The 133,912-nt window shown below is 35.8% G+C and overlaps 7 protein-coding genes across 7 annotated transcripts; 4 read left to right on the forward strand and 3 right to left on the reverse strand.

Moving 5' to 3' along the window:
• The first annotated feature begins 4,766 nt into the window (after positions 1 to 4,766).
• On the forward strand, positions 4,767 to 53,861 carry LOC132560404 (uncharacterized). Its single transcript, XM_060225071.1, has 76 exons — positions 4,767 to 4,842; positions 6,310 to 6,873; positions 7,321 to 7,359; positions 7,493 to 8,047; positions 8,359 to 8,385; positions 8,850 to 8,969; positions 9,672 to 9,791; positions 10,096 to 10,137; positions 10,498 to 10,615; positions 11,147 to 11,289; positions 11,592 to 11,706; positions 12,157 to 12,296; positions 13,003 to 13,131; positions 13,393 to 13,428; positions 13,622 to 13,736; positions 14,041 to 14,288; positions 14,710 to 14,824; positions 15,597 to 15,880; positions 16,365 to 16,482; positions 17,173 to 17,318; positions 17,820 to 17,934; positions 18,178 to 18,371; positions 18,864 to 18,978; positions 19,325 to 19,524; positions 19,722 to 19,836; positions 20,141 to 20,373; positions 21,313 to 21,427; positions 21,883 to 22,181; positions 22,415 to 22,529; positions 22,814 to 23,157; positions 23,851 to 23,977; positions 24,380 to 24,531; positions 25,016 to 25,130; positions 25,657 to 25,901; positions 26,727 to 26,841; positions 27,317 to 27,888; positions 28,700 to 28,814; positions 29,023 to 29,372; positions 30,537 to 30,651; positions 31,256 to 31,449; positions 31,874 to 31,988; positions 32,667 to 32,763; positions 32,860 to 33,037; positions 34,004 to 34,118; positions 34,597 to 34,814; positions 36,022 to 36,136; positions 36,509 to 36,738; positions 37,238 to 37,352; positions 37,651 to 37,799; positions 37,988 to 38,102; positions 38,244 to 38,443; positions 39,023 to 39,137; positions 39,669 to 39,886; positions 40,443 to 40,557; positions 41,037 to 41,329; positions 41,728 to 41,839; positions 42,091 to 42,320; positions 42,670 to 42,784; positions 43,564 to 43,820; positions 44,398 to 44,512; positions 44,827 to 45,008; positions 45,458 to 45,575; positions 45,961 to 46,211; positions 46,613 to 46,733; positions 47,193 to 47,503; positions 48,155 to 48,287; positions 48,622 to 48,857; positions 49,197 to 49,308; positions 49,634 to 49,923; positions 50,671 to 50,826; positions 51,040 to 51,177; positions 51,738 to 51,755; positions 52,004 to 52,112; positions 52,532 to 52,620; positions 53,178 to 53,292; positions 53,698 to 53,861. Exons 1-76 carry the CDS (start codon positions 4,767 to 4,769, stop codon positions 53,813 to 53,815), a joined length of 12,909 nt encoding a protein of 4,302 aa, XP_060081054.1. The 3' UTR covers positions 53,816 to 53,861.
• A 926-nt stretch (positions 53,862 to 54,787) lies between these two features.
• On the reverse strand, positions 54,788 to 60,065 carry LOC132560410 (acyl-coenzyme A thioesterase 8-like). The gene is made up of 5 exons (XM_060225077.1): positions 59,971 to 60,065; positions 59,085 to 59,230; positions 58,194 to 58,419; positions 57,532 to 57,686; positions 54,788 to 57,003 (listed from the first exon to the last, which is right to left on the reverse strand). The coding sequence occupies exons 1-5, from the start codon at positions 60,057 to 60,059 to the stop codon at positions 56,699 to 56,701; spliced, it is 921 nt and encodes a 306-aa protein (XP_060081060.1). The 5' UTR covers positions 60,060 to 60,065; the 3' UTR covers positions 54,788 to 56,698.
• A 3,241-nt stretch (positions 60,066 to 63,306) lies between these two features.
• On the reverse strand, positions 63,307 to 75,801 carry LOC132560406 (gamma-soluble NSF attachment protein-like). Its single transcript, XM_060225073.1, has 10 exons — positions 75,734 to 75,801; positions 73,882 to 73,949; positions 73,235 to 73,319; positions 72,520 to 72,537; positions 71,933 to 72,073; positions 71,106 to 71,172; positions 69,082 to 69,152; positions 68,626 to 68,784; positions 68,297 to 68,426; positions 63,307 to 67,805 (listed from the first exon to the last, which is right to left on the reverse strand). The coding sequence occupies exons 1-10, from the start codon at positions 75,799 to 75,801 to the stop codon at positions 67,653 to 67,655; spliced, it is 960 nt and encodes a 319-aa protein (XP_060081056.1). The 3' UTR covers positions 63,307 to 67,652.
• Positions 75,802 to 76,090: 289 nt separating this feature from the next.
• Positions 76,091 to 103,436, forward strand: LOC132560400 (importin-4-like). The gene is made up of 29 exons (XM_060225066.1): positions 76,091 to 76,156; positions 76,905 to 76,991; positions 77,241 to 77,326; positions 77,784 to 77,825; positions 79,398 to 79,530; positions 79,829 to 79,965; positions 80,687 to 80,729; positions 81,689 to 81,754; positions 82,015 to 82,116; positions 82,945 to 83,028; positions 83,453 to 83,590; positions 83,901 to 83,954; positions 84,410 to 84,519; positions 85,305 to 85,413; positions 85,860 to 85,998; positions 86,700 to 86,813; positions 88,697 to 88,813; positions 89,582 to 89,705; positions 90,086 to 90,197; positions 90,960 to 91,075; positions 91,750 to 91,827; positions 92,505 to 92,668; positions 95,892 to 96,085; positions 96,971 to 97,144; positions 97,492 to 97,700; positions 98,343 to 98,475; positions 99,160 to 99,264; positions 99,477 to 99,546; positions 100,547 to 103,436. The coding sequence occupies exons 1-29, from the start codon at positions 76,091 to 76,093 to the stop codon at positions 100,687 to 100,689; spliced, it is 3,249 nt and encodes a 1,082-aa protein (XP_060081049.1). The 3' UTR covers positions 100,690 to 103,436.
• Positions 103,437 to 104,662: 1,226 nt separating this feature from the next.
• On the reverse strand, positions 104,663 to 121,582 carry LOC132560398 (lon protease homolog 2, peroxisomal-like). Its single transcript, XM_060225064.1, has 17 exons — positions 121,476 to 121,582; positions 119,575 to 119,665; positions 118,510 to 118,705; positions 117,802 to 117,923; positions 116,940 to 117,092; positions 116,471 to 116,643; positions 115,857 to 115,955; positions 115,422 to 115,496; positions 114,340 to 114,525; positions 112,670 to 112,817; positions 111,854 to 111,933; positions 110,483 to 110,715; positions 109,483 to 109,736; positions 108,423 to 108,635; positions 107,904 to 108,101; positions 107,197 to 107,307; positions 104,663 to 106,777 (listed from the first exon to the last, which is right to left on the reverse strand). The coding sequence occupies exons 1-17, from the start codon at positions 121,580 to 121,582 to the stop codon at positions 106,667 to 106,669; spliced, it is 2,550 nt and encodes an 849-aa protein (XP_060081047.1). The 3' UTR covers positions 104,663 to 106,666.
• A 3,169-nt stretch (positions 121,583 to 124,751) lies between these two features.
• On the forward strand, positions 124,752 to 125,903 carry LOC132560401 (tripartite motif-containing protein 3-like). Its single transcript, XM_060225068.1, has one exon. The coding sequence runs from the start codon at positions 124,752 to 124,754 to the stop codon at positions 125,901 to 125,903; it is 1,152 nt and encodes a 383-aa protein (XP_060081051.1).
• Positions 125,904 to 127,797: 1,894 nt separating this feature from the next.
• LOC132560405 (tripartite motif-containing protein 3-like) lies at positions 127,798 to 129,945 on the forward strand. The gene is made up of 2 exons (XM_060225072.1): positions 127,798 to 128,169; positions 128,230 to 129,945. Exons 1-2 carry the CDS (start codon positions 127,798 to 127,800, stop codon positions 129,943 to 129,945), a joined length of 2,088 nt encoding a protein of 695 aa, XP_060081055.1.
• The last annotated feature ends 3,967 nt before the right edge of the window (positions 129,946 to 133,912 follow it).

Below are 133,912 nucleotides of genomic sequence, written 5' to 3' on the forward strand. Positions count from 1 at the left end.
ATTTTCTTCAACCCGTGCTAGACTTCCGTGTAACACGGACTATCCCATTTTCTTCAACCCGTGCTAGACTTCTGTGTAACACGGACTATCCCATTTTCTTCAACCCATGCTAAACTTCCGTGTATCACGGACGATACCTTTTTCTTCGACCCGTGCTAGACTTCTGTGTAACACGGACTATCCCATTTTCTTCAACCCGTGTTAGACTTCTGTGTAACACGGACTATCCCATTTTCTTCAACCCGTGCTAGACTTCCGTGTATCACGGACGATACCATTTTCTTCGACCCGTGCTAGACTTCTGTGTAACACGGACTAAACCATTTTCTTCAACCCGTGCTAGACTTCCGTGTATCACGGACAATACCATTTTCTTCGACCCGTCCTAGACTTCCGTGTAACACGGACTAAACCATTTTCTTCAACCCGTGCTAGACTTCCGTGTATCACGGACGATACCATTTTCTTCGACCCGTCCTAGACTTCCGTGTAACACGGACTAAACCATTTTCTTCAACCCGTGCTAGACTTCCGTGTATCACGGACGATACCATTTTCTTCGACCCGTCCTAGACTTCCGTGTAACACGGACTAAACCATTTTCTTCAACCCGTGCTAGACGTCCATGTATCACGGACGATACCATTTTCTTCGACCCGTGCTAGACTTCCGTGTAACACGGACGATACCATTTTCTTCGACCCGTGCTAGACTTTCGTGTAACACGGACTATACTGTTTTCTTAAAACCGTGCTAGAAATAAATATAAGGTGGAAAAAAACCATACTTATTAAACCCTGCATAGGTTAGACATCAGTGTAACACAGAACAGACCATGTTCTTCATCCCGTGCTAGACATAAAAGTAACATGGACAAAACCATTTTCTTAAACCTGGGACTTAAGTATAACATCTACTAAACTTGATCTTTAATCTGGGCTTGGCTCCAATGTAAAGTGGACATTAACCATATCAGTTAAACTTGGACTAGACAATAATTTAAATCTCTAATAAATCACAGTTCAATTTGGAACACACAATAGTATTTACCTGAACAAAATAAAGCAACCCGGCGTATTTTCACGGAGGTTATGAGGTGGATTATAGATTTATATGTCAATTTTATTTTCATTGTATCTAATTCATGCAATGTTATTCTAACTACGAAATTATCTGAATGGAACTTCTCAAAAATCACAGTATTCACGGTATATTTTGTGAAGTGTTTCTGTCTAAATATTCTTACTACATTGAGAAACGATATCAGAATGCCTGATTAAAGCACGGGTTATAATTCTACTCCCCAAAATCAACTACGTAACTGTCTCTACCATAGCCCTAATTAATTTCAAAGATCAATAATTAAAAACAATAAGGATATTGGCATCTTTATTATATCAACCCGATCTCGTTAGTCACAAAGTGAGGGACAGTGTATCATTTAGACTTAATATTTGATATTTTTTGTATGTCACATTTCAAATTAAAATCACAGACGATGAAAACTGGGGAGGAAATGCGTTCAAATGTTGGAATAAGAAGACTAATTAAGATAAAAATATAAAGCTACATGAGTTACGCCCCTTCTTACACCCGTTAAAGTACGTAACTGTTAAGGAACGACAACTCTGGTAGAGATTTACAGTACAGATGTAAACTTTTTCATGAGTTGTTGTTCTTGACAGTCAATAGTTGTCAGATATCTGAATTTTTTTCTTTTCTTTTGTTATTGTCGTAACAATAGTTTCACCAGAAGTCCGATATCAAGAAAGTTTCCTTTAGGTATTTTAAACAGGTACACATAATTATTTCGCAATTAGAATTTTTCCACAAAGATCTTCTGACACCCATTGTATGCTACCAAAAGTACGTGTCAGGTTTGTTGGAAACTGCAGCAGATCTTCGACAGACTTTTATCTAAACATTTTATTCGAAATTACTGTATCTAGATAACGAATTTGTCAGTGGCCAATGTATCCTTTGCTGAACATAGTATTATGAGAGGGTTTGTACGCGATCTGGTCTGTCGATTACACATTAGTAATTGTTAAACGTCCATAGAAACAAGATAATGATACAATGTGTGTTTACATTCAGTGTACTATTACGTGATAGTGTTACGTCAGCAGTCAATCAGCAATGAACATGGGGCACTAACGTTGGCCTTTGCGAAAGCGACATCTGGTGAGAGAGTGGCGCAACTCAATGATCCAGTGTTCTTGTTGTAAACAACTAGCTAGTATGCTGAAACAGATCAAACAAGGGCAAGAAAACATAATATAATAATTTCCTTCATGACGGCGAAATAATGCATTGAGAGACCGGAACTTTTGGAAGAAAAATACTATTAGAATACAAATTTATCGGTCAGTGATCAAGACGAAAACGTCAATACTGGACACATCTACGTAACACTGCTACAAAGAGAACATGTTAAATCTCACGTACATATCCGTTCCTAAATGCATCATGACAAAATGCATTACATTCACTTCATTACTACATTCTACCGTCCAATTTCGTTTTCAGTCGGTACTTTATAATGTTGCGTAAATGTATTGATGTATCTCTACTATTGATTGGTCTTGTTAATCTATTGGTACATTTGAGAGAAGATATCTTTAAGGGATAACAGTGTTGTATCAAAATGACAACATATTTGTTTCTTTCCTTCGAGATCTACTTCTCATTTCGTTGTTATGTATTGTGTAGGTGATTTCAGTTTTTTACCTGATTGATATAAGGTTCATATGTGTGTTCTAATATGTCGGATTCTTTTCGGTCATATTTTGGTGGGCGACACGTGTTGTGACAGGAACGTTATAACTTAGTGATGATCACATGTTGACGTTGACACGTGTGGTGACGGAATCATCACACCTTAGTGATAAAAACATGTTGACGGGCGACACGAGAGGTGATGGAGTGGCGACACGAGTGGTGACGATAACATTATACCTTAGTGATAAAAACATATGAATGGTGACACGTTTAATGACGAAATACATTACGACAGGTGGCACATGTGGTGACGGAAACAGTATACCTTTGTGATGATCACATGTTGACGGGCGACATGTGTGGTGACGGAAACAGTATACCCTAGTGATGGAAACATGTTGACGGGCGACATGTGTGGTGACGGAAACGTCATACCTTAGTGATGAAAACATGGTGACGAGAGACACGTGTGGTGATGGAAACAGTACAGCTTAGTGATGATCACATGTTGACGGGCGACACGTGTGGTGACGGAAACAGTATACCTTAGTGAGGAAAACATGATGACGAGCGACATGTGTGGTGACGGAAACAGTATACCCTAGTGATGAAAACATGTTGATGGGCGACGTGTGGTGACGGAAACGTCATACCTTAGTGATGAAAACATGATGACGAGAGACACGTGTGGTGACGGAATCAATATGCATTAGTGATAAAAACATGTTGACGGGCGACACGAGAGGTGACGACAACATTATACCTCAGTGATAAAACATATGGATGGTGACACGTTTGATGACGAAATACATTACGACAGGTGGCACATGTGGTGACAGATAAAAGGATAACGGGTATTTGTTTTTGTTAGTTTTTTCGATGAAAAAAGTATGACAGAAAACGTGTGGGGTGACGGAAGGCATTAACAAGTAACACGTGCAGTACATGAAGGCATTATGACGGGTGACACGTGTGGTGACGAGCTTCGTTATGAGAGGCGACGCGTTTGATGGCAGAGATTATCATGATTTTTGATGTATGGTATCGGATGAAATTATGACGAGAGACGAGTGTGTTGACGGTAGACATCATTTCGGATGCAAAGTGTGGTGACGGAAGATATGACGGGAGACACGTTTGGCGGTAGAAGTCTAACAGTTGCCATTTATGTCAAAATGTGATCATGACGGACACCACATGTGATGGCAAAGACTTCTGTGACGAGTGCCAAATGTGGTGACAAAACCGTTAACACTGCTAAGACATTTACTACAATCTCTTTATCTGTACGAGCTTTTAGTTAAAACCCGATGAATTTCCAGAAATTTATTTTATTATTCTTCATACGTTTGGCACCTAAAATACGAGGATGTACCTGTGTACTCAATCGTTCGTCGTACTATACATTCCCATATAAAATCATTACAAAACTTGAAAACTCGGAGTGAGGTCGAATGTGTATTTGGTTATAATATGATGTCAGACGGGATAAAGAAATACAAATACAATGCCCAGAAAGGGTCGCAGATTAAAAAAAATGAAGAAAAACAAATAAAAAAATTATCGCTTTCGTATTACATAATGTTTCATACACTAGAATGTTCGGTTCTGTGAGGATTATATAAGCTGACTTTATTGACCTGAAATTTGATACGTAACAATACCTCTACGAAATTCCCATGTATGGGCCCGCCTTACCTAACGGAGCTGTTAGGTCACGGGTTTGTTATCAAAATTGCTACAATATTAAGACTTCATTGAAAACAAATGACGGGGCAAAAACCTAAATATGACAAAAGTTGATGTACTAACATATTTGAAAGTAACGAAATATGAACTTGTTTGACTTGGCCCTAATCTTGTATGGATCCTGATATATATTGACAAGTCCCCGTGGGTGGGTCGTTTCCTCTCTATTTGACCCCAATAGAACTGCTACCTTATCTCTCCTTGTCCGTTGGTCGTCCTGATGTGACGTCACGATAATCTGGACTATAACTATACGGTCCAGACAACTCACGACATTTCGTTTCGTTTCGAGAAGGATGGTCCCTAGAGGCGTTCTTCTGTGGGCGTGCGCCGTCCTTTGGGCGGCAGCGCCGGGGCGGGCACAGCAGCAAGGTTAGTGGTTCGATTCCAAGCAGCATCCTTATTCAGCAGCTGATTCAGCTGGTCGGGATTGAGTGTTAAAAATGTGGTTGTTTGATCAAATACATTACATCACTTGAAATATGACGGTAGATCGGATTGTGAGTTGTGTCTATTTTTGGAATATAGAAAAAAAATAGCAACTGAACTTTTGTATCCATATGCGTTCGGATTTCTACCTGTGACATAAGATGGTATCGGTTAAACGGCACTGAATTGGCGGAAATCTTTTTCCTTTTTAAGTTTATAACTTTACATAAATTTAAATTTGGAGAGTCAAGTCCATTTTGATATTTAGTAATCTATCCAACGATATATAATCAAACGGCTACTTAAAAGTGGCAATAAAATATGACACTATATGTATCTAAAAATTACACCAATGTTCAAACTTAATTAGTATAACATGAAATTAGTAATTATCCACCTTCCTAGTTATTTTCATATACTGATGACGTTATGAAGGTAATTATTGTAAAAAGGTAGCAAAACTAATGATTATTTTAAAACTTCGTTTCAGAGATTAATAAAGCGCAAACAAACGTGATTTATTATCGATGATTTATTCATGGTTTCATTTCATTTATTCATTTTTATTTATTTATTTATATTTATCTATTGATTTACTTTTATTTATTTATTTACAAAGTTACGACTTACTTCATAACATAAGATAACAGTAAACAAGAGAAAGAGATTGAGGTGGGATGAGAAAAATCAGATCAAAAGGTTGTTACATGTGAAATTCATTCTCAATCTTAACTTTGGCTTTAATTTCAACAAAAACAATAGGACTTATTGTATTGTTATACGTGTGCGAGCTATGCAAGTTTGGGTTATCTGTAGGGGCAAACTCTAGTGTGTATTCCCTACAGCTGGTTATCTGGCAAGGATGGGTTCTTATCTCGTAGCGATATAGGCCTCTATTATACAGTATCATCACACATATATATTATATCAAATCTCAAACTATATACCAGTCTACAAACATTTTAATTTATGTAACAAAACTTACATAAAGATCTATTATGGGACTTCGATTATTTAAATAAGATGGAAACTGATTAAACATACTCTATTTTTTCTTTAATATGGACAAATGCAAGATCTTTTCTTTATACAGGTTTCGATACAGATTTGTTTAAGATATTTGGTTGATATATAAACAGGTTAAGTGATGAATTTGTATAAAGTCATCCCTTGATGTCATCCTGAATTTCCGTATTAGTTTTCTCATAACATGTCAAACTCTGTTTTGACGTTTAATCGATTTCACATGTCCGGTATTTCATATTCAAATTTGTTTGCTTTTGTAGAAAATTAAGAAAAACAAGAGGGATAGAGAAGCAATGCATCTCTGAATATCTCTGAGATATTGCTTGTATTATTTCTATTCGGGAGTAACCATTACGATAAGGTTCTCCATGTTTCATATTACAGGTTGTGCTACCCAAGCCGATGTTACATTTATTCTGGATTCTTCTAACACTGTTGGACAAACGAACTTTGAGAAACAAAAAGACTTCGTGAAGCACGTAGTTGGTGGTCTTAAAGTCGACCCTAACAGTGTCCGCATCAGCACCGTTACCTATAACGATGTGGTTCACAACCAGTTCTTCCTCAACCAGCACAACACGCAGAGTGACGTCATCAACGCTATCTCTGCCGTGCCGTACACTAGCGGTAGCGCGCACACGGCTGACGCGCTACAGTATGTGTCGCGGCAGTCGTTCAACACGCTGCACGGAGGACGAACAAATGTGCCCCACATCGCCATATTAGTAACGGACGGACCTTCCATCACCCCGGATATTACAAAGTTCGAAGCTCAGAACGCCAAGGACAAAGGCATCATCATGTACAGCGTTGGCGTCGGCGGTGGTATCGACAGAGACGAGCTGACGTCGGTCGCCAGCGACCCCAAGGCGCGCTACATGATGACGGCGGAAAATTACGACTCGCTCAACAGCATCTCTAATCTCCTAGCTTCTAAAATCTGTAACGGTAGGACTTTCAACGCATTATCAAACATACTTATTATGCTCTCAACATAGTATAACATTTTTAGAAATATTTACACAGATAGATCAAGATTGATCAGATCAATAAAATATTTTCTGTTATTTAAGTGAAATATACGTATTTCAAACCGACATTTTGGTAAAACTCAGTTGAAATTAAAAAAAAAAGAGAAAAGATGTGATTGCATATCAAACTCGAATCCATATAGTCTTGAAGAGTGTAATATCTAGTCAGAGTTGCTGTTCCTAAATGTCAGAGTTTATGTTGAGAGAGGACCGACAGGTCTGGGTAGGGTCGCTTATTCTGATAATGAACATTGCGTAGTAACCAAAATGATATAGCTTTTTAATAAAAATATCCTTTTAAAACTGTTTCTTATGTTAATAACATATGGTTTTTATCTTATACAAACTATTGTTTACTTTCCAGAGCTTCCCCCAAACCCTAACTTGTTGTCGACACCATCTAGTAAGTTCTCCTACATATTGATATTATTTCCGTGAGTTTAAATTTGCCAAAACGCGTTATCCAGGATAACTTGAAGTAACATACTAATTTTTACCTGGCCACTTTTATATCTTTTTTCTCTTATATTCCACAGGCTGTCTCCAAAACCCCGCTGACGTCGTCTTCATGGTTGACTCCTCCAGCAACGTTGGTAACATCAATTTTATGAAGATGCAGAATTTCATCAAGAACACTGTCGCCGATATGAATATTCAACCCAATGGCGTCCACGTAGGTTTGATGCAGTACAGCAGCTACCCCTCATCCCAATTCCCGCTCAACCAGTACACAAATCGTGGCGACGTTCTTAAGGCCGTGGAACATCTCTCGTTGATGGGCGGCGGCTCAAACACCGCCGACGCAATTTCGTACACACGTGACCATATGTTCTCCCAGAGTGAGGGCGGGCGATCAAATGTACCCCGTATCGCCATTTTATTGACCGATGGTGACTCCAACGACATGTCGTCCGCAATTACCGCTGCCAACAAAGCAAGGGATGCTAGCATTGGACTCATCTCCGTCGGAATCGGTGGACGTGTAAACCAACAGGAACTTGCTGGGATATCACCATCCAACGTCATCAATGTGAACAGCTTCGACCAATTGGATTCCATCAAAAGTACTCTGCTCCAAAAAATGTGCGGAGGTAGGTACCGTGTTGTGAGGTGATTAAAACAAATACACAAAAAGTTGGATAAGCCCTTCCATCTTTAAATTACTCTCTGTGCGTCATATAATTACTGCGCATCGTATTTTGTCTATCTTTAAAATCACAAAAAATGTTCCCCTCACAGAGATATACCGTTTAGCGGTATATGGCCAATTTCGTTGATAAGCAAATTTCTTTATAAAATATTTTATCATTATTTTCTGCAAATATTCAATCACTATTTATGTTTATGCCCATGATACGATTTCCACTAACATTAATATGCAACTACATCGTTCATATTTCAGTAAAGAGTACTTTCGACTTCAACGCCGGTAAGTTTTTTGTTGTCATGTTTCGTAACTCTACCTGTGTATATCAGCTGATCTGTCCATTAGACTTGTCTATAGACTTTTTTTTTATTAATACAAATACGCTTCATTAATTTCTCATGCATAAATAAGACACTTGAATGTTATCATCTTTATGTCTTTGCACGATTAAAACGTTTCAACCTTATTGTATATGTCGCATTACAATGTTTGGTGTTTGTCGTATATGACCGATATGATTTTTATCAAATCCAGCAACAGATTTTAAGTAAAATGTACTAACTGTTAAATATATTATGTATGCCTTGTTAATGTTATCATGTAAATATTATCATGTATCGTATTAGAGGAAAAGGCGGTCATAAGTTGAAATAACTTGTGCCTAATCCTCTGCTCAATTTGGGGACAATAAATATGTTTAAATCAAATATGATTTTACTTAAAATTTTGTGATTTTTTTTTAACAGTAACCAGTGGCTCTTGTGTCGATACACTCAGTAACTGTGCCGCATACGGAAGATCTGTCTGTACCAGCTATAAAAATTGGGCAAGCAGCAACTGTCAAGCTTACTGTGGAATATGCAAATGTAAGTACAACACGTGTGTATCATATATGACACCAACGATCAAATGATTCCCGCCGTTAAAAACTTAAACGTTTATATGTAAATGAGTGTTAAAATTTACGCGACAATTGTATCAGATTATTTCGCAGTTTAATTTTTAAAGGAATCATTTAAATAATAACAAAGGAATAACCACAAAAATTATTAAAGAATAAGCGATTTCTTCAACGCAAAAAAAAATCCAGAAAAGAGTAGTTGTGCTACTGTGTTTGAAAGAAAGAATGTTACTGGAAAGAAAGAAAGAAAGAAAGAAAGAAAGAAAGAAAGAATGCGTCGTTCATGAGCGTCGAACCAGTTTGCATTAAGGCAGGACGCGAATTCAAGCGTCTGGAAGATATCGATCGCCCGCGAAATTATGGCTGCGGCTGCTGGTTTGTTTGTAAACAAAGTTAATGTAAGTGAGGAAATTTCATGGTTTCAAGTTACTTATCAGAAATATGAATCAGTATGAGAGAATATCAATATACGAGGTCTTCGAAACTGACAATATTATATTGTAGGGACTCTAAACCGAGTCAATGTCTTTGTTTTAAATATATGGTATCTTTTCGTCTTATTTGTGTAAAATAATTGGAATAGATTAACTTAACAAAAATACTTATTTTTCGCTTTTTAGTTATCTTGAATATTCAGTATCTTGAAGAGCCAACATTCCTTTTTCAGACCAATACCAGCCATCCCTACCCTCCTGCACTGATAAAGTCACTAACTGCGCTGCTGTAGGATGTACCACTCAAGTCCAATGGGCCCGCGACAACTGTAAACTCACATGTGGATACTGTGGTAAGAAGGTGGTCCTACATTTCAAGATAGGCATTTGCAATTAGTATATATATACAATTTTTGAGATTAAATGACTCTTTAATATTAAAAAATGAAATGTTTCCTGGTGACAAAAGGTCAGGATATTGTGCAGTCTATAATAATTGAGTTCATACCATACCAACTCAAATGATTTAAAAGCATCCATGAATAAGCCCACCCCATACATGGAGTCAGATGTAATGTGTTGGTTTTCTGGAATAAATAAAGGATGAATATGATGATTCGTTTTTTTTATAAACTTTTGAATACGTTAATTTTTCAGGTGCTGGATCAAGCAGTAGCAGTGGCAGTGCTGTTGGTTTCTGTAAGTAATTTTCATATCTGCGACAACAGAATGAAACTATTATCTGTATGTAAACAATTTGTGTGTAAGTACACATCAATCTTTTTATATAGATATATATGTATTTTTCACAAGGACACTTACTGGCATTTGTAATAAGAAATATAACAAAAATATAATGACTGAAATTTCCTTGTTTCATACATCAGTTGCCAGTCAAGGATAATGATTACCATTAACCAGTTTGTAACAAATTGTAGAAACATCATTGAAAATTGAGTCAATGATCAATTAATTTGATTACAAAGAGCTACTTTGATGAATTCAACCCGGAAGACTGCTACAGGAATTTCAGGGATTTTTTTGTTGTTTTTTGTCCAGATGGCCGCTGTGCATACAAGGGAAAAACCTACTCTACTGGAGAAAAGTGGACTGATGGCTGTGATTATGAATGTGTCTGTCAGGATGGAAACTCTGGCCAATACAACTGTTACAACAGGTACATAAAATTTACAGTTGCTGACAACACTTTTTCAGCAAAATGTCTGTTACATTCCAAAGTGTTTCAATTATGACATATATATATACATGTATAAGCAATTGCATCATTAGATATAAGGTACAAGAAAATATTTGAATTCTCTATCGGGCAGCACTTTTTGTATGTTTATTTTTAAGTGAGAACAGAACACAGTTTTCCCAAATTTGTATCGGTCTCATTAAAATGAAATGTAACAAGGTCTCAAAATTTGGGACCTACACAGAAAGCAAAAGTCCAGGACTCACATTCACACAAGTTGAGGATGTAGGAATTAGATAACTGGCTATAAATGGAAAAATAGACTGAAATATTATGTGAAAGAGCAGCAGTAAAGGGAGGCTACTCTGGTCTAAAAAGATTTCATTTCAGACTAAAGTTTTTATGGTGTTACATTTGAACTTAAACTAAAGTATTTTAATGTTCTTGGTATACTGAAGTACTGTATTAGATGTCCCAACTAAAGTCTCTTGAACTAATGTTTTATTTCAGGTGTCCAGTATATTATGATCTGCCATCCCTGTGTACTCTGGTAAGAAAACCAGGAGAGTGTTGTCTACAGCCTACCTGTAACTTCGCTTCCAATGTCCAGACTATTGAACAAAACAGTGCTGCTGTGACACCAGAGGGATACAGTATGTATTCTGAAAATCTTTAAATATGAGACTCAACATGTCCTCCATTGTCACTCCTACCCATATGGTATTTCACATATAATGGGCCCTGAATCATAATATGCATTTCATCAGAAGTTTTTTATGACAATTTTTCTTTTTCAGGGATAACTGATTACTGTAAAATATCATTTTCTTTTGATAATTCCGCCCCAGTCTTCAAGTCATTTATGTGTTAGCTCTGTGAACTGGTTTTGGGGTAAATGCAATGTTGTAGGTAACAAATTAGGAAAGTTTGTCTTAAAATGTTTTTTGTTTGGCAGAGGTCTGTGCCTACAAGGGAAAGCAGTACTTTGAGCGCCAGACCTGGAAGGATGGGTGTAGCTACCAGTGTACATGTGTGGATGCTTCCACAGGACACTACAGATGTGAACAATTGTATGTATAAAATTTCTAGTGAAATAAACATGAATGTATGCTTACATGCCATATTTTTATGAGACCAGTAAGAGAGACAACAGCAATGGAGGTTTGTGCTCAAAATGTTAACATTTTCACTCAAGTTTTAAAAGCAAAAATCAATTTTAATGTTATAAATATGATATAGTCTGAATGCATTATTACGAGTAATATTCCAGAAAAAGGATAATTTTGTATCAAAGAAAACAATTTGACAGTTTTCTTCTTATTACTGTCATAAATAGGGTGTAATAAAATGATATTTAACAGGTGACTAGGTTTGATTTTATAAAAAGAGATGAAAAAACAGTTATACTATTGAAGAAATGCCCTGCATATCAGTTGTGGGTATTCCTTTCAGGTAACCATAGCAGTACCTAAAATGTATCTCCCTAATCCCCTCTGATATTTACAATGTCTAATTAACAGGTGCCCTGCATACAATGCCCTACCCAGTTACTGCAACCTGGTACAGACTCCTGGCCAGTGCTGTCAACAACCTGTTTGTGAATTCAGCCAACAACATGGAAGTTTCAGTGGTCAGGGACAGATCAGTGGACAAGGAGCTGGTATGTCTAGGAAAGATATTCTATTTCAGAGTTTAGAAAAAATCATAGCTATATCTAATCTAGTGAATTGTAAATTATTTTTCAAATAAAAATACTATAGATGATAAAGAAATGTATTGTAGTTCGGCCAGAATTACCTGTCCCATTGAACTTTACCTGGAGTAATAAAATAGGGCATTTACATTTGGTAGGTTTATAGGTTATTTACAAGGGGTGTACAGCCTGCGGATAATGTGGTTTACCTGGGCTTCAAATTTGAATAAAAGTTGCCTGTAATTAATATAATTATGACAAGCAAGCATGATAAGTAATTCTTATCTATACCACATGAGATACATAAATATATCATTAAATATCATGTGGTATATTAAAAGGCTTTACTTTTTTACTAAATGATTTTAATGTTTTACTTTTGATCCATTTAAAGTTCTTTAATTCCTTAACTTAATGATCTATTTGGAAATTACAAGAGTTTTTTCACTGGTTTTGAATGGGGGCATTTTTTAAATTTTTGAACTGGGAATATGAAATGACTTCAATTAGGAATGCCCATAATTGCCCCCCAAAAGGCCACAACCGTTCCCCCACCCATCCGCCCTACCCTACAATAAAATAATTCACCATAATTGAAGTTAAATAAAGTTATAACTTATGTACCGTATTTCATATCTCTTTTGTCTATAGAATTTTCTTGTGTTTATGACAGGTCTCACCTACACTCCTCCTAGTGCCTGTAATGATGTCCTGACTAACTGTCAGCAGTATGACAAGAACTCCTGTACAGCCTACCCACAGTGGGCTCAGTCAAACTGTAGACTAACCTGTGGTCTATGTAGTAAGTAATTACTATTATTTATATATTTTGAAATGTTTTGTATGATTTTGAATATGCTTATTGTTTGAAAGTTAACATATTGTGAAAATATCCTTTCAAATCAATATTAGATCTAATTATTAGTTGACTTCTAAATCATGAAGTTAAGTATTAACAATCAAAACTTAGATTGAAATGGAAGCTGTAATGGTCAGTTCTAAATAGAATTAATATCAACCATGACTCTGAGTATAGAATTTTTAAATTTTTGCATTGCTTTAGGTACATCCAACCAACTGGCTACTGCTGCACCTGGAGGTAAGACTTCAAACTTGTTGCAAAAATTGTGAACTAAAATTAATCATTTGAATTTTTGCTTTGATTGTAGTATAAAAGGGAAATAATTGAATATTATTTATTGTGTAAATGATTAAAAGAAGTAGTAAGTTTTTATCTGTTTTTTAAACAAGGTATGAAGATAAATAAAGCTAGTTAATTTGCTTTGTTTCAGATCGATGTGTGTACGAGGGAAAAACCTACACACAGGGCCAGACCTGGAGCCCTAGCTGTTCTCTTAAGTGTACCTGTGAGGCTGCTAAATATGGATACTACAGATGTGTCAACCAGTAAGTTGAAAGCTTTGATTGTCAGACCACCTCTTAATCATTTAGCAACAAATTATTTTTATATGTAAATGAAAATTTTGTTTATGAGAAGAAATTGAATTATATATGATCTTTTATTGAAATATTTTTTTTAAAAATTCCTCCACCAGCAAGACAATTGTGCAATGTATATTGTTTAGAATTTCATTATAGTGTTGTAACTTACATGTTGTATGATATTCATGAGAAGGGTATATAATATAATTATTATGTAATAAATGATAAACTCTGAGGTTACAGGTATACAAATGGTTTTACTTTGCAGGTGTCCAACATACAACAACTTACCAAGTGGCTGTAATGTCCGCAGGCCTGTAGGTTACTGCTGCGAGGTAGTTGAATGTCAGACCGGTTCTGCATTCTCCTCCTCACAAAACATCAACTCCATTGGTAATGGCGGTGGTTTCCATGTCATCAACCCTGCTCAGGGTCTCTACCCTGCCCCCACTGCCTACACTGGAGGACCTATCTCTGTAGGAGCTGGAGGAACTGGATTCCAGCCTAACCCCATAAGTATGTTTGGGTAGTGGTCTTAGTATCTCACCCAGACCTTTTTGTTATCATTTTGTGATTTGGCCTTTTCTTTTTATTTTGGAGTAAACATAGAGCAGTTGGGTAGACAAGCATCGAGGGTCAACTACTATGTTGTAAAATGATAAATTTTTGTCAGGGTTTTAACTTTGTTGTTTTCCTGAGTATGCTTAAATTGAGGAAATCCATGAATTAGCAAACTTTTAAATTTTGACATAAGTTTAAGTGTAAGTGCATTTTGTCAGTAGATTATGTATTTGCAAATTTAAGTTACTACTTTTTGTTTTTGCAAAACCACAAAACTTAATCCCTATGAAATTAAATGATTTAGCTGTATGTTGCCCTATGTCTAATATGAGGAAATTCTTGAAGATATTAAAGAGTTTATTTTTGTATGCTGTAGGTGGCTGTCTGTTCAACGGTCAGGTTTACTATCAGAACCAACCATTTGATGATGGCTGTGCCCGATCCTGTGTATGTCTCAATGCTACCAGTGGACAGTATTCCTGTCGTGACAAGTAAGATGTTTGCTGTTTTCATTTATCATGGTCCAATATGTTGATCGTGGAACCAGAGTTATTTGTAATATAAAATAAAATCAGAACAAATGATCTCATTTTATTTCCTGATTAATTTTGGTGTAACCTTGCTAATTACTAAGTTTTATACTACATAGCAAGGAGTTTGACAACGTCCTAGGTTGGATTGTAGCAGGGGTGTTGAAATAAGTAATGATCTTGTTATATTGACAAAGATTTAATCTGCAGGTCCACCAGGATTTGTCTGGAATGTTACATTTAAAAAATAGATACACTTGTTTATTGGCATTAACGAGTTGGCTAAATGTTTCCATAGCTAAAAGCTTAATTGTTGCTTAATGTAGTCTTTGATATTCAGTATTGACATTAACTGTCTTGCAGAAAAACAGGAAAGAAAATAATCAACAGTTATTAATATTTCAGCAGAAATGACCTAAGGACATTAAGTTGACCCCAAGTCTCCAAAATAAATCACTTTTATCCATGGTTTGGTTTCCTGCCATTAGTTATAAGGGAATGATAAATTAATTCTATGAGTGGAACCCCTAAACAAAACCTGAAGTCTTGGGTTGAGACTTATGTTTTACTGGATTAACTCTTACTTTGCTTTACTATATTTGAAAATAGTAATTCAGTAGATAAAAAGAAACTACGCTATGAGGCTGATGATTGAAGCTAGACACAACTTCGAGGTTACTCGGTGTTTGAAAAATTATTTTTATTTATGTATAATAAATCTGGCCTTTGACAGGTGCCCTGTCTACCAGAACATGCCATCCACCTGTGTGCAGGTGACCGATGCCAATGACCCCTGTTGTACATCTCCTAAGTGTACCCCAGATCCAGTGACAGGTCAGATGCCAAACCTGATTCCAGTATTCCAGCCAGCTATCACTGGCATTGGTCAGGTGCAGCCACCGGTTCCAGGAACCGCAAATGGAGTGAACCAACTACCCTACTCTGGCTATGTAATCCTTAGTCAGACTGGATTTGTGCCACCACCACCCACAGTTCCAGCAGGAATATCAAAACAAGGTGAGTTTCTATACCCATAATGCCAATTAAAAAAAATGAAAGCATTTTGGGGGTTTGATCTTGCCTTGTGTGAGGAATATGAACCTTTTGGTAGATTTCTGGTCATTGAGATGTTTGCGGCATCATTAAGAATTTTTTTTGTCTGAGACCATAGTCTACACAGTATTCATTACATTGTTGATGTCCACTGGAATATCCTAATATTTTATTCTTTTGAAATACTCTTGGAATTGTCTATTCTTCAAATTTTCTATTATTTTTGTTTTGTATTAAATCTTCAATTTTTGAAAATAAGGAAAATAAGAGCAGTTTGAAAAATATCAACATTTAGAATAGATATCTATACAATGAACTCCATTCATAACACATATCTATATTTATATTCAAATTATTTCAAGGTTTTGTCATAATTTCTTTTAAATTCTTTTGTTATGTGTGCTTGTTTGTATCTGATATTTTTTTGCCAATTACCTCCCTCCTTTAGGTTATTGTGTGGCTAAATCTGGGCAGCACTACGCCCCCGGAGAGTCATGGGAAGAGGGATGTGATTACAACTGTATTTGTGACAATGGTCTCACTGGACACTACACCTGTGTAGAGAAGTAAGTTTTTTTCAGAAATATTCCAAATCATGTTTAGAGGTCGAGAAAAAGACTTAGGGGTGCAAAGAAAAAACACATTTTGGCGTAGATGGAAGATGACATGTACTGAAATGATTTTTGAGGGTAGGTTGAAATTGCAAAAGAAAGATAACTTAAAAATGAAATTGATAGAGAAAACTTTAATCCATTCAGTGACCTTTAAGAAGGGGATGCAGGTCAACCCCTCACATCACCAAAACTCTGATTATGTGTCAGTTTGATGTGTAGTAACAGGAAGAGTCGCGGAGATGGAACACTAATCAACCAATAACTGTTTTGTGTCTTGTACATCTTTTTTGCTTCAAGCATTTGGTCAAGCTGTGGAAATTTGGAATATTAAATGAAAGTCTTCATTGAAACTTTTAATGTTTAAAAAAATTTACCCAGTTGAACAAATGATCCTCTTAATATCCGACAAGGGACTCAAACATTTGTCTTCTGGTTAATGTTGAGTTTCCTGTCCACTACACTACCTAACTTTTCAGAAAAACAATTGAAATCTTTCAAATGATTGGATGTTTTTATGAAAAATGCCTTGGCATGGTGAAACATTTATCATGGGTGTAAAGAATAACATTGCCCTGGCTACTTTGTATCTGTAATGAATAGATAACAGTGAAATGAATCTTATAAAATTTGCTACATTTTCAGGTGCTACAAATATGAATATGTACCCAACCCCTACTGTCAGTTTATCAGAGACCCTAAGAACCCTTGCTGTGTCGTTCCACAGTGCTATGCTGTCCCTCATGGAATAGAACTCACTGGCGTGAGGACCACACCCTTGACCAAAGAGAGTGAGTATAACTTCCGAAAATCACTGCTTCTTTGTTTATATTACAAATATTTGGCAGTAAGCCCATGGCTGGTAATAAGCCTAACCTAGTTTACTGCAGTTTCAGCAGAAATGTGAACAAATACTTCATGATTGTCATGTGGTAAAACCACTTCCATCAATAATCAGCATCAAAATTGTTATTACAATATATAAATAAAATTTTCAATTATATCAGGAACACATAACAATTCTTAGTTTTGAGTTTTATTGTGTAATGTGTCAGTTACTATTTTAAACATCTGAAAGTTACGATTATTATGTCATACTTAGAGGTGCATGTTACCACTAATTCAAACATCTTTGAGATAATGATTCTGTCATATTGTGCATTGTACCAGATATTCAAACATCTTGCAGACAATAATGGATGTATACTTTCACAAAGCATTTATTCATTATGGAATTTTTTAGGTGATTGATAGTTTTCGTTTTTGAAGATCATGTTTACTGTTTGTTGTAGATGTGTGTACGTATGAAGGAGAGACTTACCAGCAAGGACAGACCTGGTATGATGGTTGCAGCTACAAGTGTACTTGTGAGGATGCTCTTAATGGTATCTACCGCTGCACCAGTAGGTGAGTTCTTGAAAACATGAGAATTCATGATTATTGTTGTTTTTTAAAAAAGAACTGTAACCCGGTATCAAAACGAGACCAATCATATTGATTTTGTTGATATAGATCATCCTTGAACTCCACAGATATTGTAAAATTACATCAAATTTTAAACATTTCATCAGTTCATAAATTACTCACAAAATAAAAAATGAACCCTGCAAAAACTACTGGATTTATATTATACTGTTTTGTTGTTAATAGGTGTCCTGATTATCTGGATCCTCCCGCTGGCTGTACACTGATTGCTGATCCCCGTGACCCAACCTGCTGTAGAATGCCTAAATGTAACCCTCAGGGTACCACCAATAACATCACAGGCACCGGACAAGTTATTCCGAACCCCATCCCTCCAGCATCTTACTATGGAAAGATCACAGGCGAAGGCAAAGTACCAGGTATAAAGGAAAGCCTTTCGATAATGAATAGTAAAGAACTAAATGACAATGAAACTTTTAAAGACAAATTCGAAAAATATAAAGTGCCTACTTTCAATATCATGACTATTCAGTGGCTTGGACTAATTTTCAGAATTGTTAAATATTTGAGATTCAAAACTAATTTAGATTCAAATCTTGGGTTGAATGCAGAATTATAGTATTATTGAATACATAATTTACGTTTCTTGAATATAGAACAATACATGTTGTAAGTTGAATGCAGAACTTCGGTATTGTTTAATACAGAACCTGGGTATTGTTAAATATACAACCTAGGTTTTGTTGAAAACAAAACTTCGGTATTGTTGAATATAGCATTTCAAGAATATAAGCTAGGAACTGTTGAGTACAGACCATTGATGTCATTGAATTCAGAATTTAGATATTGTTGAATACAGAACATAAAGCACCTGTGAATACAGAGCCTTCCTATATTGTCTCTATCCATAGGCTACTGTATCTACAAGGGAACCCAGTACACTACTGGTCAGATCTGGGAAGATGGATGTGATCTCACATGTGAATGTAAGGATTCAGAGACAGGAGTTTACCAATGTACAGACAGGTGAGATTGTCTTACACATTCTAATGAAAATTGGTAATATGTAACATTGCTTTCTGCGAGTGACAGGAATCAATTCCAGTTTCAAAGCCGATAACGGAATACATGTAATTATTCATTCATTGATTATAATTGGTTGCATGTATTAACTTCATTATAGTTTTAGATTTTAAATTTCTTTCTTGCATTGAAACTATTGTGAATTCTTAAAATTGATATTTAGTTTTCGGTCTGTAAAAAACTAACCTGTATTTGTATTTTCTACTTAATAAATACCACCGATAAAAGCCTTGAAGAATCATGAAACAAACATTGATTACAAAAGAGATTTATTTCTGGCTGTTCATAGGTGTCAGAGATATACTGGTCTGCCATCTTACTGTCGACTGGTCAATGACTTCGCCAACCCTTGCTGCAAGAAACCAGAGTGTAACCCACCTGGTTCTACTGGAGTCATTGATGGACAGCACCCAGTTGTCCCTGGTGTATCTCCCTCACCAACTGCTGCCCCCAACCCTCTTCTGCCATCACCACTACCCCAATCTAGTCGTAAGTATATTTATTATCCCATTTCTGTCATTTACTCTACCTTGAACTAGTCGTAAATATACCCATCTCACCTGCTATTGCCCCATAACTTACTTATCTATACTATTTCGCAAGATCTCAGAATTTGGCTTTTGACATGGTGTACCTACAATGAAGTGACATCGTATCTGAGTGCATAATCATTGTTTTCCTTTTAGAATATTGTGTCTACAAGGGAGCTAACTACATTCAGGGACAGACTTGGGAGGATGGCTGCAACTACAAGTGTCGCTGTGATGACTCCAGTCGTGGAATCTACACCTGTCTAGAGAGGTTTGTGAACTGACAGAAGTAGATAGTCAGTATCATTATTTGCTCTGTAACAGTTATTAAGGACGAGATTCCCTGTAATTCTCTTCTCATCTGAATGTTACAATATCTATAGGAATAAGTTGAGGGAGCTGATACTAGTACATAATCTTTGAATTAAAATGGAAATATAGGCTTATCACAGGACAATGGAACAGCATTTATTCTACAGAACTTCGGTAGTTGAATGCACTTAAATATCCGATGAGGAGGTTATTTCTTAATAAATGTAGTACACTTATTTCTAGTATACATGTAATATTTACAGGTGTGCCAAATTTGACCAAATGAAGGAAGGTTGTACACTGATTTCTGACCCTGAAGATGGCTGTTGTTTGGTACCTGTCTGTCCTCGTCCTACCCCTGGGCCTGGACAAACCAACCCACCAGGCCCCACCCCCGTCCCCACCCTCTTGCCCCACGGCTTCACTGGACAAGTCCACTTACCAACTCCAGAACCAGTCCCAGGACAGCCATTGCCTACACCCAAATACCCTCTTGGTAGGTATTGTGTTCCTTTTAATGGCTGCACCAGTGTTCCTAGTCACACACAGTTGTGTGATTCATTAAGAACTGCACAATTTTCACACACAAAAAATGCCAAGTATGTGACCCGTAGGCACAGGTATCATTCTAAACGTTTTGACAGTTTGCTGAATTTGGTGAAAACATTTTTCAAAATAACATAATAAAGTCTTTTGTGATGTATAAATCAGAAGAAGGGTAAACTTTAATCATGATTGATTTTGATTGGAAATTTGTATAAATAAACATGAACATTTCCATTCAAAGGAAATTCCCTATAAGTTTCCTGACATCACCCTATTAGAAGAATAAGAGAGTACCAAAACCCAGCATGCAATAGTCACCAGGAACATAACTATGCACTTTATCAGAAAGTAGATATCACTTCAGGGTACAGCACTAGCAGAGTAATATTAAGGATTTCAAGTCTAGAAATCAAAATTTTGAGATGTACTCAAGGATGAAAAATGGTCACAAATTGATAGACATGGGAGGTTATTTGATGGGGCACTGTAAAAGTATTTTTATAAGAGGTTTCTATTTTCATGATTTTTGAGGATGGGATTAAACTGCAACAAATGCATACTTGGAAAATAAAACTGATAAAAAACAAAAATTCAGCTTATGACCTGTGAAAAAGTACATTCTTTTGTGACAAACTTTTGGCAAACCATGCAATTTTGAACTATCAAAAAAGACAATTTTAGTAGGATTCCAGTGAAATATTTATTAGATGGAAGGGCTCCAGTTTTATCTACAAGGACAACAAGGAAAAAATGTTTAATTCTGACAGTGTTATATAATAAGATATCTATCAATGAAAGAATTTTTAAAGTGTAAATATTTAATAAAACGGCCCTTATTAATTGTAGTGGTTGTATGGTGTATTTTCATTGACTGTGTTGTATGTTACAGGGTATTGTTATTACAAGGGAGACACATACACCCAGGGCCAGACCTGGGATGATGGCTGTGACTACACTTGTGTGTGTACCAATGCCTCCACTGGAGCCTACAAGTGCAATAACAAGTAAGTCATTTTCTCCCTTTGCAGTGTGATGACAAGTTATCCCTTCCCTTAGCTGAGTCAACAAGGGATAGGGGTAATATTTTCTCTTTTCCTCTGATTTTGAGTTCCAACAAGATTTTACTCAATGTGAAAAAAGGAGTATTGGGGATATTTGTTCTGAGTCTGTTTGGATGAAATCATTTCCTACAAGTTCACATACTGGTTTAGAAAGCTGAAAGTAATTGACAAAATGGAAAAGTGAAGCAAGTTTTTGACTATTGCCTTTTGCCTCTTGTGGCTTTCTGTTTCGCTATCAAAGTGATAAGCAGGAAAAAAAATTCCAGTCATCTAACAATTATTAAGCAATTATACCTTCAGTTGACTAAATCCCAGTTAACATAGATATAGTTTCATGGATATGTGGTTTAGGATAGTGTTCTTGTGTTAAAACATGAAGAATAATTCTATTTAAATAGGTGTCCACGATTTGTTGAGCTGCCTAGAAACTGTCGTCTTGTTAAAGACCCAACCAATCCATGCTGTAAAACAACTGAGTGCTACAACAACCCAACTCCAGCTCCTACTCCAGGGAATTCCCCCATCCCTGGGGTCTCGCCCAACCCCACTGGAGCGACTGGAGGATTCACTGGAAATGGCCCATCTCCTTCACCAACACCAGGACAGCCAAACCCAGTCATCACTCAATTACCAGTACAAACACCTAGACCTCAGGGACCCTACCAGCCAGTTGTAACTCCTGGTCCTCTTCCCAAAAGTATGTATATACCTCTAATATCAGGTTTACTAGTAGGTGATTTTACAATGATATGTGTCAAAGGCTTTATGAGAAAGGCAACTGTGCATTTATATTTCTCTTCTTTTTTCCCCCTTTTTCGGCAAATAGAACAAAACTTTCAGCTCTGTGAGAGATAGACATATTTTTGTTGAATTTTAATGTATGTGGTGTTTTATGTATATGTGTTATATTATAAATATGTAATATTTCAGATGTATGTGTATACAAGGGAAAGAGCTACACCCAGGGACAACAATGGTATGATGGCTGTGACTTTACCTGCATCTGTGAGGATGGTACTGGAGGTGTTTACAGATGTAACAATAGGTAATGAAAATCCTGTTTAATATCTTGATTTATTTTAATCAGATTTAATTGTTTAAAATATCTAAGAAGATTTAAGTTTTAACTACCATTGTTTCCTTTGTGTTTTGAAGACATTTTAGCCTAAAATTTATACATTTATGTTGAAAGAAGAGGTTGGGGGAAAAACAAGTACCAACATCTGGTTTAAAAATTTCTTTAAAGTTGAAGTGGTTCTTCCTGTTATTTTCAATCTTTACATTGAGTTAAGATATGACCTTTACTTACCAACTTCTTGTGTTTCCTAGGTGTCCTCAGTATGCTCAGCCAGCTTCTACTTGTACTATGGTACCAGACCCTAAAGACCCCTTGTGCTGTAAGAAACCCAGCTGTCCAACCAGTCCAAACCAGCCATTCCAGACAGAGCCACCAGCCCAGGTGATTGGAGGTGTTGTCACTCCCAAACCTACAAGCCCCAACTATACTCCAGGCATTTATACAAATCCGCCAGTCATTGGAACCAATCCTCCACAGGTTACAAACTCACCAAGGCCTGGTGAAACTAATCCACCATATAACCCTACAACGAATCCTCTCATTCCGACACCCCAGCCTCCAACTATACCCACCACACCTGCTCCTATCTACAGAGGTATGTCATAAGCGCATCATAGAATGAAAAACACCATATAAGTAAAGTAAGAACCAAGAACTTCAACATTAACCACACATTCTAACAGTAATATCATCAATGACCCAACAACTATAGTAATTACATGCTAATATGAAATGAGCCTACCTCCCATAACATTTCAAACCTATAATCTAAATGTATTACTTTAGTATACTGTTCATAAAACATTACTTTAAAAATAACACCAACTTACCACATATGAAATCACATATAAGAAATACAACCAAAACTGCTTTGTCCGATTCTTTTGGTTGGTAGTATGTTGGTTTCTGTTTCTGAGACAACCTAATACACTTTGTGTTGTCACACCAACAAACGTCAGTGTTTTAGCAACATACTATTGTTTCATCTGTTTGGTACCAGCGTCACCATCTTTCATTCTTACCTTGATTCTGTCCGATAACCCTGTATACTATATTTATCTAACAGTAGCCAGTGACAACCCATATTAGTCTGGAGAAGTTAGGGCTGCAACCTGCTCTTATCACTTATTAGAAATACCCAACTACAAGAACTCTCCTATCGATAGATACCTCTATTGTTATTAGTACCAATGATGATAGAAGAGGAAAAAATGATAGAAGGGAGAAATAATGATAGAAGAGAGATGACATTAACTGCTCTTCATGAACTCTCTGCATGAAATGTTTTATTTTGTAGAGAACATGTGTGTTTACAAGGGTAAACAATACGCTACTGGTCAGAGATGGCAGGATGGTTGCAGCTATGACTGTATCTGTCAAGATGGCAAAACTGGACTCTACAAGTGTGACCAGAAGTAAGTCAATCTTCATATATACTTTAAGAATCCATCTTTTGGTCTTCACAAATTTTGTCAGATTATCAACTGTAAACAGATCAGTGCTTTGATGAATATGCCCAGAATTAAATTAACTGTATTGTAATTGTGAGTACCTTGTAATGCTTTTTAAAACTACTAAAATGTTAATGTGAACACTATATGGGTACATCTTTTCCATAATTAAAATGCTGCCCACCTCTCAGTTGGTAAAAAAATGTTTGTATTCAATATATCACAAGATCCCTCTACAGCAATAGTTCATATTAGACTTTTGTGGTCACCGGTTAAAGTTAAAGGTCAAAGGTCATAATTGACCACTGGCAACTTTGAAGAATTATACATATATCTAAAGTGATTATTTTTTTACCTTGTTATAAGGTGTACACAGTATACCGACCTACAACCAGGTTGTCAGCTGGTACGAGATGTATACAACCCCTGTTGTATGAAGCCATACTGTGCTCCTACAGATCAACCACCTGTCATCACCATCACTCCTCCTCCCGGCCAGGTGGTCACCAACAAGCCAAGTAAGTTCACACTGAAGAATTACTCAATTTTATGAACTGGTTATACATTTACTTTAATAAAAGAAATGATAGTCCAGACTAGCTGTAGTATTTACTGCTAATTCTTGGTCTTCTTCAAGAAAACTTCATGATTTTTGAGAAAACTTTTTGCTTTAATTTTTAACATAATTTTCAAACAAATTTCTGAAAATTGCATGTCTGATTCTTGGAAATAGTTTGATTTTTTTTTCTCTCACTTTTTCATGGAAACTGTGATAATGTTTCCAGCTGATAACTGAAAGTTGGCAAAAATCTTTCCCACAGATTCATCTACAAAATCTTTGTAGTCTTTATGTATGATTTTTCCTACATATTCTTGAGTGTTGGCTAACAATCACCCATCTCCCACCACCACCACCTCCCACCCCTGATACTTTGAAACTATTTACTTGTTTTTCCACGTGAGTCCTGATAAATGAGTTTGTTGTTTCCCCAATACTTTCAGAGAACTGTATGTACAACGGTGTTGAATACAAGCAGGGCCAGACCTGGGCTGATGGCTGTGATCTCAACTGTATTTGTGAGGATGGAACAACTGGATTCTACAGATGTTCAGACAGGTAAATCTGTGATTTTAGATCTCTACAAATGTTAGGATAATGAGTCAATACTTTTAGATTCTACAAGGGTTTCGACAGGTATGTATTACATTGTGGACTTCTACAAGTGTTTGGATATTGAGTTTTAATTTTAGATTCTACAAGTGTTTGAAATTTTGACCTTACGATCTATTTTATTCCTTGGTGAGCTTTGGATGAGACTTTCAATGCCTCTATTAACATCTGCAAGTTAATGAGGGATCATTCAAGAAATATCAACATAGAAAAATAGATCAATCAGTTTGTTTGAATACTGTAAAGGTCTTTTTTCTCAGTTTTATTTTTCCCAATTTTCGAGGATGAAATAAATCTTAAAAAGAAAATGGTCTGTTTAATGACTTCTGTGAAAAAATCCTTTCATTTTGCCCCAGATTTTAAGTAAAAATGTGAAAATTTGAACTAAAAAAAAAAGAAAGAGAAAAAAATACCTTTTTGCAGAAGCAGAGATATCTTTGTAGAACTGTATTATGGATACCATCGGTTACAGATGTCCCCACTATGGTGCCCTACCCGCTGGCTGTGTTATGGAGACAAGTCCCTCAGACCCTTGCTGTCGTCGCCCCAAGTGTAACCCTAATCAGATGGTCAGGCCAACCTTGCCTTTTGTAGCACCAACCCTGCCACCTGGTGTGACTGGCCCAGTGCCCACACCCAAACCAACCCCCATCGACACTGATATCTACACCAATCCACCACCTATCATCAATGGTGTTGGCAAGCCAAAGGATCAATGTAAGTTTCACTCTTGTAAAAAATTAACTTTGAGAGAATACAATCTCATAGATAAAATTTTGATATCGTTAAAACCAGAACAAAATACAATAAAAGATTTATTAAAATATTTTTGAAAAAGTACAAGGAGAATAAGACCAGGTGTTTGGGAGGAGTAAGAGTATGCTGTTATTGCAATTTCAAGAACAACCACGCTTGCAGCTGTTTTACAACTCATCAGTCACTTAGAACTATTGATATTGCTGTTTCTTTGATCTGAAAATAAAGAATATGTGTTGTCTGTTGATGTGTTATTATCACATTCAAGTACGGTAATAAGTCTCTCTTTTTATATCGGTTGATCATTTGGTTGACACAAGAATTCACTGCGATTCAATGAAAATAAAACTCCCACAAAAATCAATTATTCTACAGTAAGAAGTTCCTAACTCTAAGGATGAGTGTGATGTATTGCTGGTTAAGTTGTAAGTTTCTGTTAATCTGTGGTAGATGTTACTAGTTAAGTCTAAGGATGAATGTAGTTTATTGCTAGTTAAGAAGGGAGTTTCTGTTAATCTGTGGTAGATGTTACAAGTCAAGTCTAAGGATGAATGTAGTTTATTGCTAGTTAAGAAGGGAGTTTCTGTTAATCTGTGGTAGATGTTACAAGTCAAGTCTAAGGATGAGTGTTGTTTATTGCTAGTTAAATAGGGAGGTTTTGTTAATCTGTGGTAGATGTTACTAGTTAAGTCTAAGGATAAATGTAGTTTATTGCTAGTTAAGTAGGGAGTTTCTTGGTTTTAACAATACCTATCAAGGCTAACACAAAAAGTCTTTTTTTTTCAGATAAGTGTATGTACAAGGGTATTGTTTACAACCAAGGTGATACATGGCAAGATGGATGTGATCTGGACTGTGAATGTATTGATGAGCACACTGGCCGATACCGATGTGTTCAGAGGTGGGTGTTGGTCAGTGTAACTGACCAGTAAACGCATACTGTGAACATTTGGCGCATTCAGATTTCAGCACATAATCATTTTTTTTTTTTCAAACTTGTGAATCAATCATCTATAATTTAATAATGTTTGTTGGATTTATTGCCCTGTGAATAGCCAAGACCACTTTGAGGTGTGACTTCCTTGTAGTAACTGGCGACATTATCCAGACACTGCAATAAGTGCATTTAGATGTGAAAAATAATCAAATTACAAAAGAATGTATGTGTTTACAGTATATACATTAACAGCATGCCAGAAAAAGGAATTATCAATTTTGGAATCCAGGGGCTAAGTAGATATTCGAAGAGGAATTCATCTACAGGGAAATTTCTTTTTAATGAATATCTGGTGAAAAATATTCAGTAAATAAACCATGCATTAAATGGATTGTTTTTTTGGTGGGTTACATTGAGTTTTTGTGTGTCTGATCTGTAGATGCCGTGCCTACAATGTTGTGTCACTACCTCCAACCTGTAACCTCGTGGTAGACCCTCAGGACCAGTGCTGTAAAGTACTACAATGTGTGGAGCCTGTCACTCCTGCCCCAACACCATTTGTACCCTTCGGCACACCTGGCGTTGGCACTGGACCCATCCAGAGCGGAACACGACCACCCTACACTGGAGCGCCCACACCCAGTCCCACACCTGGTCAAACCTACCCACCCAACTACACTGGAACCTACCCACCAAACTACACTCCCTATGTCCCACAAACCTATTTCCCACCAGGGTACACTGGAACCTACCCACCAAACTACACTCCCTATGTCCCACCAACCTATTTCCCACCAGGGTACACTGGAACCTATCCACCCAACTACACCCCAGGTCAACCCTACTTCCCACCAGGCTACACAGGAACCTACCCACCAAACTACACACCAGGAAAACCCTACTACCCACCAGGTTACACAGGAACCTACCCACCAAACTATACCCCACCACCAAGTTACAGACCCAACTATACTCCAAGGCCTACACCAGCTCCAACACCAAAACCAAAAGGTAATCACTACTTATATCAAACCAACACCTTTTTTGTGATATGTTACTTTAATTATTCTGTCGTAAGTCTAGTAGGCCAAAATTTCAAAGTTGTTAAAAGCCTAGAAGTCCAACACTTAAAAAATCTATTGTAAGTCCAGGAGGCCAATGCTTAAAATCTTGACTGGAAATTGGGAAATGGGTTTACAACATGAACTGAAACTGCAATAGATGTTGATAGGCTTATCACCAGATGTATGTCAAAATTAATCAGTTAAATGTATGACTGTATTGTGGGCATATTAGATATAATTATTGAGGCTGTATTTATATTGCAATAAATTAGTTATTTTCAGGGAAATTTATTTATTAAAATTTTCTGTAAATGTTAGGTTTCAAAAGATATCATTATAGATAAATGAAATGGTAGATGTAAGTAAAAGCAGCTTCAGAGAACAAAAGGGTGTACTTGGTATGTATATGATAAGATTAAATTGATTAATTTACATAAAGTTCACAAGAGAACAATTTATTATTCTTTTTTCCTAATTCAGAATTTTGGACTTGTTTGGGCCTTAACTGCCTTTTCTATTGACTTTATGGTCAATAATTTTCCCTATGCACAAATTGAACTATTTAGTTTCAAAAGTCTAATTCTCATTATTGGCAATTCCCTCCAGAAAATTTCCTTTCTAATTAGTGTATTTTCATCCCAGAATGCGACAAAATAGTGAAATTCCAAAATGATTCAAAAACGCTTTCATTTCAGCTAAATAAGATATTTAGTGATTGCTTTGTTGAAATTGTAAACAGATGAGCTTTGTGTTTTCAGTGTGTGTATACATGGGCAACACGTACACAGAGGGACAGCAATGGTATGGTGACTCTTGTTCTACAAAATGTGTCTGTGAAGATGGTTCCACTGGCTACTACAGATGTGTTCAGAGGTAAGTCAGTAGGGAAGCATAAAAAAAACAAAGTCAAAGTCTCTCTGATTTAAAAAAAATTAAAAAAAGCATAATTGTAATAAATTTTGAAAGATGTAATGTGAAAAAAATCAGTTTTTCAGCCAAAATTTTTAATTGGTCAATGAGCCTCTGATTTATGAAAATGTTGCACAAGTTTTACCAATATTATATCTTTTTTGGAATTTAGGTGTGCAAGTTATCCCAACTTGCCATCAAGCTGTACTTTAGTGCCTGATCCTAAGGATCCACAGTGTTGCCAGGTGCCAAGATGTTATCCTGGCACAGGTGGAAACCCCACAATTAACCCCAGCTCAGGGCCCGTCCTTGTCACAGGCTTCCCAGGAAAGGTTACTGGTTTTGGTCAGACAACACGCCCTCCTGTAACGGTACCACCAACCAGCAACCCATACAATCCTATTAACACACAACCTCCAGTAGGAACAAATAGACCATACTCGCCTATACCAGGAGTTTCCACACCACAGCCGATACCAGGTGTCAGTCCAAGCCCAACCCCTAGTGTAACACCTGCACCAAGTGAGTGGGCCTTTAGTCTGTATACTTATAATTTTGCAGATGAATTTACAACATGAGTGCCTTGTATCTCTGTGATCAATATAGTACCTCCTGAAGGGAGAGCATATAGTCGCATATTTGTCCGTCCGTCCGTTTCTTCATTCATTTGTCCATAATTTTGTCTAGAGCATATCGCAAAAACTTTAAGAGATATCAACATGAAACTTCATAGTTAGATAGATCTTGATAAGGAGAAGTGCAATGTACAAGAATCATAACTCTCATTTGCATCAGTTAAGAGTTATTGAAACTTGATTTATACATTGGTCGTATTAAGAGAATGTACAGTATACCAAGTTCAGGGCCTGCAACTTCTTCATTACAGAATTATTGTCTTTGATTAAATATTGTGTCCAATAAATTAAGTTTTAGGGAGCATTCATCAGTTTTCCTGATACTCTTGTTGATGTCGAGCAATGACAAAGAAATGACATCATTAACTCCTTGGTTACATAATGATCTCATAATGAGGACCATAGATAAGGACCCATAACTTAAGGATAATGTGGGAAAGCATTTTTTCTGCAAATATTTGCCAAAACAAAAACAACCATCAATCTTAGAAAAAACAGAATCTTAAATTCGTTTCAATGTCTTGAAATTCACCACAAACCTTTCTCATTAGCTCACCTGGGGCTCACTTAAATGAAAGATTCTTAAACTCCAGAAATAAAGAAATTCTTTGCATGGATGGTAATGGAAATGCAGCCTTATTTTATAGAAATGTTTTAATTACATTACTTATAAAGGTTTCTGTTTGACAAACCTGGAGTCTACTATTTGGAAAAGCTATCTGATAACATGAAACAATACCACGTTATGTTACATTGCTTTCAATTAACTAGGAACTTCTTGACAATTTCTGAAAGAAAATAGTACATAAACTAAAGTCAAATATTTTATGTTATTGATAACCTGGATTTAATGATAAATGTAAACACAAGGTATATTTTAACATTCTGGATGCATATAACAAACAAATAGAAAAAAAATAGAAGGTTCTCCTTCTTTAAGTGGTTTCTTTAAAGTACACTTGATTTTGTGTGTTATGACTCGATACATAATGTAAAAATGATTTTAGTCAGTAATAGTAATGATATTACATTTGATGTTTCATTATTACAGAGGTATGTATATACAAGGGCAATGCCTACCAGACTGGACAAAGATGGCAGGATGGTTGTCAGTACAACTGTATCTGTGAGGATGGCATGACAGGCAAATACGTCTGTACAGAGAGGTAGGTATTTCTGACAATATAATAGTATAGAAATTTCACATGTACAATATCTAGGTAACAAATTTATTGATCAGTAAACCCAGGATGCCAACATACAAATTTTGATCAAAAGTCAGGTAATGGGATAGTATTTGTGTCTAATTTTACTGAACAGAAGAAACAAATGTGGATATTACCAGATATAGCCTTATATGTATGTTATATATATGGTATACCCAGATATTTTTGCTCCATGTTATTTCCCCCTGGTACCTTTATACATGAATTCACCTCTATTTTGACCTCTGAAGATTATATAAAAGGGTTATGAAAGTGTAACAGATTTCCATTTTGAATTCACCCTCCATGTTCATATATGAAAAAAATGAAAATCTAGATGGGAACAACAGTTTATAGTATATACCACAAATGTTGCATATGCTCTTTGAGGTTCAAATGTAGCATCTAATTGTGAAACTCCGCTATTTTATGGTACTGATACTGTGTATATGTTGAACAGTGTGTGCCACTGTCCTGTATTTCTTGTGTATTTTGTGATACCAGTGCTATACTTGACTGTAAGATTTGGCCATTCTATAATACTGATGGTGCATGTGTATTTCAGGTGCTCCGTATTCCCACAACTTCCCCGTGAGTGTCGACTACAGAGAGATCCTAAGGACTACTGTTGTATGACGCCTGTATGTGATTATGAACCAACCACAACACCCCCACCAACTCTGTTCCCTCCCAACACCAACAACCCACCAGGAACAGGACCAAGTGCCTCACCCAGACCAAATGTCACACCACCACCAGGTACATTGCACAACTATTCAGTTTTCTTTTCATCCCACATTGTGCATGATTGATATGATTAATAGCAATAAATATGTTACAATGTACAGCTTTTCTAGACTTACTTGGTAAACACTCTAATTATCTGTTTTTGGAGGAATTACAGTATTTATGGTCATGTAAGCCCCTGTCCTTAGGGTAAAATTTTAGTATTAAATTTAGGTGGGGCCTTGTGAACTACTTTTCTCTTACAATTTTTAAAATTGATGATTTTGCAAAAATGAAGAAGGGATTTATTTGTTGGTAGAGGCTTATTTACAGATTAATATGGTACTCCAATGTTGAACTAGACATTTTGTTTCCAATTATTCTGTCAGTGCTGTTTGAAAGGTTCTTGTGTTTTGGAGGATATTGTCATTAAAGAGGTCTGCCGTTTCTTTTTCAGCATTCTGTCTGTATAATGGTGTACCTTACCAGCAGGGACAGACCTGGGATGATGGCTGCAAACAGAAATGCAGATGTGACGAAGCTTCCAAAAATATCTATACCTGTTTTGACAGGTAAAAACTATGAATTCAGAATTCAAAAGTAAAACATTAACCATTGTAAAGTCTCTAAATTCCTTAGGAATTTGTTTTGGTAGATGGAATCTTATTGTCTGTTGTAAATGACCTTGTCTGTTGTAAATGACCAATCTTATTGTCTGTTGTAAATGACCTTGTCTGTTGTAAATGACCTTGTCTGTTGTAAATGAGTTTGTCTGTTGTAAATGACCAATCTTATTGTCTGTTGTAAATGACCTTGTCTGTTGTAAATGACCAATCTTATTGTCTGTTGTAAATGACCAATCTTATTGTCTGTTGTAAATGACCAATCTTATTACCAATCTTATTGTCTGTTGTAAATGACCAATCTTATTGTTTGTTGTAAATGACCAATCTTATTGTCTGTTGTAAATGACCAATCTTATTACCAATCTTATTGTCTGTTGTAAATGACCAATCTTATTGTTTGTTGTAAATGACCAATCTTATTGTTTGTTGTAAATGACCAATCTTATTGTCTGTTGTAAATGACCAATCTTATTACTTATCTTATTGTCTGTTGTAAATGACCAATCTTATTGTCTGTTGTAAATGACCAATCTTATTGTCTGTTGTAAATGACCAATCTTATTGTCTGATAATGATGACCAACTCTATTCTCTGATGTTAATGGCCAATCTTCTTGTCTGACAGGTGTAAGAGTTTCCCTGACCTTCCACAAGGATGTACCATGGTTACTGATCCAAATGACCCCTGCTGTCAACTTCCAGAATGCAGCAACATACCAACAGCTTCCCCAACCCCATATGTTCCTGGCGGAAACAGTCCCACTCCAGCTCCATCACTGAACCCTACTCAGTTCCCCCCAACCCTCCCTGGAGGACAGCCTGTCCCCACAGACAGCCCCTTCTACACCCCCTCTGCTTCACCTACCCCTCAAGGAAACACCACCCCAAATCCTTATGCAGTTCCTACTCTTCCAGGAGGAGTGATTAATGGTGGAAAACCAACACCAAGCACAGGAAACAACCCATTCCCTCAGCCCAACCAGAACCCTAAGTCAGGTGAGTTGTCAAATAATATGTCTTTTCAGATAATTACAAGGTGTCAACCTGTTGGCCTAATATTGAACATTAAATTTACACATGAGATGTATCTAAAGATTTATTAAGTATTAAATGATATTCATCAAAACTGTATTACAATTTCATATCTTTGGAATAGTTCCATAATAATTTACACATAAAATGCCTGGAAACTGATAGATGTGGGTCAGCTTATTACTAAAAAAAAGTGCTTATTGCTGAAGAAATTTATTATGTTCATACTTTGATTAATCATTGTAGACCAAGATAACAGTTATCCTGAAAGAACATACTGTAAAATCATGAATTTTCATGGGCCTCAAATTTTACAACAATATACATTTTTGTTGGCACTTGATTTTGTGGATAAATATAAATCACTAAATCCACTTGTACTAAAAGTGCATGTTAATTTTTGGCCGGGTTGCTCATAATGCAAATTCGGGTTATAGTATGGTGAATGTCGGGCGGGTGGGCAGGGAAAAGGGCTACCAGTTTTGTAGAATCAACTCCTCCTAGAGTTTTTGATGTAGAAGCTTGAAACTTTGTAGGATATTTATATATATGTTGCAACTTCTTTCTTCAAATGCCCTTCTTCTGCACCAACTCATACAACACAACCAAACTTTCTCTCTTATAACAAATATTCTACATACTCAACAAATAAAAAATTATAAGTACCATATAACATTGCACTCATCCCACAACCCGGCCAATTGTGGCTTTGCCCCATTTTTGTCATAGTTGTCACATTGTGGACTTATGAATTTGTGGATTAAGAGTCACTACAAATTCAATGAAAATAAGACTGCACAAAAATTAATGGTTTAACAGTATTGTTTAAATTAGAGATTAGAAAGGAGAACCTATAGTTAACATTTCCCAGCATGCAGTTGTGTTTAAAGAGGTAGGGATATGCTCCTGTCAACATATTTTCTGTTTCAGGTAAATGTGAATACAAGGGAAGTCTGTACAACACTGGAGACAAATGGGACGACGGTTGTAGCTACAAGTGTGTATGTATCGATGAAGTCTCTGGACGATACACCTGCACAGAGAAGTGAGTCATGTCGATCCTGTATAGTTTGGGGTTTTGAGTTTGGAAAATTAATAATACATCTTCACAGAGAAGTAATTTATTTCACTGTGAGAAGTGATTTCACATTGATACGAATCTTGTAGTTTTTGGTTGAAGTGAGGAAAATGAAAAATGTGAAATTAAATTCATGTTCTCGTGAATTGTGTTGTTTTGGATTGTGATTCAGGATAGTGCCTCATAATAAACTTTCTTTATTTTACAAAAATTGTGAAGCAAGTTTATCCAGCTTAGGTTAATTAAGTTAATAGTGAAGAAGACATTCACACTCACAGAAGTAAATTTGTGTTGATAGTAGGAACACCTCAAAACTGAAAGAAAAGAGTATACCATACTCCTGCACAAAGAGAAAAATGCACAGTAATATATTTGATTTGTGATCTCTGCATTGATTTGAAATTTGAACAAACTGATGATAAACACTGATTTTGCTCAATCACAGATGCCCACGTTTTGCCCAACTGCCAGTATACTGCTACATGGTACAGGACACTAAGGAACCATGCTGTAAAGTGCCGTATTGTCCCCCACAGAACACTCCCAACCCTAACACTCTGCCCCCAACTCCACCTCCCACTGGGCCTAATGGTAAAACTCTGTACCCATTGCCGAGCAACACACCAGGTGTACCTACACAGCCACCAACACAGGCACCTAGAGGTAAGATGTTTGCTATATTTATTGTCAAAAAGATAAAAATCTAAATGCCGGACATATGTATTTGTATAGGATAAAAACAAAATTTGTTTCGCTCATATTTCTGTTATATTTAAATCAAGCAAAATGATGTATGTCAAGGGTTACTAACTCGTTGTATTGTATGTCTAGGGCTGCTAACTCCCTGTGTTGTATATCAAGGGTTGCTAACACCCTGTGTTGTATGTCTAGGGCTGCTAACTCCCTGTGTTGTATATCAAGGGTTGCTAACACCCTGTGTTGTATGTCTAGGGCTGCTAACTCCCTGTGTTGTATATCAAGGGTTGCTAACTCCCTGTGTTGTATGACTAGGGTTGCTAACTCCCTGTGTTGTATATCAAGGGCTGCTAACTCCCTGTGTTGTATATCAAGGGTTGCTAACTCCCTGTGTTGTATATCAAGGGTTGCTAACTCCCTGTGTTGTATATCAAGGGCTGCTAACTCCCTGTGTTGTATATCAAGGGCTGCTAACTCCCTGTGTTGTATATCAAGGGCTGCTAACTCCCTGTGTTAAATATCAAGGGTTGCTAACACCCTGTGTTGTATTTATAGGGCTGCTAACTCTCTGTGTTGTATTTATTGGGCTGCGAACTACCTGTGTTGTATTTATAGGGATGCTAACTCCCTGTGTTGTATATATTGGGCTACTTACTCTCTGTGTTGTATTTATAGGGCTGCTAACTCTCTGTGTTGTATATATTAGGCTACTTACTCTCTGTGTTGTATTTATAGGGATGCTAACTCTCTGTGTTGTATTTATTGGGCTGCGAACTACCTGTGTTGTATTTATAGGGATGCTAACTCTCTGTGTTGTATTTATTGGGCTGCGAACTACCTGTGTTGTATTTATAGGGATGCTAACTCCCTGTGTTGTATATATTGGGCTGCTAACTCTCTGTGTTGTATATATTGGGCTGCTTACTCTCTGTGTTGTATTTATAGGGATGCTAACTCCCTGTGTTGTATATATTGGGCTGTGAACTATCTGTGTTGTATTTATAGGGATGCTAACTCTCTGTGTTGTATTTATAGGGATGCTAACTCTCTGTGTTGTATTTATAGGGATGCTAACTCCCTGTGTTGTATATATCTTTTCATGTAAACAAAACTTTACTTACTCCCTGTCATATATGTAAAAAGTTGCTAAGTTCCTTTATGGTTTATGTTACAGAGGGTTGTGTAATGAATGGGAAGCTTTACACTCAAGGCCAGACTTTCTATGATGGCTGTCAACAGATCTGTGTGTGTCAAGATGGCAAAACTGGTCATGTTTCATGTAGAGAAAGGTGAGTGACTTTAATATTGATTTGGCATTGTTTAAGATATTCACTATCACATAGTAAGAGTCCAATTCTTTGACATTTGAAATTATTTTGTTTTCTATTTTTTGATTACTTGTTTAACTATAATCAAACTCTCCAAAACTGTTCAGTATCCTAATTACGGTCTGTATAATGGGATCTTGTACTATTAACATCTAATATTGATCATTCCACTTACCAGTAATTTATGTGATGTGTGTAAACACATTAATTATATTGATTGATTAGTCAATGTTGGTCTCCAGGAAAATGTTAACTGCTACCTCTACACGGTCATCTTCTTCTGTAACGTTTACACTGTAAATAAGTACTGAAACACCTTTCTTGTATTAACAGATGCCCTCAGTATGATACCAAGAACCTGAGCCCTCTCTGTATCCTAGTACCAAGCCCCAAGGATCCATTGTGCTGCAAGATTCCCAAGTGCGAGGGACTGAACACGCAGCAACCTCCTGTTATCATTGGCCAGAACACTCCATCACCATCTCCCACCAGCTCTATCCTTCTGACTCCACCTCCAGGCCAGACCTACACCAACAACCCAGTCACACAACAACCTCCACCACGTAAGTATGGACAACTCCCATCAGCCCTATCCTTCTGACCCCACCCTCAGACCAGACCTACACCCACAACCCTGTCACACAACAACCTCCACAACGTAAGTATGGACAACTCACATCAGCCCTATCCTTCTGGCCCCACCCACAGACCAGACCTACACCCACAACCCTGTCACACAACAAACCCCACTACATATGGACAACTCTCACCAACACAATCCTCTTGACCTCGCCCCCATGTCAGACCAGCACCAACGATCCTGTCACACAATTACCTCTTCCATTTAAGTAAGGACAACTCCCATCGCCCCTATTCTCCTTACTCTGTCTCCAGATCAGACCAGCCATAGGGCCATCCCTCCACTAGAAGTTACTCCCCAGATTTATCTTCCTCATAAGTGTTCTTCATATCACACTTACTATATATACATTGTTTTTTCCCCACGTAGAATGTAAACTGTTAAATTTACAACTTATAAGCTATGTACTTTTCTTGTGACAGAGGTTTGTGTGTACAAGGGAAGACAATACAGTCAAGGCCAGAGGTGGCAAGATGGCTGTGACTACACTTGCGAGTGTGTGGATGCCAGTATTGGTCGCTACAAGTGTGTCCAGAGGTCTGTAGCCTGTTTAATCTACTTGGGGAAAATTCTTTCTATTTGTAATGAGATATTTGAATGCATATATTTATATATAAGCATTGTTGTACTGCATTTCAGTTCCATCATATGTAAAGCCCCCTGTCTGATAATAAACCTACCCACAAATACATTGATATTCAGAACAGCGTTATTTCCTTGTCATAATCCTAGGACTTTAAGTCAGGAGTAATGATAGATAAAAATTTGAAATTTTGATTTCAAATAATTAATGTCAACTCCTGAATTACAAAATTATATTTTTAACATTTGATAGGTGTACCAACTTGGTTAATGTGCCATTGAACTGCCAGCTGAAGTACAATCCCCAGGATCCATGCTGTCCAAATCCTGACTGTGGATCAGTTCCCACTCCAGGACCAGGCTCCACCTTCCCACCAGGATATAACCCAACTCCAAGCACCAGCCCTCCAGCAGGTAAGTACACCACGAATACACATTTTCAACTCCTTAAACTTCCTAATTTCAAGTACCAGCCCTTCAGCATATATATAAGTACATTGCACAAAGATTATGTCTGTGTTGTAGCTTTGGTAAAAAAAGTTTTTGCTTGCTATACATTACTCTGAATTCCTGATAATTCCGCCTTTCAGAATACTGTATCTACAATGGTGTACCATACCGTCAGGGCCAGAGCTGGGACGTCGGCTGTGAGAAACGCTGTGTTTGTGAGGATGCTACAACAGGCATAGTTAACTGTGATGAGAGGTTTGTACAGTACGATCTCTAATGTAGAAGTCTAATATTTCTGTTTTTTTAAGTGTGATTAGTGTAAATTTTAAACAATTTAACAATCAGAAACATGAATATGGAAGTCTTTATAAAAGCAATATTTTTGTTCTTGTTCAGGTGTCCCACCTACCCAGCTTTACATGAAGGTTGCCGTCTGCTGACAGATCCAAACGACCAGTGTTGTCAGGCTCCTCTGTGTATCAACCCTAACCCATCCAACCCCTACCAGGTGGTGACAGGTCCCAAGGGAACCTTCACTGGAGGCACCCCAATAAACAACCCTAACCAGCCGGGCATCTCCATCAACGCACAACGTAGTAAGTTAAAGTATTTGGTCAATGTGTATAAAGTGTTGAATACAGCCTCTGTCACTCAGCTGACGGAGCATCCTTCTTTGGTTCAGTTCTATCAAACATGGATTATCACTCTTAAGACCTAGTTAATTCCTGTTGTGGTCTACAGATAGACTGTGTTCTATGTACTCTGTTACATTGGTGCCACACATATTCCCCAAGTTGAAGTGTTATGAGCTGAGTTTAGATTTTTGAAATCTTGAAACACAGGGAAATGATGTAAAAGGAGTTTAATATAGTCTCTGACTCTCATTTGAGGATGCAAAAATAGGCTCAGTTGGTAGAGCTGGCAATAATCATGTGGGGTCCTAGGTTGGATTCCTGTCAGGGCAACCAACAGGAATATCTTGTTCCCCAGTGGAAGCCCTTCTGTATTCCGCTGCATTTTATCATGAAAGGGGAGTGGGCCTTTCACAGATTCAGGAATTTTCTTCTGTGTTTTCTACTGAGGGGAGATTCTCATTAATGATGAAAGGAATTCTTTAGTTAGCATTTACCATTCAAGTCTTAATTGAAACTAATGGTTTTGTTGATCTCTTCCAGATACTTGTGTGTACCACGGAAAGAGCTACAACCAGGGAGACAAATGGGACGATGGTTGTCTCTACCAGTGCGAGTGTCTCGATTCCTCCACAGGCAGATACAAGTGTACTGAGAGGTAGCTGTCATAAAGACTTAAGTTTCACTGCTGTAATAGAGACAGTTGGTGACATTTTATTTGAGAGTTAAAAAAACAGTCCATTTACAGATCAGATACCCCTGCCAAGAACCTATTTAGAATACTTAGCAAAAATGTCAATTGAATACAGATGATGTTTGTAATATTTTTCTTGGGATATGTTTATAATTAATTGTGGGTTCGAGGAAACATTTGACAAATGATAGACTATTAGTACGGAGAATGTTTGGAAATGTGTGACATTGATTGCTGTCAGTATGGAGAATGTATTCATTGTTGCTATTCCACATGTTAAAGAGTAATGATTCTATATCATGTCTTAAAGACACACCTGTTGTTTACACCTGTCCTTTATAATACTACAGAACAATTGATTAGCAGTTTTCATTCTACAATGAAAATTTAATTAATGTTTTGTTATTATTTCCATTATGAATTCAATTTTAATGTAAAAGTCCACAACATTGCATTGGCATGAACCACAGTTTAAACAAATCATTACATTTTCAGATGTCAGAGAAATCCCCAAGTGCCTTCCTATTGTACTCTAGTACAGGATCCTAATGACCAGTGTTGCCAGGTGCCATACTGTCCACTCCAACAGACCCAGCCCCCTTTCAGTGGCAGCAGTCCAATCCCTGGCAGTAACCCCAACCCTACACCCGGAGGTAGCAACCCCTACAACCCACAACCCATCCCAGGACAGCCAGGATCTTACACACCCACCAGTACGTATCATACACTGGAAAAACTTAAAATGGCCAAAGGTTATATAACATGTTAAGATAATTGTTATGTGACATCTGATGAATAATATCCCAATTATTTAAGGAGTAATTTTCATTCCTTTTCACATCCAAAGACACATCTATAACATTATAAATAATTGAAACTTATCCTATAATTAAATCGAAGAGTGCGATATTTTCGACATTTATAATGATTCTTTTATTTGATAACTTCTTACATTACTGTGTTGGCCAATCCAACATGATGTATCAAAATAATGTCAATTTTTTTGGTATGGAGTGGTAACGTGAAAAAATTGACAAATGACATGGTTATGGTTATAGCAGTATAACAAATATTCCTTGATGAAAAAATATATATGTGGATATCAATATTAGAATTTGATTTATATTGTGATTGCATGTTCAACTCAGTGCTATATATTTCACAATTTCATATACCTCACGGTGGCGAAGGTTCTAAAATTATATAATCAGATTTTCATGTTTAGAAATGTTTTAGACTGAATACATCAATCCTTGTGTGTTCTGTCAGATATGTGTGTGTACAACGGCCAGGTGTATCGCCAGGGACAACAATGGTATGATGGCTGTGATCTGATCTGTCGCTGTGAGAACTCCACAATGGGCTTCTATAGGTGTCAACAGAGGTATGCCTCAGCCAGGCATATTAATCAAATAGTATAAAAATTATATAAGAGACATATTGTCTGACCTGTCTATAAAGGCCTCACAAGGGTGCAGAGAAAGTTGGTCTTTACAGGCAGGTGACCACTGTAAAGAGCTTTACTGTTAATTTGAATAACAATGGAAATTGAGACTTTATAAACAGGAGTCAGAATAAAAGGTTATTTTCTTCATTTCTTCCTCCATGAAAATTTGGTGGTGTAGTATTTGCCATACCTTTCATAGCAAAAATAGCAAAAATAAGACTTGGTTGAAAATAGGCTGTTGTATGGTATTTGTTATTTAGAGATGACTGTAGATGCTGGTTTAACTAATATTGACCAAATACATACAAATACATACAAATAAATAAAATTTGCATTCAGACATCTTAAGAAAACAAAGTTCCACGTTTATCTTCGAAAGAAAACATTCTTAATATGTGTTTTACATTTCAATACAGATGTAGCAAGTACAACAACCTGCCCTCGGGCTGTACCCTGACTGCTGACCCCAAGGATCCACAGTGTTGCCAGGTGCCCCAGTGTCCCCTACCTCAGCAGCCACAGGGTGTCAGTCCTACCCCAGGACTGGTGTACCAGCCCTCACCTGTCTACGGTGGAATCACTGGAATTGGTCAGGCAACAACCCCACTGCCGACTCCGCAACCAACCATGATTGGACCTGGTGGAATCCCAGTTCCTGTAACTCTGCCTCCTGGTCAAACACCCAAGCCTACTCCAGCTCCTACACCAGGTGAGACAACCAAGTCATGTAACCCTCCTACTCCTTCAGGTCAAACACCCAGCCCAAAGCCCAAACTGGCCTCTGAAAAATTTTATGGTAAATTTCTAATTCTTTTTATGGTGGATTTAGCCTCGGATAAGAAATAGAATGGTTAGATTTAGCACAAATAAGACACTGGTGATTGTTTGTTTGTAAGTATACCACATTTATTCAGTTATAAGCCCATGCTTGTTAATAAGCCAAACAAAATATTTCAAAAGCATCAATTGTCCTGTGACAAGTGCATATGCTTTGAGTCAGTGATAGTGTATCAGTCCCTGTGTTTTTTTTAGAGGGATAACAGGGGTAAGGAGAAATAGACTCTTGACTTCTGTGTGACAAATTGTATCATATAAACTCCATTACAGGATGTCTGTACAAGGGTAGACTCTACTCCAAGGGACAAATGTGGGATGATGGCTGTGAATATCATTGTGAGTGTCTGGATGATATGACCGGCAGGTACAGATGTACCCAAAGGTAAGATAATGCCTTAAGTCTTATCCAATATGTATGATAGAAAAATTTCAGTGATGATATTTCTGTATGGTGTCCTTGAATCATGAAAGAAGTTATATAGTGTCCATGAATCGTGACAGAAGAATTTAACAAACTCGTTCTTTACTTAGAAATGTTTTTTCTAGAATTTGAAAGAAATGGATATTGTAGTCTTTGTTTGTATCAGGTGCAATAAGTACCCCAATAGTTATTGTACTCATTTTTCGTTTCAGGTGTAACGAATACCCAAATCTGCCCCAATACTGTACCCTAGTAAAGGACCCACGTAATCCTTGCTGCCCGGTACCGTATTGTGACCAGACAAACCCCAACGTACCCATCCAGACAGTACCACCACAGTATCAACCATTTACAAACCCAACTACACCCAACCCCTTCGTCATTCAACCCCAAACCAATCCACCAGTCGGAGGAAGCAGGCCCCCACAGACCGCCACCACTGGTATGTACAGACTAATTGCCCCTTTCTTAAAGCTGTAAACAAAGATTTTGTTTGAATTCTAACAAATGAAAGAAAAGTTGTGACGTCAAACACAAAGAATTTGAATTTTTTCCTTAAAAATTGCCATCCTACTCTTTGATGGACATAATTACATTTATTATTGACCTGACCTCTTTACTTGCAAATAGAATGGAAAACAGCTTATTTTAATCATCAGTATACAGAAAATATTGTTTGTGACTTTTGATTTTAGTTCCAATTTTACCATATATGGATGGATATATAATTGAATTGATATGAAATCAGTGAAGACAAAGTCATAACCAATACTTTTGTTCTGAATGTTAAGGGTACTGTGTGTACAATGGAGTGTACTACAAGCAAGGACAGTCGTGGAATGATGGTTGTAAGCGAACATGTACTTGTGATGACAGTTCACAAGGACTATACAGCTGTAAACAGAGGTAAACATAATCCCATCAGCAGAATTTTTTTGTTGATATGAATCTCGGGTGATATCCAAATGATATGAATAGTTTGAAATATATACTATAGTTCATTACATGATTAATTCAGATATGTTGTGCTGACTGTCAATGTTGTCGTTTTGATTGAAACTTAGAATATTGATAAAGATTGACTTATTATAAAGCAGCTTTTTTTTTTGTGACAAACTTTTTAAAGGATTTTAACATGATAATATTCCGACAAATTTGTCTTTGCAACATATGCATGTTAATATGATGATGAAAATTTGTTCTCTGATACAATGATCTTGGTTCACAATTTGTTGCACTAAAATATGACTCATGTTTTTGATGACATCTATTACTGACAAAAATTTTATTATAACCAAAGAAAACAAATGATGTATTAATTTAACTTTGATTATGATTTGATAATTGAAACACTTTTACTGAAAACATGAATGTACTGTAAAGTCCTTAATTTTTGTGGACATTTATTTTTGTTGATTTCTTGGATACACTAAATCCACAAATTTATATGTCCACAAACTGTTGATATTGGTACAAATAGATTGTTTGAGCTATATGTAGATAAGTCGTGAAATAAAATATCAACAAAAGAAAGATATTTGAGAAAAACAAGGAAATTGAGCCCCACAAAGATATATAATCTTACAGTATGTTCGATAAATCCCTATCCACTGACTTCAAATCAAAACACTGTCATTGACACAAATTTTCAGACAGAATGAATGACTTGATGTTTCTCTTTCCAGATGTCCAACATTTGACTCTTTACCTAACACATGCCACCTGATTGCTGATCCAAATGATGCCTGCTGTGTGGTTCCAGACTGTAACACCTTCCCGACACATGCACCCCGTCCCACATCTCCTGGTGGTGTACCCATACCAGGTTCCACTTCTCCTCTGCCTATTGTGATCCCCACACCTGTCCAGCAATCCTTCACTGGAGGTAGCCCAAGCAATGGAAACCTCAACCCACAATATGGCGGCACCACAGGAAACAACAGTCAGTATACTTTTCATCAAAGCTGCTTATCAATATTTCATCATTTTTGTATAAATTACATATATATATTACAAATGAATTACATGAAGACGAGGCTAAGTATAAACACGAAGGGTCTGCTCAGTCTTTCAGCTTGCTAAATTTGTGTGTATTGCCCAAAATGTAACCAAAAGCTACCAAATTTATACATTTACTGGTAATCTTTTCAAACGCCTGGTAAATCAAGCATAACTATCGAGGCTTTTCGTAGTCCTAACTATTATATCACATTCTTTTCTCTGTTTGCATACTTACATTAGGAAACATTGGCCCAGGATTATTCAACAACACACCCCACCTCTCCTCAAATATAATTGTTTTAATTGTATAAAATTTTATGTTCCTGCTTGTGAGATAAATTTCTATTTTCAAAAAAAGAGAAAAAGTTTTCTTGTATTAACTTTCTTTAACATTTATATCAGCAACTCACAAAAGTTATTTTGATAAAAATGATTGGGAAGTTTTATGTATAGATGTTGTTCTTATATTAGAATGCAGAGGTATAAAGATTTGATGTGTTGATCAATTGTGATTACAGAGGCTTGTGTCTACAAGGGACAGATCTATCACCAGGGCCAGAGCTGGAATGATGGCTGTGATTATAAGTGTACCTGCTATGACGAGGAGAGAGGCCAGTACAGATGTAGCAACAGGTGAATGTGAATCATTGAAGGGAATTCTTGTGTGTAGATTTGATTAAGTGAAAGTTGTTATTGGAGAAGAAATTACAAATGTGAAAGTTGTGATCGTTGGAAAATTCACACAGGTGAATATTGCGATTAGAAAATTTACACTGGTAGATGTTGTGACTGAAGAAAGATTTTACCAATAAACTCTAAACAGCTAAAAGATGTGATAAAAAATCTAGCAAAAGCGGGAAGGATAGTTACATAATAGCGTACACAAAAATATCAACCATTTACAGGAGAGATGTTATTGTAAATTGTTTATGTGTGGTATATTTCAGGTGCCCATCTTACTACAACCTTCCTGCCCAGTGTACCTACATCCCAGATCCACAAGACACATGCTGTAGGAAGGCTTCCTGTGATCTTAACCATACACCTCCACCTACCACACCAACCACACCATTCCACCTGGTAACGGTGCCTGCTGTATACCCAACAGCCACTGGTACTAAGCCCCCAGGTAAAGAAGACTTTTGTAGTGCTGCATGTGATTATTCTGTCTACCTATTAGTACCAAGGGGTTCATCAAACTTTCACTCAAATCATCTCTTTATTACTTTCTATGTTTCATCTTGATGTAGCATGTTTTAACAATAGCAAACATTAACAGATTAAATTTATATTCCTACCATACTATCGAACCATCAAGTTCTTCTCTTATTCAAATTTTGGTGGTCAGCTCTCAAGGTTAGAAGATTGAAGGTTATACATCTGTATTGAACTTGATGGTGATCATTTTAGTTAAAATGCTGAAAGGTCACATTTGACCACTTTTGGTTTAGGATTTGGTCCATAACCAGACTATGGTTCCTTTGCATAAAGTTTTACACTAGTTAGATCTATTTAGCCTGTGTATGTACTAATGTAGTTTGATATACATAAATGACACCTAAGTTGTTTTGTTGACAGATATGTGCAAGTACACTGACAACAGTCTACATGCCCAGGGAGCCAAATGGGATGATGGTTGTAACTACAGATGTACATGTATGAATGCCACCTTCAACATCTACCGATGTGACCAAAGGTAAAATTGTAATAAACTTTTGTGTCATATTGTTTAATCTGCATGATGTACCAGTAACTGTGATAATATGACTAGAGTTTATGATCGCATGACTACCAAATATCGTCATATGACTACCATATATGGTCACATGGAAAACCCTAATGCTCACATGAATACTATTTGGTTACATGACTTCAATGTCAGGTAAAATGACTAGATTATATGGTCACTGGTATGCAGTGCACTCACTACCTTGCTGTTCCTTGGGTGATTAACCCTGCAAACAAAAAAATCATTTGATACACATTTGCAAATGTAATACTTTTTAACCCTGTGAAATTTAACTACTTTCAAAGGTATTCTTCCCTTATAACAGAAATATGAATTCACTTGTACCTTACAGATGTACAGCTTTCTCTGGTCTGCCAGCAGCCTGTACACTTGTACAGGATCCACAAGACCAGTGTTGTCAGAAGCCACAATGTAACACTCAGACAGGTATCTCTCTGACACCTCAGTATGGTGGCATCAACGGCTCTGCTACACCTCCACCTAACACTCTGAACGTTTTGCCTATTGGTACACACGACATCTTCACTGGCTCCAACTGGAACAACCCTGGCATCGGACCAGGTTACAATGGCGGTTCTGAAGGTATGATGTCTTGTGTTTAAATCAAAGTCATAGAAATAGGCCTTGTATTTTAAAGATGATGTGATGTAATTAAATTTTGATTTGAAGCTGTGATAGCAAGTTAACTTTATAGATGAAGTACTACCAGATAACTGTATGTACAGATTTTTCTTTGTCTTTATTCATTACGTGTATTTAGTAATAAGCCCATGCCTTGTAATAAGACCACCTAGTAGGTATATCACTGTTCAGTAGAATTATGGGCAAGTGGTATTATCTTGCAGTAAGCCCACTCCCTGACGTTGAGTCAAGAATTTGTTTATTGACTCCCATGCCTTATTTTAAGATAAACTCCGTATTTTATTTGGTTTGGTAAGTGTCGGTGTAGCCTGGATAGTAAGAATGTGTAATATGTATTACAGGATTTGGTGTATGTGTATACAAGGGAAAGACTTACCAGCAAGGCCAGTCATGGAGCGATGGATGTGACTACAGTTGTACATGCGAGAACTCACAAAAGGGAGAATACAAATGTGTATCAAGGTATGAATGCTCGGACATCACAGAAGTTAGAAAATTTTCACATTTCTAATACATTGGCAAGTAAGCATGTTTTTAGGTAAAACATGTTTATAGACACTGCAAATGACTTTGCTATTTCAGTATAGATTAAGTGTATCAGAATTAACGCTGTGAAATACACGTACATTCAACTTAATGCAGAATGATAAACCCAAACTAAATTTCAATATGTTCCACTGATATTTTGAAGTAAACATATTTAAATGTTAAACTTCTGCCTCTTTTTTTGTTTATTTTTAAATAAACACCATGACGCTCTCTTGACACTTCACAATTCACAAATAATAAAATACAAGTGTTCTTGTGACTTTTATAAGGTGTTTCCAGTTGGCTAAATACAAACTTTCTTGTGATTTGATCAGGTGTTCCCATTTGGCAATTCATCATACTAAATACAAAATTTCTTTTGACTTTGATCAGGTGTCCCCAGTTGCCGTCCACCCTGCCTAGCTACTGTTCTCAGGTTTCAATCCCGGGACAATGCTGTCCCAGACTCACCTGTGATGTGGCTGGACTCCAGAACTTGTACCACGGTGGTTCTGAGGTTCTGCCAACACCTGCTCCAACAGATATCTTTGGTAACTTGCAGACACTACCACCCGGATACAGTAAGCCATCTCAGGTGATTGGTGGCACAGGAACGGGAACACAAGGAACCATTTCTGGAACAAGCCCAGTTTCCCTCCCCAATGCCTTCCCTATCTTGCCGGCTCAGTTCTCACAGGTCACTGGTAAGTGCGTCAAATCTCATCTGCCTGTTCATCATCCCAAAAAGAAATATATAAAAAAAAAAAAAAAATCAGTTTCATTGGAAAGTGATAAATTCAAAACATTCCTTTTAAAATTTCCAGTTTCAAAATTCTTGGATTTGCAGATTAAGAGATAATACTTGCAACTCATATCCGCAAAACCAGTGTTAAAAAAAAAAAACAAAATGAAAGACAAAACAGAAAAAGAAATGGTATAACAGTATTCACATCTCTTCTATTGTTACCTCATTACATTTTATTTGCTGATTAAGCCTTACTGAATTTAAAGAATAAGCTCTATCCACAATATTGTGCAGGTAAAGAAGAAAAATTACTTTAAAAGTTTCTTTAGTAAATTATTTTAGAGTGGGTAGAAGAGGTTTATTCAGTATGGTGAACAACTATGATAATTAAAGTAGGCTTATAATCGGTGCTGATCAAATACATGTATATTTGCAATATGTATGGATATAGTTTTATGATATTTTTGTAAATTCTTTATATAAAAGTGGTGTTCAGTTGCTTGTGCCGACTAACACATCAACTTGCTTACATTCGGTTACATAAAATCAATATACAAATGTAGCTGGATTCAGTCTGATGATAAGTAATTTCTGATTTCCTTTTTTTTAGATCAGTGTATCTACCAGAGTAAGACTGATGGGTCCTACCACGTTTACGATGAAGGCGCAAAGTGGAAGGATGGCTGTGATTTCAGCTGTGTCTGCAAGGATGGCAAGAGTGGATACTATGAGTGTACTCCACTGTAAGTACACCCCATTGGTATTTTGTTTAAGACAAGCATTTTTCATTATTTTTGTATCACTAGGCTTTATCTTTGATAAATGCTATTTTAGATCAAATTTCAAATGTTTGATTTGTTTTTTAACTGGCTTAATAATTGTAGAATCATTCTGATAAAAGAAATCCAACATCTTAGTTGAAAATATGGACTGAGAGTTTTCAATTTTTCCTCTGAATTTAAGAAATAAAATGTTATGAAATGAATCTGCTTAAATTTTAATAAGAAAAAAAATTATATAGCGGAACATCAGTTTGAATGACCACTGTATCTGTAAAGATGATTTTCCCTTTGACAGGTGCCCAGTTTACAACAACCTGCCATCCAGCCACTGTTATCTGACAAAAGAGGATGATCAGTGTTGTGCCACACCTTTGTGCCAGTTGGCCAATGGTCAAACTATTAACCCCCTTACCGAAAAGTCTAACTACACCCTGTATGGTACCATCAACGGTGGCTACACTGGAGTCAGTCCAAACCATAACACCTCCTACAACTATTTCACCACTAGCAATTACACTAGTGCACCGAAAGGTAGGTAATCAGAAGTGTATATGAATTTGTTATTCCATACCAGGTGTCATTGAAGAGCTCATTAAAATGTAATTCTTTCACAGTCAAAATTTGCCAGTTTAATATTCATCATACAATCTTAAGACAAAAATAAGACACAAAAAAGAATCTCTATTATATGGTATATTAGGAAAACTTGTTTTGAGAATAATTTGAATTTTCTATTTTATGGCATATTATCAACTTGTATATGCATTTTGTTGTCTAACATAGAAAAAACAGATGTAAATGGGTATCACTAGAAAACATATGATCAAAACATGTCTGATTTTTAAAGATACTTATTGCCTCATCTAACAGAGTGTCTGTACAAGGGAAGGACTTATCTGCCAGGTCAGCAATGGATTGATGGCTGCAACTTTGTCTGTTCCTGCCAGGATGGAAACCCTGTCCAGTTTGAGTGCCGTCCCAGGTATATTTATGACAGAACTAATACATCTATCTACTCCTTTATTTATTTTGATTTGTATTTATACACCCCCTCCTCTCCAACTTTCATAAGGGGATGTAATCACTTTATCTGTGCAAGTATCTATGCATGACAGCCTCCAAGATAATCTTGTGCATTATACTAGCAAGGTCGAAACTTTATTAGATTTTGATGGTCGTTGGTCAAGATTTAAGTTGACCACTTAATTTCTGAGGAGGAGGGGGGGGAAGATATCTTTGTTTGTTTTTATTTCTATCACCGGTCTGTCATACATTCTTGATTTTTATATCCTTCTATCTTTCTACAGATGTCCAATTTACACATCTCTGCCATCTTTCTGTCACATGGAGAAAGTAGCAGACGAATGTTGTGAACAGGTAGCATGTGACCAATCATCAGGATCATCGTCATCATCATCACAAGGAGGCCAATCGGGAACTCTGCCCCAAGGTTCTGTTACCACCACAACCACCAAGCCAACCTGCAGCTGGTGTAGGAACCAGATTGACAACTGTCCTGCATATGGCCAGGAAGCTTGTAAAGACCCATACAAGGGCTGGGCCACCAGGAACTGTGAATCCTATTGTGGCTTCTGTGGTGAGTGATTGTGAACAATTTAAGTGTATACTCCCTACAAATGGTGCCTCAGAGAAGCTTACAAGCCTTATGATTCTCTCACCCAAAGTTGGTTAAACATTAACACTTACACTAACACTTTTTTCAATAATTATGTTAAAAGTCAAGTTTTCCATTCTAGTTAAAATTTGATGTCATTTAAGATATGTATTTTGCTCTTGCAATCTATATTTGAGTTTAGTGGTTTTTTTCTTATACCAAAGTTATTCCCCTTATCTCATTTTGGATGGGAAGTGGCTAGACATAATTTCATGGTAGGAGGTGTGTTCTTATTAAATAGTATCACCATCCATAAACAGCTGTCATTATATGTCACGACCCATAGGCATGTGCCATAACATAATGTTGTGACCTGTAGACATGTGTCATTAGATAATGTCACCAACTTTAGATACATGGAATGTATTTTTAGCTAGTAATAAAACTAGTGTCTGATAATAAGCCCACTCATATCTGTTGCCGTTCACTAGAATAAATACTATTTTTTTTCTTATAATAAACCTATTGTATATTGCTGTACAGTAGAATTACAAAGAAAAGATATTTCATAGTCCTGTAATAAGCCCTCCTCTGAATCGTGTCAGATTTTCATGTTGGCCCTCTGGACTTATTTCAGGATAGGTACAGTTATTCCTTTGTTTGAAATGTATATTGAATATTGTGATCTCTTGTCCTCTGATGTATTTTTCGCTGCTTCTAACCTATCAGACTGCCAGCATACCAAACCTCCACCCACAACCCCAACCACACAACCATCCTCCTGCCATGATAAGCTGGATAATTGCCAAGCTTTTGGCAAGTCTTCCTGTACTGGAATCTTTGAAAACTGGGCCCGAACCAACTGTCAATACTTCTGTGACTACTGTAAGTTTTTGTTATTATTTAATTATTACAAATATGTTCCTTTGTTGATGTTTTATTGAAGAAGAATCACAACATAATCTTACTCTTCAATGGCAAAATATCATGACTGATAACAGATATTCTGACACCAAGTGTTGACGTTAACCTTATATAAGGTATTTGTCATACCTCAAAGAAGGTCTGTCTTTAACCATTACTTACGGCGTTGTGTAGGTCCTAAGGATGGTGACAACCAGTGTGTGGATGTACAGCCAGCCACCTGCCAGAGTCTCAAGTCCACCATTTGTAGTAACCCATCCTACGTGTCCTACGCAGAGGCTAACTGTAAATCAACTTGTGACCTCTGCAACGGTAAGGTTGTTTTCTTGTTTTAAATTTGAATATCAGTTTGATATCTATATATTTTACCTCTTGGAAAATAATTTTGACCTATGTAATTTTAACCTTTAAAACTATCTTTGGCATCTTTAGTGGTAAGTTTGACATCTTAAAAAGTAAGTTTGACATTTGTAGAGAAACCTTTGACATCTGTTTAAGTACATTTGACCTTGGTTGTTCCAGTATGTTTGACATAAAAATACCTTTGACATCTGTTGGTGTAAGACTGACATCTGTAAAAAATACATTTCACATGTATGTTTGACATCTTTTGGTGTATGTTTGACATGACAGTAAAAATTTGACACTGTTAAAAGTACCTTCGACCTGTCAATATTTTTTGTTTTGTTTGGCTGTGTCATCCTTATCGAGATCAAGTCTCGTTAAATCTGAGGTAGATTTGACTGTTTGGGTTTGGATTTACCCCTGCCAGGGTATATATCTACTGTGATGATACAACGATCATTCCTTATGCTGAAATTTTGAACATGCTTGAATATAATTTGTAACTGTTTTGTTTTTATTTATTGTAGTTGGAACGACAGCACAGCGTAAGTGTCTCATCAAGAAATCCTATTGTCTCTGTTTACCTTGGATTTGATAACATTAACTGTCTATTAATCACAAAATTTATACTGAAGACAATTTCAAAAAATATTTCTAAAACATCTGAATTTTATTTCTTTGATAACGTGAGAATTATATGACCATTTCTTCTTTGATATAGGAGGAACTTGAAGGCATATTTAATACCTATATAAATGTGACTGCTTAAAGATGTACATCTCTTTACCCCCAGCGGCTACTTGTATGTACAAGGGAACAAGCTACCAGTCTGGACAAACTTGGATGGATGGATGTGACAAGAACTGTTCTTGTGACAATGGAGTATTCAAGTGCAAAGATTTGTAAGTAATTTCAGGGACTTGGTGGATAGAGCCTTGGAAAATCAGTGTGTAAATATCACACCTGTCACATCTATCACAAATGTTTCATTTTATGATTTTTCAATAAGCAGACAGAATCTCCAGAAGAAAGAGAGATTAGGATGGGCTTTATCAAGATGTCTTCAATTCAGTATTTTATATGTTACTTGAATATCTTTTAGATCTCTGATTCCAGTGTTAAGGCAAATTTGTGATGACACCTCTCACATCTTGACCTCAAAAATCCAATATGTATGCTAATTTACGACTGTGAAAGGATCTCCTTTCCAGAATACAATGGGAAAAAATGTGATTTTTTTACTTATCTTAAAACATGTTAGTTATTCTTAATCTTGAACTTTCCATCAAAAACTGAAGTATGACACATTGTTGATTCACAGGTGTCCTAAGTATGTTGATCTCCCTGCTAACTGGGTCTTGAAACATGTTGATGGCCAATGCTGCGACATAATTGTCATTAATGACCTACGTAAGTAATATAACTGAACTGTTTCATTGGTAACTCCTTACTTTTAGTACTTTTGTTGAGCATGTTGTAGATGAGCAAAGTGATTGGGTTCTATTCCCTTGCTGCAGTCTGATTGGCTGTTCGATATCATTGATTTGGTTGTTCGGATGGGTTATATTGTACATATATACATATACAGTCACCTTCTAGCTTTAAGGATAATTTAATTGGGAAGACCACTTTAAAAAGGATTGCTTAATGAAGGTAGTCTTATTAGAGAGGACTGATGAATGGGAATGGTCTTTTTAAAAGGATAACAACAGTGCTGGTCCCTTTATAGAGGTATAACTTAGTGGAGTAGTCTCTTTAGAGAAAATTGCTTATTGATAGGGGGAAGGGGAGGGGGGGGGTCTCTTACACAGGTTTTACTGAAAAAGATATTGAAGTTGTTGTGAAGACCTATTCAATGTTACGCTGTAGAGATAAAGACGAGTTAGTGCCACAGGTAATGACATATGTACCTTATTTCACTGCATAGCTATGAATATTAACATATTGTATTTTGATGTGTACTTCAGAAATGTGTAATTACAAGGGACAGTCATACGCAGAGAATGCTGAATGGGAAGATGGCTGTACCAAGAAGTGCAAGTGTACTAATGCAGAGCAAGGACTTTATGAATGTAGAGATAAGTAAGTTTCCATGGAAACTATGACGTAAAATCCATTTGGTGGCTTTTGATTTTGACAGGTGTAATGAACTGCTTTATGTGTGTTAAATTGATATGACAGAAAAAGATACTGACAAAAAATCTTTCATTTTTCCTGAAATAACCCCCAGGGGATCAAATATTCTTACTAAAATTCAGGGATGGCTTATAAAAAGACAGTTAACCAGCACTGCATTAACTTCTACAATGAACCACACTATATACAGGTGTCAGTTTTACTAGACAACAGCTTATTGTGGACTAAATACTCTTTACTTAATTGTAGTGTAGATATTCCACCAATGATCAAAGATTGAAGTTGGTCATTATTTTGGTTTGATATTTCTTTTCCTATTAAATCTTTATATGTCCTGTCTCTCATTTACAGATGTCCACTGTGGCATCTACCTGATATTTGTCACTGGGACCTACCTAAACCTGGAAAGTGTTGTAGACAGCCCTCGTGTCCACCACCTTACCAGGTACAAGGCTACCCTGATGAGTAGACATGAGCACACAGTGCGACCATTATTTATTTCATCTTTATCATGTTACACTGCAATTAATAAAATAATTTTTTTGTACAAAGAATTTTTGGTGTTGTCATTTTTTAACATAAAATGTTTAAGAAGGAAAACTTTTTTCAACCTTTCATATGGTTCTCCTGAAAGCTGTAGGAATGTAATCGTTGTCACCTGTTTAGTTTGGTGATTACATACAATTAATCATCTAAGTTAACACTGATTAATAGGGGCAGTGGTCTGTACAACGGGCAGGATAGGAAGTGATCCTATTGCATCTCAGCATTTTTTAGAAAGTTCTTTAAGTGGAGGCCATTTTACCAGTTGTTGGCATGAACTTAATTTATACATGTGTATAACCAATTCAGTTGTATATATAGGTTCAATTATTTTCTAAACAAAAGTGTCTATTTGTTTCAAGTGTGGCCTAATCAAATTGCCAGTTTTTTTTCTTCTATGATTTACTAATAAATAGTCTGATAAGGTCACATAAGTGGTAGTTATTAAAACTTGAAACATACATTTTTTAACAAATGATACCATGTGAATCTATACGCTGTTAAACTACTTATCATATAATGACATGGTACTATCAGATTTTAGTGCATTACCTTTCATAGCAAATCATGAATAAGTGCATCCAGTATCACTTATAAAAACAACATTCAGAAATTCCAATTAGTGCAATATTATTGATGCAAAAAGCACTAAAATAAGATTACCTCTTAAATGTATATGTTAAAACACAGATGAATCAAAGCCAAGTGGACCAAATGAAATATTCAACTTAATCTGATGGATTAACTCGGCTGTTTCTATGAATGCGGACATAGTGCCATGAAGATTGACCTGTTTTTCATTGGTAGTTTACAGGATATGTGTCTCAAAGCACAGCATCACAATTATGAATAAATAATGCGTAAATAGAAAACATTTGTTTATACACTTACGATATCTTTTATTTAAATAAACAGCTGTCATTGCAGCACACACGTTGATAGACATCCACTCTCATACACTTCACTCTGTGAAACTGATTTCTAAAGTAATACATACAGTGTTCTCACATTTATTTTCTTAACAGTAATAAGGTCTGTAGATAATATTTTAAAAAGAAAACTCAATAAATATGTACTCATAAATATTCTACATTGATGGGATGGACCACAAAATATATACAACACGACCATAGTATTGGCCTCAAAAGTTTTCAAATGATCTCTGTTTAATTTGCTTAGAAAAAAAAGAGGGGAAAAAATCGGGACCAAACAGGACATTTGACTCGTCCAATGGATTTGATTCAAGTGTGTTTTACTGTACATATACTGAAGTGTATTTGAAGAAGAAAAAGTTGTATATCAGTTTTTGACTGAAATGTAGCCCTTTGAAGAAATGTTTAGAATAGAGCTGCAAACATGTCCTCCAATAACTGCCTCTTGAGTTGGATCCAAAATCAAAGATTTCTCTAATTTTCGTAACACCATTCATGGAATCTGACATACTAATTAATTATATATAACAAATTGAAATAAGTGACAACAATAAAATGAATGATGTACTAGCAATAACTAATTTTTCAAGAGAGTGAAGTTTGTTTACCTCATTCTGAAATGTTTTTTGATCTTGGCACAAAACATCGGAAATATGTCTCTAGGTGCTACAGTGATAAAATGGTGTAAATAATGAATGTTACTAAACCATGATTTCATTCACAGGTCCTTTGTACCAGATGAACAAAAGTAACGACAAAATGCATTTATAAATACATTGTTTTTATCAACCAATCTTTTATTCACTTGCCTAGGAAAATAGTTCATAATTTAATGCGACTAGTAAAATGAATGTTTTGCTGAAAACACTGGAGATCTCAGTCTCTCTCTCTGTCCGTTTCAATCTATTTCTCTCACATACGCCACATTTTGTCTCAATTTATTTCCGTCTATCTTTGTCTTTAAAGACTGAAGTGTGTAATAATTCTGTACAGTAGAAAGCTTTCTAAATTTTAGCCATAAGTTTTTATTAAAATGCTGTGACTGATAGTTTTCTAAATTCCAGTCATTCACTCTTGTTTTAATAGGATTGGAGTTGCTGTATTTTTTTTGGCAATTCTACTGAGAAGATTTATAAATACAGGTAGGCTTATTATATAGGCATAAGCTTATAGCTAAAAAGATACATTAAAAAAACTCTCAGGAGAAGTGAACGACAGTGAAAGCTCATGCACCAATATTACATTCTCCAAAACCTCAGAAACATTGATTTTGTAACAATCGTCTCTTGACAAAATTGTAAAACAGAACAATTATGGAGTCTTTAAAAATGTCTGATGCCTCAATATCACAAGGTACAGAATTGTCCTTCTTTGCAGAAGATACATAGTTTATACTGTATTGATAACACACTGTATCAGGGTACAAACATTGCACCAAATCTTCCTAAAAAAAACAAGGCTGATATGCCAACATGGACTCAATCTTAATCATAAACCAGTGAGGACTTATATGTCAATATGAACTCCATCACCTTATGATGTAATAGACGAGATCACAAGCTGCCTTACTACTGGGATTGGTAGAGTGTCTGGCTAGAGACCTAAGGTTCACTAGTTTGAACCCCTTCCTATTATAATAAAACTGTTAATATTTCAACATCAACACTATCTCCCTAACAATGCCAAAATGTTTAAACTTTGCATCAATCTGTGTTTCACAAATCAAAACTGAATCTTCACATGAGTGTATTTGCCTGACATTATCAAAATAGACCTAATCTGTCTAAAATAATGTCAAAGCCTTAATTTGGCACTCTACCATGGTATCATTATCTTTCACTTAAGTCCTGTTTAAACATAATTTATTATTGACAATGTTATAGTTTGGACTCCGTTTGTATGGTCCGCACAACACCCTCCTGGGCAACTGACACTGCTAGGGTACCGTCCTGTTTCCAAAGTCGCCCTAGGGATAGAGCCTTGCCTGCCCCACACTGGGGACTCTCTACCTCATAAAGCATCCACTCATTGGCTTTGAAGGGGTTGTGGAACCACATGCTATGGTCTAGAGAGGTCACATAGCTGGGTCTGTAATTTCTTGGGGCAGGTTGTAAAGCAGCCCCAAGGAGGGCCAGGTCCGAGATAAATCCGGCTACACACTGGTGCAGTTTCACGTCACTTCCTGCATAAAAACAAAATTGCTACATCCTGTTAAACTAATATCACAAGCTTACCTTGGTTCAAAGTCTATATTAACATTTTACTCCAATATTCAGGTGATACCTATTTATGTATTTACTTTTTCATCTTGCCTGCAGCTGATATTTTAAACTACCATTGTCATATAAATGTCATGTAGGATCATGAATTTGAATATATTGTATTTGCCCAATCATATCCTCTATATCAGTAGCCCTGACCTGATACATGTATCTCTGACCCAAACGTTGGATCTTGGACTTCCCAATTTCATCCAATGCTATCTTGCTTGGATACGGAAATCAAATGTTTTACCTGAAACTGCAACACAAAGTGTAGATCTAGAAATCTCCTACTTGCAGCTCTTACCCAGACAGGTTACCCAGGGATGAACAATTCCATCAACTCAGATGAAAGACATAGGGCGTGGAATCCCTTAATTTACACTAAGTAGTTTATACCCAGGTATTCAACCCACGAATCACCAGTTTTATCAGTATCTCAGACTCACCCATTTCACCGATAGCTCGGACCCAGACATAACGCTTTGGCTCCCCCTGTTCCTTATGATGATATACTTCTGGGTTAACCGGACGTTTCTCCACATGAATCTTCTCCTCCAGAAGCTTGAGAATCAAAGATCTTTGATTGTCAGGCATGTCCTCACTAGAATTGATGATAATGGAAGCAAAATATGAATGATGAATGTCCCATTCCATGAAAGGGAAGTTTAATTTAACAAATTAAATTTCATGACATTTTCATAATAGATTTGTAAACTTTCTACGTATATTGGTATACAGGCATTATATAGACATCTTAAAAGGCCACCACTGCAACAGGTCTTTATTTATTTTAATATCTCTGCTTGGACCTATGACCTACTTGTCTTGCACTCAACTGATTGAGCTAAAAAGAAGATCTCTAGCCAAGCAGTATATTTCATTAGCATGAAATATTAACCTCAAGTAAGTTTCTCAAACCAATCTTATAACATTTACTATATATATGTATATATCCAGCAATAAACTATATTTATAGTTATTGTGATTCCGTGAAAATATAAAAAAATGACAGTCTGAGGTCCTGTAATAAGCCTACCCTCTGACTTTGAGTCTCGGGTAATGTATTGGCCTCTGAGCTATTTGCAGGTCAAATATGCTAGTTTCTCACTTAAGCTGAGATCTAAGGAAGTCTGCGGAATCCTTGAGTTCATCAGGTCCAGGGACAGATGGCATGGTAAACTGGTGCTGGAGCTCGTCTACTTCCTCCGTTTTGTAAGAGGCTTGCATTGTAAAGATTGGCACACCTTCCTGTGTGGCCTTAATGTTGCGTGATGAGTATGTATTTCCATCTCGTGTACGGTCCACATGGTATAGAATAGGTTGATTAGGGTTACCTATTCAATAGATAAAAATACCCCCCCGTAGTGACATTTACATCAAGAATTACAACTCATGTCTATATTCATAATATAATATATAATATTCATTACAATGCTGAACTTATTAGCCCATGTCTGGTAACAAGCCTTAACAATTACGGAGATATACACTGGTAATGTCCGTGGATGGACAAACAAATGGACAGACAGAACCCCACCAAACTTCAATGAACGTAGGTTAACAAATATTATGACATTGTCCTGTAATAAGCCCCCAAACTCTGTCCCCAGTGGCCTGCCTCAGAAATTATGTTCTGGTTACTGGGTTTATCACAAGATAAATATGGTAGTTAAGAAGGAGAAAGAAATTGTCTGAATATGATCTATGATTTTAGAAAAGACAAATATACTACAAAGACAGGAATCAAACCTGGGTCTCTGGCATGAATATTCATGGCTCTACTACTTGAGCAAAAGAAACATGCTCCGTCAGCTGAGTGACCGAGACCTTATTCAACACTATGTACAAGCTACTGGCCCACTACTTTTATAACTGCATATCTGTAGCCTGTAATTATTGATCAATTGAGGTTAAAGACAAATTGTATACAGAACGATGTCTTGACATTATTTTTAAGACAACCATACCATCTTCACACTTTCTCAATAAATATTTTTACCTCCTCTGAGGAAGTAACAATGCAGGCTGTGAGCATGGTGATCCTCGCTCACAGTTTTAGATGCTGCAACCAAGGCCTGACCTACAACCTGTCCTCCAAATACAAATCTTCCTGCTGTTGGCTTCCAGAGGTTCACAGGGGAAGCTCTACAAACAAAACACACATATCTACATCAGCTCGTTGAATGACTTGATCTAAAAGCATACTTTGAAACTTAAAATGAAGATCCAAAGTTTGTCATTTGAATCCTACCCTGAGCATTTTATGTCTTTCTGACAGAAGTTGAGATCATATAGATAATCTTGGTTGTGTATGTTGTCTCTTTTGGGCTTCCTGCATGTTGTTCAGGGAGGAAGTCAACATGGAGGCTCTGTCACAATAAATGACTCTGGCTGTTAACAAGAGATAAACTCTGCAAACAAACTAAAGGATTTTTAGGAGATGCAGATCGATGAAAACTAAGGTGATCATCATCATCTTATTGATATATACTTTATTTCATTGTGTGAAACTGATGTTATTCTCCATTTGTAAACATGACATCGGATACTACTTCACTGGCTGGCACTTTCACCTGTTTGGAACATTTGGGCTTATTCACCTGGTTTTGTCAAAGATCTTCCTTTGTTATATTTTCAAATTTTATAATTTTTTAAATATATTTACTGTTTGTTTAAATCTAGATATAAAAATATGATATCTTCTGTTTTAATATTGAAATTTCAGACACTTTTTAAACCATGTAAATAAATGCATTCATAATTACACCCCTAAACCAGAGACGTATACATAGCACGTGTATGTGTTATATAAGTCTCTGCCTAAACTTAATTGCGTGAATCTGTATCGGCTTCCATCAAACAACCACCGATCTATTTTAACTCACCTGAATATGTTGACATCTATTTTTTCCAGAGTCAGAAAGGAGCGTATAAGCTCGTTGGCAAGATTCGCACCAGATTCCACGGACATCATGTTATTACTGTATCTGGAGAAAGAAAAATAACGTCTCCATTATTGCTTTGAACAAATCTGAAGAAACGTGATGACAATCAAAGCTTTTAAAAATTTCAGTCAAAACATCGAACGTCCTGTATCCTGACCCGCATTAGAGACGTTTGTGTTTTATATACGTCTCTGTTTATATATACGTCGCCACCTGTCATGCATGACAACTTCGTAAATGATAAATATGAAACTTACAACTCAAACAAGTACGTGTATGTAATGGCTAACGTTTGCTGGGCATTGATTTTTTACTTACATCATATAAATGTTCCTATCGCATGGGGGCAGACTCATGTATTTATCAGCTGATGGAATTTCCTGCACTTCCGTTCTATTTTTGAACAAATGATTTCATTGGTCGGCTGTCATTTTCCTAGTTATTTCGCGGGAATATTAGTTTTTGTGTACGGCTAATTATAACCACGAATATAAGCAACGATTAATTTTCTCTTGGAATAACTGTTTAACAATAAATATGTATAATCTGTTCACCAGTCAACCTAAAGCAACCTTAGAGCCACAAAGCTACTGCCAGGAATGAGAGATATTACATACAAGGATAGAATGAAAAATTCTACCTTCCATCTTTGAAATATAGACGTGATCGTGGTGATATGATATCTGATAGCAAATTTGATTATCAGAAATCATAACATAAGGACAAGGGGACACACATACAGCTTGGAGAAAGCATGAATGGAACTCGCTACCAGAGAATATTGTACAGGCACCAACACTCAACGCCTTTGAGAACAGGATGGATAAACACTGGAGAGGCAGGGTTCATCATATCAGTATAAATAAATCCTATGTACCAACCAGTATATATTAACAAGACAAAGGATTTAGATCAACCAGTATATATTAACAAGACAAAGGATTTAGATCTGAACATAGAGGCCTAAAGACCTGAGATCAGTAACGACTATGCAAGACTAAATAAGTAAGTAAAGACACCATCGATACTCCAGGGGTTACGATCACTTTCGCTCTCAGCACTGCTGGAACAGGTCATGGTAGAGTAGAAGACTGACCAATCACAAGCTGATATGCTCTTTTCGAATACTACAGAGGAGCGACACCAAACTTCAGAACCATTAATTACAACATACCGTTATGCGCCCTCGAGATTCGTTTAGTGTACATCAAAGGATCAAACTAGTCCTGTGCACAAGGTGTTACATCAAACATTCAATTTTGATGAAGTACATCAGTAGTGTTATATACCATGAGCCGTTTTTCATTGAACTGCGCCAATCAGAAAATTATCCAGATGTCATATACGGGTGACACCCTTATATTCTCGAAGGCCCGATAGTCCGAAAATGGTTACGTATTTTGTTTCTTATTTAACTGTAAATGAAATAATGACGAAATTTAGAGAGAAAAATAGTTAAGTAACAGAAATCTTTCTTACATTTATTACAGGTTTACAGGCCCTATTCTTTTATCTTGTACTATAACAGTTAAGTGAAAGGCAACTTTGTAAGCAACGGGAATTTTAACAGAAATGGCGCGAATAAAATGTAGAATAAAGCATGCATGGTAAACAGTACTGGAAATCCGACTTACATGAGCGGCGAAGATGGCACGAAAAAAAAATGAGAAAATTCGGACTATTGGACCTTCTGACTATCGGGCCTTCGGACTATTGGGCCTTCGGAATATAAGGCGGTCACCCATATACGACATAACGTCATGAAATGAAAAAAAAATCAATCTTGCCCTGGTGACTGTCCAATGTATATCTCGCAACTGCAACCGAGTGGTATCCTGGATACCCGAGGCGTTACGATCGCCACTCCATTCCAGGAACATGCCACACCTTGCAGCATTCCTGCGACACTTTGTTGGTGAATTAGAGGATGTTATAAATTTTGGTTACCAGCAACTAAATTTTTTCTTCATCAATGCATGATAAACAAATCGGATCTTTATTACTTAAGAATTGAACTCTACCGTACATATTATAATGTCTGTACCAGCTCTTAAAATGTCAAGGTGATAACTTTTAACTTTAAATAGTTTATAAACAATGAGAGTTATCCATGATGAATGTCCACATTCTTTTAAATTACAGTGAATAATTACAGAAATATTGAGTATGAAGACTCTACAGATATAAATTGATTTTCTACTTTAAAAAGTGAATTTCTGATTGCGAAAGTGTTGATAATCTCTGAGGATTTTCTCAAAATCAAGATCGAACTTCTCATTATCACTTGGGTATTGCTATGCCCCAATTTTGTGACATATATCTGTAAGAAATACAATATGCTTGGAAGTCTCATTAAGCATATGCGCCATGTCCAATTCTCTTGGGACTTTGTATGATAACATGGACATAGTTGATAATCCCATTCAATTATGAAATGAACACAATCATTTTGTTATCAGAATGACTCCAGGGTTGTCTATTTGGAGGTGCGCATATTACTTTCCACATGTGTTGTTGTGCAGGTGATATAAGCTTTATCTTTGTCTTTTGTTTATCATCGATTTTCAATAACCCAAAATTTAAGTTTGTATGCAATGTAAAACTCATTTGATTTACTGCAGTGTTTTCATATGAGTACAAGCCATAAAGACTAGTGAAAAATTGAAAAAAAAAATTAATAATTTCCCTTTTTCAATAGCATACATATTTATTATTTAAATGTAAACAATATATATTGGTGGTTATACATAATCAATCAAAATAAAGTTAGAAATTTGGCATATCTTTTTTTGGGGGATTGGTTGGTTGGTGGTGGAGGTGAGAGAGGTTCTATGGTTTAGTTCCTGGAAAACAGGGAGGCTGTTCATTATATTATGAAATTAGTTGTGACCATGCGATGGTTAGATCATAATGAATTATGTCATAAGTGTGGTCAGTTGTATAATGACTTTGCCATTCATATAATATTACATTGTAGTTCAACTGAAGAATTAAGAGACGAATGATGGTGCGAAATAATTAATATTAGTGATATTTGTTCAGTGTATATTGGCAGGCCCTAGAGGCAAGTCGATTATTTCATGTTCTGATTGGAGGAAACTTATCTTATGACTTATGTAACTCCGACTTGGAAGAGTTCCGCACAAAGTCAGTCAGGATAATCTTTCAAATGATAACATCATATTACAAATGACATATGTATTTGATGTTCTCTTATTATTGTAATCTTGGTTGTGGAGGAAATAAAGAGTATATATATAGACAAAAAGACGGATGATATTTTTAAGGAATGTTTATTATCTGAAGTCTGTTCACCTTGGACAAAATTGATTAAATATTGGCTACATGGATTTCTTACAAACAAAAATGACAGCCTCATTCTCCAGCATACCCACACATACATCTGATAGCCAGAGATTGGCATAAATAATAATAAAATTGTTGAAAACTAGCTTGCTTAAGAGTGTGAAATATTTACATAGATTCATTTAATTTGTTAATTTAATGTGATAGATCAAACATCTAACAACTCCTTGTATTTTCTAAAACATTATACATTCCTTGATACAATTTGTAAACACGTTTTGCTCAAAAGAAAAGTTCAGCCATGAAACATTTCCCTCAGGTTGGTAAGTATATATGGGAAAAGATTTATGTATATCACAACCAGAATTCATTTATGACATTTCAGTGACAACACTTTGTTACCTCCATCAAACAAAATCTCACACTTTTATCTTTCTAGTGATATGTTAGAATTACATTGTTGCTTTTTGTAAATCCTGTTTTTTTTTTGTTTTTTTTTGTAGGAATCTGGATCTAAAAGTGAGTGTTAATATAAATTTCAAAATCCTTACAATACCCTCAAAGGCATGTGGGTGCAAGAAAGACTTTCAACAATGGTTTGAATCCCTCATGTTTTTTTTTGGGAAGTTTTTTTTTAATATTTGTTAGCTGGAATCCATCCTCGCATTCAAATATTTGCCAGTGATAAAAAAAGTAAGATTTATCACAATGTGTACTCTAAAATCTATACACTACACATTTTTTAAATGTTTTAATAATTAATTATTGATGATGGTTGTTTAATGGAATCAGGCCTTGCTCTTTTTACAAATCTCTGCTACTAATAGGTGGACATGCACACATAATAGTACTGCTAACCTACACATTCCTTCTCTTAGTAATGAAGGTCTAGAGTTATCTGCTCTTGTGAGCAGGTATTGAATGTTATTTTCAATTAATTTGTGGGATTAATATTAAAAAAAAAATCTTGGGAAAATGACATAATTTTTCTGTAAAAACTAATAATGTGACAATCAACATCAGCTAATATGAACAGATAACTTTACATTATGAAAAACAGAATATCAATTGTCCAACGATTTCTGTAAATTCAAACAACAAATTGACTTTAATTCTCTGCTACTAGTACGTAAACTGTCATACCAAATTGTACTTTATAACGTCCTTCATATGACAGCTATCTGATGATTTCTGAAAATTGAAATCAGAGAGTATAATAATTCTCAATAAAAAACAAAAATTATTTAATTATGAAACACCATACAACCACTAACATGAATCAACATACATACATCAATCACTCAGGAGTCCTTACAGGAACATATACAAACATGTACACGCATCCAATCACACACTCATGTCAATATGTTTTATGTTAACATTTAAACCATTTTAACACATAACTAACAAAACAAACAAAACAACAGACTTTGCAACATCACTCCTGTAACTATTAACAGAACAGTGTATCAGACAATAATGTAATGTAAACAAATCATATCACATTTTCACTCTTCTTCATGTCCATGTAAAAGAATTATCATAATTTTGAATATTTTGTGTTCAAGTTTTCACTATTCCTTGAATAAACATTAATTCCTTTTCATATTTTTATGATTCTCTGTTCCAGTAATAAATTCCACCTTTTATAACAAATTATACATGTCTGGTGTATATATCAATTATAATGGTCTTCAGCATTTTCTGTGTCCTAATGTATTTTTCTTCTTGTTCAAGTCAGTAAAATAAATATTGACAATTTACAAATTGATATTGTTTTACATATAAGACCATGTAAATGACCCTTCACTGACAAGGATGAGTCTACACCTTACTCTGTTGTACAGTCCTTTGTCTCACACACAATAAATATTTTCTCACCTTTTCTAAAGCAAAATAAATAATGATACTGGAATCAGACCTCAATAGGCCAAGTTAATTAATTCATTTAGTCATAAGATTGAAATATGTTTATGCAAGTACATAACAAAATCTTGCTAAAACAAAGTACTGTAAACAAACTTAATTTGGTGCAATCTGTTTTAGAACATTGTCAAAATTAGCATAAAGATTAATTAGTGCATCAAATAAAGCTGCTATCTAATTAACATACAGAAAGTCGAGTGAAACAATCATATTTCAGAACAATACATTCAATGCAAAAATGAGCTAAATTATGATTAACACAAAATTTACGCATGTTTATAGTATGATGTCCTGAATAACTCTCAAATTTTCAAACTTATCCTTTAATAAGCCCAGGGAGACTGCACACAGTCTTTCACTAAGTGTAGGTGAATGTAGGGTTTTCAGAGGAAAAGTTAATATCATTTGTTGACAATTCTATTTCACTTCAATGGGTGAGCATATTAACTGGCATAGGCCTATAGTAAGATAAATATGGTAATATAATCAAGAATGAGTATAGCACCTAATGTGATTATTGAAAAACTGAACAGCAGTTTGGTGTATATACTGATATTATGAAAGGTTATTATCAAAATCACACACACATTCATAAACGCCTTTAACATGAAAAATATGAATTGTAAATTGCTTTTTGATAACAATTAATTAAACAAATCTTCAGGAGACATGAATGTCTAGGAATCATAAGGTATTCACAACTACTATGTGAATATTCTTACCAATCTCAAATTTTACCCAATATTATAATCTCCAGCATATTTCTTCTGATCAATAAGAGAGATTTGGCGCCCCGGGGTTAAGTAGGTTTTATTGGAATAACCCGAATAAGACTGTAAAATTATTCAACATCAACTGTTCTGTAATTTATACAGCCAGGAAGAAAATTAATATAAAGATAAAGTAAAATCTTAACCATTTCCTAAACAATTATTTAAGTATATAAACTGCTTAGGTACACATAGCAAGACCATGTATAAAACTAAAATACAATACTTGTACAGTATCAATTCTTCAACCAAGTTTTATAATCACATAGAAATTTCCAATCAAATTCAAATCACACAGAAGTAACAATATATTTAATACATTGATATTGCACATGTTTATAGATGACATCAGAACTATGCTAACGATCACTGGTCTACTCTGTTCCCAAACAACACTCAACAAGATATGGCAGACCTCAATTTGGTTAGTAGTTAATTCTGTAGGTTTCTGAGATCTTCAACGTTCATTTACTATTTACATACCTGTATTCATCGTCCAATAAGCCCATGGTACCAACATATACAGTAACCTTGGACTCATATCAGAAAGATGTGCTTATTGGCTTATTGTACGCCAATGAAGTAAGCATTTATTGCCATTTCTAGGGAAACATATGTAGGTGGATTTTTTTTACCAGTCCTGGGCTTATTTCCAGATAAATAAGATTATTAATTAGCACATTTATGACTGTCCCTATAATAACTAATGAAGTATTGACAGGATAGCCACTTCTGTGAATCTGAATTGAACCAATTTTTTTAAATAAAAAGTTAGGTGAAACAGTTCATCGTTACATCTATTAATATAAATATACAGCATTCCATCAATTCTTTTACTGTCTAAACTATTAAACATTAAGAACTTATTTACCATATCATAATTGAAGAGTGAGTTAAATTTAATTTAATTCACGGAATTGCATAGAATTATTTTTTTCAATTTCTAACTTTTGTTGGGTTTCCACTCTAATTAAATGGTTCTTTTTCTCCCTTGGACGGCTCCCAGATTCAGTACATTAATGGAGCATGATATCCGTTGATACAGTAAATATCTTTCTACACTGGAATCAATTTTCACTAGAAATACATTTTGTGGTAGAAATACAATCATAAAAACAGTGAAAATTAGAATCGCACAAAAATAATAGCTTTCACAGTGAATCAGCTTTCTTCCAAATGATCATAAACAAGCTTTTTTCACAATAGAAATTCTAAAAACGACCAAAAACGTATGTTAACAAGTACGTTTTTCACAAAAAATACCCTGTAAATGACAGAAAAAGTAAATTAAGAAGCACTTTGAAACATTTTGCTGATAATAGTAGAAAAAAGTTAAAAAGTTGATTTCATTTACAAGTTGTTCTAACATAGAATGCCATTTTAGATTGAAGAAACTCCAATGTGTTGACTGTCAATCAGCAGCCCCACGTTGTACAAGTTGTCTACTAGATGATAGTAGTATCATTCTAACTTCACAGTCTATATAGTAATCCATGTATAAACTACAACTTTGTGGAATGATTTAAGTCCCAGAGTCTGTGGTCCACTTCCATAGTTATCTTGCTAAGGATTACCTCTCTTCGTAAGTCCCAGGCTATTACACAGAGAGAAGAATTCTTTTCAACATAATCCTCCCTCCTCTAGGTCATCTTCATCAAGCTGTGCTCTGGAAGTCTGGCCAGGAGCTACAGACCCACTCACTGCCTCCTGGTGTCTGGGAACTCGACGGCCCATTCCGGCAGGTATCTCCATATCCCTTGCAAGTTTGGCAAACTGGAAAAAATATCAATCAAATCAGCATCACTTCATGTAAAACAGAAAAATGAAAATTTATACATATAAACACCAAATATTAACACTAGTGTTACCACAAACTTAGATATAGATCTAGGTCAATTTCTGAGACACTTCAGATACATATAAACACCAAATATTAACACTAGTGTTACCACAAACTTAGATATAGATCTAGGTCAATTTCTGAGACACTTCAGATACATATAAACACCAAATATTAACACTAGTGTTACCACAAACTTAGATATAGATCTAGGTCAATTTCTGAGACACTTCAGATACATATAAACACCAAATATTAACGCTAGTGTTACCACAAATTTAGATATAGATCTAGGTCGATTTCTGATACACTTAAGAGAGGGAGAAAAAAATATTGATGAATAGGTCAGTTTTATTTGATAGCTTGCAAAGAAATTGAACTATTTGTCTGATTGTAGAGCTGCTTTTGTGAGTAAATGACTCACAGCATTGTCCATGAACTTGATGGTTGGGGACGAGAGAGCTGCACGGCACCCTTCCTCATCTCCATCACTGTATGTCTGGATCAACTCATCAATCAAAGCCGCCTCCTCACTGTCACCAAACCCCGGATACCTTTAATTTAATGATGCAAAATTATTCCTTAGTCACAAAACAACTGACAGGTCACTGTATTTATCCTGTAATTAGCCTGTGTCTGGTCATAAGCCAACAGATTTAGAGCTGCTTAGCAAAATCTTCAACAAGTCCATAATTACATTGCATATATGATTAATTTCACAAGTACCCAGAGGATTTAAAATTTATTGTTTACCCAAGGGCAGAGTTGTAGAACTGTTCTGCTCCGACAGGATCACCCTGCTTCAAGTAAACCAATATAGCACCAATCAGGACGCGGCTGATGGCAGGGAAATTTTCAACAGAAGCTAGAAAGTCAATTTCTCTCTTCAGTGCAGTTAGTGCCTCATCATACCTGGAAGAAATAGTGAAGTATTTTTGTTTGCTAATTTCACATATTCAGACAGAGCAAAAAGCTCACCATTCTATAATCTTCTGGGATGGCAGACTGTTGCATAATTACAGAAGTTTCTGTCTGATATTTTGTTTGTGACAAAAATTGAAGATTTTAAATTTTAGTGTGTTCAAATGAAAAATTTTGTGACTAGTTTCTTAAATCACAAATCAAATTGAAACCCAATTATGATAAAGTCAATTATTCAGGAAACAGGCATTGCTGCATCAAACTTCAGGTCATTTGGGCTTGACTTACTTCTGAAGGTGAATCAATAGCCTTGCTGCCTTTCCAATAAACTCTGCACATTGTCTCGGTTTATCTTCAAGCTAAAAAAAAGGTATATATTTACATTGTTTAACAAAGGAAAAAAACAATGGCAAACACAATTTCTTTTCATTGAAAAAATAATGACATAATTCACAACTAAATTAAGAGTTTTCAACAAGATTTTTTGAGGATTTTATTTTTATTATCATTATTTCCTGTCCTCGCTGGAAGAAAAAAAAATAAGAAAAAAAAGGCTTTCTTTGGAGAAACCCTTTATCCTAGTAGGCAATCCCTCCAACAAGAAGTAGCAGTCTTGGAAATGTTAGTTTAAATAGAATTATATCTGCAAAATGTAATGCAGAAAAAGTATGGTTTCACAATGTTGCAGTTACCGCTCTCACAAACTGATGTTATCTGGATATTGTATTGGACTTTAAATAAAGTTTATTCTAAACATCTTTAAAATCAAAAGTTGATGACAGCCATACAGAAACCTTGTTTACTCTTTCATGGCAATTATCCTCCCTTTATATAATGTCAAACATTGTAGCGCCACTTTACTGGACAGATGGTGGCAGTGTAATGTCAAACTACATTACGCCACTTAACTGGACAGATGGTGGCAGTGTAATGTCAAACTTCATTACGTAACGTCACTGGACAAATGGTGGCAGTGTAATGTCAAACTACATTATGCAAATTCACTGGACAGATGGTGGCAGTGTAATGTCAAACTTCATTACCTAACTTAACTGGACAGATGGTGGCAGTGTAATGTCAAACTTCATTACGTAACTTCACTGGACAGATGGTGGCAGTGTAATGTCAAACTTCATTACGTAACATCACTGGACAGATGGTGGCAGTGTAATGTCAAACTTCATTACGTAACATCACTGGACAGATGGTGGCAGTGTAATGTCAAACTTCATTACCTAACTTAACTGGACAGATGGTGGCAGTGTAATGTCAAACTACATTACGTAACTTCACTGGACAAATGGTGGCAGTGTAATGTCAAACTTCATTACCTAACTTCACTGGACAGATGGTGGCGGTGTAATGTCAAACTTCATTACGTAACATCACTGGACAGATGGTGGCAGTGTAATGTCAAACTTCATTACATAACTTCACTGGACAGATGGTGGCAGTGTAATGTCAAACTAGATTGCGTCACTTAACTGGACAGATGGTGGCAGTGTAATGTCAAACTACTTTATGCCACTTCACTGAACAAATGGTGGCAGTGAAATGTCAAACTTCATTACGTAACTTAACTGGACCCGACAGATGGTGGCAGTGTAATGTCATACTTCATTACGTAACTTCACTGGACAGATGGTGGCAGTGTAATGTCAAACTACATTATGCCACTTCACTGAACAAATGGTGGCAGTGTAATGTCAAACTTCATTACGCCACTTCACTGGACAAATGGTGGCAGTGTAATGTCAATCTTCATTATGCCACTTCACTGGATAGATGGTGGCAGTGTAATGTCAAACTACATTATGCCACTTCACTGGACAAATGGTGGCAGTGTAATATCAAACTTCATTAGATAACTTCACTGGACAAATGGTGGCAGTGTAATGTCAAACTTCATTACGTAACTTAACTGGACCCGACAGATGGTGGCAGTGTAATGTCAAACTTCATTACGTAACTTCACTGGACAGATGGTGGCAGTGTAATGTCAAACTACATTATGCCACTTCATTGAACAAATGGTGGCAGTGTAATGTCAAACTTCATTACGCCACTTCACTGGACAAATGGTGGCAGTGTAATGTCAATCTTCATTATGCCACTTCACTGGATAGATGGTGGCAGTGTAATGTCAAACTTCATTAGATAACTTCACTGGACAAATGGTGGCATTGTAATGTCAAACTACAATATGCCACTTTACTGAACAAATGGTGGCATTGTAATGTCAAACTACATTACGCCACTTTACTGGACAAATGGTGGCATTGTTTTACAGTGAATGTTGACGATTGGTATACCTCAGAAACGTCACAGGCTTTCTGGAACAGCTGTACAGACTTGGTAGGGTGAGAAATTTCAACTATTCTGAAAACAAAAAATATTCACATCATCCAGAATTCCAGACCTAAAATATTTAACTTCATTATGAAATGTCTCTAGGTCGGAAAGTATTCCGTAAAATCATATATCTTCTTTGGGCTCAATTTTTTTGTGATGTTCAAAACATCAATATCTCAATGGATATTTGATTATGTGGATAAATAAATACAGTTCAATAAATGTGCTAGAATACTTTTAACAATTTGTTGACAGACAAATGCCTGGATTACGAGCTGACAAAATCAAGAAAATAACGAACCCATGAAAATGATTTTATATGTGAATGGATCTTTGTATATAAGATTTTGCCAAATAAATCTGTAAAATTTTATGCTGTCAATTATGATATTTTTTGGTAGTAACAATGATATAATATGAAGCAGGAACACAACAATTTATTGCTACATATCAACATGAAAGTCTTTTAATGAATTTCTAGAGTGATGCAGGGACATTCTGAGGTGGGATCTCATTGTAGTACTTACTGACACTGAACAACATCTTCGAGGAGCATCACATGCCATAATGAACAATTCCAGTAAAGTGTTTTGCTCAATGACATAAAAACTACAGCAAAGACCAGCCAATCCCTCAGCTAAACTCATAGGTAAGGAGGTCAAACCACACACCTCGGATCTTCACCGGAGGTTATGTAGCATAATGCTCTACCAACTGAGTTATTGTACCCCTATTAACAAAATTCAGAAAACTACTCCAGTCATAGAGTTCTAAATTTGTTACTTACTTTGCCGCCCTGTCCAGTACAAGGGCTGCTGTGTCAGGTGAACCATCCTCCTGAAATAGTTTGGCAGCATATTCCATCAAATTAATGGAATCTTCTATCATGTTGTTCTCCTTACAGATAAGACCAGCCTGCTCATATGACCTGCAACACAATTTGAGGTTCCATTTTCTGTTTAGGGGTTTAATGTTTTTTTATTAAATTTAATCTCACTGAAATGGTATGTTCAAGCGAACAGCCCAGAAGTTTGATAGCAATTATTCATGAAATGACAGAGCGGTGATAACAGTTTAGGATGGAATGGGACAGACATAGGTAATATTCTATACTGCCGAGGGGTCCTCTGTCTTAAACTGGCGTGGACCATAAAGTTGCAACAAGATGTTATTGTTAGGTTTAGACAATTGGAAACAATTTTATAATGTTTTTCCTTATCTACAGTACAAAGGGTTCCATCCATTGAGGGATATGCAGGTCACCCCCTTATATTGCCAGAAAACCGATGTTCATTTGTGCGATGTCTAGCTGTAGTAATATTCATATAGATGGAAAACAGCTCACCAACCAACCAAAGCTACATCTTTACTTACTTTGCTGCATGGAATGGCCTGTGGAAATGTTAAAGAAAATTACTGGCTGTGAAAATTGACAAGAGTTTATAAACAAAGTGGAGATGATACCTGCTATAAATAACACATAGCTTCAGTGTCGCCAACGTCTAATCACCTAAATGGGTGCCAAGTGAGTTGAGATGACAAGGGCCTTTCAAAGTGTCTTTAAGGAAAAGATTTTGTCATCAATTTTATTGTATCTGTATGTATTTAGATGGATGATATTTTATGTTTGAATCTTATTTTGAGTATACATTATCATTTTGGAATTTCAAATAACCAATTGAAATAGAAGAAATGCCAGGTGATTGAAGAAGTCAGGATATGGCCAATATCAGGTAGACCTGACAAAATCTTGTGACAATGTTGCTTAGATTTCGACAAACTAATTTTGTTCTCATGTAAAAAAAATTAAAAAATCACAAAGCATGTAATATTTGAAATTGTGTTTCTGTTATAAAATCAGACCACATGTCAAACTATGGTTAACAGAGACTGTTCTATTTCCATGCTTCCTGAGAAACAAACTACCACATATAGAGTGCCAAACTACACACCTCAGAGGTTTAAAGTCAAAACACTTTAATGACTGAACTATCCTTGCCCTCTAAATGGTTTAAGGGAGTGAAATCCAGCAAAAATGGTCATGAACACAGTATAAAACTACATAATAAAGGTGCAGTGTAAAGGATACGCATTCATTTGGAGCTGGACTTCTGCGGCTTTAATACAAGCATCTTTAGCCTCCTTCAGACACTTTGCATTTCTGTAACATGTTGCTGAAAATAAAGTAATTAAAATGACAGCTGTAGATTTATAGTGTATCTCAAAATTAAGGAAATTCAATCAGTTATTCAAGCACATGGAACTCTGCAATCAGGCAGATCGTGATCAACAATTTGTAAAAATTCTTTGTGCAAAAACTGCTGTTAGAGCTCCATAATAACTCACTGGATTGGTGTATTTTATTTTGTGGAAAGTAAAATTAGAAGGAAAGGAACCATTTTCATTGATGCGTACTTTTTTTTAATTTTTAAATTAATTTTTTGATAAATTAATCCATGTATAATTTCATAATCAAAATGATTAATCAGAGTAGCAGAGTAAAGCTGTATGATAGCGATTAAAGGCTGATACAAAAAGTGTGAGTACTGAAAATTGTCAAAAAAATGAAATGGAACCAGTATCATATCTACTCCTTTAAAACAGTAGGACATTTACCATACATAATATCGGTGAAGTACAATTGGTAATTCCTTGTATATGAACGACCATGTTAATTCACAAAATTTCAACTCGTTAAGCTACAGGGTTTTTTTATCTGATGTATAATACTAGTACCTGCTTTGTTGTATTCTGAAGCGGCCCCATCCAAGTCAGGTCTCCACTTGAATAACGATGTTTTCATACTGAAAGATCAAAATAAAACATGTCATAGCTAAAATGTAGGAGTCAAACTTAGTTTCAATAATAGTGCTTTTAAGTACAGCATCTTACCAACTGTATAATGAACATTTAAATAAAGTAAAATTACCACCTTGGTAATTTACAGAAATTTGATCAATTTCACTATGATTCTTCCATGTAACTTAAGTTATTAATTAACATCTTTGTTCACAAATTTATTTTAATATTTTGTTATGTAGATCAATGTAAAACACAATCATTGGATTTTTCATCATCTTGTTCTTCTCTGAACTCCAGTTGTCACTGTTGGTCAAGGGGAAATAACTCTTAACCCAAAGTTACAGTAATCAATATTCCAAAATACTGTAATTTTTTTAATGGGAAATAGTTTCCATTTCACTCTTTTAAACTATGGGAAAAGGGGGCAAATTCAAATTCAACAGGGACAAAAAGTGTGATTGAATGGAAATAAAAACTCCGCACATACACATGTATACATTGACCTAATGGGCAAGTATTGATTGTTGTCCTTATAGAACTATATAATCATTAATTCTATGTTCCAGTGAAAATTCTGATATTCACTATGAAAATATTGATCAATTAAGAACCATTTTTCAGGTTTCATTTATGGGTTGATTTTCTATTTAGTTGTAAAATGTGACACTTGAAAACCTGTAAACTACTAAAGCACTTGACAATGTGTCATGCATTTGATGAAGATGAAATTCTTTAAAAAATGGGTTGGAAAAAACTTAATTATATTTTTAAAAACCATATACAAGCCCTATTTGCATCCCCCCCAAGACATTTTGAAGTGAACATGGGCCACAGTGGGCTGGAATAGTTTGTGGACTCATTAGCAGTTGAAATTTCTAAATATTAAAAGCCTTTGCAATCTCAGGTGAATTTAGAATTGAGGTGTGTGATTATAGGTCCTTGGTAATAAACTTATCCAGATTACTTTCCATAGCATGTGATGTGGTTCTGCAAGGTACCCATCAGCTTTAAGTTAAAATGACCCTGACTGTTTATAGACCCCTGGCCAGCAATAAAAATGAATCAAAACCCTGAATCTTTTACTTCCAATGTCCATCACACAGGGTTTTCCATAAGAGCAGGCCGCCGGCCAATTTGACCGGCTACTTTGATCATTTGGCCGCCTCCACCAATCCAGTTCCATAATAATGTTCTGTACACGACTACACGTACATGGCAGGCCAGCCTCCTACTTTCACTACACAGCCTACTACTAACAAAATTATGGAAAACCCTTATCACAGAAACAAGAAAGAACGCATCTCAACAAACTAGACACTTATATTGAGGTAATATTAATATAAGATATATATGATGCATATTTTCCACTTTGCTATTTTTTTTATAATGACCTTTTGTTGACAACTGACTTATTACATGTACATGCCATCTAGAACAATGGAGTCTTACCATTACAATATAAAGTATCCACTATCTATAGCTACTGATCATGAGCTAGGATTTGAAACAAAAATCCTATAGACCGCTTGTAAACGGATATTTTAACTGAAATTCATTTTGCAATATAGTAGATCTAACATAATCATCTACTCATCTATAGTGTAATAAAATTCCCCATATTATCTAATAAGTGTACAAATAAACATCAAAGTTCAATCGAACCCGATCACTAGAAGCAAGAATGACAGATGACAGACCCAGGCTGCCCGGCTTGATTTTATCACATAAGTACACATAACATCTAAATCGAGCATGCTTCCCTGTAAATGATACTCCTATATATTACCATTTTTCAGCCTGACGAATATGGTCCATAGCCTCGGCGGCTTTGCGCTGTTTCATGTCACTCGCCATCTCTAGCTGCTGTCAGTCTACAAACATCAACATGACCATTAATTTAGATCTATATCACATTTCAGAAATATACAAGTATAGAATAAAAGCAGATCAACTGTGTATGGTAAATGATAAAACGCTATATATTAAATTTCTTACATCAATATATCTCATGATGATATAAAACATACATTATAAGCTTTTATTAAGTAAAAAAAATCAAAACATTTCTGATAAAAATAGTTTTCGAAAATGTGCTATAAAAGAACTCTCCACTTTTTGAAACCACAAAAGGCGAAAGACGAAAATGGCCTCCAACTTGGAAGAAACACTCGGAAAACTTCTTGTTCCAGACAATAACACAATTCAGCTGGTAATTATAATATACACTGACTCTTCACGAATGCTAACTCAACAACATTATGTGTCTTGATCGGTGTGAACTCGTCATGTTTTATTCTAAATGCTATGACGCATCGTTCCCACGTGTCGACGGCATTTCGAGAACGAAAAAAACGCGGGAAATTATGGTTCTAAATCGGAAAAAATATATTTCATTTACTTCCAATCATCTACCATGTTTTGTTTTATATATATTTTGTCGTGAATTGATAAAAATATTATATAGTTTGAACGTAGATGCGTATATATGCGATTTGTATTAAATATTGACGCGATTGCAGCTAAAATCAGCTGAAAAGGATTCCAACAGATGCGAAATTAGTAACTTATTCCAGATGCCTGTTAGATATATCATTTAAGTACCTATTATAGACCAGTTAACTTTCAACCGTTAGACATTGCATATATAGAACATGTGTTAATGGAAACCCCTCAAATTATTTACAAGCATTGCAGAAATGTCTGTTACCGTTCAACTTGAACCATTTTACGTATTGGCATGATATATATTTATAACTTATATATTTAACAAAACCGTTGGCATAAGTGGTGAATTTCAAAATTGCATCAAGATTTTAAAAAATATGATTTTTGCAGTCAAAAGAAAAATGTCAGTTGATTTTCATAGTGTTCCCGGTCCAGAAAATGAAAAGCTGTTATTGAAAGCTATGTTTTGATATATAATTGTATATGTTATTTTGTATATTTTAACTTTTTAGGCAACACAGCAACTGAAGGAATTGTTTAAGGATCCCAATGTTGTCCCAGGACTTTGTCAGGTCTTAGGATCTTCACAAGTACCTCAGGTAAATATTTTATCTTTCATATAATAGCCATGTACTTGGAAAATTGTCCATTCAAGACAGCATCATTGGTCTGAACTTTGAAACAGTAGTTGCTATAGATCAAATCACATGGTTGATCTAGACCTTCCAACTTGGATCATTATAGTTATTAAAGTAAAAAGTTGCTTGTGGGAACAGCTATCTGTCAGAAATTTCACCGCAAAGTTTACATCAGTTTAATCTGGTAATAAAAAGACTCCTTCACTCCAGGTTCGCCAGTTTGCAGCTGTTCTTCTGAGAAGAAAAATCCAGAAAGGGAGACAATATCGTGCTTTGCCAGAAAATATTATAAATAAGTAAGTGAGATGTTGTGATGACAATATCAATATGAAGCATAGTCGTACTGAAGATAAAATCCAGGTTTTAGGGAAAGTAATGAAAAGTTACGTCAAGATAAATGGAAAATTTCATGTCCTATTTTCAAATTTTCTTTATTTCTGTTTTGAAAATGAAGTAATACATGTATCAATAATGCAATTGTTATGCAGTGTATCTTCTGTGAGTTTTTGTCTGTTTGTAACATCTGTTGTTTGGTTTATGTATCAGTTGGATTATTGATGTTGATAATTCAAATTAATACAATAGATGAGAGATAATAAGGAAAGTGTTTTAATTTGTAGAGAATATTTTTTGTAGTATTGTTTTCATTGATAAGAATATAATCTGTGGTATTGAAATCTCAGTGTTTTAGGCCTTGTTATGTGTTTGGTTTACCATTTTCATATCATTATAAATCAAAATAATCTCTTCCAGTATTCGTGACAACATCTTACAGATACTTGTACAAGAGCCAGAGTAAGTATTATGCTAGGGTATATCAAAATGTTGAGTAAGACTCAAATTGGTCATTCAATTGCCATGGCAACTGAAAAATGGGGAAGATTTACTTCAAAGTTTGTTATTCATTGCATTGCTGAAATATTGATGACAATTAACTGTAGAATTTTCATCAAGTAGGTTTTCCTGTCTGCTACTTATCACAATAGCTAGCAAGTAATCATTGGTTATCTACAAATCAATTAATTGGGTGGGATGTTATAGATTATACAAAAGACCGCAAGTAAATAGCACCTTTAAATAATTTAGAGTTAGTTAAAGTATAGCCAAACAATGAATTAAACTGCATCATACAGCAGTGTCCTCCTACTAGGACTAATCAGTGATGCTAAGGGCCAGAATTTTGAAGGTGACTGGGAAAATCCAAAGTGATCTGAAAGAAAAGTAAAAATTTAGATGGGGAGGTACAGCTGCCCCCATAATTGAATAAACATCATGAATCATGTGTATATTCTGAACCATGCCACTATTTGACTGAATTAAATGTGGCATGCATGTTATACTATATTTTCTGGTTATAAGTCACAGCTTTTTTTCTTAGCGATTTGGCATGCAGCTTATATACTAGTGGGGTTTATAAGTGGATGAAAAAAAATCAGGAGAATGTAAAAAAAAAAAAAAAAAAAAGTGGGGGGGGGGGGGGGTGAAAAAAAAATTAAATGTACCGGTACACCAGTACAAGACAGTACCAATTTTTTTATGAGTACCTGTCCAACACATGTTTGTGACTGAAACGGAACATCTAGAACTGTCATTTACAATTGTATACAAAATAATTTTAAGATTAAAATGAAAATGATATTCTTGGTAGTTAATTAATCATATATTTTAATATAAATCACAATAATATCTTCTGAACTTTAGTGGTTGCTTCGGCAGCAGAAATTTACACATAGCCTATTGCATTCTGGAATTGATGGGTCATCAGGTTATGGGTCAAATTCAAGAACAACTGCCATGCTTGTTTACCATAAGAATGACTTCATGTAACTTACAAGAAATAAAATGGGACTATAAGAATTTTTTTAGCATGCAAGTGCCTTTTCTTATACTTGACAGTATAGATACGGAAGGTGATATTGTTAAGATACCAAGTGTAATGTCAGGTCCTATATATTTGCAGAGACAATCTTTTGAGGCTCCCAAGCCAAACAAGTGTGACAATTGTTATTAAACGTTTTTGAAACACAAATCAATGAAATAAAGGATTATCTGTTTATAATTCATTTGCAAACTTATATTAAATGTTTCATTGACAATTTTGATGTCTTCCTTTGTCTGTTATATCAATAAACTTTGGTCAACATAACTATTACCACATCGTAAGAAAGGGGTCAACTTATATTCCGGTACAATCAATATGTGGATCAAATGAAAAAGATGTTAAAGAATGGCTCTGTGGCTTAAATACCAGGGCTGCTTATAACCCAGAAAATACAGTACATGTGAATATGATGAAAATATTATGATACAAATATCAATTTATGTACAGGAATTTTATTTTACCATTGTTATATGATATATCAACAGGAAGAGTGTGAGGAACTCTATAGCCCAAGTGGTGGCAGTGGTAGCCAAACATGACCTGCCAAAAAACAGCTGGCCACAACTGCTGCAGTTTCTCAGTGTCTCCTGTAAAAGTCAAACCGTTGCTGAGAGGGAGGTCATTATCACATTCTCATGTCACTTCAGAGCTTCAATAAAAGTGATTTGATAAAGAGTCATTTTTGTCCATATTTCCTATTAATTTCTAATTTGAATATTGATAATCAAGTAAGTTATTCCAAGTCTTCATCAGAGTGAAATGCATCTGATTTGCCAACTAAAATTATTTGCACATATTTAAATATGAAATGCATTCAGAACAAAAGAAATCGTAAATGTTAAATTACGTCCCTTGTTTGGCTATGACGATCATACTCTTATTTGGTGGTGTTGATGTAAAACTTTATTTTTAATAGACTGGCGTGTTTGTACTTCATTCTGTGGCCTCCGGAGCTGGAGAACAGATGAAGCCTCACTTGGCTAGTCTGCTACAGATGATGACTGTAATCATTAATGATTCAGAGAGTCTACTTGTCCCTTACTACTCCATCAGGTAATGTCACACTAAGGTTAAAATTATGACAGTCCTCTTTGACTTGACATATGATATCAGTAGTGAACATGACTTTGCTAGTGACACTTTGTACTTTTTCATTCTGGCTATATCTAGTAATATACTTACCCACATCTTTTATATATTGTAATAAGTCCACCATTCTTCAAGTCAGAGGTAGTGATTGCAAATTGGTTAAAATCATAATCAATTATTGGTTAAAATTGGTTAATCAATTACATAATTGACTGATTGTATGTTCGTTGTTCATAGAAAGTGAATATGTTCTCAATGGCAGTAATAATTTCCATTTTTGTAACTTTGGCCTAAAATACTTTACACCTAGAATTTGCATAAGAATGAAAATTACTGGCAGTTGGCATCTTTATTATGCATAATATAATTTTTTTTGGGGGGAGGCTTAAAAAACAAGATAACATTGAGCTACCTAAGATCAGTTATAAAAAATTACAATCAATTCTGGCTTCAGATAAGTTAAACAATTAGATAATCAATTATATCTGATCATCATCCCATCACTAGTCGGAGGTGATATATTTTGAACCATTTTGCATGATGAAATACATCCACAAATAAAAGATTTTGATCTCAAATAGTGTTGCAAAGTGTATGCATATATTAATCAGGAACTTTCTTTGTCAGTTTCATAGAATAGATGTAGCTTGTGTTTCTGAAGTTGATTAATGTGAACTGTTTGCAGAACAATTGCAGAGCTGATCTTCTTCATTGGAGAAGATGAGAAGGTAAGATTTGAGTACCATCTGACATGAGGGATCATTTGTAACTTTCAGAAATTTTTTTTTCGTTCCAATGAAAATTATTGAATGTATATTTTAAAGAAAAAAGAATATATTTGTATATGTTTGACACATCAGGAACTAAATTGAACAACTTCAAGGAAGAATGTTTATTTGCATTCCAACAGAAAAAAAAAACTCAAAAATTTAAAAGTAATATTGGTATAACCGGATTTATTTCAAACATTTGATTGACTTCTGCTGTACCTATCATGTCTGGTTTGAATATTATGTTTATTGCTAGGTTTTATTTCCTTTCAAATGACCTGTCTTTTAATTCAATTCTATCAACCATGGAACATTCTGATAATCAATATTTTTATATTGAGATAAAAGAAAAACCAGTGTTAAAGCGTAGATTGTTTCTTACAGCTTGGCAGTGTTGACAGAGTAAAAAGCCCAAGTTTTGAATATACTTTTGTTTTTAAGTTATGTTTTTTCATTGTTGTTTTTGGAATTTTGTATTTCCTATAATTTCATTTGTCAGAAAAATCTTATAAATTCTTGAATCTGTCTTTTTTGTTCCTTTTAACAAAAAGGTTTTGTTGAATATTGTATTGTCATGTTAATTAACAAAGGATCTATCAGAATTGTTGAAGGATGAGGCAAAATCACAAATTATAGCTGATGAAAAAATATCAGCTTAGGTGTAAAGATTTGATTTCATAATGAATATGTTTAGATACCATTTCCTACCTTGAAGTAAATTTGTATTTTGCACTATTCACTAAAAAGAAAAAATCTGAAATATATACAGACTTCTTTTGTTAAAACTATATATATATAAATATGAATTAAAAACTTTAACATAACATAATTGGCAAAGTGTTTGTTTACCTTTTGTTGTGTGATAACGTGGAGAATTATCCTAAATAATATACTAAAGTAAAACATTCTGTTTACAGAAATATGTGCAGGGTATGATTCCAAGGATTTTAGAGTTTGCCAAACTACTTATACCACAAGATGAGGTTAGTTATACACTGTACTGATCGTTAATTGCCATTCTATAAGCTTTTCCCAAATGTGACTGCTTTCTATTTCATTTCATTATTTTCCTGTTCTGTTGGTCATAGGACCTTTTGGACATCCGTATTGTTCCTAGTCATCTGTAGATATCAAATGCTATCTATGCCAACACAAGCTAACCTACCACCATTTACCCTTCTGCTCAAGTATTTGTATAGTAGAGTTCAAAGTTCAGTGTGATTCAGTACTTGTGTACTTGCAGGAGAAAGCGTGCGAAGTACTGGAAGTGTTTGATGAGATGCTGGAGTGTGAAGTGAACATCATTGTGCCTTACATGAAGACTGTTGTTGACTTCTGTCTGGAGGTGAGTAGTACATCAGAAGTTCACCTAGGAAGATGATGGCTAATTTTTCAGGCTTATCTACTTTAATGTTACTAAAGCAAATCCCTTTGCTGATCTTTTTCATTTGAAATTCCATTTTGCTGTCCTGTAGTAGCAGAACTGGTTCTTGTGCCATTTACTGATTTATAAATTCATGAAATTGTAAAACATTTTACATGTTATACTATGGATTGTGACATTCTTTACATATATAATGGTCAAACTTGAATTCATATACCCTCTTTGGAAAGTTTTCAAAGGCTCCTTTACACCAAGCAGTCTCTTTAACAAGCATGGGAAGCAGGGAAATAACTACAGTTAGGTGTTCAGAAATGTGATCTGCAACATAGATGGCCTTTGAAATAATTAAACTGTCTTTAAAGGCCACTCAGTGGAGCAGAGAAAGATGGCCTTTATACACAGGTGATCTTTTATATAGAGGCTCAGTGACTATGAATTACGTTACACAGGGAACCAAAAAGTAGCCTTTTAAGACAAATGGCATTGGCATAAAGGTGGCCTTAAAATCAGGTTGAACTGTAATAATTTCTCTTCAGTAGGTATGACTATGTCCTACCTTGCTATGTTAAGCCAATCCTACACTCTGTCTATAAATACTATAAGTACTAATGAATACAACAAGTATCAGTACTGTTTTTCAGCAGAATTATCAACAGGTACTCTTTCATTGTCCCGTAATAACCCCACACTCTGCTTTGGGCTGAAGAACAAGTGTTAGCTCATAGACATGTATATTTTAGGTTAATGTTGATTTGAAGAGAGACATCTTTTTTTTGATCGATGCTTCAGGTTGCTGGAACAGCTGCCCTAGGTGATAGTGTGCGTGTGAAAGCCATGTCCTTTATAGCTTCATTTGTCAAGCTCAAAAAGAAGGTAACTTTATCAAACTATTTGTAGAAATAATCTGGTGCCTACTTGAGAGATGATGGACTATAATGCATACCTACTAATTCTCTCCAGATGTTTCTTCAAATGACTTTAGAAACATGTATGCTCTTGAAAATAATTTTGAATAGGCTTGTAACGCGATACAACAGGCATTTAGGTTATATTACTTTTAAGATTGTTTGCAGAATTACAGTAGAACTTTACCTCGTATAGTCTGGAATGTGTGAATAATTTATGTTTTAGAATAGGCTTTCATGAAGCAGGAGTTAGTAAACATCAAGTTAAAAGTTCTTTACCGCTAGGCTTTTCTGAAATGGAATTTGGAAACCATATGTTAAGTGTTGTTTTCCATCATACTTTTCTGGAACAGAAATTAGTTAATCCAGTGTTGAATGTTGTTTTTCTCTAGGCTTTTCTGAAACAGAAATTAGTAAACCCAGTGTTGAATGTTATTTTCCCTGTGATGTGTGCTGGGTCAGAGGATGACGAGGAAGACGAAGACGTAGATGAAGTTGAAGCACAGAAGCCTTCTGTTTATGGTCCTGAGGTAAGCATAATTTTAACAACTCTTTATGTATTGTTATCTGGGGCAAAAGGGGCTGCAGTGGCTGAGTGGTTAAGGCGTTTGACCATCTTTATCACTAGCCCTCCACCTCTAGGTTGCTGATTCAATGTCAACATGGGACAGTTGCAAGGTACTGGCGACAGGTTGATGTTATTTCTCAGAAAACTTTGTTTTCCTCCACCATCTAAATCTGACATGTGGGAAAGACAGCATTATCTGGAATTTTCTCTTAGATTCTGTAATTTTTATTAAAGTTTCGATCTTGACTGAAGTTTCTTTATTACTTTGACAGGTGATTGACACCATGGCTCTCCACCTTCCCCCTGACAAACTCATTCCAAATCTGGTAAGTGGGGTAGTATTCACAAAGCATATTATAATTGAGTTTAGTCTCCAAAACGATAAAAAAAACATACATGATATTGACAAGAAAATATTCTTATATACAACTAAGCCAGATTGATCTAAAACTCTCAATGTTGGCTCCTTAATACCAGTATTTCAAAGAATCAAATAATTGCAGATTATTTAATTTATCTTCAGATCATGCAAAATGGAGGTATTAGGTACGAATTACTGCATTAATTTTACATAATGTCCATGTCAGATTATCATCCACCCCCTTGTAAGTTCTACCAGGGCAAAGTTTTTTCAACATCTTCCAATAAGCAGTTCTCCATCCCCTTGAATTTTCTTGTAATTCTCAAATCCTTATGGCAAGACAAATGTAAAATTATTTGTGATGATATATATATTTCTTGGGAAAAATTAATCTTATTTTGACCTGTTATGTTACCGTAGATGACAATAGTTGAGCCTGCCATTTTGAGTGAGACACCATCGCATCGGCGTGCTGCGTATCTCGCTCTGGCTGTGGTTGTCGAGGGCTGTGCTGACTACATTACCAATAAGTATATATATGTTTGTGACCATCATATGTGTTTGTGTATGTACTGATCTGTTCATAGAATTGTAATGTGAAAGGTGTAGTATGCCTTTCTTCAGGATGGAACCCTCGACCCCTGGCATACAGCGTTTGTCATACTTGGATCAAGCTGATAGAGGTTCTTGTAAAAGTAACAATTTCATTTCAAATTTATAAAAAAAAGTTTCCAAAATATTTCTGCAAGCATCCAGGCAGGTGTGTTATCAAATTATTTGATGCATATAAAAAAATGCAAATTACTTGTATGGTAGCATCAGATATAGCTAACTTCTAGCTCATATTTATAATAAAATTACCCGTCCATTTACAATGGTTAACATCTGCATGTACTTATTTTCAGTTATAAGACAGAGTCACAGAATGTTACTTCAATTGTTTTACAATAGTGTTTATTGCATTGTATGAAATTTATGATTTTGACATATTACTTGGTTTAAACCAAGACTGTTTTGTGATCAATATATTTCTATGCTCTCATTTCATGTCCTGATATTTCAAGGCAAAATGCTACAATAATAATTTTTCCTGACATGTCTATCCTGAAATACATTGTACTTCCATTTCATAAACAGATAAAATAATACATTGTATAATTCATTCAGCTGAATAAATTTTTAATCATTTGGCAGGTTTAATGTTAAAAAATATGTTGAATTACTTAATGAAAACTGTACTCAAATTAAATATGGGTATCAATATTCATGTCTGTTAGATCAGAGTCAAGTTCAGTTTTGACCTTGAATATTTCAGACACTTGCAGGCTGTACTTCAATGTGTTGTCAAGGGTTTAAATGATCCAGATCAGCAGGTCAGGAACTCTGCTCTCTTTGCTCTGGGACAATTTTCGGAGCATCTACAGGTGAATTTAAATTCTACGCTGATTCCTGAGTTAGTGCATTATACCAAATGTATCTAAATCAAAATGTAGTTACACCTATTTCCAGGCTTCTTGAAAAGAATGATCTATAAATGTATTTTTTACCAAAATTTACAATTTGTGAAGGAAAAAAATCAACCTTTTTACAGCTTTGCAGTTTTGATCTGTCAGTGCTTTGTATGGTTTTAATATTAAAGACTTTTGATGTTTTGATATATATATGCTTGTAATGCTAAACCTGCTTTTAACAATATGTGCCATATACTTTCATATTCAAAACTGCTGAAGGAATCTTTTGACTTCATAAACAGATCATAATATTTTTCATGGAAGGCACATCCATTTCAGAAAATTGTTGTCAATGTCACCCAAATCAGAGACAGACTATGTAGTATATTGCAGTTCCTGTTTTTTTTTTAATTTTTCAGCCTGATATTAGCAAGTTTGCCTCAGAGTTACTTCCACTTCTTTTCCAATACCTTGGTCGAGCAACGCAGGAAGCTGATAAAAACCCCAAGGGCCTCACCAAAAGTTACTATGCTTTGGAGATGTTCTGCGAAAATCTTGGTTAGTTTTGAGTTCTCTGCTTCAAATATACGACATAAACCATAATCTTAAAATAGCTTTAATATTATTTTAATTGGTCACTGAAAATCAATAACTAACCACTGGAAAATTCACAAGATCTCATTTTAAACCCAAATTAAGAAACAAATGGACATCACAAATTATTTCGAGATAGTATGTATTCTCTCTAAGGCCTTTTCCTGTGAAAACATCTATTTGATACCAGGACTCCAAAATAAAACACTATTTCACCTTATCAAGTTATCAGTTAAACTCTATGGGTGGTACCTCTAAACAAAACCTGGAGTTCATTAGTGGGAAAGATGTTTGACTGGAATAGCCTTAATTGTTTTTATTGTTAAAACTGTGATGGATTGAGAGAAAGAAACTATTCAAATGTGAAATGTTTCTTACAGATGTTACATAAATAAGAAATCATTTTCTCATTAATATGCACATGCAATGGGTGAAAAAAGAAATTGATTTGGAAAAAGATTTTCTGTTGGAACAATTTTCTCATTCATGAAAAATAATTTCATCATTGAAGCAAGTGAAACACCTGTCTGAACAGTGTATATTACTGTAGATAAAGACATTCTACCATATATGTCTATTATACCTGGTATGTGTAGATATCATTCCTTACCTGTTTGAACAATGTATATTGGTTTCACCTGTCTTCACAATGTGTATCATTGTAGGTAAAGACATTCTGCCCTACTTGTCCACACTAATGGAGCACTTGATTAATGTCCTGAAGACCTCGCCTACCAACAGACCCAAGGAGCTGGCAATAAGTGCTCTAGGAGCAACAGGTCTGTGGTAGCAAGTTATTAAACTTATTGGTGATAATGTTCTGTAACCACAGCTCACTAGCTGCTTTAGTGATCCAACAACTTGTGATGGTTCAAATTTGAATTGTTTTACTAAAGTCTTGTAGTAAAAGAATATACATTTCAAGCAGAAGTCATAAAGCCAAAAATGGTTTTCTCTATAAGTGTACTTTCAAGGTGACTTTTTTTCTTTTCCCATTGAAAATAATGAAAAACTGAGCTCTTCGTAAATAAGAATGTTTAAAGTGTTAAAAGATTATCTGCATCAATATTTTGAGGAAAGTGAAGAGCTTTAGGCCCTACCCACTTATGATGGCTTTTTTAGCCCACCATCTAATAGATGGTGGGTTATTCAAATCGCCCTGCGTCCGTGGTCCGTCGTCCGTCTAGGCGTCCGTCCGTCTGTAAACAATTCTTGTTACCGCTATTTCTGGAAAAGTACTGGATGGATCTTTCTCAAATTTCATATGCAGGTTCCCCTTGGTCCCTAGTTGTGCATTGTACCTTTTTTGAACCGATTCGCATTCAAGATGGCCAACAGGTGGCCATCTTGGATTTTGGAAGTAAAGGTTTGTTACTGCTATTTCTGGAAAAGTACTGGATGGATCTTTCTCAAATTTCATATGCAGTTTCCCCTTGGTCCCTAGTTGTGCATTGTACCTATTCTGGACTGATTCGATTTCAAGATGGCCGACAGGTGGCCATCTTGTATTTTGGAAGTAAAAGTTTGTTACCGCTATTTCTGAGAAAGTACTGGATGGATCTTTCTCAAATTTCATATGCAGTTTCCCCTTGGTCCCTAGTTGTGCATTGTACCTTTTTTGGACTGATTCGAATTCAAGATGGCCGACAGGCAGCCATCTTGGATTTTGGAAGTAAAAGTTTGTTACTGCTATTTCTTGGAAAGTACTGGATGGATCTTTCTCAAATTTCATATACAGTTTCCCCTTAGTCCCTAGTTGTGCATTGTACCTTTTTTGGACTGATTCGAATTCAAGATGGCAGACAGGTGGCCATCTTGGATTTTGAATGTAAAAGTTTGTTACTGCTATTTCTTGGAAAGTACTGATGGATCTTTCTCAAATTTCATATGCAGGTTCCCCTTGGTCCCTAGTTGTGCATTATACCTTTTTGGACTGATCGGAAATCAAGATGGCTGACAGGCAGCCATCTTGGATTTTGAGAGTAAAATCTTGTTACTGCTATATCTGTGGAAGTACTGGATGGATCCTTCTGATATTTCATAGATATTGGTTTCCCTTGGTCCCTAGTTGTGCATTGTACCTTTTTGGACTGATTTGAAATCAAGGTGGCCCACAGGCAGCCATCTTGGATGTCAACAGTAATACAGCACAAGCATATTGTCCATTATCCACCTGTAACTGACTGCTATCTAATAATACTTTTGGATCTTTTTCAAATGATATTTGCTAATAGGTGCTTAATAAAAATATCTTGTGCCATCATTGAGTACATTCAATGAAGACCAGTTCATGAACATTTACAACACCTGTAACAAACAAAAAAAATAAACAAATCTTCAAGAACTGAAAACAGATCCTCAAATGGTGGGCGCCAAGATCCCTCTGGGATCTCTTGTTCTTTTATGATTTCTACAAGCACAACAATTTTTACAAAACAGACTATATTATAATATGCTCGGAGAATTGCTTATGATCCCTGTCCTTATATGTCATGGATAACTTTTGGGAGATAGATTATATTATAATATGCTGTGATAATTGTTTGTGATCCCTGTCCTTATACACCATGGTTAAGTTTTGCGAAACAGACTAAGAATTGTTTCTGGCTTTACTTTAATCAGTGTAGGCCTTGTATTATTCACTGATCCACATTCTGTTCAGTCAATGCTGCTAAGGAAGGTATGAAGCCCTACTTTCCTGTTATCATCGAACAGTTCAAGATCTACCTTATGGCAGGAGATGATGAGGAGATGAGAAATCTACAGAAACAAACATTAGGTAAGACGTATTTTTATGATCTTTTACTGTACAAAACCATGTAGGTTATGTATATTTCTTTGATACAATCAAGTAAAATATATCAATCACAACAGCTCAGGAGTGTATGGTCTTCAATTTTTATTAGGTGTTCGTTGACCGGTTTCGTCCTCTCAGGATTCATCAGGACGAACCTTTAATGTTTTCATGCCCCTAATGTACTTAAATATGTGGCTCCCTAAAAAACAAGTACAATGCTGATTATGACGTAATACAATTGCGGGTTCAGTTAATCTGTAGTACTATTGATTTCAACTGTTATAAAATTGTGTCCTATCTATGAATATATGAAAGTTATCAGATAACAATCAGATAATAGTTCCATCATGGTTAACTAGTACTCAACATTCCATCACAGTTAAATAGTGTTCACATTACATAATATTTCCATAGCGGTTAATTAGTTTTTGGCAGTGTCTGAAGGAAAGGAAAATGTTGTTCCAAACGTATGGTAAAATGTAAATAGACGAAAGTGTTAGTTGGTTTATTGCTGCCCAGGCTCCCTTCTTTGATACATATTTTTTTCATGGTTAAAGATGAGATTTTGCAAACAAAAAAAGAAAAATTCATGAATTTTTGTTTTGTTTTTTTGTAACGTCAAGAGATTTTGGAAAGAGCAATGTAAGGCTTCAGATTGATTCAAGATTTCCATAAAGATACAAATTTCTACTAGACACAATGGCAGTTAGGTTTCAAAAATTAAAGTTATATATTATTAATTTTGTACAGACACCCTCGGATTGTTGGCTCGGGGAGTCGGATTGGAGACCTTTCTCCCACTCACTAAAGAGTGTGCCCAGCTTGGCTTGAATCTCCTACATACTGTGGATGATCCTGACCTTCGTAGATGTGTGTAAGTAAGATCTATATCCCTAGCATGAATCGGATGGGACATAAAGCAATAGACAGTTTGGTTAGGCTTTGTGTTTGTATCAATCTTCTCCAAACAATAATTGTTGAGACTGGTGAATTTACATTAAAGTATTTTTTGAGCAAGATGTTGATGTTTTAAAGTGTATTGTTTTAAAGACAGAAAACTATTGAAACTTCTGACACATTTTTGACTTTACAAAATTTACAAGAAGACTTTTTTGTGGGCCAAAATTTACAAGAAGGCTTTGGATTTCTTCCTGTTTATCTAGTGTTATTTAGGAAGATATTAGAAAACAGATGATTAAAATCCTCTTTTCAATCACACGTGAATGGTTTTGTAATTATTTGTACTGTTGACAGGTACGGGTTGTTTGCATCACTTTCCTCCATCATGAAAGGTGACATTGGTCCTTACCTAGAAAATCTCATTACACATATGATTGGCTCTCTAAAGTCTACAGAAGGTGTTAAGGTAAACATTTGACTTTTGCTTTCAGTGTTCAAGTCCCAGACCATACTTGAAAAGATAGGGATTTAACAGTTCAACAAGATTTTTTTTCTGCTATTAGAACCTCTGCACTTTCAAAAGAGTCAACAAGAATGATTTAAACAAGTTGATGCGAGGTTTTGTGGTTGTTGTAAGATAAATGAATTTGAAATATGTATATTTTTTTGAAACACCTTAAATACAAAAGTGATACAATTTTCATCTATTATTTTATTATTGTACTCCACTCAATATTCCTTTCTTTTTAAATGGAGAGGCTCCAATAGCTCAGTCAATAGAGCTTTGATGATTGGACTTGTGTGGGTCAACACTCCCTACCTATGACTGTTTGCATTTCTCAGGAAGCTGAGAAACTGACCAGTGTGGTCAGATGTGGTTGTGTCCTTGGGCAAGACACTTTACCCTAATTTCTCTGGATATCTTGTGATGCGCCTTCTTTACCTTGTTCAGTGAGGTCGCCACCAGCTATACAAGAAGATCTCGCCTCAATGTCTCTGGCTGTTCATTGGCAAAGAAACCTAGCAAACAGATAGACAAATTCTTTTAGCTAAAATATGTTGTAGGAAGAAATCTTTACAAATTAGAAAGATGCATAAAAAGTCCTCTGATTTCAGTCTGTAAGAATCCAGCAAACTTTGTGACCATTGTCCTTGTGTTTATCACTTCACTGTTTCATGCAAATATCCCTCATTTTCAGCTTCATCAGAAATTTGCTTCTTATTGCAGGCACATGTGGCATTAGCAGAAGAACAAATGAGTATTTTTAACGAGGAGGATTTTGGAGAGGAAGAAGACATTTCTCAGGAAGATGATGATGAAGATGACCATCAGCATATAGAGGGGTAAATTGGAGTTTGTTTTGACTTGTCAATATTCTCTTCCACATTTACTTGAACTTAATCAGAGTATGTGTCCAGTATAATGTTACATATTTCTGGTTATCGAGCTGGCTGTCAAATAATTTATTTTCATTGATGATTTAATTTTGTTGAATTCAGGCTTTATCTTAATTCACAAATTTATTTGTCAACAAAATGATAAACAGGTAAAAATTGACAAGGATTTTTGTGGATTTTGAAGGTTTTCCCACAAAGTTAAGTGCCAACAAAAAAGCATGAGACTGACATTTAAACACTCCTAAAAATATCTGATTCTACAGTGTACCAATAATTGAGATTCTTTGTGTCATCTAGTTGTTCAGAACACACCTTCATCAAATTGACCTGATGCCTCCTAAACCAATGTAAAAGTGGGTGTGGTCGACTGTCAACCCATGTTGATTTTTTTAGGCACTACTCTTTCCTCCTACAATGAGACCCGTAACAACCTTGATTGACTCCTAGAAGTTAATTTTAGTCGTGTCACCATTGTTGTTTAATATTTCATATTGTTAATATTAAGTTAATATTTTAAAATGTTTCTTGACTAGAATATTTAATGTTGGTGTAGTTGATTTTCTGCACTACTGAGTGCCAAGGTCTTGTGAAGGAATTGATCTTTTCATTGCTGTTGACAGGATCAGTGTAGAGAATGCCTTTGTTGATGAGAAAGAGGACACATGCTGTGCTCTAGGGGAGCTGGCTGCCAATTCAGGGTAGGTGAATGTCTGTACATGCACTTATTGTACTGTACATATTCTGAAACAAACCCAGGAGCCAACACATAACCTCCTAAGTGAAAGTCACGAGACATGGTTATTACAGGACCTCATAGGCCAACATATAACCTCCTAAGTGAAAGTCACGAGACATGCTTATTACAGGACCTCATAGGCCAACATATAACCTCTTGAGTCAAACTTTAAGGGTGGGCTTATTACAGGACATTTAAATTGTATTTCTTGGCTGGTAATTGAGATCATTGGTTTATGCTGGTGGGCTTATTGCTCGATAATTTTTTGTTGTATTTTTCCTGTAATAAGCCCATGGGCCAGCATGATCTCAGACTAAATATTAGGTGGGCTTATTATCAGGGAAATTGTACCATTGTAGTGGATGAAGATGGGCTTTTAACCAGACAGTGTTTTCATTACAGTATTCCTGGCAATGTCCCTCTGTTAACTTTCCTTGGTGTTGATTTCCAGACTTTTATTTCCATATCCGTTTACTTAAACAAAATTCTCTATGCAATTTTTCTTGCAAATTTTAAAATCTAGTGTGCACATATCACTGTTTGACGAGTGTATCATGATCTTCTCCTGTTGTTTATATTTTTTGACAATAACGACGTCACACACATTACAACACTGATGACTGGTGACCTATATTACAGAGCAGTGTTCTTCCCCTACCTGGAGATGAGTTTCAAGGAAGTTTTGGACATGATGGACTATCCTGCCCTAGGGGTCAAGCGTACTGCCTCTGCAGCTCTGGGTCAGATGTGTATCTGTGTCCACAAGGCCAATACAGACTCTCCAACGCTAGAAACTAATGCAGGTATGTAGCAACTGTCATTATTGTTGCTGTGATAAGGAAAAGTACCATACAATACCTCAAACTCAAAGTCAGGAAAGATGTTTTGTTTATCAAAGGATAATAGAAATAAACGTACTAAACCATTTTAAAAATATATTGTCTGGTGAAGGAAGATTGTTCGGAAATGTGTACTAATGTTATCAAATCTAGAATATTGATACGTAAGAAAATATACTCAAGGGATAAAGAAACACAAGGTAAACCTTGAAGATGATTCTAGGCAAGATGTCGTGTATAATGATAAATATTTTAAAGTAAGAGTACAGATTAATCCATACAGAACAAACTGCAAAATCAACAATTTGTGTCTGGTAAGTGATTTAGGAGTAATTGAATGGAAAGAAAACTCTGAAGAGTAATCTGAATTTGAAATGGATTGATTGGAGCTGACTAGTCAATACCAGACATGTCCCCCATTCGCTCTCTCCACAGCCTTAATTCTCCTAGGCATGGAGTTAGTGAATGAGTTTATCCTCCTCATTGGGATGTTGGCCCATTCTTCCGAGAGAGCTGCTCTCAGTTCGGCCAGAGTAACAGGGAGAGGCTGGTGCCATCGAACCTGTCTAAACAGCTGGTCCCACAAGTGTTCAATAAGGAATAGGTCGGGGCTGTATGGCGGATGGATATTTTTGTTAGTGAGAAAGTTGTGACAGATCCTCACTACATGGGGCCGAGCATTATCCTGCTGGAATGTGAGGTTGTTTTGCTGCAATAATGGGACAACATGAATCTCATCTCTGTACCTAGTGGCAGTTAAATTACCCACTACCACAACCAGCGGTGATTTAACTCCATGTGAGATTCCTCCCCACACCATAACCGATCAACCCCAAAACCTATTCGTCTCTACTACGCAGCAGTCGGCAAAACGTTCTCAATGATGTCGGTTTACACAACGTTGAACGTCTGCCGGGATTCATCAGTAAACAAGACCCGCCTCCACTGCCTCAATGGGAATATTCTGGGGGTATGTGATGCCACCCAAGCCATATGATGCTAGTGACTAGCAGCGGCAAGGCGGAGACCTACAAACAGGTGACATGCCCACAGACCAACTTCCTGCGATCGTTTCCTTACAGTTTTTGCAAGGATAGAACAGTTATGATGAGTACCTATGGTATGAAGGGCAGATTCAGTGGCAGTAAGGTGCCGATGGCGCAAATGGCCCAGACAAATAAACCTGTCCTGATGTTGTTACATCACGCATGGACGTCCAGACCTGGGTCTGTCAACAACTTGCCTAGTTTCCCTTAGATGTCTAACAAGACGTTCTATAGTGCAAATTTAGACACCAAAATGTCTGGCAGCCTGTATTTGCCTCTGACCTTGCATAATCATTGTAATGGCCTGACCACTCTGAACTTCAGTCAGCCATGCCATTGGTTAATGCTATCAGAAATTCATCAGAATATTGGGAAATGATGTGTTTCTATGAAGACTACCTGCTGGTATGACAAGCATTGTAATTCAATGTCACAACACTACTGTGCACAAGATTTTCCTGTTTCAAGCTTTCCCCGGAAGATATTGTCACGCAATACAATAATGCAACATTTGATACAGGACCACATGCACTGTAACCTAGAGACTTGCTTGACTTATTTTAATTGTTTTCGAACAATATGTTCGTAAGATATTGGAAATAATGTCACCCTGGGTTTCGTTAGCCTTTAGGTAAAGATAAAAGATGAGGGGTCTACAACAATTTATCTCAAGTTTTGCTGTCATAGAGATTTAGCTATGTAACTTTCTAGCTCACATGCCCGATTGGCAAACTTTTCTATTCAAACAACTTCTCAAATACCAACAGACCCATATTCATGGCCACAGGCGTCAACTTTTGACTGACCAAAAGGTGCAGAAGCATGGTATTGGGCTGATAGATCCCTAGGATGAAGCCTGACAAAGTTGGTGAAAGGAAATGACCTTGACCCATATTCTAAGTTACAGGAGTCAGATTTGTTAAAACCTTTAAATGTCTTCTTGTAAAACAAAAGCCAGAGAGGCAGGCTATTTGATGGAAAGGTGTTTCTAGGTCAAAGCCAAACAAATTTCAGGAAGAAAAAGAATTTGCAGTTATTATATTTTCTGGATTATAAGCCACAACTTTTTTCTTCCTGAGTCTGGTATGCAGCTTGTATAAAACAAATCAGCAGAATGATAAAACAAAATGAATACTAGTACAAGACGGTAAAGCATTCTTATTGGTACCTGCATAATACCTGTTTGTGAGTGATCATGAAGAACCGTCACTTGTAATCAAACAATGCATGATTTGAAGATAAAAATAAAGTTCTTATGGATTTAATTAATCATTAATATGAATCACAATGATATCTTCCTGACTTTCGCAGTTACATTACAGCAATAACAAGGAGGCATAGCGGAAGTTTAAATATAAATGTAAGAATTTTATCAGCATGCAAGGGCCTTCATTAATATTTAGCAGTACTGATGGAGAGATTGTTTAGTAAGCTGTACATAACATCAGGCCCAATATATGTGCATAAACTATCTTTGAAAGCCCCAAGCCAAACCAGTTTGATACTTTCTATTTTATGTGCTTTGAATAATCAGAATAAAGTGAAGGATGCTTTGTGCATAAATCATTTGCAAACTTTTAAAAAATGTTTGATAAATTGCCTTCTGTTGTCTGTTTATATCAACAAACTTTGGTCAACAGAATGGTTACCATTTAGTAAGAAAGGGAGCAGCTTATATTGGAGTGTGGCTAATACGTGGATCAAATCTAAAAAAATCTTTAAAAATTGGCTCTGCAGCATTAATACCAATGCGATTTATAATCTTGAAAATACCGTACCTATAACTCACTGTTTAGGGTGGAGTAGTAGAATCTGTTTGTTGTGGAAATAGGTTAAAATTGATTGAATGTGCTCACTTCGAATTCAAATGATGTACATGTCAATATATTTGTGATATTAACACCGATTCTGTTTTTGATGAACATTGAAGACCAGGTTAGTGATGCAGGCTCATTGGGCCTCTTGTATTAAGCAGATCATTCATCATATAATCTGTCCACTCTTTGTACAAAAAGGACTTGCAGCTGCATACTAACTTACCTAAAGAGCATGTGTCAAAATTAGGGTACTAGTCATGCATTTTCCTAATTCATCCTCTATGCATATTGTGGAAGTTGAAGATTAGATAATTGCATTTCCAGCCTTGTCTGCCATGTTGAACACTGTTGTGGTAAAGTACCTGGAGCTGATACAGACGGAGTTTGATCGTGAAATTGTGATGACCGTCATTGACACATTGTCAGAGATGCTGGAAAAGATTGGTCAGCCAGTGTTACAGGTCCAGGGAGCTGCGGATGCCATTCTCTCCAAAATGAAGGAGGTCTTCACTCACAAGGTGACTTAAACATAAAGTTGGTAATGTTATTTTCATCCAGATCATTAGTGGTTAAATGATGGAGTTGCTAGGTTTTGTTGTAAAGAGTAAAACCTACTTCTCATTTTAAAATGCTGATAGATAGTGGAACAGAAAGGTGTTCTTTTGAGTGGCATCTCTAAACGTTTCTCAGATGGGAGATTCTTGATTATACTCCTTACTGTGTAACATGGATGGGTACATGGAAATCACTTTGTGTGTCTGTGTTCCTATCTCATGAACTGCTCAGCAGATTTACTCACATTTATTGGATTATTGGTTAGTAAACCTGATTAGATTTTAATTGTCTTTGATAAAGTTTGAATGATCAACGGCCATTTCAGAAAAAATGTGACTTGTTTACAGAATATTTCATGACCCAGGATTTAGTCCATATTCAAACTATCGCATCATACTGTGCCATCAAGTTCAAAGTTTGATAAGATTTTGGTGCTTACTGGTAAAGGTTAAAGGGTCAAAGGTCATTTTTAGCTGTCTGTGATAAATAAACTGTTGCAGAAAAAATATCTGATGTCCCAACATGAAGTCACATTTGCATAATATATCTGAATATTTATCGATTTCTACACTTGATAAGAGTTTGATATTTATAAGTCAAGGCTGTTGGATGTTAAGTTGTCAAGGTTAACAGGTCAAAGGTTATATTGGATCTTTTTGAAAAATGAAACTTGTGTGAAAGATGCCTCAAAATACCCTCTGAGTTTGTACTTAAACAATAGTTTTGACACCTTTGGTGCTGACTTGGGGTAAAAAGATTGAAAGTCATAGAAGAAGTTTGAAATTTTTCCTGATGAAAAACAAAGTTCAAATGGATCAATTTCTGTTGGTTTGATATCTACATTGTAGCTGGCCTGTCAAGATCAAGATGAAGATGAGGATGGTGAAGATGAGGAGGCTGAGTTTGATGGGATGCTGATAGAGTCTGCTGGTGATGTCCTGCCTCTGATGGCTAAACTTCTCGGCGGAGAGGTCTTCCTACCTTTCTTCTCCAGCTTTCTCACTGACCTCTTAAAACGACTGGTGAGTGGACCAAGGAATGAATCCGACCAATTAGCCTCCTGACTTAATAGATACTTGTCCATAGCCATGCCCTTACTGTATGTAATGTTAGGAAATTATATTATAATCATATTGCTCATTTACATACCCAACCCTACTCCGGGCAGATTGTGTTTCTCAGGAAACTAAAACAGGCTATTAGTAATGTTGTGTCTGTTCCATTTGGAAAGACACGTTACCCCATTTGTTTTTGATGGAATGTGATGGACTTCCTGTATATTGTAATTGTAAATATAATTGAGTTTGTTTTCAGAACTAAGTGAAAGTTAGTTATATAGTTGTTCCTTCTACAAATCCCTTTATAACAGAAGGAGAAAAGTGCTGTGTCGGAGAAGTCGTTTGCTGTAGGGACCCTGGCAGAGATCGTACAGGCCTGTGGACCTGCAATTCTACCCTTCACAGACACCTTGTACCCGCTGTTCATGAAGATGGTTAAGGATGAAGATGAAGAAGTGTCTAGTAACTCTATATTTGCTGTTGGTGTCCTTATAGCTACAAGTGGGGAGAAGTTATTCTCGTATCCTTTTGTATATATCGGATTCATATGACTAGTGCTTTGTGAATATTTTGGCAGTTTTTATCCTGCCATCATTACACGAAATATCAGATTTTGCCATTTGCCTTTGAAGGAATTGGATAGGATTGACTTTTGTGTCCTTAGATCAAAGGTCCTGGTCACTGTAAATACAAAAATAATTTTGTCACAGGTTACAAATAAAGGTCAAATTTGAATTAATTTACTTGTACATGATTAGTTATGATATAATGATGCATATTTAGTTTAAATGAAAGAAATCACCAAACTGTAGGTCAAGGTCACCAAGTATAAGGTGAAGGCCAAATATGAAATATTTATGCATATTTCACAGGCAAATATTTAATCTATAAGGTAATAAATAAAAAAAATTACATTAATGTAATATGCTGGTCTTACACAATGCAAGGCCCTTCCTGACGTATTTCTGTACTCTAATTATTGTTGTTTCTCAAGAGCTACAAGACACATCTCCTGGAAACTTACAATATATGTTGGATACAGGTCTAAATTGTTCATGCCATGTTTTAGATCGAGATGAAAGAATATTAGAAAAAAGACCGTTCAATCGTTCAACTTAATATTAAAAAAATCAGTGTAATTATGTCCTTCATCATTGATCAGCCAGTATCCTGATATCCTGAAGTGTTTGTTTGAAGCTCTTAGTAAAGGGGATAGTCCACGCCTGCATGACAACATTTGTGCTGCCACCTGTCGGATGATCATGACAAATAAAGCTGGCGTTCCTATGTCACAGGTATGTCTTGGTCAAGATTGAATAGAGTTGCTGGAAAATTGGTCAGGAGGCAGAAATATTTTAGAAACTGCTTCTTAGTACTACAGTTCATTTTTCATAGGAAGTTTGATTTAGCCTTTAGGGATACACTGCTGGGCAACTGGCTAAGCAAGAACATAACTGTATTGGATTAAAATTAATTAGCAACCTATGCAGAAAAATATGATATCACCAAGTTCTGAAGACACGTCACTTGCTGTAAACCAGCTTTATTTTCACTTTTACTAACTGATACAGACTATGTTATGGTATACTATAATGATTGTTTATAATGACTGTCTTAATTTAGAACAGTTTACTTCCATGAATGTGTTTCAATCGTGAAATCAATGAAGTTGAAAAGATACCATACTTTGTTGATTTCGGACATGTTTCATATACAACTACAGTATAGAACTTCGGGTGATTGTTAAAGTCACAAGTAACAGCCTTTGGACAATTCATCCATTAGGTGTGTTTCTAAAAGTGTTATGAGCAGTATAATAGTGTGAGACTCCATATTTTACAGGTTACTGCTAATAATCAGCAGATTTAGAAGAAATTTTACACATATCGTCACCCATTAGCATACTGTCATGTTCTTGACTATGAATGAGCCTCAGCTGAGAGTTTATACTAACTTCAGTTTTTGGTTTTGATTGACAGGTTGTTCCAGTTGTCATGCAATGTCTGCCCCTGAAAGAGGACTTTGAAGAGAACGAAACTGTATATAAATGTCTGATTGAACTCTACAGTAGTTGCGATGAAGAGGTCAGTTCCAAATGCACTGTTTGGTTATCAACTTAAGCTGAAACAGTCTTGTTTCTCAACTAACATCATATCTCATCAAAACTTTTCCTACAGTCAGTGTTTCTCAGATTTATATCAGGAGTGTTTAAGATATAAAAATTGAAGAGGCCATGTCTATTTCTTAGATGAAAATTAGGATTTTATTTTAGAATAATAATTTTTACTCATTGCAGATTTTAAAGCAAACTCCAAAGTTACTTGAAGTTGCTTCACAAGTTTTGGGTTCTGAAGGATTAAAAGATGGTGAGTATGAAGAAGAAAAATTAGACATTTCTTTTATAAGATATATTGATTCTCTACTGTTGAAACCTGTTTAGGGGGAGAGAGGAATGGCGACTATAGTTTTTCTCTCCATTTTGTACGTATGTAACACCAAAGTTTGTCAGCACTCTCTAGTGGCTTAAGTCCTTGTGACTTTTTGCACCAACCTCATACACTTGCAAATGCCCATAATATCTTTAACAAGATAAGTTCCAGTGTTGTTAGGTCAAGGTCACCATTACTATTTCCAGAAAATTATCAGCTAGTGGCTTCATTCCTAACAGGATTTTTATCAAACTTCACATACTTTCAAACAACCGTAATATCTTGGACAAGTTTGAGTATCAGGGTTTTTGGGTCAAAGGTCACAGTTACTTTTTTCTTTAAAAAATCATGTTTTAGTGGCTTCATTCCTAACAGGATCTTCATCGAACCTCACATGCTTACAATTAAAATATCTTCAAGTTCAAGTTTTAGGGTTGTTGGATCAAGGTCAAAGTCACTGTTACTATTTTTTAGAATGTCATTGTCAGTACTCAAGAGGTTTCATTCCTTGAAGGATTCTCATCAAATTTCACACTTAGAAAGTGTAATAGCTCGCAAGCACTGGTAGGAGACATTTTATGATCAGTGTGTTTGTTCGTGTTAGTAGATCATTTTATACAGCACTGCAGAGTACCATACATATCGTGTATCACACCTGTGCAGGGCAATAGAATCACCGGTGTATGTCACTGTTTAATAAAAATACCAACAAACACATGTATTGTTAGGACCTATGATTATCTCTGTTCCTGAAGTTAGGAGGTACATTTTGGTCCAGTTGTCAAGATTTTTAGAGAAAAAAAGAATTTGGTTTAATCTTGTGTTTTATTCTATGTAGAGATAACTTGAATGGCAGAAATCCTGCGACTAGACATCATAAAACCAAGCAGATATAGATCACTATGGTGATTCTGTACTTATCACATTGTATTTCCAGAAACACAGTCTTTGCTGGTACAGATGGTCAAGATGATTCACAAGCAGTTCCCAAATGATTTCCAAGCTATTGCCAAGAGTCTGTCCCCCGAGCAAGCCAGTAAGCTGGAGACGTGTCTTACTTACACCAATGGGTCAACCTGATAGCCTTCATTGACTTACAACAACAAACACATTTTCATTAGATCCGTGTCCTCAGTCGTGTTAATTTGTAATTTCCCTTTCGTACTTTTTTTTCGTGATTTATTTTCGTGTTGATCTTCATCATCAGGTTACTTAGATATGGTATGAAAGGGGATCTTTGTACTATTGATGATCGTTGTTGGCAAAGAAGAAAATGAAGATTTTTATGGTATTTAGTGTGCTGATGTTAATCATTGGATTTAATACAAGTGCTATACAGAACGAAATTTCGTCTGATTTCAGAAATTTGGAATGTTAAGTTTTGATTGCTTTCCAGGATGTCTCTTGCTTCCTCCCAAAGAGGTTGTTTATTTTTTTTAAATGTTGACTATGCTTATAGATATTTAAGGGGTTGTGGTGGAGTGTTATATGTCAGAACAATGCCTTGAAGTGAAACGCCAGTATTTCTTACGTCTCATATCAATAGAAAATATGAAATGGGACCATTCTTATTTATGCAAAAAAAGGAAAAGGTGCCAACTTTTTATTTTATATTTGCATCATCAGCAATAATTTTTCAGACTTGTTAACAGTGTTCAGTCTATATTTAGACCAATGTGATTTAAACAAACAAGAGACTTAAATGTTGTTTATATGTCAGTTCCAACTTCTGTATTGTCTTTCCCCATTGCAATACACTTGTTATGAACATGATTACATTTTGACATTTTTATACATTCATCAGCCTATGAAACGAAATTTGGAATCTTTTTTTTTTTTTTTGAGTAATAGATTTTTATGTACACAGCGTAATCACAATTTACCAAAGATGTGAAATAGCAAATGGACCAATTAGAATAATCAGCTATAAAAACAGTTCAAGTGAAAACTACAGGAGAGAGGACTTACTTCTGTAAAGATCCAGAATATATTTCAAACATAGACTTCCATGATAAGGAATGAAATATTGGAACTTTGGAAATAACTGATAGTATTTACTGGTAGACTTGCTTCGTAATCACTCATTGTCAGCTAGTAGAATTTCGCTCCTAGAGGATATACCAAGGTACTTTGGAGAGATAAGATTTGAATAAAATTTGCATGGTAAATTTACCCACATTCAATAAAAGTCTCCTAGAAGTTTTATACCTTATCAGCTTCAGAGCTTTTTGAATGATGTACAGAATGTGTACTAGTTACAAGAGAGAATTCAGAACAGTCTTCATTTCATTGAAGTGTGGAAGGTGATACAAAACTGTATTCTCTTTGTAGATTTCTTAGTTTTTTCTGTTTCTATTCTCTGTTGAATATTTAAGGTAAAATCAAAATAAACTTGCAAGTTTCAGATTTCAACATTTCTACAGCGTGTAAATAGTGTACAATATACAAAGTATATATTTAAGATTAAAATTGTTAATTTGTAGTAACCTGCGACTTTAGTTAACCCACAAATGAATTAAATTTGATGCATGTTTTAATTATGTATATGAAATATCTTAAACATGTATCCACATATATTTTACTTATAAATTGTTGATGGTTACCGTTTTCTGAATTAGTTTTATTTATTACGGGTTGTGGGATAATTGTATACTCCTCCAATCTCATATCACATTGTTTAACTGACCTTACTCCTGGTCATATTGTAAATATTAATCTGCTAAAATCACACTTATTGAAAGAGATATGTTGTTGAGGTACAACATTTGATGATTTTTATTAGAGTTAAAATTTTAACATAAGATAAACATTAAAAAAAATAAAACTTAAATACATTATCAGACCTTTTCAAAATGTGCATTTTCTGAGTTAAGTTTGTTTAACTGTATTGATTTCAGCTCTTTAGAAAACAAGAAAATGTCAGAATTCCTTGGTGATGTTTGATTTATTAGTTTAATTGCAATGTTCCAATTGCATATGGCTTATTAATCAATTCATGGTTTCTCCTATGATTATGATGGAGAGACCCAAACAATGGAAATCACTTAAAGAACATGTTTGTATTTTGTGTTTATCCCTTCCATTGAGTGATACCCCCAGGCTATGCAACGTGCAAGAAATGCCACGTACTTGCTTTTTGCTCTGAAATTCTGTGTTAAACCTGTCATAGTGTAGAGTTAATTCCCCTTTTACATTAAGCATCAAATTTGATAGCATGTTTGTGTAGTAATTGTTATCTTTCGTCTAACAGGAATCTGTCTTATCATTGGCTAATCTGCAAAATAGAATGTCAATTTCAGTTCAGATTTTGTAAAAGACTTGCTAAAATCATATTTCTATTCCCCTTAATTTTAGGAATAAGATAAAATTTTGTACTGGGCAATGATAGATACTGTTTATTGGTATCGCTAACAGCAATGCATTAGATGTGGGTGAGCTGATTACCGGACAGAAGTTTGTTGCATAAATACAGTACTTATTGCCATCTTAATGACATGGAATTGCTGTAAGAAATGTAAAGCTTAAATTTGTCCCTCTAGAACTTCAGTTACATTTTGATGAGTTGTTTTCGATTTTTTGCTTCATGGAAAATTGAAATTGGAAGTACCTTGTGTTATACGTTTCCAGTACTGTTTTGTTAAGGCTGATTGTGAAGGTAAACTTCCGAGGTATATAAACAAGGAAGTACAATATAATCATTTGCTTAAATTGTGGATTTGTTTCCACAATTTGCCTTCTTAGTTTGTTGTATTGTCTTTTTGTTCTTGACCAGCATTTGTTTGTTTCTTAAACAAACGCTCATCCCTATGTGCAATAAAACAAAATTCATATCCAAATCAAAATTTTCTTTTACTTCACTGATTTGATTGTAGAAATGGAGAGCAAGTGGTCACAGGTGAAACAGTTAAACCATCATTCCTGTATACTGATGAAGATTTTGCTTTGTTCGAATTGTGCTTATTTAAAAATGCCAATATTAAACATATGAGGATACAAGAGGGAACATACGTATGGAATTTGAGAGATATCCATTCAGTACATCTTCAGAAAGAGCAATAACAATCTTTACTGGGCCAAATCCAAGATGGCTGCCTGTCAGCCATTTTTTTTTTGTTCAGTCCAAAACTCAGACACAACTAGGGACCTAAAGAACCCTATACTTGAAATTTGTGAAAGATCTATGCCATAGTGATAACAAACATTCAAAGTCTAAATCTAAGATAGCCGTCTGTTGGCGATTTTGTTTTTCTGATCAGTCCCAAAATCAAATTGGCACAAGGGACCAAAGGGACCCTACAAATGAAATTTAAGAAAGATCCATTAAGTTCTTATAAAAAAATAGCAATAAAAAACTTTCAAAGTCAAAAACCAAGATGGCTGCCTTTCGGCCACCTTTTTTCTGATCAGATCCAAAATTAAATGGGCACAACTAAGGACAAAGCGGAACTTTATTACGAAATTTGAGAGAGATCCATCTGGTACTTCTTAAGAAATAATTAACAAACTTCATTGGAAAAAATCCAAGATGGCTGCCTGTCCACCATTTCGTTTTTTTTTTATCAGTCCCAAAATCAAATTGGCACAACTAGGGACCAAGGGGAACCTACATATGCAATTTGAGAAAATCCATCCAGGTCTTCTCAAGAAATAGCGATAACAAAAAATGTTTACAGATGGACGGACAACAGACCACAGAGGCAGAGCAATTTGAATATCCCACCATCTGGTGATAGTGGGATTAAAATGAGAGCCTTCCACTTTGGTGACCTTTGCCTGGTAAATTAAAGTCTTCAATCAGAGACTTAATGTCAAAATTGCAATCAACTTAACTCGGTGATTTCATCACACTGTTTTTACTTGACCTTGATCTATGGCCTTTTGACCTCAATTTTCATCACTCAAAAAATACAATTGTAAATGATGGTGTATAAGAGATATGTTCATGACAAAGTGAGTCACACCAGCTGACATGTATTTTAATTGGAAACTATTTATATAACTCCATACTTTGACACTTAAACTGTTCCTTGCCACGAGAGATAAAAAAAATACATTTTCATTCTTTATAATTTTATTTTACTGGCATTTGATTACTTTTTTTCTTTTAAGATGAACAAAAATAATTTTAGAACTTCAAAGTCCTATCCACACCTTAAGAATTAACAGTATACATACATTTCACATTCAGAATATACTCAAGCCATGAAAGGATGGACACGTTCAATAGAATTTTTCCATAAACCAAGTAAATTCCTTTAATAATCAAACTTTCTTGAATTTGATAAGAATAAGTAGGTACAGATTGGAATGTTGCTATACCATCAGTGAAATTATTTGGCAAAGCAGTAAAATCACACGATCATGATTACACATTAACAGTGCACACTTCTTCTCTTGGTATGACAAATCTACATGAACAGAAATACCATATTGCACTATATTATATTAACTTGATATGCTAAATAATCTGAAATTTGTAATAATAGTACAAAAGTCTGGTTACTGAAACATGCAGGACAACATCCTGAGCATGACTTATTACAAAATGATTATAGCTCAGTCACAACAATGACTGAACTTTAAGATACAAGAGTCCACTGATTGGTCAGTTTCTTACCAGATGTTGTTACACCAACAAGCTGTCCATCATTAATACCTCGAAGTGTAAACTTCTAACATTCAAAAACTTTAGAATGCAACAACTGAATAAATCCAAGTTAAAATACTTTTTTCAGTCTTAACAAACAATTGAATTTTCAATCCAAAGCAATCTAGACCTTAAAACTGTAGTGCATTACATCCCATTTGGATTATAATAATGAGATAGATAAAAAGAACACTTTAAATATCTTCAACATTCCAGCATTCACTCCTTTGAGGCAGTCATACATACATTATAACACATTTATATTAAAGCAGTATAAGACATAAAAATAAGATTTCAATGTGTATGAGTGGCCAGGAGTTGAGTTCGTAAAGTGTTTGGCTTCCACACAAAACCTATGGTGAGATGTGTGGTACGGTGTTCTCTCGGCTTGGTGGTTTGTCTTTTTGTGGAATTTGAGATACAGACCAATTGATATCTAAAACATGCAATGAATCTCCCATATGTTGTTCACTGAGGTATCTACCAGCTACTACAAGGAGACCCTGCCTCGATATAACCCTCGCAAGTCCTAGGGTGATAACCCCAGACAAACACTCATACATACATTAATGAAGAGGAACAATAATATTGAATTCATGATAGATGACAGAACATTTTAGTGGTTGATAACAATTAAAATTGAACAACAAATACCTATACCCGAATGATATGGTTTACAAAATGAAAGCACTTCTGCGGTAGCAACATATTACAAAACAACTTTAGACTAAATCATTCACCACTATCATCATCTGTAAGTAAATATCACAATTGAAATACATTGATAATTTCCAATCATTGTAAAACTATGACCACTTTCACACATAACATGGTTGAAACAGTCCAGGTGCCATGGAATTATTCTGTGATAAAGAGCACAACTGCACCAGATGTGGAAATGTTAGAGCTCAAGATGAACGGTCTAGGAATCTCCTTTCCAATATAAAATTGTAAACCATTCATAAAAAATGATATATCTTCACCTGTACTGAACATTTCCAGAAATAAATGTGTGATCAAACCTTGTTATATGCAGGAATTCTGCAAACTAATGATGTCTAGCCAGTTACACCCTTAAACTGAACATGCTGAAGTTCCACTATCTAACCTCTGTTCTGATCCCAACCTTCCAGGTTCAACTGGTTCAACTGTTCTAACCATTAATGTGAAAGCAACATTAGCAGCAAAATCAGAATTTAAATATTATATATCATTCATTGGTTATCATGATTTTTTTGAAAATCTCTCACAAGTCAAATTTTCACAACACAGGATAATTTTTCGATTAAATCCCGTAAATATCACTTCATTTTCAACAGGAAGAAATTATACTATTGTTTCAATGCTGGACATTCAACTGTCTTTGGCACCACTAGAATTGACCATTCCACTGGTCAGCCATCACAAAGGTTATAACTTGCTAGGAACTGTGTGTTCGGTGACAATGGAAGGAAAGCCGTCATCAAAGGCTGCATTCAGCACATCCTCAAGACGATGTGCCAAAATTAAAGTCAGGTCATTCTGAAAACAAGGGATTTCTTTTTAACAAAATCAAACAAAATTACATAATGAATTCCTGATGACGTACAAAACAAGTTTCAAGCCCAAAAACCAGTTAAGTCTGTAAAGGAATTAACTTACACAACAACCATTCCGGAATGATCAACAGACTTTTTGCTTTTTAATCTGCAGTTCTTAAATAATGCTAAGCCCAAAAGCACTTAAAACAGTTTTGTAGCATTCAGTGGTCCTCCCATACTGTGTTCAGTGAAAAAGACCCAACTACAAGGAGATCCCACATCAAAATGACCCACGCTGTTTAAAGAATGATAAACATAATAAACAAGAAAGGCCGAATGGAATATAATAACCATTAGAACCATCAGATTGAGGGCATCATTTTTATATACATGTTTTTTTAAAATATATTCATAGGATACCTTGACATTGTTAGGAATCTCCTGTAAGTCCTTCTCATTACGTTTCGGGAGAATGATTCTGCGTAGTCCAGCTCGGTGAGCCGCTAGCACCTTCTCCTTGATGCCTCCAACCTAAAACAGATTGAAAACAACATCACAATTACTATCATACAATTCATACAAGAAATCATCGCAAATTCATCTCCCACAAAATTTAATGGTTTTTACAGTAATTATTTTCTGAAGTAAATCTATTAAGAGCACACATTCTACATAAATGAAACGGAATTACCGGGGGGTAATTCAAGTACTTCTATTAAGAGCACACATTCTACATAAATGAAACGGAATTGATTCAAGTACTTCTATTAAGAGCACACATTCTACATAAATGAAACGGAATTGATTCAAGTACTTCTATTAAGAGCACACATTCTACATAAATGAAACGGAATTGATTCAAGTACTTCTATTAAGAGCACACATTCTACATAAATGAAAGCGAATTCATTCAAGTACTTCCTGAAGTTTTTATCTTTTCCTGATTGGCTCAGTATTTTGTTCACATTGCTTAAACATTATTTCAACTTAAAATCAGCATTCAGGGTTGGAACACCAACCTCAAAACACTAGTTCCTACCCAAATACAGTAACAGGAGACTTTTTGTTTAATCATTAGACTAGAGTACTTACCTCTGAACTTGCTATATTACAGATAGCTGACTTACCGGCAACACAAGTCCTCTTAGAGTGATCTCCCCTGTCATCGCAGTATCCGATCTTACACAGCGCTTGCTTAGCAAGGAAACTAAGACAGTTACCACAGTAACACCAGCAGAGGGTCCGTCCTTCCCTACAGCTCCAGCAGGGAAATGAATGTGTATATCTCTCTTACTGTTGGTGTTTACAACCCCACTCAAACCAAGCTGTAAATTAAGTCACAGGATGACATATACAAACACTACCGATTCTTTGGTAAACTTTTCAGTATAATAGATAAATGTTCAAATATATTATCTTTTTGACTATTAAAACACTTCACCTGTGACCTTGACCTCTGACCTAGTGGCCTTATCCCTTGGTCAACTGATTTCTTGATGAACTCTGGAAACAACCTTGCTTCAGAATGCCATATCAAAAGGAAAAAAAAACATTTCAAAGACTGAAAATTTGACATCTGCGACCTTTACATTGACCAGACAACCTTACTCTCAAATTTCTATGGTAAATTTCTGACAACACCTTACCTTGAGGGCATTACTCCTGACCCAGTTGAGGGCAAGATTGGCAGATTCCTTCATGACATCACCCAGTTGCCCAGTCAGAGTGAGTTTACCTTCTCCATCCATACTGGTGGCTTCAACAAACAGAATCTCTCCACCCATGGGGGTCCAAGCCAAGCCGACTGCCACTCCTGGCTGGCTCAGTCTCTGGGAAACCTCACTTTCAAACTGAGGAGGCTGATAATAGAAAGCAGAAGTTAACAGGCAGGTATCATCTTAGTGTCAATTACAAGAAAAGTATGACTTCTGTCCTTTCCATGAGAGGACTGTAATAGTGAAATATGAGTTCAACTTTTCGTGTTTCTTTTTTCACTTTAAACTGTCATGCATTTAATCAATTGTTTTAATTTTCAAACTGTTTATTGAATTAATCAAGCAATAAGACCATGGTCATTATAAAATTGACCCATCTCTATTGCAGTAATGTTGCAGTAGAATGTTACACCATTGTCCCATAACAAGCCCATCCCTCCAACTAAATTCAGACTTAATGTGTTGACCCCTAGGGCTTACTGCAGGAAAATCGTTGCAAATTTTCAATAGAGATAAAAATTAACTCAACACAATAAAATGTCTTATTGAAGTAAGCAAAATTTCTAAGTATATTGTCTTTACTATCATGAATTTTTTTTTTAACTTTGTTTTGTGACTTTAACCCACATCTAACTGAGGAGCCATTTATTACACAAGATCCAAGCATCTGCAACATACACAGTCTTTCTTTCAAAATCATTTCTCATTATTGTCAATGCAAGCTAAAAATGTCCACAACAGATGAATGCTCCCATGCATGTAACTCATCACTGTCTGATAAACTCTACACATATTATTGATGACATTAACCTTGACCTTGACACCATACAACAGGAACTCATCGTCATAGTGACTTTGGTATACAGCTTAATTAAATTTTTTGGGAAAGTGGCTAGAGTAAGAATAGTGATTAAGGGCGGAACAGAATGATGCAACTGACATTGGTTACCTCAACGCTCTAAAATGACCAGAGGTACAAAAAAATATTTACCCCCAGTATATCCTCCAGGGCAACCTCATCAATCACAATAGGCATTTCTGGAGGATGTGCCAGGGTAGAGGCATCCTGGGACATGGACTCTGACACAGTTTCATTATCAATCTGTTTCTTGTCCAGCTCTGATGCAGGTTTATCGCCCTTGGATTTTGGTGATGCTTCTGCTACCCTGACTGCCACAGCTCTGCAAACACCTCCTATTTTGCGCTCCAGGTTCCGTACACCTGCCTCCCGAGTGTATTTAGAAGCTAGAAAGAAAAGTGCTAATTACTTAGTAATCAACATGAAACAGTAACCAGTTAGTCCTGTAGTCACTCTCCTACACATGAAAAGGTGTGAAAGTGAGACAGAAAGGAGGCGAGTGCCCACTTCTATGATCAGCCTACAGTCACTTACAATCTATGAGTACAAAAAATTTTGTGTAGCAGTTTTGTACACATGTGCATTCAGCTAGCTGAACACCAAAAAAATTCCACATGGTCATTAAAAACATGTTAAAAAATCACATGAATATCAGAATTTCGCTTCATTTAATTTTAGCTTTCTGGAATTGTGAAAAAATTGTTATCAAAATCTGTTCCATAAGATGGCTGTCCAGTTCCTCTGACTGAAGAGGTTTTCCACTGCACATGTACACTTGTTACTTGAGGGCTTTAGATTGAATAATCTATCAAACACAGCTTATGATAAAACACAAACTGTGTAGAGGTCAAACATTCTGTTGTATTTGGTGCTATCAAAGTCAACTCTGTTATTCTATATCTTGAACATGCTTTTGATGATCTTTACAAGAGAGAATTTGATACAACAAAATGTTGATGAAAGGATTGACAGAGGTAAATAAAAAAAAATTAGAATTTAGCTATATCCTACTCATAGTCTTACATAAAACTATGAACTCTCATTCTGCTTCAGGATCCAAAACTTCTGTAAAAGTCAAGTTTCTACATCAACCACAAAAATGAAAACTTTATGTAGTTCATTTGATATTTACCAATGAGCTGAACAGTGTCAGTAGGTATTTGGATCTGCTCAGCAGTCAGTCCATGCTCCTTTAGTTGTTTGGGTATGAGGTGGCGGTCTGCAATGTTGATCTTCTCCTCCTGGGTGTAGCCAGGGATCTGAATCAGCTCCATTCTGTCCAATAGGGCTGGAGGGATGGTGGCCATATTGTTGGCCGTGGCTATAAATAACACCTGAGACAGGTCAAACGGCACATTTAGGTAACTAGGTCAGTGGTCAAGGTCATAATAAAATGGTCAAAGGAACACTAAGGAACTGATGACATAAGTCAAGAGAACAGTAACAGTACAGCCTTCTGAGAAGCAGTATGGTCTCACTGACAGATTTAGTTTGGTTTTATGTTGTTTGACATTCTATCAACAGCTATGACCATTAAAAGACTACCTCCCTTTATTTAAAGGCAGTCTCGCGATGAAAATGGTTGGTTGGTCTTATCAACAGCTATAATCATTTAAAGGCCATCTCCCTTCATTTACAGGCTGTCTCCCAATGTAAATGGTTGGCCGGGTGGTGCAGTGGTAACTAGCTATCACCTTGGTGGCCAAGGTTTGAGTTTATCTGGGATACTCTAGTTTCCTCCCACAGAAAGACACCCCCCCCCTCCCCACTCTTGTCCACTTCCACCTGGGCCAACAAGCATGATTGATATAAGTTAGACAACTTGTTTCTCAATCATTGTAAAATAAATAAAGTCAATGTTAAATGAGAGCCAAGTACATATATTGAAAACATATATTTGCGGAAGGCTGTGATAGGTTTATGTAAGCCTCCTTATGATAGTGCTGAAATCCACTTTATAGTGCTACCACCCTGAGATATAATGCTAAGACCTCTAGCTGGACACTCACACCAATAACATTGTACTCATAATACTGTTCTTAAGTTAATACAAATGTTGCTAAGTTGACAGTGCAGTTGTCCGTTCAGTTGCCAGGGAAACAGTACAGTTGACAGTTGTCAAAATTATAAATACATTTGTTGAATTAAAAGGAGAGATGCTGAGACTGCACTGATACATATGTAGTTGTGAAGATTCAAGTACTGTAGACATCTGACCCCAGCAGCTCAAATGTTAGTAAGAGTTAACCAGTGGCTAGTGAAAAAAATAATTGCCACCACTGAACAAACAAGAGAGTTAAATGCAAGATCAACACTACAAATATATTGATCTGACCTGTCTCAATAAACATATACCTGAAAAATGATAATAAAATGTTTCCAATTTCTTTTTAGAAAATTCTCAATAACCACTGGTAAATTGTAACCAGCATTTGAACAGCAAGGACTAAAAGTCTCGCAGCAGTGGTCAGGTAACAAAAGAGTGATTTAACACAAAGGATACTGGTCAGTAAATGAGTCATTCTGTGCAGGGTCCAGTACCTCAAGCAGGGCAGCTGCTGGATCACCATGGAGTGACTTCCCCTGAAAAACATAAATTTATCATATTGTGTACAAATACCTCAAGGTTTTTATTTAATTAATAAAGTATACGATTGTTAAGAATAAAATTAAAGCAGCTTCACAAAACAAATGACTGAGTAAATAGAAAAATCCTTGTATCAAATGGTATTACACTGATATATTGTAAAGGTATATGATCATGGCTATCAAGTATGACATGATACATTATTCAGAATGTGAAAATTTGTACATACAGAAAACACAGAGCAGGATGTATTGATAGACAACAGAATGAACAGACAGAGACACTGTACAGATATATAGTCAGTTGCATGAACAGACAGACTGTATTTATAGATTTCATATGGACAAGTAGCAAGACAAAGAGAGAAGGTATAAACGGAAGACATCAGGACAAATATGCAGACTGAATAGATAAAGAAACAGTCAGATGGACAGACCGAGAGACTATATATGGACATAAAGCAGGATAAACTGACAGGTTAAAGACAGCAGGATGAACAGTTATGTTCACAATATTACAGAATATCATCATTGTGATAACATTAATAAGTACTTGCATCCTAATATACATTATTTCAGTATTTATGAAATACACTAATACAATGTACTCACATGCTTAAAAGCTCAAATGGACAAGCTATTCAGAAAATATGACTAAAGAGTATTCTGTTTAAAATGTTTACAAAGGTTATCTACATGGCACAATCTGTTGAGTAATGAAAGAAAGACTCACCAGTTTATCAACTTCATCCAATAAAAACACAGGATTATTAGTTCCCACCAGTTTCAATCCCTGTATTATTCTCCCAGGCATGGAGCCAATGTACGTCCTTCTGTGTCCACGGATATCAGACTGATCACAAACACCTCCCAAGGAAATCCTGAAATTACATCAACATATATGTGTTAGTATCTGACTGCACTGCAAACAGATACACATACCACCATATTAAACAAACACCTGTCTCCTAGAGAATCCTGAAATAACATCAAATGAGGACTCCAATGTAAACAGATCAAACCTATGTCAATATTTCATCACCAATAACAAATTATAAGAAACTGATCAAGCCAAATGTAAATATTCAGACATTAGACATTCTAACATCAGTAATCCAATATTCGGAGAAATGTTTCCCAATAAATACCATGTACTTTCATTATGCCTAATGACCAGTTTGTCTTCTGTATTGTTCAAAGTGTTAAACTTGACAGATCTGCAAATACTATGTCAACTATGCATCCAGATTCAAAACGATCTCTGTTCCTGTCAGTTTTTTATTTTGTTGAAATTGTGCAACAGATTTGTGGAACTAGATATTTGAGAGGAGCACCATACCCAGTGTGTGGGCTATAGATTTGTGATATTTGGTAACCTTTTACCTGTGAAATTATATGCCAATGTCAAGCGTATGAGCTGTAGATTTGTAATGTTGGATACCTTTCCATCTATGAAACTTTGCCCATCATGTCAGCTATGGATTTGTGATATTTGAGAATTATGTGCTTGTGATTTGTGATATTTCTGAATTATGTACCTGTGATTTGTGATATTTCTGAATTATGTACCTGTGATTTGTGATATTCTGAATTATGTACCTGTGATTTGTGATATTTCTGAATTATGTACCTGTGATTTGTGATATTTCTGAATTATGTACCTGTGATTTGTGATATTTGGGAATTATGTACCTGTGATTTGTGATATTTCTGAATTATGTACCTGTGATGTGTGATATTTGGGAATTATGTACCCGTGATTTGTGATATTTCTGAATTATGTACCTGTGATTTGTGATATTTGGGAATTATGTACCTGTGATTTGTGATTTGTGATATTTCTGAATTATGTACCTGTGATTTGTGATATTTGAGAATTATGTACCTGTGATTTGTGATATTTCTGAATTATGTACCTGTGATTTGTGATATTTGAGAATTATGTACCTGTGATTTATGATATTTGAGAATTATGTACCTGTGATTTGTGATATTTCTGAATTATGTACCAGTGATTTGTGATATTTCTTAATTATGTACCTGTGATTTGTGATATTTCTGAATTATGTACCTGTGATTTGTGATATTTGAGAATTATGTACCTGTGATTTGTTATATTTGAGAATTATGTACCTGTAATTTGTGATATTTCTGAATTATGTACCTGTGATTTGTGATATTTGAGAATTATGTACCAGTGATTTGTGATATTTGAGAATTATGTACCTATGATTTGTGATATTTGAGAATTATGTACCTGTGATTTGTGATATTTCTGAATTATGTACCTGTGATTTGTGATATTTCTGAATTATGTACCTGTGATTTGCGATATTTCTGAATTATGTACCTGTGATTTGAGAATTATGTACCAGTGATTTGTGATATTTCTGAATTATGTACCTGTGAAACTCTCTGCCTAGTGTGTGAGCAATTGACTTTCCAATGCTGGTCTTTCCTACACCTGGGGGACCTACAAAGCACAGTATTGGTCCACGGAGGGACTGCTTAAGTTGACGCACAGCCAGGTACTCCAACACTCTCTTCTTAGGTTTGTCCATACCATAGTGATCTTCGTCCATATCTTTCCTAAAACACGGATGCATCAGATTTCATCAGCAAAACATGAGTTTGTTAATTTTTAAATATCTACAAGGTTTCGGGGACAAGAAAACTGATGAATGTGCATCATAACATAATAAAAACTTCATCTAGGTATTTAACAACAATTGCGAAACAAGTTAGCATTAATAACCTGTTTGTCCAGATTCAAGTGCATGATAGATTTCATTAACGTAGAAAACGGGAAACAGGTGAAAAACCCACCTGTTGAGCAGGTGACTCAGTTCAACTTCATATACCATTGGTAAATCAAATATAAAGGAAAATGACCCATACTTGATATCATGTACAAGGTTAACAATCAACAATAACTCTGTAGAGAATTTTATTGCAATATTTATATTTAACCTTGGAGACAACACTGGTATTTGAACCAGAGGTCACTGGTCATCTGCTGAAAGGGCAAATGGCCTAAATAGCAGATGTTAAATAAATAAATAGGTCATGGGAGAACCAGTGGTCAGAAATTCATGCTTGATTGCACATGTTATTAAGGGCCAGCACCTTAGCAATGCCAAACAATGACCAATGTGAGAGAGCAGGGAAAATGCACATTTCTGCCCCAACCAGGAATCAAACCCAGAGCTCCAGTGTTATAATTGACTGGTTCTACCAACTGAGCCAAAGAAACATGCTCTGTTAGCTGAGTAACAGAGACCAAATTTATCACTATCTACAAGCTCTTTTTATGCTACTACCCTTGTTATTTCTTGAGATTGCTGAAGTTTTTAAACTGAGATGCTAAATGCAACATCTTGTTGGACTGCTTTGACCGATGAATTATCTAGGTAAATTGCATATGTTTCTGATTTACCTTGTTGTAAGAGTCTTTTCATTCAACCGTAAATATTCTCTAAACTCACCTTGCTTGAGCAATGTCTAAGGCATCCTTGCTTTGTTTGGACCAAGGTAGCTCTACCATCAAGTCTAGGTAGTTCCTGAATGGAATTGAACACAATTTACAACTACTGTACTTGTGAATCTTCATGACATTTCTGAATATTTATTTTCATACTATTAGATTTACACATCAATTAAGTGAAAATAAGATGAGACATGTGACTAACATACATCATGTACCTATATATCAGGGAGAAAAAGTCAGTAAATGTCTATATTTAGGTTTATCAATTAACACTTAACTACAATTACACTGTATTGCTTGCTTTGTGTAATTGCATTACTTTATATGTGTGTTACTAACTGGCTTTGTGTAAAAATTTGTCTCTTACACAATGTTACTAAATTTGTGTTTATAGATCATGACTTGTAATTTAATAGTCACTGAGATGCCTCACCTGATCATAGCATGCTCTGGCATCTGTTGAGGCATTTTTTTCATCCTTTTAAACTCCTTCATGGCCGCTTTCATGGCATGTTCCGGCATATTGGCAGCCCTGAAGAAAACAAGTTGACTTTCTGATAACTTATTTTAATTTCTGATAACTTATTTTAATTTCTGATAACTTATTTTAATTTCTGATTACTTATTTTAAAGCTATGGTTACCTATGATATAAACATAAGTAAATACAATCATATGGCATCTTCTTTTAAATTTCTTGTTTTTGAAGTTTTGGATCTAATACTGCACACATGCCGTGTCCAAGATCATTTTCTATACATAATCTGTGATAGGACCAAAATCTTCATAGTCAAATATAAGTGATGTTTAATTTACAAGAAAATGTATTTTTGTTTTCCAACACAATTTTTTTTTAAAAAGTTTACTGTGATTTCAAAATTTTGATACATAACTAGATTGTATGAAACCAGCCATGGTATACCCTGGAATACTTGATGAAAATCTTACTGAAAATAATTAAGACACAATTCAGCATAAATCTCAATAAGGAATGCAAAATATTTCATAATATGTAAAAATGTAAAGTATAAGATTCTATTTCTCTTACTTTATCTTCTGTTCAAGATCCATCATCTCGTCAGTATCTCCATCATCCTCCTCCTCAAGGTCTGAGTTGATCTTCCCAAACACACGCTTCATATTACCAGGTTTGTTGCTGCCCTCTTTCTTTGTAATGATTTCAAATTTGTCTTTTCTAGTTTTTTGTAGGAGTTTTAAACCCTGTGTAAAATGTAAATTAAAATAACACATTTATGAGTTATGTTTAACGAATATGCATTTCTTTGGATTTAAGTATCTGTTGAAATTAACCGAAATGATAAAATTTAACAAAAATATCAAGAAATTTCTAACTCCAAGTAGGGTAGGGGAGGGTGCTTTGCCTTGTTACATTGCAATAAATTAATATGCATTTCTGCAGAACTAAAAATAGAATACGATATGGGTGGGCTTATAAGTGAACATGGGCCTATTGTTAGAAATATGATACTGATTTCATGGAGATAAAAAATGTCTACCTCAATTTGTCTCATCAGCAACGGCAGCGCTTTCTTGAACCTCTCAGTCAAGTCAATAGCATCTAACACCTGGATCTTCTCAGAGTAAGAGGCTTTGACAATGGCAGCACAAATGTCAGGGAGGTGTTGATCTGGTAGCTTCTCCAGCATTTTCTGTTATAAATAAATACAAAGAAAAACTAACTACAGAAGATATATAAAAAAGCCTTAAAACATCAAATAGATGTACTAAATCATCAAATAGATGAGCGGTTCCGAGAATTAAGTAACCATTGTAGAAATAATCATTACAAATCCCCTTATGACTCTCTGTTGACTGATGTACAGTCAAAAAGAGGACCAATTGTGTGATGTAAAATCTAAATCCTAAAAAGATGTTAAAGATTTTCTGAAAATAGTAACAATGGCCTTGTTACCACAATCCAGAAATTCATACTCTTCCTGGATACTGTGGTCCTTTAAAAGTATGCGATGTTTGATCAAAATTCTTCAAGGAATGAAGCTGCTAGAGTGCTGAGAAATTTCAGTGTTATATATGACAAACGCAAAGTACCATTCCCATATTTCCTCCAACATTCAGTCCCAAGTGGAAGAGGATCTGTATTCATGAACTAACATATTTATTGTTAAGTCAAGGATATTTTCTTCTTAGCTTTGAAAATACACTAAAGGATAATCAATGGTACTATTTCACACTAGTTCAACAATTCTGGTAAAAGAGTCACTCCTGCTTTAAGAATAACGACTGTAAAAGTACAAACAACTGTGTAGCTACAGATGAAACATATATAAAGAATAATCAAAGTCTCTTATTGTACATTTGTATATCATATCCATTTCAACAATATGCAATTCTATTTACCTTGAGCTTAGCTACAACAGGAATTGATATGTCAAGCATGTCTACAAGTTTGGCAGCTTGCTCTCGAAAATTTTCTGCCAAAATATCCAGCTCTCCCATGTTCTTCAAGTTAATATTGTCATCTGAAAAGCAAATACAGAGATTATACATTGAAACCTAATTTATACATTCAAAACAATCCTGTTTAAGAGTGTAAAAGCATTCCAAAGACTGATAAAATTGACATCATATTGATTTGTTTGCAAACAGTTTTACTCAAATGATTTGTGAACACGACCTTACAATGACCCTATGAACTACAGATAAAGGTCATGACCTTCAAATGATGCTTAAGAGTTACTGGTAATGACCATGACCTTACAATGACCCTTGGGACTTACTTATATTGACAATGTCCTTCCAATGACCATATGAGTAACAAATAAAGGTCATGACCTTTCAATGACCCCATAAATTACAGATAATATCACGACCTTAAATGACAATATTAAGTTACATAGAAAGGTTATGACTTTACAATGACCCTAGAAGTAATGTAACTGATAAAGGTCATGCCTCAGAGTTATTGACAAGGACTGTGACCTTACATTGACCCTTAGGAGTTCCTGATAACAATTGTGACATACTAATAACCCTCTTAGAGTTACTGGTGAGATTTGTGGCCTGCCAATAACACCCTTGGAGTCACTGATAACACTTGTGACCTACCAATGACACCTGGAAGTTTGTCAAGTTGTGTGACTGTTGCCACTGGATATGGAGCCTCCTGCAGAAGTTCCTGGAGTTTAAAGCGACACAGTCCAGTGACCAACAGAGTGTAAGCCGGCTTTGGCCAATTTGTTCCTGTTACCTGAACTACAACAGCAGCTGTACCAATGTGATGGATAGATGACAGATCATCTCCCTGACAACAGAGGGAAACAAATAATCATTTTATTTATCACAGACATGTCAAATGCACAGCATGTTACTAATATTCTCCTGTTCCAAAAGTTGCCAAGCAAAGCTGAGAAATGATGAACAAATGGCAATTACAAATGGCAAGGTTAAACCGAAATCTGTTTATCACATATAATTATAGACCTGTTCTTCCATACTTTACACCCAGGTCATTATTGATGGACCATATACCTGTAACAACATTTTAATAGCATTACACAATAACTTTGGTAGTCAAAAAGAAACAAACAAATTTGCCCAGTCTCCTACTTAAATCAATATATGTCCTAAGGCCTCTGTTTAATATATTTGAAATATATACCCATTATTTGATGAACATAAACTTATACATACCAGTAATTAAACTTGAAACTTATTAAAATAAAAAAAATGTGATACAGATCTAACTTACTTTAAGGTTAATCACAAATTAAACTTTTGATCTTCTTTAATCAGTTCTTCATTACAAATGATTAGTTCAGGTATCAGTCCTCTATTCTTAGTGAAGAAGAAAGTAGACACAATGTAGAAGGATAAAGATATAATAGTTCAATCTCTGTGATCAAGAAACCATCTAAATACCATCCAGAACAATTAAAGTGCCTTTCCCAATCACACAACCATATCAGCACAGATCCATTTCTGTGCTTCCAGAGAAACACAAACTGCCATTGATGCGTTGAACCACGTACCTGAGATCTTCACTTAAAAGTTGACCAATGCTCTACTGACAAAGTTACTATGGCCCCTACATTTAAAGCTATAAACCATGACCACTATAATATCACTTCACCTGTTATCACATCACTATAATATCATATCACAACATCTTACCTGATCATCTGTAGGATCCCTTGGTATCACACCAATAATTGTACTACTCAAAGTGTTTCGACTCAGCAGACGACTTTTCACCATGTTCATGCTAAAAAAATTAAACATCAAATACAAATCCAGATTCCAGTAGATGAGGATCTTAGCGACAATGCACAATTATTTTTTTGTATTTGCTTCTGAATTCTTGGTGTATTCCTTTTACAAAGCATTGAATCTAGTCCGTATATTATACAGTATATCGATATATTTGGGGAAATATTTGCCCTGAGTTATTTTTACAATCTCATCATAATATTTGTCTTTGCCCATCATAATTAATTTGGCTGCTTCTTCATTTTTGGCTTATTGACAAAAACTTGAAAAAGTTCAATTGCATGGAAAGTGTCTCTGTATACTCACTATGCTATGCTACTGTATACTCACTATGCTATGCTATGTTCACCATAGAATGTCCACCCTCCCTGACCTGTAGTACTAGATTATCTTTCCCAAGACTGATATCTAGTTTTCCACTTATAATTTGTTGTTTTGTATTCCAAACTTGTTTGTCATACCTTGTTCTAATCTTCATTCTATTAGAGCAGGCAAGTAAGTATTTTGTACACCTAAAGATGGAACCATCAGCTTGAAATTGAAATGGTGACTGACACACAGGTTGTTTGGTTGTAGAAATTGTGGCAATATAGCAATGCTCATGGAATGGTCAAAAGGGAGACAATCAGTATTAATTTAGAAGTTAAAAGGAAATGTATCTGTGTAACAGGAATGCACCTGGCTCCATTTTTTATTCTAGAGCGTGAAATATACATGTGTAGTAAAAATGACTGATTTCCGTGCTTTCATGATAAGCAGTTATTTAACAGCAAATATTTTCATGAACGAGAGAGCAGAAATACTTTGACAATAGAACATGATATTGACAATACTTTTTATATTAATGCATGTGAAAGAACAGGGAAAATACTCATTCCTGCCGAGTGCCCAGACCAGGAATTAAAACCCAGGTCTCTGGTGTGTTAATCAACCAGCTTGACCAGCTGAGCCCAAGAAGCCTGGTCTGTTAACTAAATGAGTGACGGAGACTGTATTTAACTCTATGTGTAATTAAGTTGCACCAATCCGCTCCTTTTACACTTGGTTTCTGTACTGATTTCTTTCCTTTTTACATTAAATGAGTTAAGGTTATTTTCATGACGCTTTCTATGACATTTTTGGGAGTGGAAATTATACATCTTGCATTGTTTATATAAATAAACATGATTTCATTTGTTATAAAGAATTATAATATCCGATCACATCAATAATATCTGATAAATATAATAACCATCTACAAATATCTAAAAAAAACTTGATGAACTGCACTGTAAGTTTGTATATAGGTTTTCTACAGCAGTTGACATGAACATCATCTGTGACATGTTCATTATACAAATTTAGCTTCTTAAAATGTCAGGCTTCAGTTTTGTCTTCTCTATTTTTACTTATAATACCATTGACATGCAGAATGCTGAGCAGTTATCTAGTTATTCAAGACAAGTTATATAATTATATTTTTATTTCCTTTGAGGTCAAAATAGAGGATTTGGACAGCTGATACTACGCTCACTGTTTCTGCTGTTCTTCCAGAAATTTCGTAGTCGTGTAAACAGTGCCTTCGAGTTAAACAGCGAATACACAAACGTATTGAAGAAAGCCTCGTGTGTTAAAATTATAAATGTTTCAAGTTTGAAAATAATGAAACTTTCTTAGTAAACGTCCTAATTCTTGTTACATAAAACATCATCTGCCATTTAAACTCTTACGCAAGTTCAAGATAACAAGCCCCACAAATATATTGCAACTGCTCCAAACGACATACTTTGTTAAAAATTAAGAGTTTATACAAAATTGATACATACTTTCGCATACTCCTGACAGGAATGCGCATGGATGATCCAGGGAGGAGGACATTGTCGGCCACCAAAAGCAGAGGTAAACGCCGAGGGATTGTTATGGTCGACGCCATTTTGTTTAATGACCCGGATAAGTTGAGAGGTCAGAGGTCAAGTCTAAAGTACACCACAACAAATGCACGTGCTACTACATGAAGCTTATAAAACTACAAAATATTTGACAAAATAATGCAATACAATAAAATACAATACAATACAGGTTTACATGTATTTCAGGTCAGGGATTATAATTTATTTTCAAATGGGTCTTGTGAAATACGCCATTAGATATATATATTAACTAGGCATTGCAATTCTCAAATATCCGAGACTCTCATGATAGAGAATATCTAATTATTTAATAGTTTATGATTTTTATCGGGAAAGAGTTCCTTTTGACCCCCACCCGCCCAAAATGACTACCAGTAGGCTATAATAAGTATCTAAAAGGGTTATTTTAAGGGGTACCAAGAAAAATTGGGGCATGGTCTTATAATCAACCCTTTCAGACACTTGTATTATATTTACCAGGTATAATAACCTATTGGTAGCCACTTTGGATGGGGGGTTCAAAGGAACTCTTACCTTTTATCGGCGCAATGTTCTTTAAAACACGTTTTAGGTCTGCAAGTTACGATTTATCAACTAATATCACATCTCGTACATTATTGACTGAAACAACCAACTTTCACACCAGTTGAACTTAATGTCATATGCTTTGTTGTCAAAATATCAGAATACTATTGCACGATGTATAACGTATTGAAAATCATCCGTAAATTTTGTTACTCAAATCATAACTGAAGGTAAATTTCCCATCGTCGTTGCTTTTGGTAACACAATCTGAAAAATAAACAAAATAAAACGAAAAACCAGACAAAACATTTGAACACGGAACATGGCTAATTTTGTACATACATCCATCATACATTAGACCCATGTCACCACGTGCATAATTTGCAATAACAACACAAGTTGTAATAACATTTCAAAGTATTTTTTCTGTTAATTCTGCATTTTTAGGTTCAGACGAAATTTCAACAATCGAATAAAAAATTTAACTAAACCGATGGCATTTGAAAAGTTATCCAAACTGGGTGGTGACAGATCCATCTTCAACCATAAACCCATGCTGAATAACTGATCCTGATACATTTTCTAGGAATGGACACAAAACACATTTTAGGGCTGATTTGTACAGGCGAAAATCCTTTAGAATCAAAAAACATTTCAACATTGGGAAATAATTCCTCGTGCACATCTTTAGCCAACAGATCTAGCACTATAATAGGGGAAAACAATCACCATAGAGAATAGCATTGATCTGACATGAAAATGTATAGGTTTGCACAGTAGACAAAGGAAATGTAATAACAACCATTAGTGTTATAATATATATATATATGTATATGTTAGACGTCATTTTCCCTTCATCTTTATACATGTGTTGCCAAGGAAACTTGTTTAGACACATTCGTTCGAAGTGACTTTGAACCACCTACAGGAAACTGTTCTCAAATACTGAAAAACTCAGGCATAAGTTTGTGCAGGAATTGTAAAAGTTTTACACCCCGAAATTCTGGATATTTCTTGCCATGGCTGTGAACACCATTTAATTTTTTTTTAAAGTCGTTTCTCTGGAGAGAGAAGGAAATTAGAAATGCATCATTACAGCTCATTGGCTGTCTCATTGTTGCAGTTCTATGGTGGTTATGTCATTGAACAGTATATGAGATGTCCGTCGCATGCTGTCCAAACCCAGGAACACAGCTATGACCAAACCTTACAGTGGCATAAAAGCATGTGCAGAGAAAATTGTAAGTCGATATTTATAGGGAAAACGCCGACGTTATCCTTGTTTACACATATGATTCCAGAAAGCATATAAGCATGGTCTTACGAGATAGCAAGTACAAGCATGAGATTCAGAAATAAGAGAACAAACTAGTGAATGTAGAACAAACTTTATATATGGTAGAATCACACGGAACAGAGGTTTTCCTGGAAAACAACCAAGTAATGTTGCTAAAATAACGTAAAAGATGTTCCAAATACTTGTGTATACCGTTCAGACACAGTGTGGCATGTACGAAAGCCGGATGGACTCTCTTTCGAAGGATATTTTATTTTCACGAAGTCACGCGAAACTACCACCTTATTAACTAACAATATCAAAAGTACTGAATACTGCAAAGGAGAATCCAAGACAGTGATGTCGTCCTTCACCAAAGGTAGACACCATACAGATTTAGATAATTTAAATCAACAGAAAAAGACATATTTGATCAGAGGAGAAGCACGATGTACAATGGCCACAGATAGACCTGAATCCTGAATCATAGTAACAGAAATTATAAAGCAGCTAACAGTGCGGACTTATGTTTTTTTTCTTTCCTCCAGCAAATAAGCTGAACAATGTGTCATCATTATTGAAAGTGTTTTACGTCTATGTATATTCATTTCACATCTGTAATTGTTTCCAAAAGTTCCTAGCAAATCATGTGTTTTAAACATTGGAAGGTAAATCAATAAGATAGTTCCAGGGTCAGTCTGACTTACACCTGACCTACTGCGCCCCCTAGGAACCAAATTAATAATACTGTATACAATCAACAAAACGTTATTGCGTCGAAGGAGCAACACACCCGACATCTTACTTTTGACCTCGTACATTTGACAATATAGAAAGCAAAATTTACGGTGTAGATGAACAAGCAGAAAGACACCATTGTACTATGAAATGTTCCACCAAAAGTTTTAAAAAATCGTTTACATTATTAGGCATGTTGGTTTGAGCACTTGTGTATATACTTAAGAAAAGATAATTTTGTGGAGTATTGATAAGGTTCGGAAGTAGCATGGGATATATTGTAAATCAATATTGCTTTATCAGTCACATGTGTATCGTGTACAACGCTCTAGCTGTATGACTTGGACACAACCTAGTACAGCTAATATACAGGCAGATGACAAGTGACCCGGAACAAATACCAGGATTCAAAACTAAAGCACCGAAACACAGAACGGACTTGTTGCCTCGACAAGCACTGAGCCGACATTTCAATACTATTGATCTGTCAGAAACAGACCACGTGAGTTTTTAATATTTAGGAAAACATGTGACAAAATAATTTGTAGGACAGGTTTCCTAACAGGACGCCATGGACAGAGTTGGTGACGTATATTTCAAGGAGTTATAACATTGTGCTTGTTCAGTGAGTTTGAATATTGTGTTATTCAAATATGGCACAGCGCGTCATCCAGAATGTTGAGAACGATTACCTGATGTGTAGCATCTGCTTGGGGCGGTATGACGATCCGCGTCTTCTGCCTTGCGGACACACATTTTGTAAAGAATGTCTCTCCGGACATATACAGCAGACGGTAATCGACAGGAATTCCCGCCATTTTACTTGTCCTATTGACAGGAACATGGTTTCGCGACCAGCGAATCGTGCACCGAAAGATTGGGCAGGTCTATTTCCTCCAGATACGTTTTTATCAAGTCTACTGACGACAGTTCTTCAACATGAAGGAGGACAAGGAAATAACAGGTCAGTTTCAATACAAAAGAGTGACAGACCGATAGGAAATGACAGACCATTTCGTTCGAATAATTCTAATGATAGACCATATCATTCTGATGACTCTAATGACCACTTCCCCGTAAGCCATGCTGGACCATCGTTTGGACAAAGCCATATGTCTGAAGGACTTACATGTGTAGAACATCCAGGGAGGGTACTTGAATTCTTCTGCCTTGGTTGTAACGCGCTTGTTTGTTCGTATTGTGCGGTCAGGGGTCATAGAGGTCAAAGGTGCGAGTGCATCACTATGGAGGACGCAATCGAAAGACTGAGGCCACGAATGGAGGCATTGAGGAGAAGACTTCGAGGACAAATGTCAAGGGTGGAACAGCTGAGCCGTGGGGAAACACCAGCTGATGGCATGCTTGACGCTAGTAGAACCAGAGCTATGGAGAAACTGGACGAAATAGAAAACAATCTAAGTAGGTTCGCACAGACTTGTCTTGAAAGTGTAGAAGAACTCCGGCAGCAAACAAGAGATGCGGGTCGGGGTTTGATGACAGAAAACGCACAAATGTCTCGACTTTTTGACAGCATACAGGAAACGAAACTAACATTTGAGAATGTAGTAAGTGCCAATTCTGGACCAGATTTGTTGAATTGGCTGTCAAGAATGGAAAAACAAGCAGACGACTATGACGCAGCAATTTCATCTTCCTCACAGACCAACACACCATCTGAAGCCGAGTTTGTAGCACATACAGTTTTCAGTAACTTTCTTAGAAACCCTCCCCCTGTTGGGTCAGTAAGGGTGAAGCACGACGCTGGTAGGAATACACAACGCAGTCATGGGTGCAGACTACAGTAGTGTACAGCTATGTGCCCGTTACCATAGATACAAACCATTCAAATTTGTATAGTAAAATATCTTTTATTGTACTTTATGGTGCATTTTGAACTGATGTCGACATATCCCGTCGCCGATTGTTAACAAACATCATTTTGGATTATACGACGCGCAGAAATAAATCCAGTTCACTGTTGCTGATTAAAATTACTTTCCTGTGGATGAAATAAATTCTGATCAGAAAGTTGATGAGTTATATTTCAATGACCATTATCAGAAATGACAGGAATATACCAGAGACTCCATGACAAGCATTATGTAAATTAGCGTTATCTAAAGCATGTAATCACATTGTATCACATTTCTCTCATAGCTTGTCCAGCATTTTTATAGATGATCGTAATCAGACAGTTGCTATGACGTCATTTACAAAAATCACGCGACATGAAGATAATCTATTAATTTGACGGGAATGAATCCAATGATGCCTAGGCATCTTAATTCTTGAAACCTAGAAGACGACATAGGGAATTCCTGTTTGGCTGAAATTACTGACCTATGCTTTTGCCAAACCAACTTATAACTTAATAATTGAATTCCCAATATACAGAACTTTACTAAATACGGTTATTAATGCATATCGTTGACGCTTTCAAAACATTGTATATTCTGCATTAGAATATAATGATATAAAATATATGTAATAAATACTACATTTTTGTATGTTCAATTAACTCTGTGTGTTTTGTTTTCTGTTTGGTTAAAACACAACGTATTAAATGAGACAGAGATCTGTTGAGATAAATTTAGATAAATATAGTACACATGTGTTTAGGATACTGCGAAATAATATATTTTTGTGGGACTTAATTTTCGTTTTAAAATTATTTCGTGGACAGACGATCTCGTGGATAAATATATCTCAAATCTACTGATACAAACTTTAACAGTTCGTAGACATATGAATTCGTGAATAAAGATTATCCAGAAAATCAACGTAAATAAATCCACACGAAAATGGTTAGACAATAGTCGACAATAGGGAGTCGACCTTCAATTATACACTATAGCATATGATCGTGCAGATCAGCAGTGCATTAAAATATGTCCCGAGTTCGGCGATTCCCTTTACAGGTAAACATCCAATAAAGGCCATATAGATGTTGATGATTGCATTGTTGACATTGCCTTGGGATAAGACATTTATAAGGTTAATTTAAACATTTAATCTACAAAGTCTGATTATGTTTGTCAGTTACATGATTGTAGACAGGATAAGACTATAATCCCGAATGGTCACATATGTGTATCAAATCCACTAGAGGAAATGCCGACGTCGACTAAATCGTAAAACGAGTAAATGTAATACATACTGATATATTACCATCATGTATGATAAATCGTAATACGAATTAAAGGCCATAATGGAATATTCATAAATTCAATCACATCTAAGGCTGTAACTAGACGCAGTTTCTCTGTCTCTAAACAGTGAATATCAAAATTACAATAAAAAAAAACAAATGAAAAACCAATTTCTCCCTTTTTTTTCTAAATTCATTATTGACTTTTCAGATTGAGTAAAACTCGATCAGCCCAGATAATGTCCTTCAACAGTTGTTGTAGATCTTATGTACATGTGTATTTACAGTTTTTCAGAGACCGTCCGTGTTCGTGCAACTGACCTCATTTAAGTTCTATTCTATAGAGTGATTACCATTGATTCAAGCTTGGGTATATCTACCTAATGTTGAACGAACCATTCGATAACGGACGTGTTTCCTGGGTTTTGAAAAGTCAATCATTCTCAGAGATGTAGGATTAAAAGCAGTGCTGGTGTTTGATACAGTGACTGAGGATTACTTATGAGGAAAGTTGTCGAAAAAGAAGCGTAAACAAAAAGCCATCAAAGAGCATGGCCCAGCGGGTGGTTACAGGTGTGGAGAATGACTACCTTATGTGTAGCATATGCCTGTGTAGGTACACTGACCCCCGTCTGCTACCATGTGGCCATACTTTCTGCCGACAATGTCTGTCTGATCATATTCAGCAGACTGTTTGTGGCCGTGACAGTCGTCAGTTTATGTGCCCCATTGACCGATCTCCTGTGCCGCGCCCCAATCAGAGTCGCCAGCCTCGGGAGTGGGCAAGCCTGTTCCCAGAGGACTCGTTTCTAGCAAGTTTACTTCACGCTGTTCATTTACATGAAGAGGTTCGAGGAGCGGGTGATCACTATGTTTTTCCCTCAAGGAGACAACTTAACCGACCAGCTCCAACTGGCTCCTCGGCTGTCGATCCCCAAAGAGTCACTGAGGAACATCCTCCACCCCCGAGAAATATTTCTGAGGGCCTAACATGTGTTGAGCACGCGGACAGACTGCTAGAGTTCTTCTGTTTGGGTTGTAACGTGCTTGTGTGTGCGCATTGTGCGGTACGAAACCATCGCTCGCAAAGGTGTGATTGCATAGCAGTTGATGAGGCAATAGAGAGATTGAGACCTCGTGTCGAAGCTTTGCGCCAGCGCTTTCAGAACCAGATGAATCGCATAGAGCAGATTAGCAGAGGGGAAATCCCAGTGGATATGGTCCTTGAAAATAGTAAGCCCAGGGTGTTACAAAGACTCACTGAAATGGAAACCCAACTTTCAAGGTTTACACAAATATGTCTTCAAAGTGTTGAAAATCTACGCCAGGAGATTCGAGAATCTAATGTCAGTGCAGCAGGAAATCCACAGTTATCTTTGCTATTCGATGCCATTCAAGAGACAAAAATGACATTTGATAACGTAATGCAGATTAATTCTAGCCCAGATTTGTTGAGTAGCTTACCTCGAGTTGAATCGCAAGCTGACGAATATGATGCTGCAATGATGGCTATATCAGAATTTAGTTCTCCCTCCGAGATTGAACTCCTTACGAATGCAGCTTTCAATAATTTTCTCAGAAACCCACCACCAGTTGGTTCAATAAATATCAAAAGAGCTCCAAGGACACATTCGCAGGTTCAAAACACGAGGGTCAACCTTACCGCTTCCAACACAAGATCCAACAGTAGATTTGGCCAAGATCAGAACTCTAACCGTAGCCAGGGGCAGACAGTTCGGACCAACCATGGACAGTCCTCCAGAATCAGAAGAGAAGGTACTTTTAACGTTACACCAGCTAATAGGACTGGTGCCCCTGTGTCACAACAAACTCCTATTGTACGCCCGACTGTGACGCCCCGCAACCCCCCGCGACAGATGAATCCTCGACGAAGAAAAGGCCCACAGAAAAGTAAATCGACCATTAACGTGAAGAACCTCCAAGAGGACACAATGACCTGGCAGTTAACTGGAATAACATTTGTAGGATATTCTGTAGTCGTGGTAGACTCGTTCAACCATATGATCCGGCAGTGCAGCATCGCCGGATCACCTACCATGAACAAGGCGCTCTATCTTGAAAGTCCATTGGGTATCACAAGTCTGACAGATCCAACGGAAGTGGCAGTGACCCAACCGGATAAACGAAAAGTGGTGATTCTGTCTCTTGACTCGGATATACGTGTCAAGGAAGAGATATCTACACAGAAACAATACGAGGCGATTTGCCAGCTAAATGGGATTTACTTTGTTGTGACTTGCACGGAAGGTCGTCGTTGTGTTGATATCATTGATCGTGTAGGACGTGTTCAGAAGAGTATAGAAAGGTCACAACTGTTTCGGTCACCTAGATATCTTACCATAACCTCGACCGGCGCTATAGTGGTCAGTGATAGGGAACAGAAGCACGTGGTGTGTATTACCCAGACAGGACAGGTACAATGGACATACCCAACTCCCGCCTCCCCTTGGGGTGTTGCTGCGGATGGTTCGGGGCAGGTTTACGTCTGTTTGGACAACAGCAGTGTGCACGTGCTCTCAGAGGACGGCACATTAATGGATGATAATTTTCTGGCCGCAAAAGATGGAATCCGAGTCCCTTATGCTATATGTGCCCGATCTCGACAAGTAGCAATAACTGAATTTGGGCCTAGTCTTTTTGCCCCGAACAGTCCATGGGTACATGTCATTTCAGCGTGAAGGATAAATGTATTAAGTATGTTAGTGACGGCAGAGATTCCTAATATTATCATAATTACTAGTTAAAACATTTAAAACATCAGGAAAAACTGAAGATATCTATAGAAGAAAAACAGTATAATACATTAGAAAAGATAATTGGTATGGAACTACCGTAAAGATAATAATGATACCATCATCACATAGAATAAAATATCCCTTGCGTTACTGAGATCAACTGCTTTATGTTCTCATTTTAATTACAATAGAATATTAATTATGGACGTCAGCTGAGGTGAGTATGTGATTATACAAACACCAGAAAGTTATATTAACCGGGACAAAGTTGAGGTCAATTTTATTTTCATGTGTATATAGCAAAATTTCAGCTTTATATTGATTGTCAAAATGGGTAATAGCTCTATACATTAATTTGGTGATATCACATTACACTGCATTGGTGATGTCTCTACATATAGATTTTGAGATATATAATGAAATGGTGATACACTATACAGTGAATTGGTGATATCACTATACAAAGAATTGGTGATATCACTATACAGTAAATTGGTGATATCACTATACAGTAAATTGGTGATATTACTATACAGTGAATTAGTGATATTTTAGTGAATTGGTGATATCACTATACAGTGAATTGGTGATATTATAGTGAATTGGTGATATCACTATACAGTGAATTGGTGATATCACTATACAGTGAATTGGTGATATCACTATACAGTGAATTGGTGATATCACTATACAAAGAATTGGTGACATCACTATAAAGTGAATTCCTGATGTCTTCAAATGATTCAGTAATGTATTTTAATCGTTATAGTGATATCACCCATTCATTCTGGTGATACGACATATTAGTTAGAACAGGTGATATATACATATAATCATGGTAATATCAGTTAAACGATTCAGTGATTTCAGCAAAACAAATAGTGGTATCACGAGAATGAATTGGTGATATCACCACAACCATAATTGATAACACTATAATCATAGGTGACTCACCAATTCATCAGGGTGATACTATCTAAGCGATTAGGTGATACACATGAATTGCTGATATCACTATAAATATGAATAGGGGATTTCACTGCATTACATTGATATCATTATACAATCAATTGGCGATATCACCAATTCATTATGGCGATATCACCTAATCGTTTTTAAGTAAATAGTCACAATCGAATATAAACAAGTCAACAAATTGTGATATCAAATTTTTCTTTATTTCAAATAATTGAAATCAGTGGGATGTATATTCAATACCAATTTCATGCGATACTCCGCTGTACAAGACAAATATTAAAGTATGTTGTATTCTGTGACATGTGAATGGATGGTTGCGGAAAATAGTATTGTGTCTATTGCATCTGACAACCGATTTTTCCATACAACATATAACAGCAAAATATCTTGTTCAAGTTGACCTAGCTGTATTTGTAACGTTATGAGAGTGAAACAGTGGCTCTACTGTTCCATACACCTAGGCGACTTTAATCGTTTACATTTGAGGATTATTTTTGAGTATATTTCTGCAGACGACTTGAGTTTTTCGCTTTTAAGAGAAACCTTAACACTGCATTCCGATATCGAAAGCGAAAATAGACGCACAAGATTTCCAAAAAACCACGCAGTTCTCGTTCAATGCGAGATTATTTCTTGAAACCAAAACGAAACTTCAGTCCGATATTGTCGCCATTGACAGAATGACACACAGACAAGGCGTCCGGCACGTAAAAAAGATTTAAGGTAGGTTTTAAAATATTAGTCCAGTGATCGTAAACACACGAATCTCACGGGCAGACATTTCATTATCTTGTTAAGCATATTTAAAAGAACGGAGTGGAATAGAATTAATTTTGTTCATGTCTACTTTAGATGCATTCCATTAGGAATATAAGTATTGAAAACACTCAGCATTGATATATCATATTAAATTTGTGGAATATGAAATGAAAATGATTTCGATTTTCATTCCGTTGGTTATGGACATACTGCTACACATACACCTGCAGAGCCTGTCTGCATTTTAAAGTAGGGCTATTTTTAGCTGCCGTGAAGTTAATCTATGAGGTGAAGATCGATTACAAGATGTAGCCGAAAAAGGAAGTGCATTAAGACACATTAGAGTGTATTTTTAAGGTTCATGTCGGAAAATTTTGAAAAGTTAATTCGTATTGCTGTCTATCTTTTCAGTATTTTGTTTTTGTGAGGGTGAGGGTGAGGGTGTGCGGTGGTGGTGGTGTGTGTGGTTTTGTTTGTAAACTAAAACAAATGAGTTACCGGCCTTCGGACTGGTGACACCCAGTAACATCGCTCAGCCTGAAATGTGAAATTCTACACTATTGCAGCCTGCTGATTGGCCAAATAAGCTGGACTATGGTAATATAATAAGTATGGAATGTATCCGTATAGCTGGACTCCTATAAATTTAACATGAATTACTGATATTGCTCGTCCAAATATTTCATCGTATCCTGAGATCGCCATACTAGTTTACATACATACTCGTGTATACGCTCGTGTCCGTCACGCCTGCTGACCACGATATACTGTGTCTTACCTGTATAGACTCGCTGACCCCAGCCGTGTAAAACACCTGTACTCACCTGTTTGTTTACATTTCCAGTGTGTGCATGAACGGTTCCTGAAATATTGTATGCTTTGACGTTTGTCAATCCATCATGAATACTACTTCAACTTCCAATAAACATCTTATGAATTCTTCATCGTCGTCGTCTCCAATTTTTCCTGAAAGTAAAAAGGCCAGACAGGGATCCCTTACTGAAGAGAGCCCACCCAATTACCCTATGTACCCTAGTCAACCCGGCCTATACCTTCCGATGGGTACATCGACTCCCTCAACTCCTCATGGAAACGTCCTTCCTGGTAACTTCTATCCTCAGACTGCTGGGTATCCTCTGGGCCACTCCTCTAATACTCAAGCCTATAATGTTAATCTCTCTCCGGAAAACATACGAGATATTGCTATGGCCGTTAAAGAAATGGTAGTGAGTGAAATATCTGGCCTCATACAAAAGGAAACAGCACCACTAAGGGCTGAGCTAGACGCCTTGAAGCTAGAAAACCAAGACCTCCGGCTTAAACTGGACGATTTAGAGCAATATAGCCGGAGGCCTCTGGTAAGAATTTCTGGGATCCCCGAATCCCAATCCGAAAATACCACTGCTCTTGTCCTTGAAGTCATTGAAAAAGCCGGGATACCTGTAACTGCTGATGATATTGAAAGGTCGCATCGTGTTGGAAATCCCACGAAAACGAGGTCCAGACCTCGCCAGATTATTATGAGGCTAAGGTCATACGAAACCAAACGTACACTTTTAAAATCAAGTAAAAAATTTCGGGAGTGTCCTACCACGAAGTCTGTGTCAGTAAATGAAGACCTTACTAAATATCGCGACAAACTTGCATTTCTCTGCCGTCAGTTGGCGAAGAATCCTTCTAGTCCAGTGGTCCAGACCTGGACATGGGACGGTAAAGTGATGGTTAAAGACAATTCGGACCGAAATCATCAGATCTTCCAGGAGAAGTATTTGTGTAGGTTTGGCCACGTCCTCAGTACCTCCGAAAAACCTCCGTCACAAGGTGTTCAAATGTCAGTCAATTTCTGAGTATCCTACATGTGATCAATTCTTTATACCAACAGTCCGAATATGTTCACACTTATTCATTATCAATTCCTTTTAAGAAGGAAACGATAATATACTTACCTGTAAACTTACCGACGTCACATGTTCACACGGCCTATGATGATTATTTATCTTGAGTGATCGCAAAGAATTTGCGTATTTTTCCAGTGTCCAATATTAATCTCATCGTTTATTATCAATCAATGTTTCAACGTGAATTTGTACAACTTTTATTTTTTACAAATTACTTTCTTGAAAAATTGGTAATATACTTACCTATAAACTCAAACGACGTGACGTGTTCATAT

The sequence above is a fragment of the Ylistrum balloti genome, unplaced genomic scaffold, assembly GCF_031769215.1.
Source record: "Ylistrum balloti isolate Yb309-2 unplaced genomic scaffold, AGI_CSIRO_Ybal_v1 Utg371058, whole genome shotgun sequence".
NCBI lineage: Eukaryota > Metazoa > Mollusca > Bivalvia > Pectinida > Pectinidae > Ylistrum > Ylistrum balloti.

What these genes read in the sequence shown, in the direction of transcription:
- LOC132560410 (XM_060225077.1), bottom strand. Translation starts at nt 60,059, where the DNA reads ATGATGTCCGTGGAATCTGGTGCGAATCTTGCCAACGAGCTTATACGC. An exon ending in TTGTTACTTCCTCAGAGGAG is followed by an intron (nt 58,420 to 59,084) that starts GTAAAAATATTT and finishes TCTATTGAATAG; the next exon opens with GTAACCCTAATCAACCTATT. An exon ending in CCGAGCTATCGGTGAAATGG is followed by an intron (nt 57,004 to 57,531) that starts GTGAGTCTGAGA and finishes GTTTTTATGCAG; the next exon opens with GAAGTGACGTGAAACTGCAC.
- LOC132560400 (XM_060225066.1), top strand. Translation starts at nt 76,091, where the DNA reads ATGGCCTCCAACTTGGAAGAAACACTCGGAAAACTTCTTGTTCCAGAC. An exon ending in TTGTTGACTTCTGTCTGGAG is followed by an intron (nt 82,117 to 82,944) that starts GTGAGTAGTACA and finishes TCGATGCTTCAG; the next exon opens with GTTGCTGGAACAGCTGCCCT. An exon ending in AAGTGCTCTAGGAGCAACAG is followed by an intron (nt 86,814 to 88,696) that starts GTCTGTGGTAGC and finishes CATTCTGTTCAG; the next exon opens with TCAATGCTGCTAAGGAAGGT.
- LOC132560406 (XM_060225073.1), bottom strand. Translation starts at nt 75,801, where the DNA reads ATGGCGAGTGACATGAAACAGCGCAAAGCCGCCGAGGCTATGGACCAT. An exon ending in ATTCGTCAGGCTGAAAAATG is followed by an intron (nt 73,950 to 75,733) that starts GTAATATATAGG and finishes TTGATCTTTCAG; the next exon opens with TATGAAAACATCGTTATTCA. An exon ending in TTCAGAATACAACAAAGCAG is followed by an intron (nt 73,320 to 73,881) that starts GTACTAGTATTA and finishes CTTTATTTTCAG; the next exon opens with CAACATGTTACAGAAATGCA.
- LOC132560401 (XM_060225068.1), top strand. Translation starts at nt 124,752, where the DNA reads ATGGCACAGCGCGTCATCCAGAATGTTGAGAACGATTACCTGATGTGT.
- LOC132560405 (XM_060225072.1), top strand. Translation starts at nt 127,798, where the DNA reads ATGGCCCAGCGGGTGGTTACAGGTGTGGAGAATGACTACCTTATGTGT. An exon ending in CAGCTCCAACTGGCTCCTCG is followed by an intron (nt 128,170 to 128,229) that starts GCTGTCGATCCC and finishes AATATTTCTGAG; the next exon opens with GGCCTAACATGTGTTGAGCA.
- LOC132560404 (XM_060225071.1), top strand. Translation starts at nt 4,767, where the DNA reads ATGGTCCCTAGAGGCGTTCTTCTGTGGGCGTGCGCCGTCCTTTGGGCG. An exon ending in TGGCAGTGCTGTTGGTTTCT is followed by an intron (nt 10,138 to 10,497) that starts GTAAGTAATTTT and finishes TTTTTTGTCCAG; the next exon opens with ATGGCCGCTGTGCATACAAG. An exon ending in CACACCCTTGACCAAAGAGA is followed by an intron (nt 17,319 to 17,819) that starts GTGAGTATAACT and finishes TGTTTGTTGTAG; the next exon opens with ATGTGTGTACGTATGAAGGA.
- LOC132560398 (XM_060225064.1), bottom strand. Translation starts at nt 121,582, where the DNA reads ATGGCGTCGACCATAACAATCCCTCGGCGTTTACCTCTGCTTTTGGTG. An exon ending in GGGATCCTACAGATGATCAG is followed by an intron (nt 118,706 to 119,574) that starts GTAAGATGTTGT and finishes CTCTGTTGTCAG; the next exon opens with GGAGATGATCTGTCATCTAT. An exon ending in CTAGGCAGAGAGTTTCACAG is followed by an intron (nt 112,818 to 114,339) that starts GTACATAATTCA and finishes ATGTAATTTCAG; the next exon opens with GATTTCCTTGGGAGGTGTTT.